The 117,259-nt window shown below is 48.7% G+C and overlaps 2 protein-coding genes and 1 non-coding gene across 8 annotated transcripts; 2 read left to right on the forward strand and 1 right to left on the reverse strand.

Annotated features, from left to right (window-relative positions):
* Window positions 1–21,817: 21,817 nt before the first annotated feature.
* On the reverse strand, window positions 21,818–59,923 carry GALNT12 (polypeptide N-acetylgalactosaminyltransferase 12). Of its 2 annotated transcripts, XM_032307707.1 has the most exons (10): window positions 59,470–59,922; window positions 46,769–46,938; window positions 41,697–41,886; window positions 38,453–38,638; window positions 35,412–35,529; window positions 33,699–33,875; window positions 31,490–31,621; window positions 25,622–25,735; window positions 24,468–24,614; window positions 21,818–22,243 (listed from the first exon to the last, which is right to left on the reverse strand). In XM_032307707.1, exons 1-10 carry the CDS (start codon window positions 59,832–59,834, stop codon window positions 22,103–22,105), a joined length of 1,740 nt encoding a protein of 579 aa, XP_032163598.1. In that variant the 5' UTR covers window positions 59,835–59,922; the 3' UTR covers window positions 21,818–22,102. The 2 variants fall into 2 exon arrangements, with proteins under 2 accessions (XP_032163598.1, XP_032163599.1); XM_032307708.1 differs by lacking the exon at window positions 38,453–38,638 and having other exon boundaries at window positions 59,470–59,923.
* On the forward strand, window positions 28,708–28,814 carry LOC116571229. Its single transcript, XR_004277794.1, has one exon. It is a non-coding gene; the product is annotated as a U6 spliceosomal RNA (small nuclear RNA).
* Window positions 59,924–73,196: 13,273 nt separating the features above from the next.
* On the forward strand, window positions 73,197–116,466 carry ANKS6 (ankyrin repeat and sterile alpha motif domain containing 6). Of its 5 annotated transcripts, none has more exons than XM_032307427.1 (15): window positions 73,197–73,606; window positions 78,321–78,823; window positions 81,313–81,357; window positions 82,036–82,240; window positions 83,220–83,326; window positions 84,912–85,060; window positions 86,115–86,313; window positions 87,100–87,149; window positions 90,115–90,324; window positions 91,427–91,580; window positions 92,373–92,542; window positions 99,240–99,426; window positions 104,011–104,078; window positions 109,381–109,497; window positions 115,672–116,466. In XM_032307427.1, the coding sequence occupies exons 1-15, from the start codon at window positions 73,248–73,250 to the stop codon at window positions 115,774–115,776; spliced, it is 2,628 nt and encodes an 875-aa protein (XP_032163318.1). In that variant the 5' UTR covers window positions 73,197–73,247; the 3' UTR covers window positions 115,777–116,466. The 5 variants fall into 5 exon arrangements, 4 of the variants coding, with proteins under 4 accessions (XP_032163318.1, XP_032163319.1, XP_032163320.1 ...); XM_032307428.1 differs by having other exon boundaries at window positions 99,243–99,426; XR_004277415.1 differs by lacking the exons at window positions 104,011–104,078; window positions 109,381–109,497; window positions 115,672–116,466 and adding exons at window positions 94,057–94,079; window positions 98,421–98,555 and having other exon boundaries at window positions 99,243–99,330.
* The last annotated feature ends 793 nt before the right edge of the window (window positions 116,467–117,259 follow it).

Raw genomic sequence — 117,259 nt, forward strand, 5'->3', positions numbered from 1 at the left:
GCCAGGTGCTGTGAGAGATGGGAACAAGGGGGACCAATAAGACGTGGGCAAGTGCCACTGGGAGAGAGTGACAATGACAAGAGAAGTTAGCAGAAAGGGTAGAGAGGGTAGGAGGACTCCAGGCAGAGGAAACAGCACATACACCCCCCAGTGGGGTCTGGCTGGGGGTGGCCTCTTGAAAGGGAGACCCAGCGGACTTGGCCTTATCATGTTCCAACAGCCTTTGCTTTTACTTAGAGGGAGGTTTTTGGGTTTTGTTTTGGGGGTTTATTTATTTATTTATTTATTTATTTTCAGTGTAACAGAATTCATTGTTTATGCACCACACCCAGTGCCCCATGCAATCCGTGCCCTCCATAATACCCACCACCAGGCTCACCCAACCTCCCACCCCCCGCCCCTCCAAAACCCTCAGATTGTTCTTCAGAGTCCACAGTCTCTCATGGTTTGTCTCCCCCTCCAATTTCCCCCAACTCCCTTCTCCTCTCCATCTCCCCATGTCCTCCATGTTATTTCTTATGCTCCACAAATAAGTGAAACCATATGATAATTGACTTTCTCTGCTTGACTTATTTCACTTAGCATAATCTCTTCCAGTCCTGTCCATGTTGCTACAAAAGTTGGGTATTCATCCTTTCTGATGGAGGCATAATACTCCATAGTGTATATGGACCACATCTTCCTTATCCATTTGCCCACTGAAGGGCATCTTGGTTCTTTCCAGTTTGGCGACTGTGGCCATTGCTGCTATGAACATTGGGGTACAGTTGGCCCTTCTTTTCACCGCATCTGTATCTTTGGGGTAAATACCCGGGAGTGCAATGGCAGGATCATAGGGAAGCTCTGTTTTTAATTTCTTAAGGAATCTCCACACTGTTCTCCAAAGTGGCTGCACCAGCTTGCATTCCCACCAACAGTGTAAGAGGGTTCCCCTTTCTCCATATCCTCTCCAACACATGTTGTTTCCTGTCTTGCTAATTTTGGCCATTCTAACTGGTGTAAGGTGGGATCTCAATGTGGTTTTGATTTGAATCTCCCTGACGGCTAGTGGCTCAGGGAAGCAGATGAAGACTCTGGAGGACCTAAAGCCCCATCCCCACCCCAACCCACCGTGTGGCACCGCCGCTGGGGCCAGGGCCAAAGGAGGCTGCAGCTGGACCATTTCAGGGCCTACAAGGGACCAGAGTGACTGAAAAGGCAGAGCAATGGGCAGGAGGTCAGGCAGGGCTGGATCCCACAACACTTGGAAGATACCCCAAGGAGGCATCCAGTTCGTGCTCCAGAAAAAATACTCTGCTGATCTGTGAAGACTCGGTTGGTGGAAGGGGTTGGGCACTGGGGGCAGAAGAGTAATTTGTGGACATGGGGAGGCCAGTTCTTTTATGCTGATCCTACTCATTTCCAACAGGGGTAGAATCAGAACTATTTCGCCACAGAGGAAGGAATAAGACCTTTTTCCTCAACTTTCTCATGGAGGACAAGCACTCATATCTATAAGAAGCCCACAGTGCCCTTGGAGATGACCTGGTCCCCCTCCTCAGTGCACAGATGAGGAAAGCAACGCTAGCCAGCTGCAGGGACACCCAGGCAGGGTCATACTTCCAGCAAGCAGCACAGGCAGAACCGAAACTTTGCCTGTCTCCAAAGTCCTCACCTTGTCCATGCACCACCTTTGGATGCCACCTGGACCAGCTGGCTTTGTCTTACCAACTAGGAAGTGGACGCTCAAGGGCTGGAACCTGATCCTTAGAAGCCTGCCCCTGATTCTTCACATGCTCCAAGCTCCCTCCTTCGGGGTGGCAGAGAAGAAAATGTCCCCCGCATAAAGGGCACAACCACATGGCTGTGAACAAAACAGTGTCCCAATCAGTGGTCCTGTGGTGGGGAGCAGCCCAAGGCCCCAAGTGAGGAGAGCTGCCTTCCCCAGCAGCTGGTATGGGAGCTGGAGCTGCTGCCTGCCACCCCTCTCCCAGCAACAGAAAACTCAGGAACGTGCGCTGGGCAGGAGCCCGTGGGAACTGTCCTGCGCTCCCTACTCCAGAGGCAGCTGCTGATCAACCTCCCAGTGAAATTCTGGCCCAACCTCGGTGGTGGTGGCAGTGCACGGGGAGGGGGCACCTTGGCCTGTCACCAGGAGCTCACCACAAGTCACCCAGGTCTGAGGTGGCCACCTCTAACCTCGTAGGAACCATGTGTCCCCCGGGTCCCCATCCTGACCCTGGAAATCTGGAGCGCGTTAGGGGAATTTGGCCAGATGCTGCTTTCTCCAGTTTCCTGTGGAAATTCAGTGAGACCAGGAGGTATCTCACTCAGGGGAGGAGATGAGCTATGTGAGGAAAACGAAAGAAATAAAACACCAGGTGTTTGTTTGCAAAGCGATTATCCCTCCCTTGCTTGGGGATCCTCAGAAGGAAGTCCAGCTCCAGCAGGGCGCTTGGCAGCGAGCCCCTGGCCAGCCCCAGCTTCTGGCCTGGCACCCGAGGGTGCCCAGAGCGGGGAGCCCGGCTCTGCACACGAGGTCCCAGCCCACTTCTGAGCCTTTCCAGAGACTGCTCCTCTGTTTGCAGTGCCTTCCTTACCTTCTCCCTCTGGAGAACCTCTACTCAACCCTCAGGGACCAGCCCAGGCTCCCTGCCTCCCACCTTGCCAGGCCCCAAGGGTGGCCCCTCCTCTTTCCCCCTTCACCCTGGAAACATCTCCGCAGTGGCCATATTGTTATGCTACCTGGGCTTGGAAGGCGAGGAGTTATTGCACCTGCCTCCCCCGTGAGCCTCTGGCAGGTGCTCCACCTCAACCTCTTGCCTCCGCAGGGCCAAGCAGAGGACCTGGTGCGGAAGAACCTTGGAGGATGGATGTGGGGAGAGAGAAATGGAAGCACGGAATGCAAGACGTAGGAAGAAGAAAGGAGGAAATATGGATTTCTGCAGGATATTTGCAAACCCTTAATGCTTCCTCATCAACTTGAGCCAGCACCTGCCTCTGAGAATGAAGAGGCCCCTAGAAATCCCTCCATTTGACTGGACTAAGGCTGAGCCGAGTACAGCAAACCCTAGTGGCTTAACGGAGACAGGGGATCGTGCCTCACTCACGTGGAAGTCGTACTGGGTACGATGAGGCTGCTCTTTGAAGTCGTTCCGGGCCCAAGCCGCTCTGTCCTGTTGCTCCGCCGTTCCCGGGGTGTTGTCCTCGTACCGGTGGTTCGAGATGGTGTACCACCACGTCCCCAGCCGTGGCACGGGCGGAGGGCAAGGGAAGGCACGCTCCTGCCCGCAGAGAATGGCTGCATTTTGAGTGCCTTGCCGCCCCCCGCCCAGCAGCCCTTGCCCCGCTGCCCCCCGTCCGGCCGCGCCACGCCCAGCGCAAGGCAGGCTGGGGTTTGTGGTCTTGCGCCTCCGAGTGCCAAGGTGTAAGTCCTCTTTCGGTGTTCGAGAGGGGAAGTGGATTTTGGAAACAACCAGAAATCTTTCCCAAAATAAGAACTGACAGAAAGGATTTTTTACACATTTCTAAAAAAGCCCCAGTATGTCCATTATGTATTTGTCGATGCCGACCAACCCGGGAAGAAACTGGTGCTCTGGGGGGCGGGGGGGACGTCTTTGCGTGAGGGCGCCGTGAGCAGTGAAGGACTGGGACAGGTTATGTGGTGTAACTTGGCATTTCGATTTAAAACTGCCCAAATACTAGAAAGAAGAAAAGGAAATTACGGCTGGGCAGCTGCTTATATGGACAAGATCTGGGGATCTGAGGTGAACCCCAGCTCAGTGTATCTGCTGTTATATGTCTGTCCCCAGAGTTACCTTCATTGAGGCTAAGGTCCAGAAGGAATGGGTGAGCGGTCATCCTTCCCTGAGCTGGCCGAACTGTACCTGGAATGCTGCGTTCTGGAGGCCAGGCCTTAACGGGAACACTGAGTAACGGAAAGATGTCTGGGGACTAGACGGGCTGGGAAAGGTCTGGACACCCTGTCCTGTGAAGAATGAATCGCAGCTGAATACCGTGGAGAAGGGCAAAATCTGGGGGAAGTAATTCCTTATTTTCTCACCTCTGTCACAGTGAGGACCAAGTGATCTCTTCTGGGTGGCCCTGAGGAGCAGGACAGGGACCACTGGGAGAAAGTCACCGGGAGGCAAAGCACATGCAAAGAAAAAGAGGTAAAGAGAGTGGAACAGTGACGCAGGTGTGGCTCTGGTGTGGCAGGTGTGGCTGGTGTGGCTGGTGTGGCCAATGGTGAGGCCTCACTGTCAGAGGGCTCTCAACCAGGGGTGGAGGATTCTTCTAAGGCAGAAGTTTCTGCCTGGAAGCTCCAGAGGGCAGGTGCAGTCAGATGTGCACATGTGCAGGGCACACATATGTGCTTGCCTATGGACAGGGGCCACAGCTTCCTTGAGATTCTCTAGTCTGTGACCCAAGCAAGATTCAATGGGCTGGACCACAGGGCATCTCCAGGGCTCCTGCCCACTCTAAGATGCTCCACCCCAGTGTAGGTGCACAAACATCTCCAGTGAGGAGGGATAGAGAAGAATTCAGTGGCAGAAGGAAATAGGGGGTCTCCAGGACTGAAGATGGCACCATGAGTTCCCCTCTCCCCTGCCAGGAGATGCCATGAAATCCAACTATACAAGCCTCTACTTGGCAAACTTGGAGAAGACGTTCCTCCCCTTCCTGAGGCTGGAGTGTCCCAGGACCCCAACTGCAAGGGGTCCAGGGATCCTACCGTTGTCACACACAAGGTGCAGGGACTGACGCAGGATCAGCCACATCATTTGTGGGACTCAATGACAGAAGAAAATTGAAGCCGCGTCTTTGAAAAAGTAGTGAGAATTTCATGATGGTAATGGTACAGCATTAAACCAAGGGGGTCCCTTTTATGTGTAGTACCTAGGGAACAGGTCAAACACCCTGACTCATCAGAGATGGTCCCACAGCGAGTTGGAAGGTCATTCAGTCTAAATCTCAGGCCTCCTGAGCCCTACCCCATCCCCAGCCCCCTTTATCACATCCCACCCCCTCACCCTTGCCCTCAGCCTGGCTGGTTTTGGAGATCTGGCTACAGCCTAGTGGTGGGGTTCCAGGGGCAGTGGGGAAGGCTGGGGAGGGCCTTGTGGTTCCTCACACCTCAAGGTCTCTGGTTCCATAGTGCTAGGCAAGAGAGGCCTGACCTGACCTTTCCCAGGCCTGAAAGTTCCTCTGGTTCTGTGGGCCTGGCCCAGCGGCAGTTCTGGACCATGCTCAGCTGATGGTGCAGGGTTGGGAGACAGCGCCAAGAAGGGGGAAGGAGGCCCTGAAGAAACGCTCTGGCAACCTCACGATTTCACACCCACTCTGCCCAGAGCCATCGGCAGTGGTCAGAGCCAGGTCATTCTTTATGTGACCCAGCAGAGCCTGGGGCGTGGTTGAACACTGCCCCGGTCAGATCTGCTTTTAGAAAGGCCACACTGCCAAGTGGGGAGAAGGAGAAATTGAGATGGGAAGTCTGAAAGGGAGGCTGCTTGATGGGCAGTGCTGTGGGTCAGGGAAGAGAGAATATGGGTTTGAGCTGAGACAACAGAAATGGGGAGGGCAGGGAGGAGACTGGCCTGGAAGATGGCCAGAAGGACTGAGGGCCTTTCAGTACTCCTGAGGCATGGGGAGTGAGTCTGGAGGTGACTCCAGTTCTGGCTTAAGTGGCTGAGTAAATGGTACTGCCATTCAGGGAGACACGTGTAGCAGAACACTTGGTTACAACTGGCTGACCTTGGTGACAAACTGACCTGTGTGAAAAGGAACAGGGGAGTGTGCTGGCTCATATGATGGAACGGTGTGAGGGTGAATTTCTCTCACCTTAGTCACACCTGGAACCAGGGCCCAATCCATATCATCAGTATATGTTCTCCCCTTCTCTTGCCTCAGATACTCTGTGCTGACTGTTCCTGGTGGCTCTTCTTGCATTACCACAGGATGACCACCTGCCTCATGGTCACAAGATGGCTGCCAATGCCCCTCTGAGCTATATCCTTCTAGGTTTAAATCAAAAAGAAATCAAACATGGGCTGGTGTCTCAGCATCTCCGTGAAAGTGCTGAGATTCACTCTGGTTGGACCAGCTTAGATCACATGCTCACCCCTGAACCAGTCACTGTGATTGTGCTCATGGGCTTGGACTTGATCCAAGAGCTCTGCTGGAGCCATGTGGACCACAAACTAAGAGGGAAAGGGGTAGATCCCAAAGAAACACTGTGGCCAGAGTGAAGGGAAACAGATGCCAAGGAGACAAACCGCATCTTCCGGCTTTGCGGACAGCACAGACAGAAGAGCAGGCTGGGGAAGACAAGTCTCGAGTCCAGGCTTGGATGGGTTGTGTAACAGCAGGGGCACAACCAGAGGGAAATGTTCAGCCGGCAGCAGGGTGGGGGAAGCCCCGGGCAGAGAACTGCACATTGCCAGCGTGCAAGGGATGAAGGAAAAGCTTAAGAGGCAGATAATTCTGCGGACTCTGGAGTCATCCTGGACTCCCTGCCTCGGGAACAGCAAGTCCAGCTGTATGAGAGCCTCTTCCTTCCTTTGGATGCCAGGATTGGGCAGCCGAGCAGCCCCTGCCCTCCTGCGCTGGGCAACACCCCAGCTCCATCTTCCAACACTAGATTGCTTTGCACCTTCCTCTCCCTTAGTTGTTACCAGGACATGAGTCTATCTGACAGCAACATGAGCCCCGAGGCCGCACAGGCACGAGACCATGCCAGGCCTTGGTGCCAGGCCACGATGTGACAGAGCCCGTGACCCTCCAAGCTGACGAGTGCATGCTGGGAATCCCAGGCCGACATCTCCTTGAGAGTCAGAGGGACAAATAACTCCAAAGGCGGACCATGGTGGTGATTCCTCTTGCCTCTCTCCAGCCAGCAGGCCTTTCGCTCTTGCCTTTTCTCCTCCTCCTCAAATGAAGAGGAACGGAATGCTTATGGGGGCTGTGGGGACAGCCATCTCGTAATCACAGTGTGACAAGAGTGTATGGAAGGACGAATGAGCCTCCCTCCCTCACGGCACCGTGAAGCCGCCATAGCAGCCCTAAAATGCCTAACTCTGGACATCTTCCTACATGAGAAGAATAAGGCCTGGAATTTTATTAAGTCACTGTTTCTCAGCTTGCGGCTGAATAGAAGTCCTAACTCATAGACCCAAGGAACTGTGGCATTAAAGGCACGCCCATGTTTGAGGTCTCCCAGGGGGGAACAGGAAGGGTCGCAAGAGGGCCCTACAGGGTCCTGAGAAATGTGCCTCAAGAATGTGGAGAGGAAAGCCATAAGAAAGTCATAGAAGTGACCGGGATGAGTCTGGGGTGCGTGGCGAGCTAAGAAACACGGCGGGGTGGCCAGAACCACTGAGGAGAGAATTCCAGCAGGGGACAGGGCTAGAGCAGGCCAAATGCAGTGCTGGGATACAGGGACATGCGGAAGTCACTTTTCAAAGGATTTTGTATATGAGAGGCCCTTGACCTTGGCAGAAGAGGTTCAGTGCCGGGTTGGGAAAGACGCCAAACCGCACAGTGTGATAGACTCCCAGCCCTCGGCAGCTCACTCGTGGGGGATGGTGCTTGGAGGATGATGCAATGTGGGGAAGTAGTTCCTCAGCCATCCTGTCCCCTCCTGTCCTGCTGCAAAGACCATTTCCCCTCCTTGCCGCCAGGATGGAGTCTTAACTCTTCAGCTCAGCATCTGAGCCCACAGAGATAGGGACCCACCCAGGACTTGGCGCGCCCTCACAGCCTCCCTTCCCCACATTCCAGCAACACCACCAGCCGCCCTTCCTGGCCCTGCCACCTTCCCCTTGGACCACCTTCTCCTGCCAATCCATGGCGTACTCAGCCTTCCAAGATGGCACAGATGTCACCCTTCCATGATGACAACAAGATCAATCCTTTTAATTTTATTATTATTTTTTTTTAGGCTCTTCCCATCTCCCTCTGTCCACCTTGAATCATAATTGCTGGGGTCTGAATAGGCTTTGCTCCCTGGGGTGGGGATGGGGTCTGGTTGTCTGGCACCTGTGGGGGTCAGGAGCCTTGCTGAGTGGTCCTGGGCCAGTGACAGGTTGCCTTCCACGGAGTTCCCAGGTTCAAGGGGAATATGTAGGCATTCTCAGGTCCACATCTGTCCCTTCCACTCCAAAGTCAGCTTGGTGTTGTCAAGCTGACTTTGGAGAGTTCAGGAAGGAAGCAGGAGCATTCAGCAGAGATGCACTCGGGCCTTCTTCCCTTCTCCTCTCTGGAGATTTCCCAGAGGGCAGCTGCATCCTCTCTCATTTTAGAACAAAAAGATGTGATTGTGACCAAATTTAGAAAATAACCAAAAATTAAAATAAAATACAACCCATATTTTAAAATCCATTCTGACAGCTCCACCCCACTCAAAGGAGTGTCTCTTCAGAGCCACGTGCATGAGGGACCAGCCTCAGAAGCAGCAGGGAGGCGGGCTGGGATGTCACAGGCTTGGAGGCTGCCGGGGAGTGGAGGGTCTTCCCACCAAAGACACACGGGCCTGCCCCACCAGCACACGCCTGGGATGGGGAGACCCCCAGGGAAGGTGGGCCTGGGTATGGGGCAGAAACACCCCCACTCAAGGAAGCATCTTCTTGGCTTCTTATTTCTGCCAGTCGCTGGGGAGGAAGGATGCTTCTGGAAGCCACCTCAGAGACCAACCACAGTGGATGGGCCCCTCCTTAGCAAAATGCTACTTTTAGCACATTTTTCTGCTGTGTTTTATGGGGAACAGAGGGGGAAACCCAGGGAACCAAACAAATAGTATCACCCACCTCATATAATAATCATAGCAACCAGGTACTCGGTGAGTACTGTGTGCTAGGAGCTGAGCTAGGAGCTTGATTGGTGGTTTTTTGTTTTTAAACACTGTTGCCAGGAATTCTACATGTTATGTTGCCTCAGCATGACTGCTATAAGGAAAAAAAGGTCTTTGTGAGACAGAATAAAGGAGATGGATTTTTCAGGGATGACCATAAAGGCTTGCTTTGCATGTACAGCATTCAATAAGCAGCTTTAGTAAGGTTGTCAGGAAAGGTACTGTGTCCTCTGGATATATTAATAAAGATAAAGAGGCCAGAGGAAGGGAGGTGATAATTTTCTGAACTCAGTTCCCATCAGCCCAAATGAGATCTGTAATCTCTGAGCCACAGTTTCTTCCCCTATAAATTGGAGCTACAAGATATCTCCTTAGAAGGGTTGTTGTAAATATTAAACGAAGGAATGTATGAAAAACAGCTAGTGCAATACCTTGCAAGCAGCACACTTAATAAATGGCGATCCTACTTGTAATGACAAACCCCGGCATTTAAAAGTGGAGTTTAGGTTTTCTCCCTGAGGTGGGAAGAATCTGTGGATACATATTGTCTTCACACATCTGAGTCCTGGTATGGGCCGAAGAAGGATACTAATTTTGCATTTCCCTGAAGGACAGGACCACGTTCACTTGGCAAAAGCTAACACTGAGCCAGTTCCAACCTAGTAAAAGGGATGGTGGTAACAAAAAAAGAACTGGAAGGAAATCATTCCAAATGGTGCTGTCTCTGGGTAGTGAGAATTTAAGTGATTTCTTTAGATTCTTGCAGTTTCTAAATATTCAGCTAAGCATGTATCTTTCTAATAATCTGGAAAAAAAGGGAAGCGCTGGGGGGAAGAGACAGTATGTGTCAGGTACACGAGAGCAGAGAAGGGAGTCTTGAATTCATTTGAGATTCTACCAAATACGAATCTCATCCCCAGGCGCAAAACCCTGAAGTCCTTTCCCAGCAGAGGCCATGCAGCAGGGGAGGGCCCTCCTTGCGCTGGACACGCCCGCCCTTCCCTCAGAGACTGAGAGCAGAGAGCAGAGGAAGTACCACTGAGCCCAGCTCCGGCTCCGGGAGCTCAGGGACCAAAGGCTCTAAGAGAAGGTCTCAAAGGTCCGTGAGTTGGGGAGGGAGCTCTGCACCCCAGCCTTAGGGGTCTCCCTCTCAGTGTAAATCACCATCAGACGGGCAAGGTAGAGCCTTCCATCCACTTTCAATTCAGAAAACAGCCTGAGTTGGAGCTAAAAGGCAGGTGAGCAAGTGCTGCCGATGGGACAGACATCAGAACTGACAGTAACAGATGTGGCTTTTGGCCCTAGTCTCGTCTCCCCTCACTGTATGATGCAGGCTAAGCCCCTCCCCTCCCTGGACCTTGGGGCCCCAACCTACAGCTTCAAGAGGCTGGACACAACGGGTTCTAAGGTGTTTTCCAGCTCAGGATTGGCAGCTGGAAGCTACAAGCTCTTGGCCATACTTTCTCGAAGTCTCCACGGCCCACTGGACCTCAGAAAGTCTTTCAATCCCACTGTTCTATCCCTGCCTTTAATAAAGCCACATCTGGAGTGTATCTCCTCTGATCCCTGTTTTGTACAGTTCTTCACAGCTGGATCCCCATAAATCAATTTGTTCTGCAGACCAGTTCCCAGAACTCTCCAGAACTTACCCAGAGAGGGCAGTTTTATTTCCCTTCAGCTTCTGGCTCCAAAAGGAGTTTGCGGAGCCCATTCCATGTCCCGGCAGGCTCCCCAGGTCTCCCCAGTCCCATGGCCGGCTGGGGTTTTGCAGAGTGGCCCAGGCTCATACTCCCATCCCCCTCCCTACCTGTGGGCACAGAGGATGAACCAGCCTGGGAGCCCCCCTTCCCAGCCCCTCTTAGGTAGGAAGCGGTATTCTCACTGGACGGCGAAAAGACTGGACTAAAATGACCACCCCCCGCCCCACCTCCAAGTCCCCTGCGGTTCTTGGGTTCAAAGTTTTCCCACAGATGAATAATTACAAGAAGAGACAAGTTGAAAAGTTAACTTCTCTACAAGGAAGCTGGTGTGGGGGGGGGGGGGCTCCAAGGACTTTTGCTCATTTGTTCAGCCACAAGGCAGAAAACAACACAGAAACTGACTTTTATGAAGAGCAACTGTTCCATGGGCAGAGGTCCCAGATACTCCTTGTTTCTGATGGCCGCCCTGGCACCCAGGAGATCTCTGGATGCAAGCAACTCCGAATATTTGGCCAGTAAGTGGTCCCTGAGTACCTGTTCTGCTGGGTGCTCTAGGCTCCCAGCTTTGCCCACCTCATCTCACGGAATGTTCACGACCCCCTAAAAGTGATGTCCCAGCACTGCCTCTATCTTACAGATGAGGACTTGTGGTTCAGAGGGGTCGGGTCACTTGCCCAATGTCACACAGCTGGCGAATGACCCATCGGAATTTATATCCAGATCTGTCCTTCCGCAAATTCCAACATCTTTTAAATCTGGCCTGCTAAATAAAGCCAAATCTAGGTCCCTAATTATTTCCCTACGAACAAGAGCTTGGACTGAGACTCCAACTGGGAAATTTTTGAAAGTTAATTTTTACCAAATGTACTCAGTTAGCTTGAGTACATGTACTTTGTTGAAAAAGCCTCATAGTCCTCCAGGTTTATAATAAAATCAGCCGTCCCTTGCTCCACCCGTCCCCACCCCATCTAGATCTGGATCCCAAGAGAGCCTCTATGCAACATTGCAAGCTATTTCTTCCTTCAAGCTATTTGCCCCTGTATTTCAGATAATATATCAGCCCTGCTTTCCTCCTGAGTTTTCTGTTTTAGATCATTATTACTGACTTCCCGTTATGGAAAATGAAGGTTCACTTACACCATCTCTCCCAGTCTTGCTGCCCCCCCCACACGCACACAGACACACACGGACCATACGTGCACGTACACACACACACTGTCCCTTCCTACCCACAGGCTCCCTCGTGTCCTTCTATTGCCCTCAGGACATCTGGGGCAGCCTAAGCTAGCCTAAGCTAGCCTGCAGTAATGGAGAACGGACACTCGACTTTTGGTTAAATGTAGCGGATTTAAAGCAAACATCTCTCTGCTCTGCTCTCAGAACTCCAGTGAAAACCACATCCCATCAGAATGGTTTGAAGAAATGAGGCTGACTGGCCTGGAGCAGAGAAGACTCAGACGCATCTTCTCTCTCCCCCAGTCTCTGAGGGGCAAAGAAAGCAGACACGCTGGGTGGCCTCCTAGGGGATCCAGAGCAATATGGGAAACTTCAGGGAAACGGATTTCGGCTTCAAGAGCCATTCGAGAACAGAAAAGACCGCCTGGAAAGGGAGGAGCCTCCCTCCCAGCGGCAGTGGACAAGCTTGGGTCGCTGACCACAGACTGGGGACCAGGAGGGAGTCCTGCATCGTGAGTGAGTTGAACCTATGACTTCTAAAGTCCCTTCAAATCCCATAACCCAGTAATTTGCCTCCTTTTCTGACAGTTGCCAATGAGACTCCAGTGCTGTTGTGTAATCACTCTTGAGTTAATAACCAGATAGACACACCCCTCTGGCAATTTCTTTTTGAGATACTAAAATAACCATCTTAATTCTAATGAGCAATCAGTTCCATTGACCCTTGCCTCATAAAAGAAGATTCAAGATGATTCACAGAGGAATAACGACACAGCAGATGGGACAAAACTCTCCATCCCACGGGTCTGAAACTCTCTGAGGGCAGATTGGTGCTGGACGGAGTCATCACAGTTGACCTGGCCATGGATTGCTCGGGTCTCCCTGCTCCGCAGTGAGCTCAAGGGAGAAGCTTCAGAGATACCTCCCAAATCCTAGCTTCCCATTCCTGCCTCGTCTGGAGAAGAGAGAGGGCAGGCTTTGGGTGTGGGCAAGAGGGGATGGTCCCTGGACAGCTGCCCATGAAAGAGCAGGCCGGAACCCTTGGCCACTCTCTACTTGGTTCTGCTCCCAGACGTGGTGCTTTCGAAAGAAATGAGTTTGCCCAGAGACAGGCATCCACCGTGACCTCCTGAGCTCTCCAAGCGGGACAGACTCAGTCATCCTTAGGCCATAAGTGGCAGTGTGGCGTAACCAGATCAAGAGTGAAGGGGCATGGTGGGGGAGGGGGTGGGGGGGTAGTATGGGCTGCAGATTTGGGCTGGTCGTCCCCCACCCTCCAGGAGACACCCTCCAGGACAGAGACTTGATCGTTGAGATCTGGCCTAAGACCATCTGCATTCAGATGCCAGAACCACCATCCACTAGCTGTGTGACCTTAGATAAGTTCCCTCCTCTCTGTGAGGCTCAGTGTTCCCACCTGAGGTTGGGGGGGTGGAGGATGGGGAGGGAAGGACTAACACCTTCCTCACTGGCTGTTTTGAGAATTAAATTAGATCATGTACAGGAATGCCTAGAGTACTGCCCAACTCATGGAATAATCATAATCATAATCATAATTATTATTATTAGCGGCAACAGCTGTAGCAACAGGAGATAGCCACACTCATCCGGTTGACTTCATAAGATCAAACAAAATAAAACCCTTGAAAACAAAACTCTGAAGTTGTGTAGAAGTGTGAGAGATTTAGTGTGTAGCGCACTAACGCTCACAGACATCAGGAGACTGAGGAGGCCAGTATTTCCAGCCCCACTTGTTAAATAAATATTGTGACGAGCCATGTGGCAAGGTCTTTAGAACTTTCTATGAAGATTAGTAACTCATTTTATTTTATAATTTAACAGAATATGGCAAGGCCAGTTTTTGAAGATATAATGTTTTTTTAAAAAGAGTCCCAGCTGAACACTTCAAGGAAAACACACCCAAAACAAATTTAGAATACGGGTGGCCAGATGGAATGACAGGGATTGACAAAGAAAATGCTGTCCCTAACTTGCAGTGTGACCTCAGCCAAACCCCTTTCCTCCCCGGCCTCAGTTCCCCCATCAGCGACCTTGGGCAGGGGGTGATCTCTGGGTGTCTTCCAGCTCTGCCTCCTAAGGACCCAGGATGTGGAGGATGGTTTAGATCAATAGACTGGGCCTCAGAGAAAGTCCTGTTACGTTTCCTGAGCTGACAACACCATCTGGTGTGTGTGTGAGGGTAAGACACTGGTAGCTAGCCAACCTGGAGCTTTCTTCTCTCCTTTTTCTCAGTTGGATATCCGGCTACTCAAAATATGGCCCACAGACCAGCAGCACTGGCATCATCTGGGAACTCGGAGAAATGCAGACTCTCAAGGCCCATCCCAGACCTAGTAAACATGCATCAGGCTCTTAACTAGATGCCAAGTGATCCTGTGCACATTCGAGTGTGAGAAGCGTTGCTTTCATAGGAGGGAAAAAGGAAGCTAGTTGGTGCAAGCAATTTAAGTTTAACACATACTCAGCCTGTAAGGAAATTCAAAATTGATGCCTCTAAATAAAACAAGCCCTTCCCAGCTGATATCTAAGAAGCTCTTCACGTGATGAAGGTTTAGTTTCTGGGGAATTTTTATAAGTTTTCAAAAAGGAAACTTTCTTTATTTGAGATAGAGCAAGAGTACAAGCTGGGGGAGGGGCAGAGGGAGAGAAAGAAGCAGGTTCCCCCTTGAGCAGGGAGCCCAATGTAAGCCTCGATCCCAGGACCTTGGGATCACTCCTCAGCTGAAGGCAGATGCTTAACTGACCGAGCCATGCAGGTTCCCCAGAAAGGAGCTTTCTTGAATGGTAAGTAGGCCTCTGATCACAAGAATGGCATCCCTGAAATTGATTTTTCAGATGTACCTGCATTATCTACATTGTCATTGGGGTACTAATCCCACTGAGGAGCATGCTTCTAGAAATTTAACATGAACTCTGCCCCTCTGAGCTCCCAGAGGCTCAATCCTCAGCTCCTTGGTCTCAGTCCTAGCCACCTGGCCCCATCAAGACAGGGTGGCTGACTTCTTCAGAGGCTGCCGGAAAATCTCTCAGCAAACGACCTCTAGGGGCTGAGGATCTCAGTCCTGTGATCACAAAGACCCAAATTCTGCCCATAAAGAGTGGGCTTAGAAGAAGACCCCAGGCCTCCGGAGAGACAGCAACCCCCACCGACAGCTTGATTTGAGCCCACGAGCTCAGAACAGAGAACCCAGCCGAGTGACAACCAGGCTAATGACCCACAGGTAAATAAGGGCTATCATAAGCCACTAAGTCTCTGGCGATCTGTTACACAACAATAGGAAACTAAGGCGGATTTTGGTACCTGGAAGTGAGATGCCGTTGTAACAAATACCTTGCATGGGGCCCAGCTTTGGCAACGAAGAGCAGGAGAACGTTGGAGGGAATTTGCAGAACGCGATAGGAAAGGCTAAATTTCCTTGAGCAGTCTGTAGAAATACGGATGTTGAGGACACTGTTGGTGAAGCATTAGGATTGATTAGAAGAGAGTGAGGACAACGGAAACAGGAGCGAGGGGACCCTTGTTATATGTGGCAGAAAGCTTAGCAAAACTACCTGCAGGGATGCAGAATTGCTAAGGGATGAACCTGTTACATAGCGAAGATTTCCAGGCAGTCCTGAAGGTGCTGCCTGCTCTCTTCCTGCTGCTCAGAGTAGAGCCCAAGAGAAGAAAGAGAAATAGAGTGACACAAGAATGAAGTAGGATTAAAATTCTCAGTCTCTTCAGATGGCAAAAGATGCTAAAACTCAGAAGGGCTGCAGAACGTGTGGCCCAGAGAGAAGGCTGAGTGTGTGACTATACCACCTTTTGCTAGAACTTCAAAGCGATCGAAAGGTCAGGACGTTCGGCCCCACCAAAGGCCCTTTCAAGAGATTACGGGTGTGGGCACCTCAAAGGTCTTCTCAATTGAACCAGGGGTTCCTAGAAAGCTTGCAGAGAAAAACAGAGATCTGTGCATGTGGCTTCTGTCTAGCGGTGTGAAAAGCAGTGAACTCATACAAGATGCCCAAAGTTCTGAGAAAATTATTTCAGCAGAAATCCTGCCAGCTTGGACTAAAAAGGGACAGTGAGAGTACAAAATGAGACTCTTGGACCCCCCAAAATTCCACAGGGGGGAGCACTTTGGTAAAACTCCTCCATTGCAACCATGTTACCTTTCATTAAAAAGGGAGGAAGGCAAGACTTGGGGAGCTGTGTGCCCAGAAGAAAGAGGCAAGAGTTCCAGAGGATTCTCCCCAGGTCTTGAAACTGAATCCAGAGAAGCAAAACATTTACCTAGCTCAATTTTTAAAAATTATTTTTATTAGCATATAATGTATTATTTGCCCCAGGGGTACAGGTCTGTGAATTATCAGGCCTACACATTTCACAGCACTCACCATAGCACATACCCTCCCCAATGTCCATAACCCAACCACCCTCTTCCTACCCCCCACGCCCCCAGCAACCCTCCATTTGTTTGTGAGATTGAGTCTCTCATGGTTTGTCTCCCTCCTGATCCCATCTTGTTTCATTTTTTTCCTTCCCTAGCCCCCCACACCCCCCACCCTGTCTCTCCAATTCCTCATATCAGAGAGATCATATGATAATTATCTTTCTCTGATCGACTTATTTTGCTCAGCATAGTACCCTCTAGTTCCATCCATGTCGTTGCAAACGGCAAGATTGCATTTCTTTTGATGGCTGCATAGTATTCCAGTGTGTGTGTGTGTCTGCACACGTGCCAGATCTTCTTTATCCATTCATCTGTTGATGGACATCTAGGTTCTTCTCATAGTTTGGCTATTGTGGACATTGCTGCTATAAACATTTGGGTGCACGTGCCCCTTCAGATCACTACATTGTTGGGTCGTGTGGTAGCTCCGTTTTCAAATTTTTGAAGAACCTCCATACTGTTTTCCAGAATGCCTGCACCAGCTTGCATGCCCACCAACAGTTTAGGAGGGTTCCTCTTACTCTGCATCCTCACCAACATCTGTTATTTCCTGACTTGTTCATTTTAGCTATTTTGACTGGTGTAAGGAGGGATCTCACTGTGGTTGTGATTTATATTTCCCTGATGCCAAGTTATGTTGAGCACTTTTTCATGTGTCTGTTGGCCATTTGGATGTCTTCTTTTCCTTTTCTTTTAAGATTTTATTTATTTTATTTATTTATATGACAGAAAGAGATCACAAGTAGGCAAAGAGGCAGGCAGAGAGAGAGAGGAGGAAGCAGGCTTCCTGTGGAGCAGAGAGTCTGATGCAGGGCTTGATCCCAGGACCCTGAGATCATGACCTGAGCCAAAGGCAGAGGCTTTAACCCACCCAGGCACCCCTTCTGCCCATTTCTTGATTGGAATATTTGTTCTTTGGGTGTTGACTTTGATAAGTACTTTATAGATTTTGGACACTAGCCCTTTATCTGATATGTCTTTTGTGAATATCTTCTCCCATTCTGTCAGTTGTCTTTAGATTTTGTTGACTGTTTGCTTTGCTATGCAAAAGATTTTGATCTTGATGAAGTCCCAATGGTTTATTTTTGCCCTTGCTTCCCTTGCCTTAGGCGATGTTTCTAGGAAGAAGTTGTGGCTGAGGTTGAAGAGGTTGATGCCTGTGTTCTCCTCAAGGATTTTGACAGATTCCTGTATCATATGGAGGTCTTTCATCCATTTTGAGTGTATTTTTGTGTGTGGTATAAGGAAATGGTCCAGTTTCATTTTTCTGCATATGGCTGTCCAATTTTCCCAACACTATTTGTTGAAGAGACTGTCTTTTTTCCATTGGACATTCTTTCCTGCTTTGTTGAAGATTAGCTGACCATAGAGTTGAGGGTCCATTTCTGAGCTCTCTATTCTGTTCCATTGATCTATGTGTCTGTTTTTGTGCCAGTACCATACTATCTTGATGATTAAAGCTTTGTAATAGAGCTTAATGTCTGGAATTGTGATGCCACCAACTTTGGCTTTCTTTCTCAACACTCCTCTGGCTATTCGGGGTCTTTTCTGGCTCCATATAAATTTTAGGATTATTTGTTCCATTTCTTAAAAAAAAAATTGATGGTATTTTTATAGGGATTGCACTAAATGTGTAGATTGCTTTAGGTAGCATAGACATTGTCACAGTATTTGTTCTTCCAATCCATGAGCATGGAACGTTTTTCCATTTCTTTGGGTCTTCCTCAATTTCTTTCATGAGTATTCTATAGTTTTCTGAGTAAAGATTCTTTGCCTCTTTGGTTAGATTTACTCCTAGGTATCTTATGGGTTTGGGAGCAATTTTAAATGGGATTGACTCTAATTTCTCTTTCTTTTGTCTTATTGTTGGTGTATAGAAATGCAACAGATTTCTGTGCATTGATTTTATATCCTGACACTTTACTGAATTCCTGTATGAGTTCTAGGAGTTTTGGGGTGGGGTCTTTTGGGTTTTCCACATAAAGTATCATATTATCTGCAAAGAGTGAGAGTTTGACTTCTTCTTTGCTGATTCGGATGCCTTTTATTTCTTTTTGTTGTCTGATTGCTGAGGCTAGGACTTCTAGTACTATGTTGAATAGCAGCGATGATAGTGGACATCCCTGCCATGTACCTGACTTTAGGGGGAAAACTCTCAGTTTTTCCCCATTGAGAATGATATTCGCTGTGGGTTTTTCATAGATGGCTTTGATCATATTGAGGTACATACCCTCTATCCCTACACTGTGAAGAGTTTTGATCAAGAAAGGATGCTGTACTTTGTCATATGCTTTTTTAGCATCTATTGAGAGTTATCATAAGGCGCTTGTTCTTTCTTTTATTAATGTATTATATCACAGTGATTGATTTATGGATGTTGAACCAATCTTGCAGCCCAGGAATAAAACCCACTTGGTCATGGTGAATAATCCTTTTAAGGTACTGTTGGATCCTACTGGCTAGTATTAGGGTGAGAATTTTCACATTACCTAGCTCAATTTTAAAAGTCTTATGGACCCATGGCTCCTTCTAACCTTCATTTCCCCCTGTCTGAGATATGTCTGTAACCATTATCCGCAGCTTCCCACTTCCGTGTGCTGGCCACGGCAGGGCTAAGAACCTGTCCCCTTGGCTTATCAGGCCCACGGCTGGAGGGGAACTGTGTCATGGCTGCCGCACCTGTCGGGGGACACCCAGAAGCCTCATCTGGACCAGGACCTGACTTAGGTTTTGAACTTTCAGCTGATGAGTTTTAGATTCAGATGATGCAATTTGGGGCTGTAGTGAGATACTGTAGTGAGATGAGACTCAGGAACCCGGGGAAGGAGTGAATGTATATTTCACACGGAATGGGCATAAACTACTTGGGGGCCAGAGGGCGGGCTATGGTAGACAGAATTTTAGACGAGCTCTGAGTTTCCTGACTCCTGGTGAACATGCTCTGGACAGTCTTCTCCCCTCTCCTGGAGTGGGGGCAAGACCTGGGAATGTGACGGGATACCGCTGCCCTGAAGAAATTCATGTCGAGTCAGATGACTTTTGAGTTAGGAGATTATCCTGGGTCAATGTAACCTAATCAAGTGAGCCCTAAAAAGAGCCAAAAATCAGCAACAGACACTCTTCCACTGGCCCTCGAGAAGCAAACTATCACGTTGTGGAGAGGGCCAGATGGCAGGGAGCAGACAGTGACCTTTTAGAGCTGAGATCCTCTGTTCTGTGGCCCCAGGGAATCGAATCCCACCAACAGCCAGGGGGCTTGGAGGAGGACCCTGAGTCTCAGAAGAGATCACAGCCCAGGTGGACCCCTCGCTGCAGCCTTGGGAGACCCTGACAGAGACGCTAGTGAAGCCATGCCCCAGATCAGACCTACAGAGACTGTAAGGTGATGTCTTTAATGTTTTAAACTGCTATGTTACAAAGGCTTCAAAGCAGTTATTACAAATATATTCAAAGAATTTTTAAAAACTATATTCAAACAACTAAATGAAAATGTGCTTGTAATGATGAATCTAATTTCAAACAGAGACGGGTACTACGAAAAAGAACCAAATGGGTATTCAGCAGTGAGAAGTCTAATAACCGAAGTAAAGTGACTATAAGCTCAGCAGCAGGTTTGAGATGACAGAAGAAGACAGATGAACTTAAAGAAGGCAAATAGACGTTATCCAACTTGAAGGACCGAGGGGCAGGAAAAATAATGAAGAAATAACGGCTGTAGACCTTCCCAAACTTATTTTAAAAACATTAACATTCTCCAAAGCTCAACATACCCTAAGTATGATAAACACAGACCACATCTAGACGTATGTTAAACTGCTGAAAGCCAGAGACAGATTGAAGAGAAAGAGAATTTAAGGTCTAAGAGAAAAATCTCAAAAACAGCCAGAGAAAAACCGCTCACCACATACAGGTAACCCAATGGTTATCAGATAAGCTCTCACTCAAAACAAAGGTGACACTAAGGGGGTGTGATCTCAGATTCACAGAGCGGAAGGTGGCAGGGGCGGGGGGGGGGGGGGGGTGTCCCTGTCAATTAGCATTTTCTATTCAACCAGGCTATCTTCCAAAAAACTGAAGGTAGAATAGAAACATTCCCAAATAAATAAAAACTGAGATTGTGTTGCTAACAGATCCATCCTAGATGAAATGCCAGAAACTCTTTACACTGAAAGAGGATGACACCAGAGGGGTCTCCGAGTCACAGGACACACGGAACAGCATGGAAATGATGCAGACGTGGGTAAATATAACAGACTGTGTGTGTGTCACACACACATATATTTACACACTTATATATGCTTTTTTCCTCCTGTTACTCTTTAAATAATTAAAATGATTTAGTAATAATTTATACCATTCAATTGAGTTTATAACATACACGTACACCCACAATAGCCCAGAGGAGGGGGTAGGAAGGAGAGCTACACTAATACAAACTTGCCAGATTTTACTGGAATTCACTCGATACTCTGCTGAAAAACAGTGTGATCAATTCAGGAAGCATACTGTAATCCTTAGGGTACCGAAAAAATGCAGTTAAGAAATCAACATTCTGAAGGACATTCTTATCCCCGTGACGCAGATGAGGAAATGAGTCTTGGAAGGTGGGATGACGTACCATGGCTTAGCTAAGGCCGGCCGGCGGCTCCTGGCTCCACGTCCTGGGGCTGGGGGCCAACTCACACCTTCCAGTGGGCCAGGGGGAGACACCCAGGCTCAGATTCCCCAACCCTCGGAGAAGGGGTGTGTTCCTCAAAATGTAAATTGCCTCCCAGTCCATAAAAATATTTCCCTTGACACCCTAAAAAATGTCTTATTAGTTCTCTACCCTAAAAATGACCACGTGTCAGTTGATTGCAGGAGTAAGAGGATGACTCACAGGCCAAACAGATTAGTGGCAGTGGCCTGTGAATGCGCACAAACGCCTCCTCGCACTCCCTATGGACTTGGTCAGCATCCGTTTTACATCTGCCTGAACTGCCTCCCATGCCCCGGGGGGTAGGGGGAGGGGGCTGACACCCCTTCATCCAGCTCAGAGGGACACACAGAAAGGGGAAAAGATGGAGAACATAAAAGTTCTCGCTTGAACCATTTACAGGAGAACTGAGCTGTGCTGGAAGGAGTTCATACCACAGTCCCGCCTCCCGATGGGCTATTTAATCCCATAAAATAACCAGATTACTTAGTATTTATTTTTGGATGAACACCCACTGATAAATTTATTGTGCTTCACATATTATAACATGTTATTTATGAAACTAGAAATTTAATGAGCCCGTACTACAAGCCCGGGACTGAACTAACCCCACATCTGCTCTGTTATTTCATTCTCGTGACTCCCCTCCATGCTTGGTTTCATTATTCTCATTCTACAGAAGAAGAAACCGAAGTTCAGAGTGGCATCAGATTGATGGTTGCCAGGACAGCTGGAGTTGTTCTGGGTGATCATCAACACAACAATCCTAGTGTTCATCTGTCTACACTGAGAAAAACTAACCCAATGTCTGAGGTGTTGTCAGTTTACGTAGAGCACGCTGCATGAGCCTGATTTCCACCCATGCAAACATCTTAATGGCTGGTAATCCCTGCAAACACCAAAAATAAAACCTTCACCTTTTTGCTAGGGATTGTCGTAGAAAGGCATGACAGTAGAACACACATCTTGATAGAAAAATACTTAAAGGTTTTAATTCTCTGAATATCAAGAGTTAACAATTTATGACTACCCTTTGGAAATAGGGTATATGGGAGCAATTTTGAGGTTTTCAAAATCAGTACAAAGCTTATCAAATCCAACATCACCTGCACAGGTTGTAAAGTGACTTCCTTATCAAAGGACAGCAGCTGGCTTGGGGGCGGATCTGTCACTGGATATAGCTCAGTCTCTGTCGGGCACAGTCCAGGGCCTTCCTGCTCCTTCCATGAGCTCCTCGTACAGTGACCATTTATCCCATGTGTTCCTTGAAGAGCCATTTCTGATGTTCTGAGTCGGTGCAGTCCCGCAAGAGGGGTACGAAACTGTCACTGAACGGCTTCCTCTCAGCCTGAACGCACTTATTGGACTGTGTGTGGAATAAAGAACCATCCTACAAGAGATGATAAACTACAGATATTTAAGAGAAACCCAACTAATTCCCCAGAAAGTATCTTTTTCCTTATAATGTATTCTTCAGAGCTCAGGGGACTTTTTATCATTTCAGAAGCAGTTACTGAGCATGGAGTGTCTGCCCTGTGCTAAGGCAACGGGGGACTGTGTGCGCATAGGAAGGGCCAGGTGTGGACAGGTGTGGAGCCCCTGTCCCCAGAAGCTTGGCACCAGGGTCCACAACTCCACCGTCAGGGCTGGTGGTGCCACCTGCTGGCCGCTCTAGGGATCTATCAGACTCTCTGCCTCCTTCCCTACCGCTATTCTTTTCTTTCAGGGAAATCGTGATCAAAGATCCCTTATTAACCTCTTTCACGTCCCTCAGGTCAACTAATTCCATCCCTGGCGACCTCTTTCTCTCAGGTTTTTAAAGGCAGACTCAGGAACCTTGGCTGTAATCCCAGCTCAGCCAAAGAACAGCTGGATGAGAGGGTAAGTCACCTGTGAAGACATCGGTTCTACGGGACCATGACCATTTCCCCAGCCCCCAAAACCACGGTCCTCTTTAATGCTTCCCCCCTTCTCTTCTTTTTCCCAACTGTTGCTGAGTTAGCTCAGCAAGCCTCTCCTCTGGCCCCGGAGTTTGTTTTTTCCCTCCACCTCTCTCCGTCATAAGCTGTACAGCCCAAGGAAACATCATCGTGTCTGAGGACCCGAAGGGCAGAACAAGTGGCGTATCTGTTCTAGGGAAAGACCAACCTTGGAAACGGAATTATATGAAGAAGAATCGCAAAAAAATATTCACCTTTAAAACCTTAAGAGAGCTCCCAAGTTGCCCTCAGAGCACCAGGAAAGGAAATGATTAAATATAGCCACGCTCCTCCCACCCTTCTAAGGAAACTTATTTTTTCCTTAAATGGTCACTGAAATTTAAGATAAAACTGTAATGACATTTCAAACCAATTTTATGATTTCTCGCTTGCATGACTCTTCCTCGAGGGCTTATCAACAGGTTTCAGTTAGAAGAGAGAAGAGGGACCCCTGGGTGGCTCAGTTGGTTGGACGACGGCCTTCGGCTCAGGTCATGATCCCGGAGTCCCGGGATCGAGTCCCGCATCGGGCTCCCAGCTCCACGGGGAGTCTGCTTCTCCCTCTGACTTTCTCCTTGTTCATGTTCTCTCTCACTGTCTCTCTCTCAAATAAATAAATAAAATCTTTAAAAAAAAAAAAAGAAGAGAAAAGAGAAGGAGACGGGGGCAGGCGCTGTAGAGAACCACAGACCGGGGGTGTCTTCTGTCTTATTTTTTGTATCAGATGCATAGTGCCACAGCGCAGGGCTTGCCTAGGGAGCCTGCGGGTTTCACTGCTAATCATAATACTGTCACGGGAAAATGGATGCCACCTTCTAATCGTACCTAGAATTAACCCATTTATAAGCAACAGAGACCAATCTTTCCATCCCTGGGGTCAGGCTGGGAATGAAAGCCTCCCGTGGAGATAAAAGAGAACTGATTTTTTTCTTTTGAATTATTTGCTTTGGATTTATTCCCTCAAGTGCTTTTTCATGACTCAAAGGATTTGACTGATTCATGGGTCCCGTTGTGGCTGTGCAGTATGGCTGGCGCCTTTCAGGCCTGAAATAATACCCAGTTCCCAGCCCCCAGTAACTATTCCGAAGGAGCGCCAACTCCCCCCGAGGAGTGTTTTCTTATCCTGTGTTTCTTGATGTCCATTCTTATCCTACAAGTAACAGCTGATCTCTGTAGAACTTCATGGTTTCCAAGGACTATTTCTGCCACACATCTGGTCCACTGTTATGGTTCCCATTCTACAGCTGGGGAAAATGAGGCTTAAAGACATGGAGTAGCTTCTACCTGGGTCTAACCTAACCTCACACCCTTACACTTTGCCTATTTGCTCCACTCATTTAAACCCCCTTTCATCTTCAACTGTGTTTGCACAGCTCCTCTTTGCATGGCCATGGCCACAGGTTGGAGGAGGGCAGGACGACTGGAGGGGAGCCATAATGCTACCGATGCTGGGTGCTGACGCTGAATGCCAGACCCCCACCACACTGCCAGCAGTTTGAGGGAAGCCCCCAGTCTCCGGTATGTGGCTGCCCCCCCTGAGGCCCGCGAGGACTAGGCCCAAGAACTCTCCCTCTACTCCCCCCATTGGCAGCGCCGGGACCGACAGCAAGGAATGCAGGAGACAAGCTCGCTTACCGCCTGCAAGATGAACTTCTGATTCTCCGGGACAGTGTCCTGGCAGAGATGCATGGTGAGAATGTCCGTTCCTGCCTCCACGGCGATGCAGGCCTCTGGCTGGTGGGTGTTATAGCGTATTTCCTTCTGGGACGTGTACTCGAAGAACTAAAAACGGAGCAGCCAACATGCACAAGTTACTGTCTGATGTGGAAGGAGGGAAATCGCTGGGCGAGAACCTGGGGGGACTCCAGGTTGGAAGAAATTCTAATCCCACCACTTCGTCTCCAGATGTCTGACACCTCGTCTCCTCCCTCCTCCACAGGCCCCGCCCTGCTGGTGTATCTGCCTGCTTGGGCTGGGATCCTGGTCCAGGCCACACACCTTCCTGGTCTCCACCTGCCCACCCTGAAACTCAGATATCACCCAGACAGCCCTGCCCAGGCCCCTGGTAGTTACTCTAAACACTCCTTTGTGTGGCACCGTGCATCAAAACGTGTAATTCCATTTAAGCATTAATTCTAAGGAACTCATCTGAAATGCAGATCTGTTGGGGTTTGTTTTTTTTTTTTCCTTTTTTTTTTTTCTGACAAGAAGTTAGTGGCAGAAGCACTTACAACCACAAAGACAGGCAGGCAGGGACTCAGATATAACTAAATAGTAATCTACCTGCGTGAAGGGTTATCAAGAGGCCCTTGGGAATGATATTCTCAAAGGATGTCTAGTAACACAAGAAAAGTATGATAAAGTTAAGTGGAAATAATGAGATAGAAAACACATAGACATGATGATAATAACGATTTCAAACAATAATCCAAAGGCCTTGCATTCAAAGAGATGGGAAATAAATATGTCTTCATTCTAATGGTGATTGCTGGGTCCTGTCATTTACTTACTGCTTCTGGGTTGGGTTTTTTGTTTTTTGGCTTTTGGGTTTTTTTTTTTTTGTATTTTTCAAACGTTCTGCAATAAGCCTATAATACCTGGATCATGCAAAAAAACCAAAGGTTTAATTTTTTATTTTATTTTATTTTTTTTACTCTGATCTTTGTTATCAAACTTTTAATTTTTTTAAAACAGAGAGATTCATACCAAGAGTCCCTTGAGCACAGCGCCTCCTGCTGTCTGCTGCCCGCTGGCCCTGGAATGTTCAGCTAGACAGAAGCAGCACCTACCTGGTTCTGACCCATTCCGTGACAGAGATAGAGAAGGACCTGGTGTCCCACGATCTGGTTTTCGTTGGGAGGGTTATAGTCAAAGCAGTAGTCTTTCAGTCCTTTGTTCTTCAGCTAAACAAAACACAAAGGTGGCATTTTGGTCCAGATTTATATGCAACAACAGATCCCACCCAAGCTTCTGAGGGTAATGACCCCATTAGAAAGCAGTGTCTGCTTTGAGAACTGGATTTAATGGGAAAAGTCCCTGACATTTCGAGGTCTGAAAGCGCCTTCCCATTCTATGCCATAGGCAAGAAGCATAACCCCCGTTTTAAGATGCTAGATCTGAGTTGCAGACAGTTTAACTCTTTATGGCCTGAAAGCTCCTATCTCTCCAGTTCTCGTTAGTGCAGCCTTTTGGCTACACTAGTCCAAGCATAGCTGGGTTGTTGCCTCACACATGTACCAAGGACTCCTGCAAGAATGCATCTGCAAAAAGATACCCTGATTGAGAGATTCACCAGCCCCCAGATTAGAAGCACACGATTCTAGGCTACAAGAAACAGCATAATACAGAGCTGATGACTTGCCCAAAGTCACGCAAGTATAGACACCCAAGTCTGAATCCGGGACCTCAGCTCCCAAGTCCAGTGCTCTCTCCATCACTCGACGCAGTCTATCTAATGTCATCTCTGAGGTACCTCTTAGATCTAAAACCCTTCAAACATTCTAAGAGCAAAAAACCAAGCTCCCTCTTCCCTTTCAGGAGCCTCTAGGGAAAGACACACACCTTTCTAAACCCCTTTCTGGAGAGTTCAAAGACCCCTCAATGAACTCCTTGTGAACCCCACCCCTGCCCTGGCCCTTGTCCACCCTTGACTAGGCTGTTTCCGAAGACAAGACTCAGCCATATAGAAAGAAGTTTCCAGGGGTGCCTGGGTGGCTCAGTTGGTTGAGCAACTGCCTTCGGTTCAGGTCACGGTCCTGGAGTCCCGGGATCGAGTCCCGCATCGGGCTCCCAGCTCCATGGGGAGTCTGCTTCTCCCTCTGACCTTCTCGCCTCTCATGTTCTCTCTCACTGTCTCTCTCTCAAATAAATAAATAAAAATCTAAAAAAAAAAAAAAAAAGAAAGAAGTTTCCACAATCCACCAGCTTGTAAATCACAGACTTCCATGTTCTTGGAGACTCTTTGCTTTGTGAAGGAATCTGGGAATAGGAGATGTTTAGAATAATCAGAGCATCTTAGGCTTGGAAGGGTTCAAATGTCATCTAGCTATGTCTTGACCACCAAAGGACATTGACCTCAAATGAATTCCCTATGTTCAGAAAGATTTGGAAGAAACTACAAAAACACTAAAGGAGGTTGGGAGCCTCTAATGATTAAAACTGAGATTAAATAAGCCAGCTGTATCCTGTTGATGAGACATAGAAAAAATGATATTAAGTGACTCTAGAACATACCATTTTTTTAGACTATCTCGTATTTGATTACATTTCCTTAGTGAACTATATTCTGCAAACAAATAGATCTGCAAAGAAATCTTAAACCTCATTCAGTATCACACTGTCAGTGTGTTATTATTTTGAAACTACTTTAAATAAAAGTTTAAGATAGGGGTGCCTGGGTGGCTCAGAGGGTTAAGCCTCAGGTCATGATCTGAGGGCCCTGGGATAGAGCCCCTGCATCAGGCTCTTTGCTCAGCAGGGAGCCTGTTCCCCACCCTCTCTCTGCCTGCCTCTCTGCCTACTTGTGATCTCTGTCTGTCAAATAAAATCTTTAAAAATAAAAAATAAAAAAAGTTTAAGATAAAGCAAATAAGTTATATGTGGATATTTCTTAAAAATTAGATTTTCAGTGTAAGAAAAAAGAAATACAAGTATTGGGGTACCTGGTGGTTCAGTTGGTTAAGCATCTGCCTTCAATTCAGATCATGATCCCAGAGTCCTGGGATCGAGCCCCACATCAGGCTCCCTGCTCAGTGGGGAGCCTGCTTCTCCCTCTCTCTCTGCCCCTCTCCCTGCTTGTGCTCATGCTCTCTCTCTCTCTCTCTCTCTGTCAAATAAATAAATAAAATCTTAAAAAAGAAGAAGAAATACAAGTGTAATATCAAAGAAGAAAAAAATCCTGTAAGATTACATTTGAATTTGAGATATCAGTATGAGCTCACAATTTGTTTCTCAAAAATACGCATTTCCTTTCTCTGCCTACTGAAAAGCTATAGTGCTGGGCTGTCCCACATGGTACCCACTGGCGGCATGTGGCCCAGGGCACCTGATGGGGCTAAGTCCACACTGAGACACGCTGTAAAGATAAAATACACCGCAGATTTCAAGACTCAGTGTGAAAACAAGTGTTAAAACTAATAATATTGGGGGTATACTCAATGAAAATATATTATAAACTTTACTTGCTCCTTTTTTTAAAACATGGCTATTAAAAAATGTCCCATTATTTATGTGGCTAGCATTGGGTTTCGGTTGTGGTGTGTGCTCTAGAGACAAAGGCCATCACTTTCATCCAGACTGTGGGCTCTGACCACTGCCCCCCACAGAAAGTGTTGGGGCTTCTGGGAAGGATGGCAGCAGGGATGGAGAAGACAAGTGTGGCCAGAATCAAGGAGGCAATCAAACCAACAGAAGGGGTCAAGATTCTAGAGGCCAAAAGAAAGAGATTCTCACTAGCCAAAGACAGGCAACCTGAGCAGTTGAAAGAAAACACACACACATGCACGCGCGCGCACACACACCAGACTAATTGACAGAAGCCCATTGGCCCTATAAAAGCCCGTTGGTTTACAATGTTGCTAAAGAAAAAAAGCCAAAATGCAAATGAGCCAAGAAACAAACAAAAACAACCCATTCCGTCTGCCCCATTGGAGCAAACTGGAGCGATAACTCTTACCCTGAAAACAGGCAAATAAAGAGAAAGACTGAAAAATGGTTTACGCCTTTTCTGAATGAACTCTAAATTTTGTAGATACCAAACTTTCCTGGTTAGTGAGGGAACATTCTTCTTTACAGAAGAATCTCAGCTCATGGTGCAGAAGGAACGAAAACACTAGAAAAAGCCCCGATTGGCAATGCCATTTGAAATACGGGTCTAGGGCTCACTTGCGCAGCACATATGCTAAAATTAGAATGATGTGGAGAAGATCAGGGTGGGCCCTGCTTAAGGATGACAAGCAAATTTGTGAAACCTTCCATATTTAAGAAGAAATATGAGCCTAGGCCATGACTGTCAACAGCCACCAGAAACATGAGACAGAAGGCTGAATGGCCCCTGAGAGCAGCTGGTCCGGGGGGGGGGGGGGGGGGGGGGGCTCCCTTGTCACTAGAGGCAGGAGACCAGAGGTGAGGTGCTCCCACTGTTGACGCAGTTGGAACCCAGAGTGCATCCAGGAAGTGTCATTGCCATAAAAGGTCGATTCCCACTCCAGTCAAGGCTTTAGACCTCATTTTTAGTTTAAGAAGGGTGGGTGAGAGAGGCACCATTTAAAAGACCCCCACAGGGAGATAATGAGGTAACCCCAAGGGTGAGACTTTCTACAGGAAAACAGATGCTGGGGTTTTTTTGGTTTTTTTGTTTTGTTTTGTTTTGTTTTTTAACAGTTAACAGCTAAAGGATTTTCATTTTCACAATGAAAATTGAATTTAATGCATTAATGGCCTGCTCTGTATTTATTTTTTGTGTGTGATTATTTATTTAATGTCCACCTCCCTCATAGACAATACACTTCTTGAAGGTGGGGTAGTGGTTGTCCTTCCACCATCAAACCCCGATGCCCAGAGCAGTGCCTAGCACAGGGTAAGCTCCATGTAAATGTTAAAGTTGGGGTATTCTGAAAGTTACAGACACTCTTGAGAAACACAAATACATTGGGTGAATGAAAATTTCATCAAAAGAGCCAGAGATTTAGAAACAGTCAAGAGACCCCACCTATTAGGGAGATAGTTGTTCACAGTGTTTGCTTTTATGTTTTTTAGGTGACTGAAGATGTAATTGGTTCTGATTTAGCTCAGTTACTGAGAACTCACATTCCATGCAATGTGCTTACAATTCTCTCTCTCTTTTTAGTTTCAGAGGTAGAATTTAGTGATTCATCAGTCTCATATAAGACCCAGTGCTCATTAGATCATGTGCCCTCCTTGATGTCCATCACCCAAAAGCCCCATCCCCCAACCCTCCTCCCCTCCAGCAACCCGCAGTTTGTTTCCTAGAGTTAAGAGTCTCTTACAGTTTGCCTCCCTTTCTGTTTTCACCTTACTTTATTTTTCCTTTTCTTCCCCATGTTCATCTTGTTTCTTAAATTCCACGTATGAGTGAAATGATATAATTGTCTTTCTCTGATTAACTTATTTCACTTAGCTTAATACCTTCTAGTTCATTGCAGAAGTCAAGATTTCACTATTTTTGATGGCCGAGTAATATTCCAATCAATATATATATGCACACACCACATATGCTTTATCCATTCAGCTATCAATGGACATCTGGGCTCTTTCCATAGTTTGGCTGTTGTGGACATTGTTGCTGTTTTGTGGACATGTGCCCCTTCGAATCACTATGTTTGTATCCTTCAGATAAATAGTAGTGCAATTGCTGGGTCGTAGGGTAGCTCTGTTTTTAACTTTTTTAAAAAATATTTTATTTATTTAATAGACAGCAATCACAAGTAGGCAGAGAAAGAGGAGGAAGCAGGCTCCCTGCTGAGCAGAGAGCCTGATGGGGCTCGATCCCAGGACCCTGAGATCATGACCTGAGCCAAAGGCAGAGGCTTTAACCCACTGAGCCACCCAGGCGCCCGTTTGTTTGTTTGTTTGTTTTTTAAGATTTTATTTATTTATTTGACAGAGATCACAAGTAGGCAGAGAGGCAGGCAGAGAGAGAGAGAGGAAGCAGGCTCCCCGAGGAGCAGAGAGCCTGATGCGGGGCTTGATCCCAGGACCCTGGGATCATGAACTGAGCCAAAGGCAGAGGCTTTAACCCACTGAGCCACCCAGGCACCCCCAGGCACCTCTGTTTTTAACTTTTTCCTGTTTTTAAACTTTTGCGGAACCTCCATACTGTTTTCCAAAGTGGCTGCACCAGCTTGCATTCCCACCAACAGTGTAGGAAGGTTCCCCTTTCTCCGCATCCTTGCCAACACCTGTTGTTTCCTAGGATTTTGATGGATTCCTGTCTCACATTGAAGTCTTTCATCCATTTTAAGTTTATCTTTATGTATGGTATAGGAAAACAGTCCCGTTTCATTCTTCTGCATGTGGCTGTCCAATTTTCCCAACACCATTTGTTGAAGAGAATAGCTTTTTCTCCACTGGATATTCTTTCCTATTTTGTCTAAGATTAGTTGGTCATAGGGTGTCCTGCTTTGCATTTATCAGAGACTTCCAGAATAGAACACAGGCACTTCTGATCAACATGACACAGGAGACCTCCCTAAGTTGGTGTATTTCCTCCCAAAAGCGAAAGGCACTGGACATTTTAGTTGACTTCATCCCAGAAACATTTCTTTCAGGTTCTTTAAAATAACAGAAGTGACACATCTTCCTCCATTACTGCCTTTATGAATCCCTGAGTAGGACATTATTAACTGGTCCAGCCACTGAAGACTGAAGCGAGGTGACTGCCACTGAACATGGAAGCACTAAGTGAGCCTCCGTCTCCTCATCTATAAAATGGGAGGCTTATACTCACCAGTTTGGAGGTGGCTTCTCGTACTGCCATTCTGGACCCCAGGCCCAGACATGGGGAGAAGGAAAGACAGTGCCTGAATGCAGGAGGGTAGGGAGGGAGAGGGAGGCAGCAGTCCCCGTAAAGGGGCCTTTCTTGGCCAGGATTTGTTGATCAAGAAACTCCCAGCCCGCCACACGCCCGCCTCGCTCACCATCCCGAAGAAGCCAGGCCGGTCCTCAGGCACGTGCAATTCTGGGTACACGTTCTCCAAGAACCACCTGAAGTCCTTACACTGGAGCTTTGCACGGAGCTGCTTCCTCTCTGTCACATCCCCAAAGGGTTCCTGAGAAAACAGCAGACAGTGAGTCCCTGCGGCCCCCTCTCCACGGACGCTCCCTTCCTTGGCAGCACTGAGCACCTCCGGAGCGCCAGGCCCCACACAGGCTCAGAAGCTCAGACCAGCCTCAGACACAGCTGCCGCTCCCCGGCAGCCGAGATGGTCCCACAAATGACTGCCTTCTCAGGGGTCCTCGCTTGAGGGAGGCGCAGCCAGCTACACAACACAAAGCGCCTGGTGATGAAGTCAGGGAGCCTCCAGGTCCTGGGGCCACGCTGGGTCCTGGGCCTGCACGTCAGTGAGCACGTGATCCCAGACCAGCGACCATCTGCAGAGCACGTACACCAGGACCTTCTGGACGACTGATACCTGAGCGTGCACTTTCAAACACAGGTCAAGCATCCTCCATGTCATCACGCTCAAAGACCTCGTGTGCTCAACATACTGACGTTGGAGCATATACTTGGAGTGGCGAGCGCAAAGCGCCGCGATGATAAATACTGGTGGGAGGTCAGTTTTCTGCACCAGACCAAGGATTGAGAACTTCCCTGTAACTGAATAAAAGTAAGCGTCTACTGAGCACGGCCAGAGGCACAAAGCTGAGGGCTGACATGTTACCGTCCCTGCCCCATGATGCTAGAGTATCAAAATGTGACAAGCTAGATAGCAAGATGGTAATGACAGAAAACTGGCTGAGTAAAATTTCAGATTTTTACTTATTTCCCAGCGGTTCTTTCTTTGGTGAGTCACAGGGTCCTCCCCTTCAACCAGATGCCCATTTTAATGCTGGGTCCCAGGCATCCAGACCAAAGGCATATGCCGTGACCCTATGTTATTCTTTGGGAATCCTCAGGAAGAGGGAACTGGGGCTTCCAGCCTGGGTTAGAGGAAGGAGCTAATGTTTCCATCCTGTGGCCGTGGGTAGGACAGAGGAAGCCATGACCCTGGCGTCCAGAGGCGGAGAACGGCCAAGGGGCGGGGGGGGGGGGGGGTCGGGGCAGCTTCACAGGGTTCAGCAGAGCAGGGAGAGGGATCCATGGGAAGGCACACACCCCAGGCCCAGATCTGTCTGCATCGCCCCCAAGGCCTTGGGCAAGTTCTCTGAGCTTCCCTTCTGTCATCTAAAAAATGAGAGTTTCACAACTATCCTGAAGGGCTCGCTAAGGATTCAGAAGAAGAGATTTTCCTCAAGTGGCCAGAATCGAGAGTGTTTACAACACATCTCATCTTGCCAAGCAGCCCCCTGAGTTACGCTGACACAGGTGGGCACCCTGTGCCGGGGCCTGTGGAGAGCTGACGCGTGCAGAGGCAGTAGACCTACTCGCTGAAATGTCTTTGCAACCCTAATATCAGTATTTGTGGTTCCACACCTTCTCCGTCACTCGCAGACATGAGCAGAGTGGCCAGAAATCACAATCACCCCACAGGACACTCCTAGCCTAGGTCACGTCTCAGTTCCCGTACTGTCAACAAGTGTCCCGTTTGGGATCTGCCTAGTGCCACATCTTCCAGGTTTTGCCACTCTGGGTTGGTGACATCACTGTTCAAAAGCCCCGCCAAGCACCATGCTGGAGGGCTGGCTAGCATTCCTAGGTTCAAGAAGGCCACGCTGGGCCTGACAGAGAAATTACATGGGTGAGATGGGCTTCGCTCGGGCACGTGTTACAGCTGTTGGCCATGAGTCTGGTTGTAAAGAATCAACAATATGTACGTCATAATGTCTTTCAACAGAAATACACATGAAACCCAGTTAGGCGTTGATCAGCGGGCAAAAACATCAGGCCACGGGAGGCAAGCAGGAACCTAGCCCCACAGTCCCCCGGGAGCAGTGTGGTTCAGTAGTCTGGAAATCAGGGTTGGTGATGACTGCACAGACCATCATCACTGTGACTAATGAGAAGCAACAGCCGGTATTATTCTAAGTGGGAGGAATAAGGGGTTCCCAGACTTGTATCATGGGTGTTTGAGTCAGTCTCTATTTCTGGAGCCAGTTCACTGGGGGCGGGGAAGCCAGAATCGGCTGCTTTGGTTTGGAGATGGCCAGCCGGGGTGGGGGGGGCCACAGGCGGGCTGGGGAACTCACCAAGCGGGCGTGCGGGTTGCGATGGTAGTAGAGCTCTTTAAATTCATCCATCCACACTTCGGCGGCTCGGACGCAGTTGGCCAGAGCCTTGTTGCGGGAGTAGGGAGCTTGCTTGGGGAAAACATGGCCAACGTGCGAGCAGGGGTGTGTTTCCAGGGTCCCACCGCACTGCCAGATCTGTGCACAGAGCAGGGAGGAGGCGGGCGGGTGAGTGGCGGGCGGGCTGTGGGTCCACAATGCCCGCAGCCAGGAGGCCAGGCACATAGATGTCACGATGAACACAGCCAGGGCCTCACCCTGGACAGGAGGCCACCTCCCCAGCTCATTCAGAACACAGTCAAAGAACAAGAACATAACCCTGAAGATGAATAAGCCATCAGAAGCGAGCCCCTGCAGTCCATGCACTAGAGCTCATGCACTTGACCCAAGGAGCCCCCATAGCTGACCTCACCAGGAACCCATTTACTCATCATGTAAAACACAGGCTCTTTACCTGGTCTCCTAGCCACAGAAGATAGGAAAGCAGCAAGTAAGAAGAGAGGTTTGGAAGGGAGAAAGGAAGAACTTCTAGAGGTAGGCAGAGCAGCCTGACACCTAGGGAAGAGGCAGAAAGACCATTAAAAGCATACCCAACACCTCACCAGGCTGCCTTGTCTGAGAGCATTTCATGCCAGGGACAGATGGTTGGGAATACCCCACTGTCCCCAGGATGTGTGACCAGGGATAAGATCTGGTACTTAAAATGTGGGATGTGAGCTTCTGGGGGCGGGCCAATTCTTATGAAACTCTTTCAAAGCAGGAAACATTATTGAAACTTAAAATTTTTCTATTAGGAGCACCTGGGATACTCAGTGGGTTAAGCCTCTGCCTTCGGCTCAGGTCATGATCTCAGGATTCTGGCATTGAGCCCTATATCAGGCTCTCTGCTCAGCAGGGAGCCTGCTTTCTGCCCCCCCCCTCTTGTGATCTCTATATCAAATAAATAAAATCTACAGAAAAATGACGTTTTTCTGTTAAAAAGTACAGACACTGACATAAATACTTTAAAATGCAGGATTTGGTGAACTGGAAATCACATTGAAATGTTAGCGGTCTCTCTAAGGGGCAGCTAGGGGTCACACGCAGCAGAACTAGTAGGTGGGCTTGTTCCAAAAAGCAGATTCCTGGTCCCAACTGAAAATCCGTCAAAGCTGACTTTCTGGGGACTGTACATATAAATCTGCCTTTTTAGCAAGTCTCCCTGACAATTTTCATGTGTGGCCAAGCTGGAAAGTTACTGCAACAAACAGGGTACTTCATGAGTAATTAAGCAAATCAAGGTTCCCAAAGATGGGGTCGGGAGGCAGGGGCCTGTGTTTGCACTCACTGTTTGGGTGACCCTGACCCCATCACCTCCCCCATCTGGGCCCCAGTTCCTCCCTGTTATAGTGGGAGAAAAGAACTGGGTGACTTCTCAAGGGAGAGGTTTCCTTGCCCCAAATCTATGAAAAGTTCATAAGGTTCAAACAAGAAGACAAGCATATTTATAGGATGTCTATGCCACTACTATCGTATTTCAGGACTGGTAGATAAAATTTGCCAACATGAAGGAAAAGTCCACCAGGGTCTCCTAGAAAATCCCAACATTCCCCAAGAGAGAGAGATTGAGAGAGAGAGAGAGAGAAAGAGAGAACAGGTTAAGAATGAGTCCAAAGAGAAAACTGGAATACTTACCCTAAAGGAGAATTCCAGGTTTTCTCCGCCCCAAACTTCCATTCCTGTATCATAAGACCCCAGATACTCAAAATATTTCTTACTCACAGCAAACAGCCCTCCAGCCATCGTTGGAGACCTAGAAGAGTGTGAGAACCATATTGCGATGTGAATGACGGCAGGAAGCCAGCACAGTTGAACTCCTGCCCGCCCCAAGCCCTCTGGCTGCCCATCCGTCTCTAAGCACACCCTGAGTTCATGCTCTGTGCCAGGCGCTAAGCTGAGCCTGGAGGCAGAGATGTACCTCACAGTCCCTGCTCTGGGGAAGCTCATGGACATCTCAACCAGCACTGTGTGAGAGCACCCTGGTCAAGCCAGAGTCCCAGGGGCACACAGAGGGAGGCCTGGGGCAGATGGGAAGGGCCCAGCCTGAGGAACACAGGGGAGATGGCGGAGACGAGGAATGGAATGGTTCTTCAAGAAGACACCAGCATGAGCAGAGGCCTGAGGGTGAGAGAAAACCTCATCCTTTTAGAAGTACAGACAAGGAGAGTCAAGGAGAGAGAAGTGCTCGCCAAGAAGATGGCTAGTGCCTTGCTTCAGTGGACTTGGCCGTACAGTCACAGGGAGGGCAAGCACAGCTGCCCTTAGGGCTATGGAAGACCATGGAAGGCCACGCTGTCATCTTAAAGCTCCCCAGGGCCTGTTCCTCTCCTGCATGAGTGGCCTCTTCTCCAGGACCCAGATGGCCAGCACTGGCCTGCTTCTTCACCCGGGCCTGATGTTCCAGAAAGGGCCCAAGGCTTCCGTCCTACCACAGCAGAAAGCTGTAGGGTCAACACACCAGGAGACACAGATACAAAAGGACACATTCGGAAATGGAGAACTAAACTTCATTAAGAGCCTGACTGTCTACAAATGTTAAGATCCTCCAGCCGCGATCCTGGCCCCTGACAAAGTATTGGCTTTCCCTGTGCTCTCTGTGCTGGCCCAACGGGAAAGGGACAGCAAGATTCCTTGTAGAAGGGAAGGCTCTAGACTACACGGCTTTTCCAAGTGTGTTCATCCTAAAAGTCTGAGAAGGAGGCAGAGTGGATATGCTGGTATCTATTTCACAGGTGAGGAAACTGAGGCCCAGGGATATTATAGGAAGGGAAGGGGAGTTGGCCATGACATCCCTGAGTACCTGTGTGTGTAATGGGGTTGGGGAGGGGACCATGGGAGTTCAGGTCAGCGTCCCAAGCTGTTTAGGTGAACCTAGATAGGATCCTTCCTACTCTGAGCCTCAGTTTACAAATCTGTTCAGTGAAAGTTTAGGTAGGATGTCCCTCTGGACTCCCGAAGCTTGGGCATCACCTAATCTCTTCCTCCCCCATTCTCCTTCAGTCTCTTGCAAACTTCCACTGCAACATCCCCAGAGTCCTTCACTTCTTTCCATCTTCTCCTGCACCGTCCCTTCTGACTGGAAGACTACGATGCCTCCTAATGATGTTGCTGCCCTCTGCCCCACCCCCTGCAGGCCCCTCACCGCATGGCATCCAGCAACCTTTAAAGAATGCAACAGGCAATGGTCATTTCCAGTTCAAATCCTTCCAGCAGCTTCTACCCTCTCAGGGTAAAGTCCAAAGCCCTGTTCTTGGCCTTCCAGGCTGGACATGACTTGGCCCCATTCATCTCTCTTCCCCCATCTCTCAACACCATTCCCACAGGTGTTTCCCTCTGCTCAGCAGTGAGTCATCTCAGGGTCAGAGCTCAGGTAGAAGATCCAGAAGCCCACCTACCAAACAAGGGTGCTGATAGGGTGCTGATCTAAGACACCATTTCCAGCTCCGTTCACCAGCAATAAAGCTGATGTTTGCCCTCCATCCCCCTCATTCCCATATCTGCCTCCCATTTGGTCCTGAACTAGGAAGGGGAGGAAGAAGCCATGCTATCACATCAAGACCTCAATGAAGGAGAGAGCAACTGAGCCCCCTTTAAGCCCACTCTACTCAGAGCCAGACTTACTCACTGGTCAAAGGTGGCCCATTCAGTCCCAGGTCTACCCAGTTGAAAAAGTGCCTGACACCATGTCCTCAAAATGTTAAGCTTGAAATTATCATATGACCCACCAATTGCATTCCTAGGTATACACCCCAAAAAACTGATAACGAGGACTCAAACAGATAACAGTATCCCAACATCCACAGCAGCCCTGTTTACAATAACCAAAAGGTAGAAACAACCCAAGGGTCTGTCAGCAGGTGGGTGGATAATCAAACATGGGTGTATATACAGTGGAATATTATTCAGCCATGAAGAAGAAATGGAGTTCTAGAAGAACCTTGAAAACGTGATGTTAAGTAAAGGAAGCCAGACACAAAAGGACAAGTGTTGTGTGATCCCACTTATGAGCAATCTAGACTAGAGAAATCCATAGGGACAAAAAGTAGAATAGTAGTCACCAGGGGTTAGAGAAGAGAAAGGGAAGCCATTGCTTGATGGATATAGAGTTTCTGGACAGGACAATGAAAATGTCCTGGAAGTATATAGAGGTGATGGTTGTACAATATCGTGAATGTGCTTGATGACACTAAACTGACACTTAAAAACAGTGAAAGTAGGAAATTTTATATTATACACATTTTACCACAGTTTTTTAAATAAGTAAATCAATCAATAAAGTATACCAATATAAAATTCATGTGTGGAGCAAAGCTTTTTTTTTTAAGATTTATTTATTTATTTATTTATTTATTTATTTATTTATTTGAGAGAGAGAGTGAGAGAGAGCATGAGAGGGGAGAGGGTCAGAGGGAGAAGCGGACTCCCCGTGGAGCTGGAAGCCTAATGAGGGACTCGATGCCGGGACTCCAGGACCACGACCCGAGCCAAAAACCGTCGCTTAACCAACTGAGCCACCCAGGTGCCCTGCGGCAAAGCTTTTTAATAAAAGTAAACAACTGCTCTGGAGAAAACGAGGGAGCAAGAGCCAACCTGCCCTCCCAGAGGCCCTCCCTGACATGACAGCCAGACGCAACAAGGCCCGCTCCAAGAGTGAGCGCCCAGAAGTCCCCCCTCACCTGATGACATCGATGGGGGACCGCATCCGCACCCTCTCCCTCTCGGGGACCACATGCCACGTGAACACCAGCCTCCAGTCGAAGCCGCCAATCTGAGGCTCCCCAGGGTTGCCCAGGTACTCAAACGTGTTCCAGTCAATCACATCGATCACAGGGCACACCACCGCTGACTCCTCTTCGCCAATCCTGTGAACACCAGGACGCCCCGTGTGCCTCTCCGTGCAGACAGGTGGCCAGGGAATGAGAGGGGAGCTTGGGGATGAGATCACTTCCCCCTTCCACGAGGAAGGAGGAACACCTGTGTGAGAAAGGCCTGCGGCCACATCCCACCCTGAAAGGTGTTCATCAGAGGGATTGCTCGGGTGACGGGGGAAGCTGAGGAAGGAATGATTCTGGTCTGAAGACGGAAGATCCCACAGCTTTCATGTTCTGATTCTGTCTATGGCTCTGCCGCATAAACTCGAGTCCCTCCATGAAAGTCGAGACATGTGAAAACCAAAGATCACTTTTAGAACAGAAAATAGACTTCCAGTGTCTAAAGACAGCAAGAAGTTTCTTCATGTAATCACAATGAAACATCTTCATGTTAAGAAATAATTATCCCACTTCAGAACAGAGATGCGTCCAGACCAGGGCATCAGCTTTGGAGTTAGAAAAAAAATTTGAATCCTGCCTCTTATTTGCTATGTGACCTTAGCCAAGTCACCTAACCTCTCTGAGCCTATTGCCCATAGGTAACACAGCCGCATCAATACCTACTCAGGGGGTTAATGGAAGGACTCCCTGAGGGAATGTTTGTAAAAGATGACTGACAGAGAGCCTGGATCTACTGCTATTCTTTTAATTCTTGTTACTGTGAAATGTTACATGGTATTAAAGCGAGAAACTTCCCACTGAGGGTATCAGCCCACGTGTCTGCTTCAGCTGCTCTCCCCAGTCATGACTGCAGACCCAAGCGTCCTTCAGCACGCTGCCACATCGTGTGGGTACTCTGTATTTGATGACACATCCAGGTAAGAGGAGTTGAGACTGAGCTGTGTATGAACACTGGATTTCTCTGGGTTCCATTTCGGGGGTTTTTTCTGGTGTCTGAGACCTAAAAATCCTAAGTCCCACAGAAAAATGGTGTGAAGAAACAGAGATAAAGCAGACTCGAGCTTTAAGAGTCCTTAGAATAATACCAGAAAGTTAGTGATGTGAATACCACACTTCTGTAAGAATTATAGTATTAGGTGAAATTGCACTGTTTGGGATAGACAGTATGAATAAAATCTGTGAATTCTCTAAAGCGAGGAAGACGCAGACCAGGTACTACTAATACCCAATTCTTTCAATAAACTGAGGGTGCTCTTAAAAGGTTTGAAGGGACCAATGGCAGACCCACTGGGCAGGTTCAAAGAAGCTGCTTAGCCCCTGGCACAGACAAGAACTTGTGACTTGCAATCAAGCTGGTCGGAGCCAAGGGGAGCCAAATTTTTACAGGAAAAGGAAAACTGGGGAGAGCCAGCATTGGCAGAAAGGCCCCTGGAGCAGAGTCGCACAATGAGCAGGCCCAGTAGCAGTGTGCACCACGGTGGGGGAAGGGGGGGGGAACAAGGGGGTGTGCTACTGGCATCTGGGGCTAAACCATTCTTTGTTGTGTAGGGCTGAGCTGCACACCGTGGGCTGTCCGGCATCCCTAGTCCACAGCTCAGAAATTACCAGGAGCTTGGGAACCAAAGATCTATTCCAAAAGCCCCAGAGGAACAGGGTTACTGTTCTTGTTGGACAGTCTAAGGGACCAGTGTGTGCCAACTCTGGTGCCCGCCTAGGTCCCTGGGAGCTTCAGAAACACCCAGAAGCCCAAGCCTACCCTCAGAGATTCAGATCCAAAGAGTCTGCCGTGAGAACAGGAGCTGGTATATTTTACAAATTCCCCAGCTGGGGTGCTTTTGTATAGAGATATGGAACAAGGACTTATCTATGGGGAGGGCTGCCTTGCTGCCTCCCGGGGATGGGCGGGAGCAGAATTCTGGGAAGCATTAGCACATTGCTGCCTTTAGACTGGCCTCAAGGTAGCCATCTGTGTGCACAGTGGGGAGGAGGTGAAGGCCAAACCCACCGGTCCAGGTTCCAGAGGAAACTCTTAGCTCACCATGTTCTAAACACCCTCAGACTCCATCACAGGCCAGGGAAACCGTGGGTTCCTGCTGCTAGTGAAGCTCAGCAGAGCTGAGGAGGAGAAAGAGGCAGCTGTGGCACCCACAGAAGACAGGACCAAGGACGGCAGAAGTAGCAGAATAGTGGGGAGCCTGGTCTCACACAGGAAGAGAGGTCAGTGGGTCCCCAGTTCTTCCAGCAGACTCTGGCACCAAAGCACTTGAGCCCACAGGAAAACAGTCTGCCAACTGCGGAGACCCTGGTCCTCCCAACCCTTCACCTGCTCCACAGGGAGGGACCAGAGGCAGACCCTCCCCACCTTGACCTTGACCCTTCCTCCTCAACCTGGCAGAGCTCCGAGTCAGCCAGTCCAGCTCCTGACTGCTATGATACAGAATCGGGAGCACGGGGAGAGAACGAGGGATGAGAACAAAAGTGGGGGCCCCGTGACAGTAGTTTTGGAGGACAGGCTGATTGGGAGGGTCAGGGGAACATGCCATGGGACAACAGGAGACATGTCCTTGAAGATAGGGCTGTATTATGACTTTTCATAGCTCCATAAATATATATATATAAAAAACTCTATTTTATGACTATGCTGATATAAGGACAAACACCATCCAGGCTAAATTCATTAATGTGCAGTCATTATTGGTACTCATTTTTTTTCCTTCTGAATGAAAAAAAATTAACGTAAAAACATTTTGGGGGTCTGTTAAAGGTTCATGGGTCCTAAGCATTGTAGGCATGGGGTATAATGGATAAGACAGCCTTTCTTGAAGGAAATAAGCCAAAATATATATTCTTAAACCATGTGACTCTATGTGATTGATATTTTTTTTCTTCCACAGTAAACATATAAAATAAGTAGGAATAAAAGAAACACTAATAAGGCCTCCTACATGCTAGCATGTTCTAAGGACTGTGTATATGTATTAATTCATTGAATGGCCTCTGCAGCCCTGTGGGGCAAGGGCTGTTATCACGCACAGTGACAGAGGACTGCCCAAGGGCCTTCTGAACCCAGGTGCCCGGCAGCCCCTTATGCCCAGGTAAGAAGTTTCTGCTTCTGCACCATGTGCGGCCCCCCGCCCACACCGCTCACCTCTGCAGCAGCGGCTCGAGCCAACCCTCATGGCACTCACAGTGGCAGTCCAGGAAGGTCAGCACTTCACCCTTCGCCGCAGAAGCGCCCAGAAGCCGGGCTCGCACCAGGCCCTCCCTCTTGTTGGCGCGGATCAGACGCACCTTGGGCAGGCTGGACAGCTCATTGGCCAAGCGCTCCTTCAGGTGCTCTGGGGAGGCAAGCCAGAGAGGCAGGGTCACCCCCACATAACCCATGCCCTTCCAGGGCCCTGCTATCCCAAAAAAGAAAACTGAACAGTTCAGAAAGAAGCCTCCTTTGCCCTGCACCTGGGATGCCCTCAGCTCACCCAGAACCGAGGCTGGACGCACAGCACGGGCAGGGGAGGCTGAGAGAGAACGAGGCAGAAGAAGTCCAGAACTCCCCCAATGCTCCCCTTCAGCACCACGCACACTGAGTTATGTGCTTGAAATGGGTGCATGTGGTATGTGGATGTGTCTCAGCAAAGTCGTTACCCCCTCAAGAACACATCACACCCTGACTTGTGAACATTTAAAAATAAAGAACAGAAAAACTGCCCAACCACAATTTTTCAGAAAAACTGGTTCAATATAAATTTGGTTTCCTTATGTTAATTATGTAATATGTTATAAAATTTTAATTTATATGGAATTATGTTAACAAATTTTATTTATATTTCTGTTAACATAAATTTTCTCAGGAGCACATTTCCCTGGACACAGTAATAGGAGTAATAAAAGCAGTTGACAGCAGAGGGCCTCCTGTGCTAATTACCATCTAGGGGATTTCTCTCCAAGTCACGCAAGTCTTCCAACTTTCCCATGAGGTAGGTACTACAATGATCCCCATTTATAGATGAGAACACTGAGGCCAGAGAGACTAAGTAATGTGTCAAATTCCCAGAACATGTGAGCTAAGGAACCAGGATTTTAACCCGGTGGCCCTGGCTTAAATCCACAGGCTTAACGCTGCCTCCCAGAGCTTTCTTGTATACTCTCTCGTCCTTGTGAAACAAATCCAGAATTTGTTAGGAGGACATGTTCATTGTATTCTACAGAAGAGGAAAGAAGCTTTAGAAGTTGAAAAGTCGTGGAGTGCCTGGGTGGCTCAGTCGGTTAAGCATCTGCCTTCACCTAAGGTCATGATCCCAGGGTCCTGGGATCGAGTCCTGCATTGGGCTCCCTGCTTCTCCCTCTCTCTCTGCCTGTGGTTTCTACTGCTTGTGTTCTCTCTCTTTCTGTCAAATAAATAAAATGTTTTTAAAAAATTAAAACTCAATAGGTTGTGCCCACAGCGAGGACTGGCCCCTGGACTTGTGACTCCACACACATAAGGGGCTGAAGGCCCTGGTTCACACCCCTCCATGGGTCACGTTGGAGGTAGGTGGGAACCCATTGGGCAAACGAAAAATAAGAAAATCCCACATGAATGTGGACTTTGTCTGAAAGTCCTCAATCATCATCAAAAGGGAAAATTTTATGAACTGTTCTAGGTTGCTTCAGAGTTTGTAAAAATGTTTCTCTAAATATTCCTGACACGTAAAAATAAATAAATAAATAAAGCATTCAATGGTTGATTTTTTTAAAAAAAATCCTAAATACAACTGCAAATAAGCTGCCAGCACAAATAAGGGAGGTGACTTCTAAACAAAGCTAATTGGAAACACACGAAAATCACAGGTGCAATAAAATCACACGAAAAATACACGAAATCGCAGGTGCAATAAAAAGGGGAAGGAAGGAGAGAAAGAGAGAGAGAAAGAAAGGAAGAAAATGCATGTGTAGCCTCCCTGCACCTTTATGGATTACGACTGTCTGAAGTGTCTTCCCATGCCCTGGAGGGTGGACACCCCTTCCTCCCGCTGAGAGGAACCTGCAGAGAGGGCAGCAGGAGGGAGAGGAGGGGCAGGGCAGGGCTCCTATCACATTACAGGCTGGGGGACAAGTTGCCCACTCTACAAGTCACCAGGATGGGGAGGGAAGCCTCAGCCCCACGGCACCCTCGCTGGCAACTGCGAGAGAACGGAACCGCGCGGGGAGGGCTTCATCCCACACCCCGGCCCCCTGAGGAGCTGTTCCATCCCATGAGGATAAAATAAATAATCTGATTTTTGCTTCTGAACGAATACCTTTCTGAAATGTTTTCGGCACCCTACAGTTTTTTAATATTTCATAAAATTACAAGTTACCATTTAACAAACACTAACAATACGCCAGGTGCTGACCCTTACTTCAATCGTCGAAATGACCCCATGAGGAGGTCGGAACTGTTACCCCACTTGACTGGGGCTGAGGTCAAGGTTGACACTGGACTTGCTCAAGGCTGCATAGCTGCAAGGTGCTGGAGCTGAGATGCCCGTGCAGTGTGACCCAGAACCAGAACCAATGCAGATTTAAAACAGCCCTGGGAGGAAAGGACCAGAGGAAATGGAGATGCGTACCTACTATGTGCCGGCTGACATGGGGTTCTGTTCTGTGCACAATCTCATTTATTCCTTGCTGCTCTCTGATATAAGCGTGGAAAAACCCATTAACAGATAAGAAACTGAGGCTCAGAAAAGACAAGTGGCTCGTCTCAGGTGTCATGACAGGTTCTTGGTAAAGCTCACCTCAGTCCCAGGTACCCTGACTCCAGAGCTCAGTGCCCAGTGGGCATCACTCAGCATGAAGCCCCAGCCTGGCCTGCATGCTGTCACGGAGAAGGCCAGCTGAGGCCTGACACACACTGTCCCCGTGGGTGCACACAGCCACGCATCACATAGGCTACTGTCCCCAGCCTCCCTTGCAGCTAGGTATGGCCAAGTGAGCCCGTTCTGTTCGGTGGGATATGAGGACAGCTTCCAGGCCTGGCTCCCCAGCCCCTGGAAACCCTTCTGCTAGTGAGAGCGAGCAGAAGGTGAAGAGCCAGCGGGGGACATGCAGACAAGACCACACAACACCCTCGAGAAAGTGGAGCGACAGGACGGAAGCAGCTGGGGCCCTGACACTGTGAAGCCCGCCACACCAGCCCTCGACCGTTACGCAGATGTGTGATATGAGAGACATCAATTTTTATCCCATGGAAATTACTGTTATTTTGAGTCTCTATGCGAGCAACCAAACACACCCACCAGTTAGGACACATACTCCAGGCTTTGAAGTCAGACAGCCCCGGCCCAGAGCCCAAGGCAGCCGATGCCCAGGAAGCAGGAGCAGGATGCCCTTCTGCGTGGCCCAGGGATGGTCATTTGGCTTGAAATGGGCTACGGCCTTGACATTTCCCCTCAGCTGAACTTAGGGGCCCTCACTCACCTCATCACGTGGCAAGTGGCATGACCACAGCCTCTCCGCACCAACCATCCATCGGCGATGCCCCACAGGGCAGAACAGCCCAAGACCCAGTGACCTTCCTGTTCCCCCAACAGCCCTCGGACAACTCCCATCAGCCTCATATTGAAGCCTGAAACCCTTATGGCGGCTTCAAGAGCCCAAATGGCCTGGTCTCACCCACCCTTGCAACCGCATCTCCCATGTTGCCTCCCCACTGGCCGATGGTCGCCCCGAGGAATGCCTGCTCACCCCAGCTCCTGCCTGCACCTGCGGCTTCTGGGCTGCCTCCTCTACATCCTAGCTTTTGGCTTAAGACCACCTCCTCCAGGAGGCTTCTTGGCCTCCACCAGCTGGAGGAGGGCCTGTGCCCAAGCTCCACTTCCTCTCCTGCTCCCACTTTTGTTTCGCAGCACTCTCCACCTGGCTGCATTACATTTGCTATATTATTATGTCACGCTATGCTATTTTACATTGTGTTGTCTTACGTTATTCTTTATACATTCCCGAACCACCTCCACCCACCAGAATGTGAGTTTATGAGAGCAGGGACTTGTGTTTCCCACAGAATCCCTGGTGCCTAGAACAGTGCCTGGCACACAGAAGAAACTCAAAAAGTGTTCACTGATTAAATAAGGGCCAGCCCTGGATTGCATGTGAATTATGGACCCCAGGTCATTGGTAGGGATGCCGGCAGCCTCTCAGTTCTTCTCTTGTTTGGGCTGCCCCCCAACACACCTTTTTAAGACTTATTTATCTATTTATTTGAGAGAAAGAGAGAGAGGCGCGTGGGGGAGAGGGAGAGACAGAATCCCAAGCAGACTCCCTGCAGAGCGCGGAGCCTCATGCCAGACTTCATCTCAGGACTCTGAGATCAGGACTTGAACTGAAATCAAGAGTCAGACGCCCAACCGACTGAGCCACCTAAGCACCCCCAGGGCTGACCGTTTTTTTATCTCATCTGAAACTCAACACATCCAAAGCCAAATGCCCTTCTTCCTCTCCCAGACCTGTCACTCCTGCCTTGGGTGGCTTTTCCAGCTCTGGGACAGCACCACCACTCACCCAGAGATCTGCAGACGTCATGTTTCAAATGTCCCTCCTGCCCCTCCCCTCTACTCCCACTTGACTCCCAGCCTCCCTCTCTCCCCTGGGCCAGCCCGATAGCCCCTGGCCTCCCTGAAGAGCTCCGCTGCACACCATTCTCCACCCACAGGTATCTCGGGCCTAGAGGGATCCCTCAAAGGGCAAAACTGCTCTCCTGCTTAAAATCCCACCTTTGCTCTCCCGGCTCTCAGGACAAAGTCCCGATCTGACCTCAGGTCTAATGCCTGCATCCTTCCCCACATCTCACATTCCTCCTTTGCCTGTTCCCCATGAAGCAGCTGCTCCTCCTGCCTTCCTGAATGAGTGGCAGGTGTTACACAACCCAGGGACACCATGCCTCCGAGGCTTTCTACCTTCTGTGCCTCTACTCAGAACCCCCTCCCTCCACCTTTGCTGCCCACAAACTGATCACTCTTCAAGATGTAAGGTTGGCCCTCTTCCCGAGTGCCCTGTCTCCTGCAGCACCGTGTAGCAGAGCTGTCACCACCCGTCTAGCCCCAGCAGGCTCTGAGCCCCCTGAGGGCAAGAGCCAGGTCCAGGGGGACACAGGAAGCCTGTTCTGCCCAGACCTGTTCCACCCCCCTCTGAAGTCACGCTTTGGCCTCCCAGGCACCGCCACAGAACGCCAGGCCCCTCCAGGAGCCCGTGGCAGGAGCTTACCTCTATCACTGTAGTCATCTACAAGAATGACTTCTTCCAGCAGGATGTCCGGGGATGTCTCGAGGACACTATAGACTGTCCGGAGGAGGGTTGACCAGGCTTCGTTATAAAACGCTATGATGACAGATGTCGTGGGAAGGTGATCATAATCATATTTCTTCTCTTTGCACCTGCAGATACAAGACAGCTTGTATCAAGAACAATCCAGAACAATCAAGAACAGGAATCAAGAACACACTGCATACCAGGGGTGATGGGGAGGGAGGCGCCAAGGGGACATGGGTCACGGTCTCAAGGTCTCCTTCCGGGAATGGAAAATCATCTGCTACCATCTTCCAGAGCCCCCCGTGTTCCACTAGGAGCTTTAACAGATTCTAAGAAAGGTTCAAAAATGATACCCTATAAGCTTGAACTGTGGGACGCTGTTTTTAAGCTTTAGAGCAATTTTCAGATTTGAGTGACACACAAGCTAAGCAGACCAGAAGAGAGGGAGACTGCCACTTCCCCCTCTTCAACCACTCTCTCACCTGTCTGCTCCCTTCCGACCCCATGGCTAACTGCCAGGCCTGTGCTCAGACCGTGCCCTCTACCTGGAAAATTCTCTGTCCTCCTTCTGTCCCCAGGCCCGCGGGTGCAGGCAGCTGCTGGCTGCAAGAGGGGCCTCAGCCAGGCATCCCTTTCAGCGGGTGTCACCGCACTCTGGCTGCTGGCTGGAGTCTCACTGCCCTCCCCAGCACCCTCCCACACCCCGGCTGCACCTCTGCTCCCACAGGCCCTGTGTAGAACGCAGAAACTGGAGCCGCCGCTAGAATGCTAGAATGCTAGAACAGTCTGGAAGGTTCCGGAGAGGACCCTGACTACTCCCCATCTAGTACCCATGTCACCCCTCAGTCCACTCTGTGGCAGCCTCAAGGGTACGAATGAGGGATGTGCCTTGACTGGCAGTGATAGGAACCAATAAGCTTCCCTCCTCTTTCTTTAGTAGGGTTTCCTGTTACTTTACAGGGAAGTTTCCCTACTTGACAGAGAAGTCTCTCCTCAGAGTAGCTAATGATAAACTTCCAGGTCATCCCAGGGATTGGGCTGTGCCTGGAACTCATCAGCAAGAAGTGAGAGGGGAGGAACAGAAGCCCAAAAGGGGCACCCACAGGACCCCGGGGCTGGAAGAGGGGATGGCGGGGCCGCTGGCAATGCAAGAAGGGCATGCAGGCTGAAGACCAGTCAGGCGGCCTGGGCAGAAAGGGAAGGCCTCAAAGACAGGCCATGGGCACATCCAAGAGATGCAGAAGCTAGCAGGGTGAGGAGTGAAGCCAGCTGTGTGGGCTGTCCACCAGGGACCAGGCGATATACCAGTGGGCCCTTACCAGTCAGTCACCAAATATTTCCTGATTGCCTATTATGTGCTGGATTTAAAACAACAACAACAACTCCCCTGCTCCCACAGAGCTTACATGCAAGGGGACAATAATCAAGTAAGCAAACATATCAATAATTTCAGGAGGCGATGGTGATGGGAAGAAAAGCAGGATGTGAAACAGAGCAACTGTTGCAGGGAGTGGGAAGGGGGGAGGGGAGTAACCACCGAAGAGGTAATCAGGGAGGGCCTCTTAGAGGAGGTGACATTGAGGATGGGACCTGAAAAATGAGGGATCCAGTCCTGCAAAAAGCAGAGAAAAAGCCCTTTACATATACACTTTGTTTCTTTGTGGGTTTTCTCCTTTTATTTCATTATGAACATTTTCAAACATACCAACAGTAGAGAGAATATTGTAAGAAACTCCCGGGACCTTTTGCCTGACACCAACAATTCTCAATGCACAGTCCATCTTGCTTCATCTAAGCTCTCCCTCATTCCCTCCATCCCAGACTAGTGCTAAGCAAAACCCAGCACAGCACAGCATCCATAAATATTTCAACAGACCTAAGGGATAGGGACTCTTTTTTTTAAATAATAAAACTGAAAACCCTTAAAAAACAAGTGATTCCTTATTGCTACCATAGATTGTAGATCTCCAATCTACAATATTTCATAAAAATTAAGATGCCCATGGTTGGAAGACACAGCATTCTTTAAAGAATCTCTAAGGACACATGTTGCCTACCTGCAGGATGTCTTGATTTTAAGATGTCTACAAATCTCAGAAATGTTTAAATATGAAAAAATGACTTATAATTAATGACATGTAATACCTGAACTCAAAAACACTTGCTACGTTGGCATTCATTGAGACTAGGCTCAGCAAGGTGAATAACTTAGGCAGTTCACAGAACGCCTGAGGGTCTGTACCTGGCTGAGGTCCTTGGGCCCAGGGCCCTTGTCCGAGGATTCTGGCTTGCTCCCGCCCCACAGGACGCTCAGCTAAAGATCCCAACACCATCCCTCCCTGCCTAGCCCTCCTTCTGACAAGCCATAGGCCATATCTCCTGTGCTTCCTCTCCGGATCCCGCTGCAAGTCCTCTTCCTACACATACATCAGTGCAGTTTCTGCAGAGAGCGCGGCTGTCACTGGGATGGCTCTTGCATAGGCTTCTCCGGGAGACTCTGTGGGAGGCTGGCTCTTCTCAACCCCCTTCACATTCTTATTCCTGCTGTGTTTGCAGGCCCGGCTCTGGACACCTGAGGAAAAGTCAGCCAAGGCTGGAAGCATGGCAGCTCTGGTGTTTTGAAGCGAAGAGGGCATCCCCAGGAGCCCAAGCCGCAGAACCTGAGTCCTTGGACACTACAGACTTCCAGCCCAATGCACAGAAGCCATCACTTAGCACAGGGCTAAGCACAGCTCCCTCAGAGGGGAGTCCAGTCCATACTCTAGGGGAGGAGAAGGAGGCTCCATCCTTTGAAGGGAAGGAGAGCAAAGACTTTGTGATATGTTTAAAGCTACTGTGCAGAATGCAGAAGTGAGAATATGAGTCTTCCAAGGTCAGGTCCTAAGGCACTGAGGTTTCCTCTTTGTTCCTGCCCATGGACCACCCTTTCTGGGGGAAGCCAGCTCCATGCAATGAAGCAAGAAGACTCAAGCATCCTATGGGGACATCTCTGCGGCAAGGGCCTCTGGCCAACAGCCAGTCCCAACTGTCCATCCTCCCTGGGATGAGTCCTCTTGAAAGCAGATCCTCCAGCCCCAGTTAAGCCTTGAGATGATGAAAGGCCCAGGCAGCATTTTTTTTTTCAACTGTGATCTCATGAGAGATCCGGAGCCAGAACCACCCAGCCAAGCCACTCCCAAATTCTTGACCCACAAAGATTATGTGAAATCACGTATGTTTATTGTTGCTTTAACTCACTAAGTTTATGGTACTGCATCTGCTGAAATAAATCACAAGGAATCTCCCAGCTAAGCCCAAACTGAGAGATGTTTTATAAACCAACAGGCCTTGTGCTCTTAAAAAGTGCCAGTGTCCTAAGAGACAGACAGAGGCATAAACAGACACAAGAACTAAACATCACCCTCGATTCTCGATTAGATACTCGGTCAGGAAGAAAAAGATGCTCCAAAAATGGGCACAGTTGAAAAAAGGCAGTATTGTATAAACTTCCTCAATTTGATAATTACGTCATGATATCACGAGAGAATGAACCCATCCCTAGAAAATGCATGCAGAAGTAACAAAGGCTATAGGGTGTTTACTGCTGAAATTTACACTCAAATGAATATAATACTGTAGCACAGAGAGAGAGAGAGAAATTAAGTAAATGGAACAAGATAATGAATGGATCTCAGTGAAGGACGAACAGAGTTTCTTATGCTATTCTTAAATTTTCTCTGGGTTTGAATTTTTTCAAAATCAAACATGTAAACAGTAAGAAGGAAAAAATGTTAATGTTGCCAATGGTGTGTCCAAACACCAAGCCAATTCTGATTCTCAAAATATGTATCTCAAGCTTAGTGGCCCTAAGTCCCTCTCCTACCTCACTCTTTCCCATTTCCTCCAAAATCACGGCCCTCCTCCAAATACATGTTACGAAAAATGGAAAACATATAGATGTATAAACATATTAATAAGTGTATCTGCATTTTAAAACCCCTGACTCATAGCCAGGGTGCACGGAAAAGCTATGTAACGCTGAGCCAGGGCCCACTAGAAGCTTTGGAAAGAATTAATTGCTTATACTCCATGAAAAAAAAAAAATGTGTTTCTGGGCAACCTAAAAATAAAGACTTTTTTATTTAAGAAAAAAAGCAAAAATTTAGATCCAAATGTACACAGGTCCAAGGGGGAATGAATGGAAATAAGGACAGTAAACCGAGGTTTTCAAAAATGAAGTTTTATTCAGTTTAAACAACTGTCTTTTCGTGTGAAACCACATCCTTACTGTTTGGTATTAAAATGTATTTCTTCCAGAATGGGAATAAGGAGGAGGGCAGAAAAAGCTCTGCTTGACCAAATAACGCCAGGACCAGATGTCTGTCTCTCCTCAATGTTTTTGTTTATGTGTTTTCACTGCTCTGCAAAACCCCAAAGCTCAAGGCCACTGTTCTAGAATGTCTAGGTTCTTTCTCTGTTTGTGTCCCTTTAAATCACAAAAGTTCTGGGTACCAGCTAGCAAACCTATACAGAGCTTCAAAACGTTCCTCTTCTCTTTAATCTCTTCTCAACATATTGAAGAACTTCTCACCTAAGGGAACCATCAGAGATACCCCGAAGGGAGCCCACAGTAGCAATTTTTCTTTGTAACATTATTTAAAACAGCAAAAAGCTATAAACAATTCCAAGAGTCCAACAAGAAAATGTGACACACAGGGCAGCTGGGTGAAGAAAGGCTCTGAGACCATCCAAAACCACATTTTCAGAGACCAAAAGTAAAGGAGAACAATTACTATAACGGTAAATCAAAAAAGCAGGGTACAAATCTATAAGCAGCAGTGGGTGTGCGCGAGCGCGCTCCCACACAAACAATACACAGTAGAAAGAAATATGCCAAAAATGTTAACAATGGAGATCTCTGAGCAGTGGGATTCTTTGTTCCCTTTGCAGTTTTCTGCATTCTAAGATTGTTCTACACTGAACATGCATTATTTTTATAATCACAAAGAAAGATTATTTTTAAAAGGCTGGAACCTATTTCTTTAGCTTCCCATAGCAAATGCCCTCATTGGACAATAATATCACACTTTGACCACTCCTTTTCTCTTGGCCTGATAGAGTTTCCTCTTCTTTCTTTAAACATATCTTAAAGGCATTCTCCTTCGTGAAGTTCAATATATCCTTCTGGAACGTCTAAGTTTATTTTCAGGAAAAACACTTTCCCCTTTTCCTTTTTTTTTTTTTTTAAAGCAAGTTCCCAAAAGTTCAGATTGCAAAACAAATGCTCTCCTGAAAAAAAAATATGCAATTTACTTTCATTGCATGACCAATACAAGTTGAAAGGTACAATGTACAAGTCTAACCTTCTAGAATTATGAATTAACTGTCTTTTATTCAATTATCCAACTCTTCAGTCTGAATCAATTAACTGAAAAAATTATTAATAATGCTTATATGCTTATCCCTATCCTAGGCACTATGATGAAATATAAAATCATTATATGGCACTGTTCATTCTCACTCTCCTGACTGATAAAATGCGGTGCAGCCTCTAATTAGACAAGAACAGCTACACATGCATCACTCAGAGTTCCACTTTTGCCTAGGGGACAAAAGGGAGCTCAGAGCCAAATTCACTGCTAAATCATAGTGGGTTGTCCTCTCCTTAACTTTCTGGTATAATTCATGTGCTTTGTAAGGGCAGCGGCTGAATTCTGGTTTCTGCTGTACTTTCTGCATGCTCTGTATTGTACCTGGTAATAATAACATGTATTGCGTGCTGCCCACATCACGGACAGTGAGTGTTGCTAAGCATCTCACCTACATTACGCCACTCTCCCTCCCAACCCTGTTGGGTGGGGACCATAATCTCCACCAGCACAATATGAATCTAGGTATTATAAGGGTGTGGATGAATGGGATATTCTGCAGATGAATGCCTCCTAATCTTCTTTTATGTTTATATTCAAGTTATCATATAAATGTCCTTTAAAAAAAGGAAAACCCATATCCTTTGCAGAACGGGCCAGCAAGGTCAAAATGTACCTTGGTGTGTTTGCCCACCCAAAATCCTTTCTCCTTTCTCCACATTACTGCATTTTGGTTTCTCTTTCAGGAACCATGTCTCCTGGACTCTCAGTGCACATGGTCTGTGCAAGGCTACACACACACACACACACACACACACACACACACATACGCACACTCCTCTGAGAAGGTCACATGCTCCCCGGGTCTGACCAATGAACATTTTCCATCATGATGACATCAGGTGAGTCACTGAATCTGGGGCCCAGAATAATCTGAACCTAATCCTCACCCTAGACTTTTCTGTGATAGAAGTTAATATATTTTCTTTTATATTCAAGTCAGTTTGTATTGGGTTTTCAGTCACTTTCAACCTACAATAGCAATACGACTAATAGAAAAATAGGTATTTTTTTTTTTTTTTAAGTGAATATAGGACTTCCGCTTCTGGCAATATGGAGGCCTACAATGCCTGGGAAAACCCTGTTGGAAAAAATTCTTGATAAAATACTTTTAGAAAAACCTTTTAAATGCATGCCTCAGCTTACTGAAAAGGAAAAAAAGTCCTCAGAGTCCAGGAACAACAAGAAAATAACTAGAGTTATGAGACACAGAGCATAAGTATGCTTAAGATGCTTAAATAAATAAAAGATGCCCTTGAATGAATAACAAAAAAACAAGAATGAGAGGCAAATCTCATTCAGGACTGACATCTCACAGCCATAGTACATGTGAGGGGGCAACAGAATATTATCTTCAAATGCCAAACTACCAATTTGGAATTACATACCCAAATAAAATTATCTTTTAAGAACAAGAGCAAAATAAGAACATTTCAGATGGGTAAAACTGAATTCATGAAACTGAATTTCTCTACGGTAATGAATACATGACATGCTTCAAGAAGGAAAAGAACCCCAGGAAGTTCTCTGAGATCCAAAGACCACCCAGAGTTTAGGAATGAATGAAGGACAGAGAAAAAAACGGTAACTTTGCGGGTAAATGTAAACAACAACAACAACAACAACAAAACCCCATATTTTTTAAATGTTTTAATGTCTTGGTTTAAAAGAAAGAATTAAAACCCTGGAGTAAAATGGCACAGAAATCGGGAAGGAAACCGACCAATGTTAAAGCATCATCTGAAGGCCCACAGCGAGTGATTAACTTTAGATCCTGCGGACTTTAATATGTACTTTCAAATTGACCGCTAAAGTTAGGAATGAACAACAGTATTGCCAAATTAGTACAGAAGAAAAAGTGGAATAAGAGAGGGAGAGAAAAACTTCTATAGACTCAAAAAGCAACATGAAAAAAATAAAAGGGAAAAGGCAAAAACAATTGGAAAGTATAAAATAAGATGGCATAATCAAAATAATCAAACCCCAAGTATCTTGTAAGCATGAGAAAAAAAAATATATGTATATGGACCTACTAGTTAAAAATCAAAGATTGTCAGCCTGGATGTTTTCTTTAACGACCACACAAAATCAAGTGACATGCTACTTAAAGATACGCCCACAACATAAGGACACAGAATGAATGAGAGTAAAAGGATGGAGAATGGTATCAGGAAAACACTAACTAAACCTGATGATGTTTTGCAGGCTGAAAGCACTGATTCAAAGAAAAGATGCTACTCTGACAACCATAGATGGGTCTGGTAAAAATTAATAAAATAAGGGCACCTGGTTGGCTCAGTGAGTTAAAGCCTCTGCCTTTGGCTCAGGTCACGATCCCAGGGTCCTGGCATTGAGCCCCGCATCGGGCTCTGCCTACTTGTGATCTCTGTATGTCAAATAAATAAATAAAATCTTTATTAAAAAACTAATGCGTTGGCTTCATTAATGGAAATATGGGTCAGTCTAAAGGCACCATGTTTGAAGCCGCCAAACCACATCTGTATTTTTTCTTCATTCGGGCAACATTTTAAAATTGGGTCATTAATACACTGGGTATTTAGGGGGAGGTTGAGTTGGAATCTAGAAATGCGCTATTGAAAAATCTATTTGAAGGATTTGCTGTTATCAATATAAGTACCATTATACAGGATAATATCTTTCCTTAAATGTACTCTCACTTGAAAGGGAAGGAAGGAAATATATACTGAGTTTTTTTGTTTGTTTGTTTTTTCAGTAGGAAAACTATATCACACATGGGAAAGATACAGAGGGGTCAAATTTGGATAAGTATGTGGAGATTCCTTAAGGAATTAAAAATAGAGCTTCCTTATGATCCTGCAATTGCACTATTAGATATTCACTCCAAAGATAGAGATGTAGTGAAAAAAATAAGGGCCATCTGTACCCCAATGTTCATAACAGCAACGGCCACAGTTGCCAAACTGTGGAAAGAACCAAGATGTCCTTCAATGGACAAATGGATAAAAAAAGATATGGTCTATATATACTATGGAGTATTATGCCTCCATCAGAAAAGATGAATACCCAACTTTTGTATCAACATGGATGGGACCGGAAGAGATTATACGGAGTGAAATAAGTCAAGCAGAGAGAGTCAATTATCATATGGTTTCACTTATTTGTTGAGAATAAGGAATAACATGGAGGACATGGGGAGATGGAGAGAAGTGAGTTAAGGGAAATTGGAGAGGGCGACGAACCATGAGAGACTGTGGACTCTGAGAAACAAACTGAGGGTTTGGGAGGGGAAAGGGGTGGGAGGTTTGGTGAGCCTGGTGGTGGGTATTATGGAGGACATATATTGCATGGAGCACTGGGTGTGGTGCATAAACAATGAATTCTGGAACACTGAAAAGAAAAATAAAAGTATTTTTAAAATAAAAATAAAAAAAAAATTAACCTGCAGTTTACAACCTTGCTGGGGAAGCCAAGAAATATCAGTCTCATTTCCACACGATGCGTGATGTTGTTCCAAAGATACTGTTGTTACGAGAACAGTCAAGTAGGCCACCTCTCTGCAAGAAGGGAAATCCTAACCAATCCCCACCCTCCTGCTAACCCCAGCAAGACATGCTTTCTTTTGCTAAATTACATACTTAGAGCTATTCGGAAATTCTTCACCATCCCAGCACCCAAGTCCTGATCCCCGAACTCAGATACACATTTGCAATATTAGCATTAGGGAGGCTAACACCTTGAGGCAAGGATTCAAGGAACACCTATGTATTGTTGGCACACTTTCCTAAACAGCTGTTCAAAATCCCTCTGCTACGGCAGAGAATGTCTGATGGTCACAGGTGCCATCTCCAACCACGTGCCTGTGGAAATGCACAGCCCCAAGGGCACACAGTCACTCCACAGCGTCTTTCTCACTGGCTACATAGGTCAGAATACAAACAAGAATGACATTATTGTGATTATCTCAAGGATTTTCATGGATCTATAAAAACAAACTCTGCAAATATTGGTACAACATTAGCCACCGTTTCCTCGTGACACACCTTCAACTGGCTGTGATGTCATTGCTAGTTTCAACAACAGGTGATCTGTTTTGAATACCTCCTTTGTCTAATTCTGGAATTCTCCCACTTGCATTAAAAGCACCCACCCTTCATCTTCTGAGTCATTTAAGAGACCCCAAGACAGTACATTTCAGCCATAGATGAACATCAGCCTCAGCCTGGGCCCTACGTACAGAAATTCTGGGGAAAGTCCTTGGCATCGGTATGTCTCAAAGCTCCCCTAGGCCACAAATCCGGCTTTCTGGCTCCTCACTTTGGCCTACTGCCATCTCAGAGTGAGAGTTCCATCTCCTCGTCCAGCTCAGAGGAGATGGTGTTTGTTATGCAACAGAAATAAACAGAAACAAATAACAGAAACAGAAATAACAGAAATAAAGCTGTGCTCTAGTCCACTGGCATGTGAATTATCAGACTCACAGAAGAGCGGGGGTCTAACACCAAGTTTCAAGGAATTAGAGCCAACACTGAAGCATCTTTATGGGTCTGGCCGGTCCAAGAGAGTGGATGCAGTCTTGCAGACACCAAGAAGAAGAAGCCAGAGTCCCTTGGTAATTCCCAGCTCCTTGCTGGGAATCCACTGTAGTGTAAAGACCAGTTAAATACATGTATGAACCCATGTACATACTCATGTTTGAATATGTTCTCATTCACATACCCATAGGCATATTTTTCAAAATCTATTTCTATACCTGGAAAAGTCTAAAAGAATACACAGAAAAATGTTAATAGTGGTTCTCCTAGGGGAGTGAGTTTACAGATGATTTTTATTTATTTATTAATTTTTTGCTTCTCTGCATATGCTAAAATTTCTAGAGTAAACATGTATTGCTTTTATAATTAAAATAAACAGATTGGGGCGCCTGGATAGCTCAGTGGGTTAAAGCCTTTGCCTTCAGCTCAGGTCGTGATCCCAGGGTCCTGGGATGGAGTCCTGCATCAGGCTCTCTGCTCAGTGGGGAGCCTGCTTTCCCCTCTCTCTCTCTGCCTGCCTCTCTGCCTGCTTGTGATCTCTATCTGTCAAATAACAAATAAAATCTTTAAAAACAAATGAAAAAACAAAATAAAATAAATGGATAAATAATTGCCTGCATAACAAAAGGGAGGAGAGAATCAAAGATCTGGGTTTTGGATCAGCTCTGCCCGGGATCTGCATGTTACTTTGGGGGCATGGCTTTTCCTCTCTGGTTAGACTGGATCTCCCTTAGGGCCTTTCCCTTTGTGACATTCAAGGATTTTAACCATCCCTCTGCTTATCAATTAAAGTCCCAAGAGACATCCACCCTCCCTCCCCACCCCCACCAACTCCTGGCACGCAGCGCCACTCCAATTATAAATTTATATTCTGCCATTCTGGTTTCCCAGACCTGATTAGGCGCTCACCTTTGTATGAACTGTGTTAAAGGCCCCAACCTTATGGGCCACGCTGAAGTTACGCCTCACGGCCTGGTCTGGCTGAGAGTGACCCGATCAGGCTCACCTTTCTCTCCAGCTAGGCAACAATAATCCATTAGGCCCTGCTGCGGGAATTAAAGGCAGGAGGCATTCATACTTCTTATCACGCTGGGTCTGGATTAACTTCCCAGAGTCAATGCAACAGCAGGATCTATAAGCAAATCCTGATAGGACACAGGGCAGCTGTGTCACCATGGAGACGGGATGCCATAAGCCCCACAGGTTATCCACAGTGCTTGAAAGAGATTTCTCAACCTGGGACAATAAAGGAAGCTGGAACCCGGAAAAGAAAAAGTTTACAACCAATCCCTTGGTGACTCTTAAAAGCGGCCTCCTGAGTACCCCATTGGCAACAGGGAAGGGGGGAACACTAGTAAGAATTGAGTACACAGTGTGTTCGACGTTGTATTAATTCCTAGGCTGTGTTATTTCTACTCATTCCTTATTCTGCAGATAGGGAAAGTGGAGGGAACTGTGACCAGCACTAACAAAGTTCTACTAAAAAGATGAACAGAGAAAATGCCTCAGGCAAAAGCATGATGCTAGACATGAACAGATGCTGGAAAACAGGGAAGATGGTGAATCCCAAGTCCTTCCCCGCTCTGCCGAAGTGAGGTGGGGATCACTTCCTGGAGCAGGCACTCCATGCTTTCTCTACCCAAGGATTCAAGGATCCCCAAATTCTGAAATCAGCACAATGCCAAGGGGGCCAGGAGGGTCCCATCCCCCATAGCCAGTTCCACCTCTTTCCAGTTGTGGGTCCTAGGTGAGTCACCTGTCCTCCCTGAGACCTTTGCCACACCTCTAAAGCAGGCACACCAGGGAACAGGAAGGAGCAGAAAGTGCACAGTGCACAGAGGAGGCCTCCCCTCCGGTTACTCCGAGGAAACCCCTCTATGAGTCCTCTTCCTCAAAGTCTTTAAGAACGGGGCTCAAGTGGGGACCTGGAAGATCCCCACTAATGGAACGAAGGAGAGAGAAAGCCAGAAGTTCTGTCCTTTTACCAGCTTGCTCCCTTCTCACTTGGGCGGTGGGCACAGCCCACCCAGCCAGCAGCTCCCATAGAAATTAGGCCTCTAACTACACCTGCTCAGGGCCTGCACCACCCACAAGAGTGAGCTGAGCTGAACGTCGGCCAGAAGGAGCCTTTCCCACCACCTCCTTCCGGCTTTCCTCTGCCTAATGCTGAGGAATCCAGCTCCCAGTGAGGGGGAAATCTCCGACTTGGCCTTCTGGCGACCTTTTCTCTCTCCTGCTGGAGCGCCCTCCCCTCCTGGTTCATTCAAGGGCCTGGCACACAGATAAGTGAAAGTGGACCCTATCGCAAACTCGAACAGTCCTTAGTTTCACCCAGGTAGGGCCATACCGGCAGAGCTGGACAGGGGGTGCTGTGAAACCAGGAAGAGCACCCAAAGGGGGTCTCATACCTGTCTGCTTAGCCCTGACCCTCCTGCCGCCACTTCTTCAGAGCCGAATGACAGACCTTCTCAAGAGGGGCAGAGACAAGAGACCACCCAGTAAAAGATTCATCAATTTCTGAATTTTTTTTCTGTTGTCATTTTTTTTTTTAACTTTCATGCGTCTCCCCATTTCACATGACCCCCTGCCACTGCCCACTTCTGAGAAAGACTGCGTAAGACGCGTGATCCCCAGGTATTTCGAGACCCAGGTTCCACCCCGCCTCTTCATAGATGCAGAAACTGAGGGCCGGGGACCCCGCGGGCAGTGTTCCCCCGGCCACCTGAGGACTCACAGCGGGTTCCAGCGCTCGGGCAGGCGGCGGTGCAGCGAGATGCGGTCGCTAAGGTAGATGTTGATCTGGTGCAGCCGCACACTCTCCTCCTGCAGCCGCAGCTCCTCGCCCTGCAGCTGCAACCGCACCGCCTCACCCCGCGCGCCGAGAGCGTCGTCGGGCACCGGCGGCCGCGGCAGGACCGGGTCGCGCCGCCCCGGGCGCGGGGTGCGCAGGGGTCCCGGCTCGGCCGCCTTGGCCCCGCGCCGCTCCCGCAGCACGGAGCCCAGCCCTGCCAGAGCCAGCAGCGCCAGCAGCGCCAGCAGCGCCTCCCGGCCGCGCCGCCGCCCCCGCGGGCAGCGCCTCCAGGCCGCGCGCCCCCACATGCGCCCGCCAGCTGGGGCCAGCGCTCGGCTCGCCCGGAGGCGGCGGCGCAGACCCGGACCCGGATCCCGGAACCGCCGCGCCGCGCCGCCCCCCCCCCGGCCCGCCCCACCTGCGCCCCGCCCCCTTCCCGCCCACCCGCCCCGCAGGAGCGCGGCCCCCAAGCCGCGGAGGGTGGCTGATCTTCACTGGCCACACGCGCGGGCTTGCCGAGACTCGCACCTTCCTCGTTGGGCTGGTGCATTAGGATCAAGGTGATGGCCGTAAAAGCCTCAGCTCAGCGCCTGGCACATCCTAAGCGCTCAATAAATAATGGCAGAGTGAGCCCTGCAGGAGTGCTGTGAATTTTACTCCCTTATCTCATCTGACCCTTAAGCAGTCCAATAACAGGGATAGGAGGATTATCAACTCCATTTAACAGATGAGGGGCCTGAGGCACAGTGAGGCTAATACACACCGGACTGTGTCACTGAGGCCTGCAGGCCTACCAGAGATGTAATACTGCTTAGATCCCCTCAAGAGCAAACCTTCCCCCCACCCCTTCCTGTTACTCAAACTCTGCGTTTCTTAGCCCTCACTCGGCAAAAGCCTCCAAGAAACTGATCAAAGGAATGAACCCCTTCAGAGACACACATGCATAGGCACCCCAACTATGATGGCGTACACCCCAGGCCATCCGTTCCCCCTGACCTTGGCCAAAGGCTTCCTTTGAGGGGACTGAAGAAATGAAGGAGCCATGGGGGTGCTGGAAATATTTAACGGGGTCAAAACTGGAGTGAGGCATGAGGCTGTCTCCAAGACAGAAAATTATAGGGATGGGCAAAACAAAACAAAATCAGTAATCAAAAATAAACAATACTTTTAAAAAATCAAAATGAAAGCAAAAAATCCCTGAACAAAACACCAAAATTTTAAAGAAAAGCAGAATCTGACCCTGTGCTTGCACGGCTCACCTCACTGGCCTCATTCCCCCTAACCCCAGCCTTGCTTCCATGTCTCCATCTCAGTGGGGATTACATGGAGATTGAAGTAAAAAAATCATCAATTTCTTCTTTTAAAAATATGCGCTTGACTCGTGAAACTTATATCTCAATTCAAAACAAAAAATAAATAAAAAGAACTAAGAGAAATTAAAAAGAGAGAGAGAGAGCAGCTCTTGTCTCTTGCACCAACGCTCAAGTCTTCAACTTGACAGGAAGGAGTCCTCAGAATGTGACTCCATACTCTGAAAGGCCTACCACCATGCCACTGGGGCAAAGGGGAGCAGGGTCTCCCATTCCAAACCTTTGCATATGCTGTTCTCCCTACTTGCAATGCTCTGCTCCGCCTGGCAAACCCCCCTCTACCCTTTAAGGCCCTACCAAAAGCCACCTCTTCCGCGAAGACTTGGGCAACTCCACAGCCTTTTAGGCAAATGCATTTCAAGATGGCGACCTCCTTTTGTGTATTAGTCAGGGTTCCACCAGAGAAACAGAACCAGGAGATATATTAAGAGATTTACGGGGAGGAATTGATCTACACAATTGCAGGGACTGGTTAAGCAGGTCCAAAATCCTTAGGGCGGGCCATCAGGAAGGGAAGGCTGAAACTCTGGCTTGAGCGGAAGCTACAGTCTACAGGCAGAGTTTCTTCTTTTTTAAGGTAACCTCAGTTCTGCTCTTGAAGACTTTCAACAGATTGAACCAGACCCACCTTGATAATTTCCATTAGCTACAGTCAATTGATTATAGACATTAGTTATGTCTACAAAATATCTTCCCGGTGACACCCAAGTTAATGTTTGGTTGAACACACTGGGGATTTTTAAAACCTCGCTAAGCTGACACATCAAACTGACCATCTCTATCAGTTTCCTGAGGCTGCCATAACAAAGGACTACACTCTGGGTGGCTGAAAACAACAGAAATGTATATTCCCTCTCAGTTCTGGAGGCTAGAAACCCAAAATCAATTAGTCCTATCACCAAGGTCCTGTTTTCTCAGAAGGCTCTGTGGGGGGAAACCATTTCATACTTTTCTCTTAGTTTCTGATGTTGCTTGAAATCGTTGTCATTGCTTGGCTTACTCATGTGTCCCTCCAACCTCTGGCCCCATTGTCATTCTTCTGATGTGCATCTGTCTACCTCTCTTCTACTCTTCTTCTAAGGACACCAGTCAAATTGGATTTGGGCCCACTCTAATGACCTCATTTTAACTGGATTATGTCTGTGAAGACCTTATTTCCCAAATAAGGAAATTCACATTTATAGGTACCAAGGATTAGGACTTCAGCGTATCTTGTTGCGGGGCTCAATTCACTCCATAACACCATCAAACTTAGTTAAAACCCTTGGTGCTTTGGATTGTGCTTTATTTAACCCTAGCCTAGAACGACGACAACAACAACAAATATAAAGGACAAATGAGTGGTGATCACTTCATGATCGCAGAGTTGAGTAGTGTCAGACACACAGAAAGTGCTCAGTTAATGTCTGGCTTTGTTTCTTATACTGCCTTCTGTTGGCATCTCTTTGAACTCCCTGGGGAGGTATCTGACAGAAGGCACAACCCAGTTAAGGGCAGGGGAGGAGTTACTCCCAAAATGTAACGAACATGAATTCTTGAGGTCTTGTTGCTAGAAAGTCCTCAGTGGTAACTCAGTATGGGAGTTTTCAAAAATCTGCTCCCAGAAACCTGAGGGAACCACCCAAGAAAATAAAAAAAGGCTGGCTGGGTGGGACCCCCATTCCCTTCCCTAAAATCAGAACATTGACGCTTATCTGCTTAATACTTTGAGCTTCCTTCTCAGATTATAGTACCCTCCTCCCTAATGACCAGAGGAACTAGTAATAACAACCAGAGAAAGTGTGTTGCGCAAGCCCACTGCAGGTCAGTGGCAGAACAGGAAATAAAACGATGTAAAAAGGAGGCTGACACCAGTGGATGTTTGCCAACATCCACCCTCCTCTCTTTGCTTAAGAGTAGAACTCTTGAGTTTTTGCTTGTTTGTTTCTCTGGCCCCATGCTGTAAAGACCAGGCATTCTACAACCTAGCATCCCCAGCCTACTTCATGGGTAGGCATGGCCATGTGACTGAGTGTTCAGCCAATGGGCTGTCAGTGCAGTTGTCAGACCGGTGCTTGTAAGGAATGTCCTTAAAGGAAACTTCCTTACCCTTCCTTCTTCCTGCTGGCTGGACTGTGGATATAAAGACTAGAGCTCAAGCAACCACCTCAGGTTATGAGGTCAAAGGCGTGCACTGAGGGTGGTGAAACCATAGGGCATTAGGAACCAGGTCCCGGTCGTTGTAGACATTGAACTAGTCCCAATGGGCTTCTTCCAGGCTTTGCTTGTGTGAGGGAGAAATAAGCTTCTGTCTTGTTTGCACCACTGTTCCTATGGGTCTTCTGTCCTATGCAGCCAAATCTAATCCTAAATGATATGCAGGATAAATTGCGCAGAATCCATGAGTATGATAAGGTGGTTCGCATTTTAGACCGTGAAGTTTTGTGATGGTCCATCACTCAGCAATAGATAGCTAGAACTAATGGATGATTGTAGTCAAGAGTATTTTTAATTCAGAAAATTTTGTTGAGCATCTACTATGTGCCAGGGTCTAGGGTCTAGGCATGCTATAATGACCAAGTGTCAAAGAGAAACAAAACCAGACACCAGTTGAAGTGGTAAGGACAGATCTTAATCAGTAATGGACTACTGCACTAGGGAAGAGGGTCCAGCATGAACAGATTCACTTTGATTTGACCACAATGACTGGGCATTTTATTTATTTATTTATTTATTTATTTTAAAGATTTTATTTATTTATATGACAGAGAGAAATCACAAGTAGATGGAGAGGCAGGCAGAGAGAGAGAGAGAGGGAAGCAGGCTCCCTGCTGAGCAGAGAGCCCGATGCGGGACTCGATCCCAGGACCCTGAGATCATGACCTGAGCCGAAGGCAGCGGCTTAACCCACTGAGCCACCCAGGCGCCCCTGACTGGGCATTTTAAATAGAGTCAGGGAAGTGAAAAATTACAAAAGCGTGATCAGCATAAATGCTGATGATGCCTGCTGTATCTGTGGTTGGCAAGGATCAGAGTGAGGATTCTACCCTCCCAGAGGCTTGTAAGGCAGAGGCCCTATCCTTCCTGATGATATTGTAAAGGAATGGCTTTCAGTCCTTGGGAAAGACACTCTTGATTTGTAGGAGATACACATACATCTTAAAGGGACAGAGAAAGGACTTATAATTATAAGCCCTTCTTAGCAAACTGTCTAAGAAAGCATGGTTAGGGGCCAACAGTTAGGTGTTAGCTATGATAAACAGTGAATTCTTTGGACAGCCATGAGCTTCCTCTAGCAGATACTTAAGGGGGCTAGGGATATCCTACCAGTGCAGCCTTGAGCTGTTAAAAACTGTCAGTGTTTACATCTTTAATGTGAAGGGAAGTAGGTGTACAAAATCATCTATGTTCAGACTCTGTCCTTGTTACAGGCCAAGGTTGAGACCTAGTTGAGAAGGAGGCTCAGAGGAGCCTGGGCTAGGGTTTGATCAAGGAGAGAGTCTTTGTTGCAAGCGGTATTTTTGACATCATGGTGCTTACAGGGCAATGGAACAGACAGATATTAAAAAGGTAACTTACCAGAGTTGTGGTTAGTGTGTTGAAGACAAATTACAGGGCGCTTTAGTTGAGGGGTTTAGAAAGGCTTCACTGAGGAAATAATGTTTACGTGGATATCTGAATGTTAAAGTGATACCAGAGATTTGAAAACATCTTCTAGGTGAATATGGAACTCCCTCTGCTGGTTCCCAGCTCAGAGCAAGGAATAGTTTTGCATCTCCCATAGAAGGATAGAGTAAGTAAGCTGTATTTTTTTTTTAACTTTTTACATTCTGGGAAACTACTCGAAAGCTTTTTATCAATTATTCTCTATTCTCAAGGGGACCATGGCCCAAAAAAGTTAAGAGACATATTTCTGGTCTGATTCTCTCAGTTTATAGGTGGGAAGCCCTAGACACAGAGTAGGGAAAGGGCCTTTGAACAAGCTGGTGTCTCAGCGACATGTAAGCTCTCACCTGTCGCCCTTATAGATTCACAGTTTTCCTGGTCTGGACCCCTCCCCACTGGCTCGAGGAGGTGAAGGGCTTGGGGTGAACCTGCAAAGCAGCTCCCACACAAGACGACCGTCTACGGAGACCATCCTGGTGGGAGATGACTTCACTCACGGAACAGAGTCTGCCGGCTGGTACTAGAAGGCAGGTGTGAGAGGAAAGGCTTGGAGCTGTGCCGTCTGGCCTCTGTCCAGACGCTCAACACAATTAAGATCTGCGGTCAGATTAGAAAACAGACAAGGATTACAACTCATAATGTCTTGGATCAGCTTACCACACTGGAATGCTTCCTGATACAGGCTCAGCGGCAGAGAAGGGAGTGTCAGCCTGGCACAACACAGGGTTCAGTTCCCGGCTAATGGTAAGAGCTGTCGTTTACGGAGCATCCGTGTGTGCCGTAAACCACCAGACTTTACTCTTCATGTCCCATTCTCATTTCACTCTCCTGACAACCTTGCAAGGCAGACAGAGGAGGAAAGTTTGGCTCAGAGAAGGGAGGGATTTATTTAGCCAGGGTCGAGGGACATGGCCGTGGCAGAGCAATAGTCTGAGTCCAGGTCACTTGACTGAATTCAGGATTTTCCACACACACAGTTGGCTGGCAAACTGCTGTCAGGGCAAAAGGCAACTCAGCTTATGTAGGGGCATAGCCTCGGAGCCTGCTTGCTTGATGTCACAGACGGCTCTGTGGCCCTAGGCCATTTGCTTATCTGTAAAATGGTGGTGATCATAATGGTACCTCTGGAGTACGGTTTTTGGGAGGACTGAGTGATGGAGTCCACAGAGCCAGCCTCCCCAGGCTCAAAGCAGGTTGGGAAGAGTTTCTACAAGGGCAAAGGGAAGGTGTCTTGCTACTCAGTGTGGTGTAAGGACCGGCAGCATTGGGACCACCTGGGAGCTATTGGAAATACAAGAGCTCATTAGCAGAGGAAAAGCACAAGGAATCATTATTAACAATGACAAGCTGGCACCCACAGAGGGCAAATTCAGCCAGGACCTTAATCTTTTTTTTTTTTTTTAAGATTTTATTTATTTACTTGAGAGAGAGACAGTGAGAGAGAGCATGAGCGAGGAGAAGGTCAGAGGGAGAAGCAGACTCCCCATGGAGCTGGGAGCCCGATGCGGGACTCGATCCTGGGACTCCAGGATCATGACCTGAGCCGAAGGCAGTCGTCCAACCAACTGAGCCACCCAGGCGTCCCAAGGACCTTAATCTTTTTTGTACCTTATCCTCCCTTGGGTGTGATGTTTGTTTGGGGAGCTTATTTGTTCTTTGACCACACCATCTCATGTCCTCAACTGTTCAACCAACAGACAGATTACTCTAGAAGGCACTTTTGATTTGTCATATTAGCTCCCTTCACAGGGATCATTTCATCCCTGATGGAGTTTAATGTGATATATGGTAGATGTGGGATTTCAAACATCAGTGGGGAAAAGATGGCTGATTCAATCAATGATTGGAGCAACTTGATAGCTGTTGGCTATCCTCACCCTTACACCAAGATAAGTTCCAAATAATTTTAAAAATAATTTTAAAAATCCAACAATAAAAGTATTGGATCAAGAAAACCTAGGCACCATTATAGAAAAGATTTATAAAGTTGACTCAATAAAAATTTTAGTATTCTATAAGGTCCGAAATAAGATGAAGACAAAAGACAAATCAGAAAGAGATATTTGCAGATGACATCTACCCAGTAGTTAAGTCAACAGGGACCTAAAAAGAACCAAAATAAAAATAGCTGAAAGATCTGGAGAGACCGCTCCCCAGTAAAGAAATATAAATGGTCTACAAATGTATTAAGATGTGTTTAGTTTCTCTATGTAAAAGGCATGCAAATTAAACTTATTCTGAAATATTTTCTCATCTATCAGATTGGCAAAGACTTAAAAGGTTATTCATTCCAGTGCTGGCAAGGATATGAATAAATAGGCTGTTTATTCCTACCACTGTTGGTAGGAAGGCAAACTGGTATAACCTTTTGGAAAGCAATTAGGCAACATTTATTAGAAATGTTAATGTTAATATCCTTTTGATTCTGCAATGTCACATCCACAGAAAAAGATTCACAAGTGCTCAGAGATGAGCTTACTGTAAAGTTTTTAATGTAAAGATAAACACAACACCAGGCAAAGTGGGTGCAAGGCAAGATTTATTAAAAACACTCTCCAGCGAAGTTTCAGGGCTCAGGAGAAGGGGAGCCAGGAAAGTTGTGCCGGGAGGAGGTGGGCACCCTCCGGCGAGGTTCCCCGACTTTGGAAAGCAGAGTGGCAGAAGTCGTGCCCAAGGCAGGAGGAGGGGGCTTTTAAGGGGTCTTGGGGAAAGCTCAGGGATCTTTTGGCAAGTTTCCCTTATTCGGATATCTTGCCTGCTCCTCGGGATCCCATTGGTGCATAGGAGCCTGGGGCGGGGGTCTCAGATTCCTGCTTGTCAGGGTCCCATTGGTCCATGGGAGCCCAGGCCAGAGGGTTTTCAGATTCCTGCTTGGGTCTTTGTTCTCCTGTCCGAGCTCAGGTCTTGAGGCGGGAACTTTCGCCATCTTGGGTCTTTGTGTTCACCTGTCCAAGGTCAGGTCTGGTGGCGGGAACTTCCGCCATCCTAAGTAGCCCTTTCCGCCAGCCCAACACTTACAAGAAGCTTATTGCAGCATTGTGTATAAAAGCAAAAAGTTGTTAACCCAAATGTCCATTAATAGGAGATTATAAGATAAAATATTGTGCATCATACACTAATATACCACAGTTTTGTTAACAAGAATGACACTACTTCTAGGTGTTTAACATACAAATGTGCTTACGATGCATTATTAAGAAAAGCAAGCTAGTAGAACTGTATGGATGGTATGATCCTGTTTTGGTATGTTAATATATATACAAAGGAAAAATCTCTAAAGAAATATTCACCAAAGTATTAACTATTATATTTATTTCTGGTGCATGAGATTCTGTGGGTCTTTTCTTTTCATTCAATTTATTCATTTTTTTCAACAAATATTTATTGATTACCTACTACCTTTCGATCATTGATCTCAAGGCCCTCGCATTCTATATTTGCACAACATTGTATTTCTTTCCAACAAACATTATTATCATATTAGGGAAAAGAGGTTAGACCTTTAAAAATAAATAAATACTCTTTGGAGATGATTTTACTTCCAGGTCTTCCCTACCTCCTCCCTAAGCCACTGCGTGGGTCTCTGGAATCCAGTCCCCTTGTTCCCTCTTTCCAACCTGTTTACTTGCTTTTCCTACCATTACCCAGATCTCCCCCAGTTTTTCTGCTCAACCTGTGGCCAAGCTCTCCCATGAAGCTGTCAGTGATATCCCAAAACTGTGATGCCTTCCTCTAAATTGACAGTGAAAACTCATTGACAACCCTTTCCACAATGATGTGGGATTCCCTGGGAGCCAGGGGCCATCCCTTTCATCCATAATATGCCATCACATACACCATGCCTGGCACATAGAAGGTATCCAATAGATGTTGGTTGGATGAGGGCTGTGTTGGTGATGGAAGCACACTGCTCAGACCACCCTTCAAGAGAACCCACTGCGGGGAGCACGGCTGGCTGAGAGCCTCCAGCTTCTATGCTTTCCAATCTTCTATGAAGTTCTTGCTGAGGTTGTTTCGCCTGGTTTCTCCCAGTCAATGACTAAGGATGGGGGATATAAGAACCCAGCTACTTCTCTCTGATGCAGGACACCCTAGCAGGCCACGTTTGCCTGGGGACTCCCCATTGGCTTGGCCGAGACATTTCCAGAACTGCAGAGCACTCTGGAGACTTCCTACCCCAGCCTCCTCCGTCCCACTCTCTTTTCCCAGTGGTAGCATCTGCATTAGGTTCCGAAGGCCCTCCCTCCCCTTTCCTCCTCCTTCCTCCTTCATCCAAGCATCTCTCCTGGTGGGGGTGGGGTGGGGGGGGAGACACCTTGGCATTTGGTTCTCAGAGGACCCAAAACAACACAGGGAACAATGAAAAAATATTGGAAGAGAGTTCATATGTAATAAGACTACAGATACACTTGTATAAGAGATTTGTGTACAAAGATGTCCCAGATTCATGCTTTGAAAACTATGTGCACGTGAACCACCGGGGGGTCATGCTGAAATGTCGATTCTGGTCCAGTAGGTCTGGAAGACGCTGTGTTTCTAAGAAGCTCTGGGGTACTACCAAGGCTGCCGGTCCAAGGACCCCATTTTGAGTAGCAAGGCGCTGGAATGTTTATATGCACCACTGAGTCTCTCCTCCCTGCCCTGAACTGTGAGAGGATGACTGCGGGGACCTTAGCAGCAGGGTCAAACCTCTGGCTAACAGTTGGGTTTGGCCAAGAAGGAACACTAGAGGGCAGGAGGAGGAGGAGGTCAGAGGGTTTTATTGCTCTGGGGATTATTCCCTACTAGGTTGCTATAGGTTGGCTGTGTCCCTCTACCAAAGGTCCTAACTCCTCTCAGCGAGATCTCTCCGTTTTTCTGTCTTGCAGAATTCCAGTAACTGCTCTCTCTCTTCCCCCTTCAGGCCTGGGGTGGCAATGGCTCCCTACTGTTAGCAGCGTTGGGGTACTGCACCAGCTCTTGGCATTTGTAGTAAACTCTGCCCACAGTTCTGTAATTAGTCCTTTAGTAAATGCTCCTCATTTCTTCAGCCAAGTGTACCATCTGTCTCCTGCTGGGACCCTGACCTATAAGCACCGTCAGAACAAGCTTTGTTTTTCTATAATAGCAGAACAGTGGAAACAAGCTAATTGTGCATCATTTAAAACTGATTAAATAAATTAGGGTACATCTGCTTAATGGTGTTCCATGCTACCACTAGAAAGGATATAGCAGATCTATATTCACCTGCCTGGAAAGATGCCATTTGTTAAATTTTTTAAAAAGCAAGACTCCTAAGAGCCTGCAGGGTAGGAATGCATTCATTCACAAAGTAAAATATGCATTTGTGAAGGCTGGGATTGAAGGGGATGACAACCCTGCTCCAAACAAATTTACCAAAAAGAACGGGGGTGGAGGGGTGGAGTGGGGGGAGGAGCTTCGAGGATTTTCTGACTCCCTCTCTCTCCATCACTTGTCCCCCTTTCCTGAGTGGTAGCTTCTCTCCCAGGCAGTCTCTTCAAGTGGTGGCAGAGCAAGCACAGTATGGCTTACAGAATCTGGACAGCCTGACAGTTGACAGCCTTAGCACAGAGGCCCTGGTTCCTAATTGCTTTAGCAAAATCTCCCAGGCTGAAGCAATCAGGATGGGCTGGGACATAGCCTAACCAATGAACCATACAGACTGAGAGCAGTGAGAGAGGCTCCCTAAAAGAAAGGAGGCATTTCTTCCCGGAGTAGGAGAAGTAGAGCAGGTATAAGCAGCAGATACTCACTCTTAAGGGAATATTTGTAGTAGACACTTATCCTTTTTGGCTGCCCAGTATCTGAACCCACTCCCTAATCTGGAGTGTTTCTTCCCTTCTAGGGAACTCTTCTAGGGAACCTATCCTGGAGACTACCTCCTGCTATACACGCTGGAAATGCCAGAAGTGCCCTTTCTCAATCTCCCTTTCTGCCAGTCAGACCACATGACCCAGGCTGAGCCATTTACCCTCTCTCATCTCAGGCTCTCACTCTGGAGCTGGGAATTCCAGAAAGGGCCCATGCGGACTCCATCCTGGTATAGGGTGCAGCCATACCATAATATGGTGCGCCCTTCTTGGTTGTGGGCCTTCCAACATTGGTTCTCTGGTCCTTGTGGGATCTGTGAGCTACAAAAATATCCTTGTATTAAATCCCCTTTCTACTAAAATTATCCAGAGGGTTTGTTTCTATAGCGTGCAATCAAGAAAGTTGATCAATGCCTATATGTACATATGCATGTCTGTATACGTGTGAAACGTCCTTGGAAAGATGAAACAAATGTGAATATTGGTTACAGTACAGGGAGTATGACCAGGAAGTGGGAGAAGAGGGAAAGGGGCTTTCACTTTGGCTTTATGTCCTTCTATATTGTTGGAATTTTTTTTTTTTTTACCATACATGTAACTTTTATAATGAAACAGCTAGTTAGTAAAAAGCTGACTAAATAGAATTTTATTTTTATTTATTTTTTAAAAAGATTTCATTTATTTATTTATTTGACAGACAGAGATCCCAAGTAGGCAGAGAGAGAGGAGGAAGCAGGCTCCATGCTGAGCAGAAAGCCTGATGTGGGGCTCGATGCCAGGACCCTGGGATCATGACCTGAGCTGAAGGCAGAGGCTTTAACCCACTGAGCCACCCAGGCATCCCTGAATAAATAGAATTCTAAAAAGATGCAATTATTCAGGGTTTTGACAGAAACAAATGTCTTCATTAGACCTTCAAAAGGAAGTCATCCTCACCTCTGTTGTAAATGGGGCCAAATTAGGAATGGAGTGAGAGTGTACCACCTCACACACTGGACCGATGTGATTAGCTCTAGCCCTGTAACTTGCCTGTTCACTTTTCATGGCTTCTCATTACTCCCAGAATAAATCCCACTATATTCATCCTGGCATTCATTGGCCCTTGGGAAGCTGAGCCCTGTGTAGTTTCGAGGTTTCTCCTCATCTTTACATTTTGCTTAGACTTTTTCTTCCAGCCCTACTGGCCCAGATCCCAAGGGTATTACCATCTTCTCTGATCTGCCAATGCCATGATCCTTATTCCTTTTTCAGGCCCTCATCAAGTGCTGACCTGTGTTATGATTCTGTGTACACAAGACATAGCCATTTACACATCGTGTACTGAGCACCTACTGTATCTGGCCTTCCGTGAAGCTTTTGGACCACAGCTCAGAGTCTAGGGAAGCAAATCATATCAGAATAACATATCAGAATGTTAATGTTATCGCAAGGAGCAGGTGGTGTAAGCAGTTTGCAAACAGGGCTGCCCTTGTTAGAAGCTTTTTCCCCCGCTCTGCCTGGATGGCACTCTCCCCAAATGTCAGCCTGGCTCCATGGTCTGTGCCAGTGTCACATTCTCAGGGATACCTTCTCTACCCATCCTATTATAAAATAATACCCCATCCTTTTTTTTTTTTTTAAGATTTTATTTATTTATTTATTTATTTGACAGACAGAGATCACAAGTAGGCAGAGAAAGGCAGAGAAGCAGGCTCCCTGCTGAGCAGAGAGCCTTGATGCAGGGCTGGATCCCAGGACCCTGGGATCATGACCTGAGCCACCCATGCGCCCCAATACCCCATCCTTTAACCTATGTACTAGGATTTAGGTTATGCTCAATTTATTGTTTCAATAGCACTCATCGCTGACACCTGTATAAGTTACTTACTTGTTTACATATTTACAGATTGTCTTTTTCCACTGTGAGGTCCAGGAAAGCAGGGATTTTATTTTGTTCCTGCAGCTTCTCCAGCACTGAGAACAGTGCATGGTTGGCACTCCATAAGTTTTTGTTGAGCCCAGAGCACAAAAGACCGGGGTCCCAGTCACCTCGCTTCTGCAGGAGAGTCCTGTGACTTAATCTCCCTAAACCTCAGGTGTCTCCTCTGTAAACTGGGGGTGGTCACTTGAGCCCTCCCTTGTCGCTGACGGGATGCTGCAAGGATCAGACATGGGCCTCAAACTTCAGTATGCACCAGCATCACCCGGAGGGCTTGCTAAAATACAGGTAGCTGGGCCCCACACGCGAATTTCTGATCCCGTAAGACTGGGGTGGAGTCAGGAAATTTGCATTTTTAACAGTGTCCCAGATGGTGCCGATTCAAGAATCACTGATGAAAAGAGAGGAAGTACAGGAGGCGCTTGTAGCCTTAATCCCCAGGTAAGGACCGGCTCTGAAGGCCCCGCAGGACGTCCCGGGCGGGGGCCGGGTGCAGAGTGGACCCATCCGAGCCTCGCTTCAGCCAACAACTGGGAAGTTGCAGCTGTGCGCCCGGCGCCGGCGGGGCAGGGGGCAGCTGCGCGCCACAGGCCCGGCCCGAGCGGCGGCGGACCCAGACCCGGTGGTTCCGAGCTCGCTGCGTGAGTGGGCTGGAGCAGGCGCTCCGACCTCCGCGCGGGACAGGAAGTCCCCTGAGCCGCCGGGGAGGGCCGTCACCCGGCGCCGCACCGGCAGAGGCGGGCCGGTTAGCCTCAGAGCTTTCCGGAACTCACTGTCCCTCCTGGCGCGGCGAGGACGCGCGGCCCGGCCTCCAGCGCGCGCCCGGCACACAGTAGGCGCGCGGCCCCGCCCCCCTGGCGCGCGCCCGGCACACAGTAGGCGCGCGGGCGGCGGGCGGAAGGGGGCGCTGGCTCGCGGTATCCGGGGGCGGAGCCGGCGCGGCGGGCCAGACGGAGGGGCGCGGGCCGCCGGGCCGCGATGGGCGAGGGCGGGCTGCCCCCGGCCTTCCAGCTGCTGCTGCGTGCTTGCGACCAGGGCGACACCGAGACGGCGCGGCGGCTGCTCGAGGCGGGGGCGGCGGAGCCGGCGGAACGCAGCGCGGAGCCCGAGGCGGGCGCGGAGCCGGCGAGGGCCGAGGCGGCCGGGCCCGGGGCGGCGGCGGCGGCGGCGGCCGGAGCGCCAGTGCCCGTGGACTGCTCGGACGAGGCGGGCAACACGGCGCTGCAGTTCGCCGCGGCCGGGGGCCACGAGCCGCTGGTGCGCTTCTTGCTGCGCCGCGGCGCCTCGGTCAACAGCCGCAATCACTACGGCTGGAGCGCGCTCATGCAGGCTGCCAGGTGAGGGGCCCGGGATCCCCAGGGGTGGTGTCGGCCGTCCCCGGAGCCGGGCGGGCTCAGGTGGCCGGCCCTGTCTGGCGCCCCTGCAGACGGCCCGGGAGGTAAAGAGTCAAGAACTCGTTCGAGAGAGCTGGAATGGTAAACTTTGAGCAGCTTGGGATTCTACAAGAAGTGGGAGCGCTTTCTAACAATAAAATCAGAATCTTAGAAACAGCGGGCCTTTCAAAACAATCTGAAGACCGCATTGAATAGAATCTTAGAGACTTATCATCCTAGAGGTGTTCATTCATCCTTTCTTGCAACACGAGTTTCCTAAGAACCTACCTACCTACCCATCCTCGGCTGGGTGATGGGGACACTATGGGAGCCAGGCACAGCCGCACCAGGAGCAGCTCCTGCGCCAGTGGGCAGACCAGACAAGAGATGATGGGGACAGGGCAGGGAGCTCTGGGGATGGCAGACCCAGTTCGTGGAAGTGGAGGAAGGTTTTTGGTAAGAATGATGTATATTTTCAGGTCGAGACAGGGTAAGAATTAACCAGGACAGAAGAAGTGGGAGGTGGGAAGGGCGTGATAGGAGGCTCACGCAAATGTTTGAAAGCAAACATGAACATAAGGCATTGGTAGGACTGCTAGAGGGATGTCAGTGCTAGGAGGGGACTGGAAGTAGTGGGAGAGGAACCCCCCTCCCCGCTCCCCCCCCCCAGAGGAGTCAGATGCTGTGTGACAGGGCTGAGAAAGATGAGGTATCCTAAGGGCCCTGGGGAGCCATAGAAGGTTCTAGGCAGAGTGAGTGACAGAATCAGATTTATGTTTTGGGAAGATCACTTTCACTGCAGGGTGAGGACAGATTGGAGGGATGGGCTAGTGTCGGAAAGCTTGGTTCGCAGGGGACTGCAGCAGTCTAGGGAGAGGTGATGGTAGCCTGGACCAGAGCAGAGAGAACAGTGGAGAGCAACTAGATGTTTGAGATGTTCTCAGGAAGCAGGATGAAGGGGATTTGAAGCGCTGGTGGGAGGGGGACTCTGATATTCAGTAAAGTCACTCACCCCTGTTGGCCATCATCTTAGGCCACAGGCACCCCTCAGTTTGGTCTCTGGTGGGTGTTTTAGTATCAGAAATGGTTACATTTGGGGCGCCTGGGTGGCTCAGTCGGTTGGACATCTCCCTTTGGCTCAGGTCATGATATCAGCGTCCTGGGTTCGAGCCCCACATCCCGCTCCCTGCTTAGGGGGAAGCCTGCTTCTCCTCTCCCACTCCCCCTGCTTATGTTCCTTCTCACTGTCTCTCTCTCTGTCAAGTAAATAAATAAAATGGTAAAAAAAAAAAAAAAAAGGTTACATTCATGTTTTATCCTATTCTGAAAATGGTAAACTTTTTTGAGCACTTTTTGTGTCAAACATGGGTTTCAGTGCTTTCAGTGAAATAATTCATTTAATCCACAAAAACCTTGGGCTGTGTAAGTACTATTTTCACCCCAATTTTACAGATGAGGAATTGAGGCTCAGAGAGTTAACTTCTCAAGGCCACACAACTTTTAAGTGGCAGAGCCACATTCACACCCTGGCGGGTGGTTCCAGAGCCTGTGCTCCCTGGCCTCTGTTCTAGGCCACCAATCCTGTAACCTGACTCTTTCCTCTTGGTCTTGGCCACGGGGAAACTCCTCGACAAATTGGCCAAATGCGAAAGGGACAGGTTGCATGGTGTTTACTTTGGTCCTAACTTCACCCTTGGCCTCTTTACTTTCCTTCTCCTGCCCTTCATTTCTCTGCCTGCCAGTGTGGCCTCTCTGCCCAGTACTTTGGGCAGTAGGACTTTGTGCCAGGTCTTTAAACACAGGTGTTAAATGCCGAAATTAGTTGGTAATCACAGCTGCTGTTCAGAAAGCCCCACACTTCCCCATCCTCAGTAATTACCTATTAGAAACGGAGCATCCACAAAATTCTCCCAGCCTTCCCTGAATTGTTTTATGTTTTCAGCCTAATTGAATGACCTCTTGGGGTACCTGTGGGTTCAGAAAGTATTCCAGGTGTCAGCATTTCAGTTCAAATTCTCTCCTTTTCTTTCTATCTGATAATGTTTTGTACCAGAGGAGCTGGAGTTTGGGGTTTTAGGGTCTAGGTTCAAGTTTTGACTCATCACTTTCAAAAGAAGAGGCTCTGCTTTCCATTCAGGTCTTCAGTTTCCTCATCTGTGAAATGGGCATTATCAGTTTATTTCAAGGTTTATTGGGGCGCCTGGGTGGCTCAGTCATTAAGCATCTGCCTTTGGCTCAGGTCATGATCCCAGGGTCCTGGGATTGAGCCCTGTGTTGGGCTCCCTGCTCAGCAGGAAGCCTGCTTCTCTCTCTCCCTCTGCCCCTGATTGTGTTCCCTCTCTCGCTGTGTCTCTCTCTGTCAAATAAAATAAAATAAAATCTTAAAAATAAATATTTCAGGGTTTATTAAGATCAAATGAGATAAAAATGTGACAGTACCTTTTAATCTGCTGTGAGGAGTTATCCTAGGTTTTATTTTACACTTGATAACGAAATAGTGTGGTTTTTAAAAATTCTCTACTTCCATGGAGGCTAAATGAGTTCTGTGGTCCTTTCCATGGCCCACCTCTGGACCATCCTCTGCTTGGTTATGCCAGTCATTTATTTAACACCATCTACTGAGCCCCACTGTCGGTCAGTCCCTGGTCCTGTCCTCCGAGAGCGCACGGTCTAACAGGCAGACATAATGGTAGAAGGAAGGCTCAGGTGCATCCTAGAGGCGAGGACCGGGGGACTTCAGGTGCCTAGATGAAGGGCACCTGAACTCATGGCGGGAAGGGGTCCTGGAAGCTGCTCAGAGGGTGTGAGCTCCGAGCTGAATCCTGAAGCAGGATGGTATACTTAGGAAAGACGGACAGGGGAGTGCTCTGGGCAGAGAGGCAAGACGGCAAAGGCAAAGTCATGGGAGGAGTAGAATTGGGGAGTACAGGCCAGAGTGGCGGGGATGCTGTGGGGGTTGGGTGGACATGAAATTGACTTGGTCAAGGTGGACAGGCCTCTTCAGGCCGTCAGCTTGGGGCAATCCTGCCACGGAGGATGGGCGAGAAGGAATACGACTGGAGATAGGGAGACAGGCTGGGGTTGAAGTTTTCTGCATTTGAGCTTGTGGTTTTGATTTGCTCCCTTTCTGCTTTTGGAGAAGAGGAGGGACAGGCCCAGTCCCCCTAGAGCTGGAGGAGCCAGTTCACAAGCTCTCCCTCCAGAGGCTGAGGTGACCCGGTGCCGTTAAGGTTCATGTCTCTGTAGGTATTTTTAAGTTCAGATCAGAGTTTGGCCTTGGCTCTGCCTCCACAGGGAGAAGGGAGGCCCTAGGTTTATAGGAGGTACGAAACTCACTTCCGGAAAGGAGGGGAATGCGACAAGAGAACCAAAACCCTGCCTCGCAGATGCAGACGTTACGCAGGCATTATGATCTGGTGCTCCGGACCCCTCTCCGTCATTCTTTCTGGTTAGTCCAAGGCTCCTTCCCGCTCAGACACTCGCTGCTCAGCCCCAAGTGTGCCAACCAAAACCCTGCAAAACAGATCTTTTCTGCCCTCTGGTGGCTAAAGAAGGCAGAGGTTTTGCTGGGAAGAGGTATCTGTTTTCCTGGTATTGGTGTTGGTTGGTGGTCGCTTCTGTGTCTCCCTGGCCAGCTCCAGCTTCCTGGAGGAGGGCCCCGCCCAGGCCTAATTCTTAGCCCCTGGCAGCCCGCATTCCTGCCAGCAGGTGGCAGCAGGCTTCTGGTGAGCCCATCTCTGCTGACCAGAGCCGGGCTACTCCTCTTGGCATGGAGTGCCCTGGCTCATCTTGAAGGACCTTCTGCGTGTGTTTGGGGATGGGTAGACATGAGTCAGCCCTGAGCCCTGCCCACGGGAGTCAGCACAGATAGAAGTAGATTGCAAGGCTACAAAGCGAAATAAAATGAACTCTCTGGGATGTGGGAAGCAGCATGGTGTAGGGGAAAAAGTGGGGACATCAGGATTCAGACAGACCTGGGTTCTGACCCTGACACCACTTCTTACCAGTTGGGTGACATCGGTACTTAGTGTAACATAAAAGGTCAAATGATCATTAAAACACCTAAGACTTATGCAGTGCTCCTTTGGCCAAGCACTGTTCTGAGTGCTGCATGTATTCTCTATTAATATATACTAACTCGTCGCATCCTTAACAGCCCTTGAAGCAGACACAGTGATATATCCCTGTTTTATAGGTGAGGCAATGAAGGCATGAAGAAGCTGAAGTTCTTTCTCAGGGTCGTATAGCTAGTGATTGGCAGAGCTGGATTTGAACCCATACAGAGCAGTTGTTCACGTTTGATGGTGGACCTGCAGGGCCAGCACAGTGCCTGGCACCAGAAGACGACCTTTTACTCTGGGGCACCTGGGTGGTTCAGTTGGTTAAGTGGCTGCCTTCGGCTCAAGTCATGATCCCAGGGTTCTGGGATGGAGCCCCACATCGGGCTCCTTGCTCAGCAGGGAGTCTGCTTCTCCCTCTCTCTCTGCCTGCTGCTCTGCCTGCTTGTGCGATCTCTCTGTCAAATAAATAAATAAAATCTTTAAAAAGAATGAGAAGAAGACCTTTTACTTTAAGTTGCTATTATGACTTTAATAATTAATGACAGATGAGAATTACATAAGCTGTCTCCGTGTCAGTGCTCCATGTTAGCGTCACTAATTCTCTGTCTTCCTGGCAGATTTGGGCACGTGAGTGTGGCACATCTCCTTTTGGACCATGGGGCTGATGTCAACGCCCAGAACCGGCTAGGGGCCAGTGTGCTCACTGTGGCCTCTCGGGGTGGCCACCTGGGCGTGGTGAAGCTGCTTCTGGAAGCTGGTGCCTTTGTGGACCATCACAGCCCCTCCAGCGAGCAGCCGGGGGCAGGGGACAGCAGGGACGAGCTGTTGGACATCACAGCCCTGATGGCTGCCATCCAGCATGGGCACGAGGCCGTAGTGCGTCTGCTGATGGAGTGGGGTGCAGACCCCAACCGCGTGGCCCGAACTGTGGGCTGGAGCCCGCTGATGCTGTCGGCGCTCATTGGGAGGCTTGGCATGGCCCAGCAGCTGGTGGAGAAGGGGGCCAACCCTGACCACCTCAGCGTGCTGGAGAAGACGGCCTTCGAGGTTGCACTGGACCGCAAGCATAGGGATCTTGCAGACTACCTGGACCCACTGACCACGGTCAGGCCCAAGACAGGTCAGGCTGTGCTGCCACCAACCTGGACCCTAAATGTCGTTTAAATGACAAAAGCTGAGGCTTACCCAACCAGAGGGCATGTACAAATCAGAGTCTGGCCTACAGAACAGTGGGTCTTAAGTTGTGCTGTGCAAAAGAATCAGTTGGAGAGCCTATTATTTGTGGGTTCAAGGGCCACCTTCTGGAGTGATTTGGTATCTGTGGGAAGAGCCTGGAACCCCCATAGCAAGGACCCTTCTTTTCAACCAGACAGTTCTGATGCAGGAGGTTCTGGGATCTTTCTAGAATAGGGGTCAGCAGACTTTTTCTGGAAAGGACCAGATAGTAAATATTTTAGACTTTGCGGGCCAGCCTCTGTCAGAACCACTCAATTCTGTTAGAGAGAAAGCGGCCGTACATTATATGTCAATGAGTGGGTATGGCGTGTTCTAGTAAAACACTAATTACCAAAATAAGCTGGGAAATTAGATTTGGCCCAGGACTGTAGTTTACCAACCCCTGCTCTAGAACAATGTGCCCTCTGCCCATGGAGACCTTGGCCTCTGTAGGGGAGACAGGCAAGAAGCAGGAAATAAACATTAAGTATATAGTATGATAGGTGGGCAGTACCATGGTGGGGGTGGGAGATGGGCAAGGCTGAGGTTTGGGAGTGGTGGTGATTGGGGCGATGCAGGCTGCCCCTGGTGGGTGGCCTCCTGGAGCAGGTGAGATGGCAGCTGGCTTGCAGGAGCTGAGGGAGTGCTCCAAATAGGCTCTCAGGGAAGAGCCTTCAGGTAGGTCAGCAGCAAGGGCAAAAGTGTGTTCTTAGTGATAGATTGTTAAATAAATAACCATTAGCCTCTAGCTGTTTTTGTGAGATGCCAAGAAATTCGCCTGGAAGACACCCCCTGCCCCAGTTCTTTCCCTCCCGTGAGCTACAAGAAGGTACCTCCCAACCCCTGCTGGGGTTGTTCCTGGGCTCGGACAGGGTCCCCAGTCTTCTGTGCTGCAGATGGCAACACTGGCATCTGGAAGGAGGAGGGGACCCTCAGTGGCACAGCTCCCCCAGCCTCCTGGGGTCAGGCTAGAGGGTCAGTGATTGTTTTGTATGTTTTGTATCGGATGGTTGCTTAGCAACCAACACACAGGCCAGAGAACTCGCTTTTTCCTCCAAGGGTCTTGCCATGAGAAGGCTCCGCCCACAACAAATTAGACTTTTATACACTTAAAGGAATGTGACATATTTAAAACTGAGATGCAGAATCCTTTCTTAATAGTATTGCACTAGCAGAATTAGACACTTAGTCCCATGGTCCTGTCCGTACGTCTCTGTGAGAAGCTTGGAGTTACGGAATACCCTTTCTGGGGTGGGTGCCAGTCACTGGTCAAGAGAACAAAAATTGCTGTGTGGATTTCTGGAGCATTTCCCATTTCTATTCTTGATCTCTGAAATCACCACATCGTCCCCATGTTAACATGTTATCCCCCTGTTGTTGGTGAGGAGAGTGATCCTTCTGGAAACACACACTCACTTTCCAACACGCTCACTTCAAACTCGGTGGTCCCTGCACCAGGCGGCAGCTTCCTCCCAGCTGCTTGAGGGGGCTGGCCCGGCCCAGAGAGTTTGCCCGGAGCCACAGGTTCCCCTCGCAGCTCTCACACCCCTCACAGTTCCCCTTCCACGAACTCTGTCTCTGGAGTTCGTGGAATTGCCAGAAGTCTTGCATTCGGCCACCTACAGGGGTGCTGGTGCTGACGATGTCTGTTTTCTAACAGTAGCACAGTACCTACCAGCTCAGGCTCGGAGGAAGGTGACCGATGGGGAGGGGCCAGCATGAGGTGGGTACAACAAGGCCCAGGTTTGGGGATAGGCGTGGCCTCCCATACCAGCTGGGCTGCAAGGACCAAGGTAAAAACATCAGGGGGTCTGCAGGGGGCCGCATCTGCAAGGCTGTGCAGACTCAGAGTTGTTCAAATTGCTTCTTATTTGGGAAGGAAAACAAAAGTGAACATTGGGCTGTTCTGGTGGCCACATCCATGACCTCCCCCTATGCTCAGCTGCTTAGTGTCTCCATTCTCTCCTTTGGGATTATCACAGGGTTGTACCTTTAGTTTTTAGTAGAGAAGAATCGCTTTTTTTTTTTTTTAAATGTTTTTTCATAGGAATCCAGATTTTTCCAAGACCATGCTTTCCTATTACAGCTAAGAGACGACATCCCAAAGTTTGGAATACCCCAAAATGATTGCTTTATAGGTGTGGGATCAGGAAATGTTCTGCTTCTTCAGGTTTTGTTGGCCTGTTGACTACCCAAGTTCTGTCTTGGGAGAATCTACAGACACTCTCTAACTCTTCCAGAAAGGCTGCCGGGTTCATCTGTTACATGAGTCTCTGATCAGATTGCTTGGGAAACCAGATCACTTTTAAAGCTAGGCTGTATTGTTACATGTGGGTGACTTTTCTATTCTATTAAATCTTTTGTGGTTAACTTTAAAAATCTTTGTTTACCTAGATGAGGATAAAAGGCGGCCTGATATTTTCCATGCATTGAAAATGGGTAAGCACTTGAGAAAATCTTTTTGGAGATTTATGGGTATAGGGACATTCTCCCAACCTAGTATTTGTAATCCATTTCAAGGCCACCCAGAGTGTTTGAGAAAGAAACAGGCATTTTGTTATTTCCTGACTCGGTGGTTTCACACAGGGTGGTTCAGCCCCTGGAGACTGGTAGTCATTATGATGCTTTATACACAAATTCCAGACTGCTCTCCCAGCCCCGCACCCCCACCCCCCTGCCAAACCCTGTGGCTATGTTCTGGCTTTTCCCTACCTCTGAAATGCTTCACGGCCTACCTACCCACTCCCCTCTCATTGTGAAGAAGCCAGAACTCTCTCCTGTTGTAGACCCCACCTCCAGGAAGCCCTCCCTGATCCTCACTCCCCAGGGAGATCTGAGCTGTCTGCGACACATTGCCCTTCATGTTCCTTCATCTGTTCTCTTGGGATATCAATAACACTTCTCTCTTTTAGAAAAACTATTTTTGTTCTTGCCTCCGACCCTTACCAAGAGATTTGAGGATGGGGGCTCCCTCTTCTTCACCTTTGTTGCCCCTCTGATGCCCAGCACCCCAGTGCAGAGGCAGGCTGAGCACCTGTTTGTTACTGAAACCTGCTGGGTAAGTCATCCGGCAGCCCGCTGCCTGCAGACCACCAGATCTCCCTCTTCTGTTTGCAGGAAACTTCCAGCTGGTCAAAGAGATTGCAGATGAAGACCCCAACTATGTGAATCTGGTCAACGGGGATGGGGCCACCCCGCTGATGCTGGCAGCGGTCATGGGGCAGCTGCCTCTGGTGCAGCTGCTGGTGGAGAGGCATGCCGACGTTGACAAGCAGGACAGCGTGCATGGCTGGACGGCCCTCATGCAGGCCACTTACCACGGGTCAGTACCAGCTCTGCTCCCTCCGTGGAAGGCTTATGATACCCTGAGCTCAGATAGGTTTCTTGAAGGAGTTTTCTGGTCCCAAGAAACTACAGATGAACTCAAGGGCTGGGAAGACCTTGAGGCACACACACACAAAAATCAAAGTGGTACACGCTCATTCTATCCTGCGTTCCTATTCTGTGTCCTGATGCCCGTGACCTTATCACAGAATTCACCAGTGCCCATAAAAACTGTGCAGCAGGAACATTTTATGCAGGCAGATAAGTGGCTCTAGTAGATTTCAGTGGAACAGTGGTCGGTTGGTTTGGAGTGTTCACACTGCTGTCCTTAAGTTTGTGTCCCACTGGAATCCTTTCCATGAGCCATTCATACCGTTGGCTTCTCAGCAACTGGCAGTGAATCTTGTCCTCACCCTCTCCTTTTGAATAGGCACCGCCATTGACTGGTGCTTCTGAATCCCTTCACCTCCTGTTCTGCCTCTCCCAGGGAGGCTGGCCCAGAGACCAGGAGCTGCAGACCTTCTTATAGTGGCTCGGTGGTCTGATTCCAAATAACCGGCCCTTCCTTCCCTGTTTCAGGTGATCACAGCACTCTCCCGTGTCATCTCAAAGTAGTTTGTTTTACTGTTTGGTCAGCCTCGGGCTTCTGCATCAGACACCTTGGCCTATGTGGGGCTTCTACAGTGTGGGTGTCCTGATTTGGGGCAGGAGGAGTGGGGAATTTATGTGTGGGTGTGTTGGCCACGTAGTTTTCCTTTTGTTTGTGGAAGGAACACCTCGGCTTTGGTTTCCATCACATTCGCGTCTGATCAGCCCATGGTGTAGGGAAGGAGGAGTGTGAGACCCTTCGCAGCTTTCCGTGCCCTTCTTTTGGGCTCTGGGATAGGGCCTGTAGTTAATACCGTCAGCTTGCCCAGGAACAAAGCCAGGCTTTCGCTTTCAGTGCCTCTAACTCTGGCTTTTTCTTTCCTCCCTAGGAATAAGGAAATTGTCAAATATCTGCTAAACCAAGGGGCTGATGTCACTCTTCGTGCAAAAAACGGGTACACGGCCTTTGACCTAGTGATGCTGCTGAGTGATCCTGGTGGGTTGTTTCTGGAAAAGGGTTGTAAACCTGCACAGCCTTTCTCTGGCTAGGAATGGAGAGAGTCGTCTTTGTTTTCAGCCCTTGCTTACTCATGGGGGAAGTCACTCTTAAGCCCCAAGGGGCTCACCACGGGTCCTCAGACAAGTGGCTTCCTTCCTCAGTAAAGGCTGGGCTGGCACCAGGTAAACCTCTGGGCTTCTCTGGCACCGGCCTTCAGGGAGTCTCCTAGGAGGGAAGGCCAGCAAGACACGAATCTGCCTCAGTGGGCCACACAAGCCCCAGAATGGTACCAGGGCTTCGGAGCCAGAAACCCTGACTCTCAGGGAAACAGAAAGGCCCCTTTGACGAGGAGAAGCAGACATGAAGCCATGGCCCCCTGTGCTAAATTGTGTAGGTAGAGGCAGCTGGGTCAAGGGCACTCTGCTGGCAGTGTCGCCATCCATACTCCCATGTTTCTTGGTCCCCGCAGGCATCTGCTGCTCCCCTTGGGCCCTCCCCAACTGTGACAGGCCCTCCTCTCAGACCTGAGGCATCCAGTCAGGCAACTCAGGGATCAGAGTCTGTTTGTCTGTCCTGTCTCCTGTTGCCCTGGAGTTTCAGTCCAGGGAAGGAGAGAGGCTGGGAGGCCCTTCTGACCCACAGACTTAGAGCTGTGAGCCAGATCCCAGCCTGCTGGCCTTGGGAGAGGTCTTTACCGCCTGGGCTATGGGGTGGTGGGCCGGAGCACCCTACCTCATCACTGGCATTGCCCCCACCGCAGACCCCATGTGCCTACCTGGTTCCATTTCATCCTCACAGGGTGTGTGAGGGGAAGCAGAGCTGCATGTCCCCTTGTGGAGGGGAGGTGACCAGGGTCAAGAGAGATGGCTTGACTTAGCCGGCGAGTTGGGGTCCTCTGCCCAAGTCCAATAAGCTCGCTCCGCCTCATCAGAGACCCTCCCGGTGTGCCAAGAGTCTGTGTCCTCCGAACTCATCCCTTCATCACGCACCCTTTCCTCACACAAACTCGTGTCTCACTGTGTCTCTTCTCCCTTGGCCTCCGATCACTTCCCTACCCTCTCGCTAGTCGATTTTTTTTTCCTAGTGAGTTTTTTTAAACAAACTTTTTGCCTGAAATTTTCAAAGAAACACATGCTTATTATTGAACACTTGGAGAGAAAAAAAAAAGTTATCAAGAGGAAAACACTGTTAATAGTTTGTAGTGTTTTCTTGTCAATTTCACTTATTGCGTTGTTTTGTTTTGGTAACCCAGGTAATAATAACAAGACCCGACCTCTCTTAAGCACTTACCTTAGGCAGGAATTCCCTTGAATCCTCCACATGCCTTCCTGTGGTGCCTACTGGCAGCCCTTTCCAGAGACCCAGAGACTCACTCACCTGCTGTTGCACAGCCGGGGAGGGGCCGAGGCAGACCCGAAGCCCCCGCCATCGGCTGCAGAGTCTGTCCTCTTAAACCATGCTGCCCGTCGATCTTTCTGTGGGGAAATGAGTTCTGAGGCCAAGCGGGGTCTCCTTGAGCCCCCTCCCCTCCGTAGCCCAGCGGACGTATTTGCAGGTAAAGCGCTGCCTTTTGTGTCCATAGACACGGAACTTGTTCGACTGCTGGCATCTGTCTGCATGCAGGTGACTAAAGACAAAGGCCGGCCCAGCCACCCACCGCCTCTGCCGCACTCGAAGGCTCGACAGCCCTGGAGCGTCCCAGTGCTGCCCGATGACAAAGGCGGGCTTAAGGTTGGCCTTTTCCTGTCCTCCAGGGCTAGAGAGAGAGCAAGGCTGACAGGCTGCAGGATGCCTGCCGCTTCCTACTGACGCCGGGCTGGTTTCGGCTAGGGTGAGGGCGGCCCAGCAGGAGCAGGAAGTAAACTGGGGGTGAGCAGTGAGCATGGCAGATATGGGGGGGATCCAAATGCCTCTTCTCCCAGGCCATGTGTGTGCGGCGTCTGTGTCTGCACGTGGGATACTGCTGCTGGTGCTGTTCTCCGGTCTCCCCGCTGCCCATGGGCCTGCATCCGTGGCTTTCTGGAAATTCCAGAATGACCTCCAGTTGCTCATTGCTAACTGCAAGCCGAGTATTCTTCTTTGAATTTCTCGTGCTCCCCATCTTCTCTACTTGCCTGAAATCCACCTTCCTCTCCGCCATCCTGTCTGGGGTTCTGGCACCTCCATGATCTGCATGCTTGGCCCCCTGTGCCTGTGCATCGCTCACGCAAGCCCCAGGTCTTCCTCTTGCTGTCATTCGCAGAGGTCCCTGCAGCCCCGTCCTCGCTGCCGCCGCAGCCGCGCCCTCCTGGCCTCCCCTCCCGGTGTGTCCCAGGGTTATGGGACACCCTGGGGGGTGGTACCGGTCCCCCCCTCTCTCAGTGGGGGGACGTCAGTTGCTGGAGCAGGTGCCCCAGGCCTTGCAGTGGACACCTGACATCTCTCACTCACACAGGAATTGGGGGAGGAGGTTACACAGTGACTGATATTACCGTGTTTGGCATCACCTCTTGTCCATCTGTCTGTCCCCGACTCACTATAAGACTCCGAGCAAGTGGGCACCCCATCTGGGTCTCCAATTCTCGATCTGTGTGAGGTGGAGATTGGTGAGATGAGGGGTGGCAGATAGGGTCGCCCCTAAGAGCTGAGTCAGAAAGGATTTAGAAAGAGGGAGAGGGTGCGGTGGCTGTTTGGGAGAACTTGTCATGCGCCCGGGGAGCAGAGGGGAAGCCTGTGTAAAGTGTAGTCCCCACCCCCAGGCTGGGTGTTCCTGGAGCACGACCTCTGCTCTGCATTTCCTTGGCAGTCCTGGTGGAACCGAATGTCCAATCGGTTCCGGAAGCTCAAACTGACGCAGACCCTGCCCCGCGGGCTCTCCAGCAACCAGCCTTTGCCTTTCTGTGATGAGCCAGAGTCAGCACTGGACTCCACGATGCGGGCATCCCCCCAGGATAAGCTAAGTCGCCTGGGGCTTCAGGCTGTCGCCCCTACCATGAAAGAGAATGGTAAGAAAACACTGCATGTGCTGTAGAATTCTCAGAATGGTCAGACCCAAATTCTCTGCCTTTTGTCCTGTCTCCTGGGCTGATGTCAGAGGGGAGATGCTTATTGGGATGTGACACAGGAGCAGAGTGGCTGGTCTGGGGAAGGACTGAGAGGCAGGGACACCAGTGCAGTCAGCATGGTAGAGTGGGGATGGTGGTGGTGAGAGTCCCTTGCCTCGGTCCCACACACCCTGCTGAGGGACCAGAAGCCAGGCCCTGCCTGTCCCTTGCCTCTGATAGGTGCTTTCACCACCTGTCCAGGATGATTGGTCTCTAGCACTGGAAGGTTTTAAAATAGAATGAGTTACCTCGTGGGGGCTTGTGGGGTAGGTAATGGACTTCCCACCGCTGGAGATGTTCAACAGATTGGATGACTTTGCCAGGGGATCGAAGGAGAGTCCCACACTGATTGGACAGTTGATTACATCACATCCCTTCTACCAGACTCCCAGCCCCTAGACGAGCTCCTTCAGCAGCGCTGTTTGAGACAGACTATTGAGCTGGGTCCTCCACTGTCTGACCCGCGTGGCAGTGGTTTATGGAAAAGCTGAAAACATGCTTCAAGAGATACCTTTTAAATATTTTCCTTCTGTTCAGATATTGAATACCAATTATTATTAAATATTAAATCACTCAGGAGAGTTGGTTTTCCGGGATGAATGCTGACCTTGTCACTCTTCCTCATGCCGTGAACCCGTTTGGAGTTGGAGGGGGGATCATTTCAGGAAATTTCCATTTGTCTCTCAGGTCCTGGGAGCACGAGAGGAGACAAAGAAGATGTGTTATTGACCACCATGGTGAGTGTGGGGCTTTTCTAAAAGCATTTCAGGTCTCTACTAGTCATGAGTTGATTGATTTACGAGGCTGGATATAGACATGTGTCTGTCTTTGTGGTGGTCACAGATGGGGTTGATATCAAAACGTGTGACCCTGGTCACAGCTCTGGCACTGAGGGGGTGGGGAACAGATGCCAGCCAGAAGCCATGGGTAAGTCTGTGCTGGTGCTCAGTGGCCAGATGTCAGCCCTGATGGTGTTTGCAGGGAGGCAGCACTAAGGACAGGGCTTTGAACGGTAGGACTTGATGGGGGACATTGGACTCACTATTTTGGTTGTGGGGAGTCAGGTGTCACGGAGGAGGCTGTGCTTGCAGCCCGAGAGGCCTCTGTCTCTTCATCTGTGAACTAGAGATGGGTCAGGATTAGTTTGGGCTATGAGTACCAGAAAGTCCTCAAATGACAGTGGCATAGATGAGACAGCAGCTTATTTTTCTCAAGTGCAGCTCAGGACTGGTACGTTGACCCATGGAATTAGGGACATGCTTCCTTCTACCCATACTTGGCTTCTGTTACCTAGACGGCTGCCAGAGCTGTGGCCATTCGAGCCAGCAGGAGAGGTGAGGGGAGAGACAAGCGGCTGCGGGCACATACCACGTGTCTTTAAAGTTTCCTGGGAACCCGCATGCCACTTCTGCTTATGTCAGGTCGGCCAGCATGCAGTCACGTGGGAGTCGCTGCACAGGAGGCTGGGAAATGCAGTCTCTGTTCCAGGTGGCTGTGTCTCATCATAGTGTCAGGGGTGTCTACTGAGGAAGATGTGGAAGACGGGTACTGGGGGACGGCTGGCAGTCTCTGACTTAAGGGACGCTATTCCTCATGGTTGTTTGTTTGAATAAGTTTATCCCCAGGAAGTTCTTAGCATAGTGCCTGGCCCAGAAGGAGCTCACAGTTATCTGCTGTGTGACCTTGGACTTGTGACTTCCGCTCTCTGGACCTCATGTGCTTCTGTTTGAAATGAGACCCTCCTGGTTGGGGTTGAACTGAAGTCCATTTAGCTCTAGGACCCTAATCTGAAGGCTGACCAGGAGAGGGCAGTATCGGAGAGGAGAAGGGAGCAGAAGCTTCCCCAGTGAGGGCCTCAGCTGCCTCAGGGACCGGTGGCACCTGGAGCCCAGTGCAGAGGGATCTGCTCTTTCAGCCTTGTCCTGCTGTGCGATAGGTATGAATCCCTGTCTCTAGACCAGTTTACCAAGGTGGGCACTTGTGCTGCCGGACACTTGCTAATCTCATTAAACAACAGCAGTTACTTTTGTATGAGAAGGGCTGTTGCCAAGATTTGGGAAGATGCAGTTGAGTATAAAGAAGAAACATAAAATCACCTTTGATGATACACAGGATCATGACGACATTTTGTGCTTTGTATCTTTTGAGTATTTTTCTAGCTGTATTTTAGCCTCTACGAGTGTATCGCGTCCCTGTATGACAGCGGCAAATACGTCTCACAGCTCTTACTAAGGGCTGGCCACCATTAGGAGCACTTAACATATGTTTGCCCATTCAGCCTCCCCAGCACCCCTGGGAGGTCGGCACTGTTCTCTTCCCTATGCTGTGCTGAGCCTGACCTAACTAACAGTTCGTCTGACCGTCTGTCGCATGCCATTAAACACTCGTTAGCCACAGCACGTCAAGTAGCCGCATGATACGACGTTCGTCATGGGACTGTGCCTCACAGACCAGTGAGGGCTCACCTGTTGGACTTTGGGGTTTTAGTTGTTGTTTTCACAGATCTGATGAATATTCTTATGCCTCAGTTTCCCCTGCTTGCCTGACTGTTTCCTTGGGGGTAAACCTCTAGAAATAGGATTTCTGGGTCAGTGGTCAGTGGGCATTGTCATGCCTTCCAGAAAGTTTGCAACAATTTAGACTCTGACCTCAAGGAGTGAAAAATGCCTTTTGAGGGGTGAGCGCATTGCAGCCGGGTGCATCCCTAGTCCACTTCTAGTCCGACCCTCATTGCTGGCTGAGGTTACTGAGGTCCTGACGGGACAGCCCTGTTCACAGACTCTCAGAAGAGCTCGGGGAAGCCAGGGTGGGACCCAGGTTGCCCAGCCATCACCTGCCGTGGCGCTTCCCCATCCCACCTCCTAATGCCTGATGGAAGGCGCCGGCGTGCTGGGCTGCCCCTGGGCAGATGGAGGATGGCCAGGGAGCCCTGCTGAGTGGGCGTTTGCAGTCGTCCTAGTGGAGATGCACGCGTGCCCGGCTCCTGAGGCAGGTTTAGCTGTGGGATGCCCTTCCCTGCAAAGCGCCATCTGGCACCAAGTCCACTGTCTTTTCTTAATTAAAGTTAGTGTGGACTGTGTGAATGCTTTTCCTTGACAATCCACCAGTCATCATTGTGGGGATTTTATACTAACCCTAAATCACATTTTCAAAATATAAAATTACAGTTAAAAATGTCAGCAGTGGGAGGTGTGGCTGGAGTAGGAAGGGTGTGGTGGGATGGGGAAGGGAGTCTTTGCTGGGCTCACAGAGAGCCTGTCTGGGCCTCGTGGTCCCCCCTGCCGTGCCCTGCCCCTTCCTCCTGAGACCCCCAGCTCTCCCCTCCGTCCTGCCCCTCTGGCTGCTGGGCCCTGCTGCATTCTGCTCCCTGGACCTGCAGTGCCCTTTTCCCCAGCCCCTCAGGGGTCCCTGTCACAGCACACTCAGCATCCCTTGCCCCGCCCATCTCCCCATCCCCTCTGTCTCCATTCTAGCTGCTATCATGGACACAAAAGAGGCTGGGGACTGGAACAGAGTAAAGGAGGGTATTGCTCGGTTGCTGGGAGGCGAGCAGAGGGTACCGCCTGGGTTTCCGGCAGGTTGTGTGTTGGGAGGGGTGAGGGGGTAGATGCAGGTGCCATTCTCTGAGAAGCGGGAGAAACCTGGAGAGTTCCATGAAGAGCCCCACTGGGGCTTGTCTAACCCACAGCCTGTCTTTTTCAGCTTCGCAATGGAGCCCCCTTCCCCAGACTCCCGAGTGACAAGCTGAAGGCAGTCATCCCCCCTTTCTTACCCCCTTCCAGTTTTGAGCTGTGGAGCTCCGATCGGTCCCGGACATGTCACAGTGGGAAGGCAGAGCCCGTGAAGACTGTGCTGCCCCAGAGAGCTGGCAGGGGTGCCCCCGTGGGCGTGGCTGGTGGGAGCACCGATGCTGTAAGTCCCCTGGCTGTGATACTCACTCACTGCTCCCTGAAGTTGGGTTGTGCTGTGGGCAGAAGGGACCTCTGACCTGCTAATCCAGCAAGGTCGAAGGTTTTGTTTTCTTTTAAATGAGTGTTATCCTTTTGTCTCATGAATCCTACAACGGGATTAAAATATGGTGTGAAGGGAATGGAAGTTGGGGGGACCCCCTCTTTTCTGCCTTTTCTCTGGAGCCCCGGAGCTCCATAGAGCACAGCCTGAAGACCTGATCTAATCCAACCTTCCCTTTAGTAGATGAGGAGACTGAGACCTGGAGAGGGCAAGTAACCTGCCATAGCGCACCCAACTCTGTGGCCTGGGCCAGGAAGGGGAGTTAGGTTCTTGGTTTCAAACCAACTTCCACATGATGTCATTGTTCAGGTCGATGACCAGGAGCAAACACTAGGAGGCAACTATATGCACCGCTGGTATTTTCTTATACTTACAAGGAGTGTGACGTCTAGCTTTTTTGCCCACGGTGGCTTGTGACTCCGTGGGCCTTGGTGTGTCTCTGTAATGTCCTGAGGCAGTCCCTCTCCTGAGGAGATTATCCCTTGCATGTAGGTGCCACACCATAGAATCAGTAAATGGCAGACCAAGAGTGATGATTTAGGACCCTGCGCTGCCATTGTGTTGAGTGACTGAAAGAACTGAGAACCTCCATCTCTCTGTAAAATGGGGTGAGCCTTGCTCGCAGCTGCCTCCTGGGACTATTGCAACAGCAAGTCTCTAGCAGGAGAGTGAGAGCCTGGCCCCTGGAGGGAATGAGCAGGGCCAGCTAGCATCTAGTCTGTGCTGTGGGGGGAGGGGGTTGAGTGATGCTGAAAGTGGGGTGATTCGGGGACTGACACCACAGGGGCTCAGCCTGAGTTGGTGGTCTGGTTGTCAGCAGCTAGAGGTAAACTTGCCTCCCAGGGGATGCCTGGTGCGCTGAGCACTGGTTGGCAGAGGTGTGTTGGGCTCAGGCATCAGCTAGGGTGAGCCAGGGGACTCCGGGTCCCTCCCTGCTGTGATCGTGTGTGCCCAGAGGAGGGAGCAACAGACCCTAACCACAGCACCCACCTTATTCTTGCAGACTCCTGTCAGGCCTGTTAAATTTCCATCTCTCTCCAGAAGCCCCACCTCTCCCGCCAATTCTGGAAACTTCAACCACTCACCTCATTCCTCAGGTGGCTCCAGCGGGGTAGGGGGCTCGAGCAGGCATGGCGGGGAGCTGCATAACCGCTCAGGTGGGTACCAGGCAGGGCCACTCAGGGGAGGCAGGAGGGTCCCGTGGGGCTGCGGGTGTGGGCGGCCCCCCGTGCTTGCTCGGTGGATGGTCCCAGGAACAACTGCGCACACCCTGTCTTCCTCCCCGATGTGGCTCAAGGAGTCTCCAGTGAATTCACAGCATTGCCTTTTGCCCTCCAGAATGGCACTTTCATACATGCACGAATATTCACAGCCACACGCAGCACCTGGCTGCCACCTTCCCGACGTCGGTGGTCAGTGCTCTCTCAGATCCTCTCTAGCCCTGGGCATCATCCCCTTCCCCTTTCCTCTCATAATAATGCGAGCTTGCTAGTGGGTTTTGGGGCAACTGGGAGAGGGAACATCGTTGTCCACTCTGAGTATTGCGGTGAGGAAGTTTTTGACACAGCTCTGGAAAGTGGGGGGTCGGAGGGCACACACTAGCGCGGGGGCTGCCGTGAGCGGCTAGGCCGGGCATCTGTACCTGTGGGAGGCTGGCTTCAGCTGGCTGTGGCCCAGGGAAAGTGAGGACAAGCTGATCGTACCCACACTGCCTCCTTCAGCACCTCACCGTGAGGCCTTCAGAGCATGGTGGCCACCCCTGGGTCCTTGCCACCTTTGATTTTCATGCACAGTCCTCTTGGGGTCAACCCCAGCCTGCAGACACATGGGGTCAAGGGGGAGTCTGGGAAAGGCATTTCCAGCTCTGCAAGATCAGCTCTCGAAGTCCACCAGACCCCTGTTGCCGGGCCCTGGACCCCTGGCAGTCACGTCTGTTCCTCTTTCCTCAGGTGGCAGCATAGACAGTGTCCTGTCCCAAATCGCTGCCCAGAGGAAAAAAGCAGCCGGTTTATCGGAGCAAAAGCCCAGCCACCAGTCAAGTCCCGCTGGGCCAGCACCAGGGTCCAGCTCGTCTGAACTACCAGTCTCCCCCGCAGGTGGTGGCGGTCCCAGCAGCAAGGTGCGTGTTCTGCCTCTGTCTCCTCCTAGTACACTCATAGGTTCTGTCCTCACATGGCCCACGTGCTGGGGGGACACGGGCAGTGCCGCAGTCCTGGGACAGGACTCAAGACAGACCCCTGGCGGCCAGCTGCTCCCGGGCTTTCTGGGGAGGGCCGGATCATGCCTGCAATCTCTGGGGTCCCACCCTGTGCCCTCAGCCCTCTGCACATGGGCGTCTGCCTCCCACCTGATCTGCAGGGCCTCTCCAGGTGCCTCATTCAGCCTTACACTGTGTACACTGGGTCATAGCTTAGAGCCAAGAAGTGTAGAGGGTGTGATCAGGAGAAGACGCCTAGGGTCAGATCTCAGCCTCATGCTGGAGCATTTTGAGTGGGGCCCTGGCACTCAGCGAGGCTGCAGCAGCTGTAACTGCTCACATGACCAGAGGGAGTAGTTGTGCTCCCACCATATTCCTCTACTGGGCACCGGTCTGGGGTGGCTGCTTTTGTGCCTAGAGCTGCTAGCAGTAGGGGTGCGGCAGTGAACCGAGTGGGGGACTGCTTTCAGACTGTCACTGCGGACTCTGGCGGTGAGGAGGGGGATGCTGTGGGGGCACAGATGGGGGCCACTCCCCAGGCTTGAGGGCAGCAGTGACACCTACAGAGGGTCTGAAGGATGAGGAGCCACATGAAGGGGACAGGGGTGGGGCAGGGCGAGACTGCTCCAGGGTGAAGCCTTCCAGAGGGGAAGAACTAAAGCAAGGTTGGAAGACAGGACGAGTTGGAGCCTCACCTCTCTGCACCATTCCCCCATGGATGCAGCCCAAGAGCGCTCAACACATTGTTAGTCTCTGTATGGAGTTTGCAAAGGACAGGAAACCGCAAATGTCTCTCTAGAGTGGGAAGTTTTTTAGTATCATTAGAATCTGTCCGCTCCACCTGAGTTGGTTAGTGGCGTGAGCCAACTCCCCACCCAAGTGTGGGTTCCTGGTGGTTGAGTATAAATTGGCTCCTCTACCAGGTGGCCCGCCAGGTGCCCCCCTCCAGTGGTTCAGTGTAGCCCATTTTATCCTCTGAGAGGACCCCACGTCCAAGCACTGTCCCGCTCTTCATATGTTTTAGACGTCTTGAGCTTTTCCTGAGAAAAGTTGGATCACCTGAAAGCCTCACCCCTGGGCCCTTGCCCAGAAGTGCCTCCAGAGATGCTGTTCTAACGGATGTATGAGAAATAGTCTTCATTTTCTGCCCTCCACTGTTGGCTATATAACTTTTGGTTTTTCAAGGTCCCTTTTGCAATCAGACTTATATAATTAGGTTCCCTTTATAATATAGTTCCAGAAAAAGTTTCTCCCTACGAATTAGCATATTTTCCATTATATTGAAAAATTGTATGTGTGATAGGGGTCTGTGTAATTAATCCCCTTTAGAATTCTGCTCTAGAAAAATGTCTCTACTGATCCTGTCGTATATTTTCTTCCTTCAGATAAAAAGAATTATATAATTATTATAGTTCTCATTTTGTCTTTGCTGCTAGGAAACTCAGAGCTACTAACCAAAGTAAGTCTTCTAGTCTGGCTTTTGATATAAATTTCCTCTTCTCTGTTGTTTAAATTTTTCTGTTTCTATTTGGATGATCTTATGATGTGTTAGATAATTGTTAGCTTCCTTTCCTTTAACTGGTGTTCAAAATAGGTAGGCATCTAAATTATAAGTTAACTCTTGTCTCACTTGGCAGCATCTATTATGCAATCTATATACAAGTATATTCTGATCAAAGGAGATTGTATGAAAAGATGCATTTAGGAAACAAATGGGGAAAGCTATCTAGTTCTGTGATCGCCTGATACTCCTAGCAATATGCTTGGGGAACTGTCTAAAAATTCAGGTTTTGGGGCTCCACCCAGCATCTCTGAATGACTCTTCAAGACAGGGTCTGAAGACTCTGATTTCCCCCCAGAGTACTGCAGCCAGCCCAACCCAGGGCTCCTAGAAACCACTGCCCTAAATCAAAGGACACAAGGAGTGGTCTTTCTGTCAAAAGCTCCAAGCAGCAAAATGGAGACATGAAGTACTTGTCAAAGACTCCCTAGGAAGGATTAGAAATCAGTATTCAAAATAGGAGCCTCCTGAAACTGATTTTTGAACTTGGCTGAAGACAAGCACCACCATAATGGTGGAATATTCTCAAGGCATGGCTTCTGGCATCTTCACGAATCAGCCTGAAGTGAACCTGAGGAGACACAGAATCGGGGAAGTCAGAGCGTGCATCAGTGCTCCCCAGACCTCTGGGAGCCCAAAGTCCCACTGAGTATGTTGCCTCTCCGTTCCTACCCTAAAGCTTAATGGTTTAAAACAAAAAGCATTTCTTTAGCTCATGAACCTGTGGGTCAGTATTTCAGTGTGAACTTAGCTATCTGGTCTGGGGGTATCACTTATACATTTGGCTTTTGGGAGGGTGATCAGGATAACTGAGCTTTGTGTGCCCACAGCAAACTTAGATATGTTCTCATGACAACAGCCAAAGGCAGGAGTTGAAAACCAATCAGGTTGTTTAAGCAAGTCAGCATGCCCACTACAGGAGAACTCACAGGGTTACATAGGAGGAGTTGAGATGACACTATTAACACAATCAGTCTGCTATACTGACTGGGAATATAGGGAAGTTCAGATATTTCAGACATCCCAAATAAGTGTATTTGTCTGTTTCCCACCCCTACCCCCACCAAATGATGCTGCCCAGAAGGTCCAGAGTATCATTTCTCTTTGCTTTGACTGGGATAGATCTGTTTAGTTGGGATATACTAATTATCTCCTGCCTTATCAGAAGCTGTACTTGAATGTCCTTCTTTATAAAAAAGCAGAATTTATTAACAATATAGGCAACTAAATGACAAAATCTTTCAAAATCTAAGAGAAGGATTCTTGTTCCACTCTGGGATGTAGTCATAAGGAGCAGTAAAGGCTTAGCAGGAGAGTCAAGATGTCTAACTTTACCAAAAAGTACAAGGAGTACAAAAAGGCATGAAAAACTGCACTCCCAAGAAACACAGCAGTCATCAGAATCTGACTCAGATATGACACAGGTGTTGGAATTACCTGGCAGTGAATTTTAAAAAACTACAGTTGTTAAAGGCTCTAATGGAAAATTTGAGCATAGAAGATCATCCAGCTATTTCAGCAGATAGATAGAAGTTCTAAGAAAGAATCAAGTGAAAACTCTAGAAATAGAAAACAGGTAGCAGGGATAGGCAGGCCTTTGATGGGCTCTTCAGTATGCTTGACACCACCAAAGAAAGAGTCAATGAAGTGGAAGACAGGGTAAAAGAAATCACCCAAACTGAAACACAAAGAAAAAAAGAAGTTAAAAAACAAGAACAAGAACAATAAAAAAGTTATGGGATAATATCAACTATTTTCACATACAAGTAATAAGAATCCCTAAAGACAAAGAGAGAAAGAGAATGGTAGGATAGAAAGAATATCTTAAAATAGTGCCTGAAAATTTCCCCAAATTAATGATAAATGCCAAATCACAGATCCAGGAAGTTCGGAAAACACTATAGGATTAAGATAAAAAAGAAGATGCCTCACCGTATCCTACTTAAACTACTGAATAAATAACTCTTAAAACTCAACAGTAAGAGGGGCACCTGGATGGCTCAGTCTGTTATGTGTCAACTCAGGTCTTGATCTCAGGATCATGAGTTCAAGCCCGCGTTGGGCTCCACACTAGCCATGTAACCTACTTTAGAAAAAAATTTTTTTAGCTCAACAATAAAACAACCAACAAATTATAAAAAAATACACAAAATGGATACTTCATCAAAAATAAACAAATAGTAAACAAACATATGGGAAAATGTTGAACATTAGCTATTGGGGAGAATGCAAATTAAAACCACAGCAACATAGCACTATACACCTATTAGGCTGGCTAAAATTAAAAATAAAAATATAAAGATATAAGTGTTGGTGAGCATATGGACCCACTGGAACTCAGATGGCAGTAGGAATGCAAAACAGCACAGCCACCTTGAAAATGTTTGGCGGTTTCTTATAAAACTAAATATGCACTTAACATACGAACTGGCTCTCTCCCTCCTAGGTATTAACCCAAATGCATTTTCAAAAACTGTTCATGCCAAAATCTGTTTGTGAATGTTTCTAGCAGTTTTCTCCATAATAGGCCAAACTGGAGACATGTCGTCAACAGGTAAGTGGATAAATTAACTGTGGTATGTCCATGCAATGGGACACCGCTCAGCAGTAGAAAGGAACACACTGTCAACACATGCAGTAACTTGAGTAAATCTTCAAGGCAGTGTGCTGCACCAGCCCCCAAAAATCTGCATATTGTATAATTCCACTTATGTAATGTTTTAGAAAGACAAAGCCTTAGAGATGGAACCCTAGGGATCCTTTATTTCTGTGGGTTGGGGTGAGGGGCAGGTTGACTAGAAAAGGACAGGACAAGAGATTTTTGGAGGTGATGGAACTGTTCTTCTGTGGTACACAACTCGGCATTTCTCAAAACCCAGAGAATTGTACACAGCTGAATTATTTCTTCTATATGCAAATTTTAAAAAACAGTATGAACCAGGAACCAAAGATGGAATGCAGACCATGACAAGAGATGTAACTGTATTACAAATGACTGACATAACCACACTTTGGGAGGTAGGGTTGGGGGGAAACTGTCGAGTAGATATGATAAGGCCAAATAAAGACAAATAACTATACACTGCACTCTAGTTGATAAATATTTTTCTTGTAGGGGTATGGTTTAAATTCTGAAGCCACTTTACACGTACTTTTTGTATACATATTCACTTTATAGTAGGGTTGATCAAATAGGTAAATATAATGAGTCCCCTTTTTAACTGTCAGAGATCAAATTGAAGGGGAAATGCTACAACAAACCTCATGGTTGTTGGACTGTTGTCAGAGGTGTCAGTATGAATCAGCATGAATGCGTGTCTATAAATATGTGTGTGTATATATATGTATACAGATTGATACAGGAATAAGTGTGGATATGTGTATACATGGCTCAGTGTACTTTATTTCCTTGCTCTGTCTGCTGAGAGGACCTACCAGCAGTGACATCCCAGTAGCCACGACCAACCTAGTACCCAGATTTTGGTTTCTAAATACCACTCTCTAAGGAAAGGGATCACGGCCTTGGAGAAGTGGTTTATTTCAGTGCTGAGTCAATAAAAATATAAGATGAGCCTAAAGCATTTTATGGTGTCAGAAATTAAGGGGATGCCCTTAAAAAGAAAGAATTTTTAAAAGGTGGGCATATTGAAAGGACATAGGAGCCAACCTGAAAGATCTCAGTGGCCAAAACTGGAACACTTTGAATCACCATAAAATAAATAGCAATAGTTACTAGATTATAGCCCAGAGAATAACATTAATATCCATGAGCCCATACCAGTAAGAAATAAATAACTGAATAAATGGGAAAATGAGCAACTCTTTCTTACAAAATTCCAAATAATAAATGTGAAAGGTAAAGGAAATAGCAGATCTCATATCATTAGAATATCACGGTAGTAATCGCTGCAGGTAAGAGCTACTGAAAAATGCTAACATTACTGGGAGCAACAAGGTATTTAGCTCAATATCTACCCTCCTTCCCCCAAATATTTGTTAATTTTAAAGGGAAAAGTTAGCAACTTCATGGAGAAACCGGACAGACACCACCTTAACTAAGTGATGAAGGTCAACATTATCAGTAATAAGAAATGGGTACTTTGAGACTCCTGGTGTGATGCAGTAAGAATGGCTCATTACCTCTGGGGTCATTAGCCCCCAAATCTATAAGCAAATCTAATTATGAGAAAATAGCCCCAAACCAAGGGATACTCTACAAACTCTTCAACTCTTCGGCAGTGTCAAGGTCATGAAAAACAAGGAAAGACTGAGCTGTCACAGATTGGAGGACATCAAACAGATGTGAAAAGTCAGTGCAACTTGGGATCCTGGACCAGAATCAGGACATTAAGTGGAACCACCAGTGAAATCCGGGTGAAGTCCATCAATTAGCTAATAGTATTGCGTGACTGTTAATTTCATCATTTTGATGATGTGCTCTAGTTACGGAAGCTGTTAACATCAGGGGAGCTGGCTGATGGGTACACAGGGATGCTCCGTTCTATCTTTTAACTCTTCTATAAGTCTAAAATTATTTAAAAATAAAAAGGTATTTTTTTAAAAGCTAAATGACCCACATACAAAGAAGGGGAAAGTGATGCATTCTTTGGTGGAAGGTTGGCAGTGACTGGGTGAGATGAAGGGACATCAGGAGCAGAAAGGGACTTCGTGTAGTGATAAGCCACACATCTGTCTAGAGCTGCGTTGGCTGGGAAGGAAAAGGACTTGGCCAAGGACTCGATCCTGGTAGCGTACAGGCAGGACTAGCACACGGGCAGGACTAGCACACAGGATCCAGGCTCCTCAGGGGCCTCTTGGTCCCTCCTACTCCCCCCCCCAACCCCGCCTTTCTGCCCCAGGGGAGGATTTTCCCACGACTGTTCTGACAATACTGTTTCTGCTTTGCCTGTGTTTTGAAGTGGATTTCATAGTTAGATTGGTTAGATCCTGGTTGGATTCCTTGCTGAGTCAGACAGCACCCGTGCTCCCTGCCGGGTGTCTGTTTTCATCACTCCACCCTCCAGGTGACGGCTTACATATCGGTCTTATTCTTTTCAGCAGAAGCTGGAGACGAGCAAAAGGCCTCCGTCTGGAACTTCCACTCCCTCCAAGAGCACCTCGCCTACGCTCACGCCCTCCCCTTCACCCAAAGGGCACACGGCCGAGTCCTCAGTGTCCTCCTCCTCTTCCCATCGGCAGTCCAAGAGCAGTGGGGGCTCCAGCAGTGGCACCATCACAGATGAGGGTGAGTCCGCCAAGGTCCTAAAATGCCGCCCTTTCCTCTTTTTGCCACTGGGACCTGCAGGTGCTCTTGATGCGATAGCCATCCTAAGTCGGGCCTTGAAAATTTCCAACAAAAATTCCTATCCCCTTTCTTCCCTGATCCCACCTTGTATTTTTATCTTTCCTGGTATGGTAAGCTCCCTCAGCTAGTGCTTCAGTGTAGGTGAGTTTTGTGGACATACCCAAACACACACTTGTAGACATGCTTCTCCAATACCACTTATGGACCTTGCCCTGAACCTTGTGCAAATCGGAATTCTGTCATCTTCAAGTAATGCAGTGTCCGCTCAAACCGGTTTAAGTAAAATCGGTTGGCTCATCAAGCAGAAGTGTCCAGGGTATGCTTCAGGCATGTGCTGATCCAGGTATCTTGGGCATGTTTTTCTCTATATCTCAGGTAGGCTCTCTCATCTCAGTGGTGGCCAAGTTGTCCCTTAGGAACTTCAAGCTTACTCATTTTCCCTGCTAACTTGGCCACACCAGCAGAAAGCATGCTAACTTCTGAGCAGGTCCAGCAAAATCCTGGGGTGAATGTCACTGGCCTGCCTTGGCTCTTTTTACAGTGACGGGTCATTTGTCCATCCTTGACCGTGTGTCTGTGCCAGTGGAATGTGCTCATTGGTCAGGCGCAGGTCTCTTGTCTGTCTCTGTAGCTGGGGTCAGGGTCTGCCCTGCAGACTCGGAGAGAAGTGGCTCCTCAAAGGAGAGTCACAGTGCCATTTTCAGAAGGAGGAGGGCATGGATGGTGGGCAAGCAGAGGCAGTAGCTGTCCCCTGCAAACAGGACAACTTTAGAACTTGGGCACATGATGTACGCCCCCTCCTGTGGGGATAATGCAGAAAGGATGATGGAGTGGAGGCCCAGCTGCAAGGCCCCAGATAAAGATAGGAAGAGAAAAAAGACAAAGGGAGATGAAGAATCCTGTCCTTTAAACTGCCTTCTGGTGGTTTCTGGGATGAGGGGGTCGAGGTGGGAGGGAGGGGAGTGGAGCTTTGGTGAGAGATGGAGTGCAGGCCGGGGCAGATCAAGTAGTGTGTTGGAGAAGGTAGAGAAGTCTCAGGTGTTGGAGGGCCTCCCGCTCACACGAGGGCACCTGGATATGGGGAGGACGGGGCTGAGCGTGCTCTGCCCAGCAGGTGATAAGCTGAAACCAGCCACACTGGCTGTGGTCTGGACCAAGCTAATTAATGCATGCTGCTGTTGGCATCCTCTTTGTTTGGGGGCTGCTTTTATTGTTGTGTGATCTCTAATGCCTTCATTTGTAACCACTTCAGAGTCACTAGCAACCCCATTCCTCCCCAGCTGTGTTTTCTACATGGAGGGTTGGGTTCTCCACTCATGAATTCTCCAACCTTGGAGGCTTTTAGGAATTCTAACTCCTAGAGGTTCGGTTAGGTACTCATACCCCACCTTTCTGCAAAACATTGTTGAGACCGTGGATATCTGAATGCACTGCCCATGCCTATTCTTTTCCCTCTCCCTCTTCATTTTAAAAGGTTTGCAAAGCCCTAGTCATAATAGAAACAAAAGAGGACCTGATAGCAGTTTCTTTTTAGATTAATTTCTCTGGTGTAGAAAGCCTGGTTTTCCCTTCCAGAGTTCCTGTGTCCTGAGGCAGCAGGACCTTTGTCCTGTGGCCATGAGATTGTCACAGGACAGAGTGGCAACCCAGCCCCCAGACATTTGTGTGGGAAATGTAGCCCTAGTTACAGACTACACGCAAGCCTTTGTCCTGCCCCATCTTTCCACCAGCTGCCCTCTCGAGACTCCCTCTCTGGGGAGGGGAGAAGCTTGGGCACTGGGTGACGTCACCTGTCTGGGTGTTAGGATGGCTCACAGTCTGGCTGGGGATTTGGGTGCAGGCGACAGAAGAGCAGTACAGGATTGTGACACAGATGGGAGCCAATCTGGGTTAGCGGCAGAGCACGGGATAGCCTGGCTTCACGGAAGAGCAGGCCTTCAGGCCAGAGGGCTGAGGAGAGGCGGGGCAGTTGCGGACCAGAGTCAGTCATCGAATTTATAGGAAATGTACAAGCCAGTGATTAAACACAGCTATTAAAAGTCAAATTACAACAAAGCAACAATACCTGTGTGTGTGTGTGTATTATATATAATACCTGTATAATAAAAATATATGTATATATATTATATAAAGAAAAAAACATAATATATAGATATGTAAATCTATATAAAAACACATATGAAAGAAGCCCCAAAAAGTCAAATTACATGTATTTACATAATTACACTAATTAAATTAAAAATACCTGGTATTTGAAACAAAATATATTATTAACTTTAATTTTACGAACGTCTGTGCTCTTTATGCAGTAGAAAATGCTATATAACGAGACGCCACTCTGCACATCCCCTTCCCAGTTCCACTTTCAGGAACACGGGTTATGCTGGTGGCTTGAAATCAGCCAGCAGGGGGCATTGACTCCATGATGTCAGCAAACAGCCACACCAGTCAGGGTTTGGTTTGCTGTGTCCTAGAGCCTCTGACATCATCTAGACAATGTTGGAGAAAGTTAAATGTGTGACTTGCACAAAAAATTGAGAAAACAGTCTTTCAGGATTTTAAAACCATTACCTCACAGAGTGGACTTGCTCCCATGAAGGTCCTATATGCATCCTCATTGTTCTGTCTCATCTTCCATGTTCCTGTAAATGAAACAGTCCTGCAACATCTGTGTTGGGACTGTAGTGCTTGGCTCTGGACTAAGAGGAGGGCAAAAATCAGTGCGAGCATTCAGTGAGGTGCCTGAGATGCTGCAAGCATTGGCGATACAGAATTTGTAAGAACCAATGTTGTATGGCGTATTACTGTAACGTAAATTGGGTGCTATATGTCCCTTACATGTGTCCCTCAGTAAAATCTGCAATAAACTTACATGGCTACCTCCGTACACACATGCATTTCCCTCAGGGAGCCAGCTGTTAGCCACCTAAGCAGCACACTACTATGGGGAAAGGCTGCGTCTGTGGAGGGAACAGCAGAAGCAAAGTGTTGGTGTCATGAAACTGTCAGTGGCTTCTGTACGGGCTGGGACTTGCTTCCTCTCGTCCATCCTAGCTCAGTGGCACTCTCCTGTGAAGCCTTTTCCAGTCCTTCAGGCTGGTCAGCGGCTCCCCCGTCCCCAGATCCCCTTATTGATATCCCTTGTCACAGCACTTGTCACCAGTGAGAGACATGGTGGAAGGGCTGGGGTGTGCAGTGCAGGCCAGAGAGCTGGACCACTCAGTGTGAATTCCTGCTTTGCCATGGACCAGCAGTATGATCTCATCCAAGACATGGTAGCCCACCTTTTGACACCTTATTTCCTCATCTGTAAATGGGGACGATGATGGGATGGCACTTGTGCGGTTGTTGTAAAGAGCAAATGGGTTATCCGTGTGCAAAGTAGAGTGCCTGATGGTGCATCATCCTCTTCATTTTATCTCCCCAGCCACACTGATCTCCTTCACAGCACAGACCTTTCCATCCTTGGACTCCCAGCATGTAGTAGGCATGTTGGTAGCTGCTGTAGAATGAATGAGTTAAAAAATGAACTCAGGCCTCCTAGCCTCCTGTCCACTCTTCTGTGAATTGCACCCATGGCCCCAGGACCTTTGCACTTGCTCTTCCTGCTGCCTGAATACTGCCTGCTGATCTTTTCCTTGGTGTTACACAGTTAACTCCTTCATTTACTGCTCAAATGGTACCTTATAAAGGAACACTTCGCTAACCACACTCTATAATAAACAACGTTCTCCCATTCTGTCATCTACCCCTACCCTGCTTCATTCGTCCTCATCGCCTTTGGCCTGGCAGCCTGCTTACCTGTTTTGGTCTCTGTTGAGTCCCTAGAGCCTAGTCTAGTAAATCACCATCAAATGGGTGAATGAATATTTTCTCAAGCCACCCCCCGCCCCCCACCGATGCTATTTTTGTCTCCTTTCTTCACCCTCCCTGCTCTGAAATCTTACTATCCAAAATTTTCTGTTTTCCCCTGCTCTGTGGCCTTCTGGCATCTCTTCCACTCAGATGTATCCATCCTTCCTTCGGGGAGCCCACAGCCTCCTCACACTGAGCCAAACTCCAGTTCTGGTCTGAAGCCACCTGCTTGTTCTCTTAAGTTTCTCCTCCGCCTCGCTGACAACTTGCTGGCATTAGCGTTTGCTGCAGGTGCGGCTACCAGCAGTCAAGAAATCATAATTAAAAGCTGTTCTTGGACAGAAAGTGGAGTTTTAGTCCCAGCAGCTAGAACCCCAAGAGCGTGGAGATGGCAGCCGTTGGAGGGTCACCTGGCCCCCTCCCACTTTGGGTTTGGGGTTGGGGAGATGCCAGGGGCGTGCCCTGAGGGGGAGGCGTGGCTGACAAGTGGCTTGGACCCGCCCCCAGCTGCATCCCTACAAGCTGAGCTTTGATCTGCTTTCCGTGTTGGGAGTTTCTTGTGACATTTATTTGAGATAAGGTTGCCACTGCTTTATGAGTTTGAAGACCACTGTTCTGATGCATTTTGCCAAATTCTAAAATATCTTTTCACATCTTTCCCTCTCAAAGATGAACTGACTGGAATCCTTAAGAAATTGTCACTTGAGAAATATCAGCCCATTTTTGAGGAGCAAGAGGTAAGAATGTTATTTTTGAATGTCCATCAAATATTACCGTAAAAAAAAAATCAAATATATGGGTTTTTATCTTGCAAGTGTAGATTGATCTTTTTCACTGAGACAGCTGAGGAAATGGGAGTTTGTGTTCCGCACATTTAGTTCAGTTCATCACAGTGAAATCCTGGGGGCCTTATGGCTTGTTTTGTTGTAACAGAATTTTGTTATTTTGTGCACTGCTCTCGCTAGTAAAGTTTGTGTCTGTCCTGCTCACACTTTTGTTGAAGGGGATGGACTGACAGGCTTTTAGATCTAATGCGGGTCAAAAGCAAATCCTAATGACTCTGGGCTGAGTGTCTGGATGTTGGATGTCTGTGTTAATCCGGGAGAGTTCCTTTTGCTTAAAAGTGCTCACAATCACATTAAAAAAAAAAAAAAAAAAATGACCGTTCTGCCGTTTGGCAGTTTCTCAAAATGTTAAACATAGAATTACCATGTGACCTAGCAATCCCACTCCTGGGCGTGGGCCTAAGAGAACTGAAAACATATGTCCACACAAAAACTTGCACACAGCAGCCTTATTCATAATAGCCAACAAGTGGGAAACAGCACAAATGCCCACTAATTGGTGACTGGCCAGATGTGTTACTGCCGTACAATGGAATATAATTCGGCCATAAAAAGGAAGAAAGTGCTGACACACGCTATGACACGGCGGAGCCTGGAACACACATGCTGAAGGGAAGAAGCCAGACACAAAAGGCCACATATGGTGTGATTCCATTTATATGAAATGTCCAGAATAGGCAAATCTGTAGAGACAGAAAGTAATTAGTGGTTGCCAAGGAGTGGGGGGAGGAGAGAATGGGGACTGACTGCTTATACGGGTGTGGGTTCCTTTGGGGAGTGATGAAAATGTTCTAAAATTGAGCGTGATGGTTGCACAACTCGGAATATACTAAAAAATCACTGAATCGTCTGCTTTCTTTTTTTAATTAAAAATATTTTTTTCCTTGGGTCTAGTTGCACACGGTGTTGCGTTAATTTCAGGTGTGGAGCTTGGCGATTTGACAGGCTTATCCTTTCCCCTGTGTTCTCCACAAGCGTAGCTGCCCTCCGTCCTGTTACACTGTCACTGTACCACTGACGAATTCCTTAGGAGCCGTACACTCCAAATGGGCGGACTGTATTGTGAGTGAGTTATAGCTCAAGGTTTTGAAAAAAACTGACCATTTTGGCCCCATAAACTCCTCTGTAGGCCCACTAGTCCGCTGGTGTAATCACTGGTTTGGAATATTTCTGGGACCTGGTCGAGCCCGTGACGATGGTTATCATGACAGTTGCAGTCCTGAGACTCGCTCACTGTCCCTGCAAGCTTGAGATGCTGCTCAGGGACTAACTAGCATTCTGTCTTGAGCAGCAGACAGAGTGAGGCAGCCTTCTTCCTCCCTTGCTATCCTGCCATAGCCAGTGGGGTCCTTCCTGCCTCTCCAGTGTTTTAAACCTCCACAGCGATGTTTCTCATCGCCAAGAAACCTCTCCCGTACACCGCTGGCAGCCTGCTTTTGTGTGCTGTGTTCTGCGCCCTCTTGGAGTGTGCAGGGAACACATCTCAAGGTGTGCTTCTGTTTCTTGAAATGTCTCTGTGTCACAAGACAACATTCATCCTGGGTTCTTAGTTGCATCCCCGTTTGGGAGCCGGCATGTCTGGGGGCACACCTTCATTCACCGTTCTCTGGTTCTTGCCGCTGTCCCTTATAGGGAACTGAGGTATGTTCCTGATGAAATATGACACTTTCAGAGTTTTAGAGGGAGGGGAGACTATGCAGAGTTGCTGTGGTCTTCACAGCCTCTGGGGTCAGGGAGGGTGCTGAGGCCTGGGGCAGCCCTGTGGGGAGAGCTGGGAGCCACTGACTGGAGGCTTTCTGTTTGTGTCGGGTGGGGTGAGGTTAACTGAACCAGCTCAGCTGTCCGCCTGTGCTGAGCTCCCCACTGGACCACATAGAAGCTCGACAGCACTGTGTGAGAGTTGCCGTCTGTCCATACAGAGATCCCTTGTTCCCTGGAAGGTTTTAATGGGAGTCGGGTTTTAACATCATGGATTGCCCCTGCCCTCCCCTTCACATCCATCCCTGCAGCTACAGAGCTCTTCTCAGTTCTTAAGAAACTCCTTAAAGTACCTGGCATGCAGATAGTACTTTTCCCTCATTTTCAAGGCTCATAAAAATGTCTTCCCTTTATATGCTTTTAGTCCTTGTTGAGAATTTGGAAGAATGAAGTAAATATATTTTCTCATCCTCTCAATATTGAAACTGAAGCAGACTGATAATTTTCATCTCTCTACCTGTATTTGGATGGATTTAGCTATATATATTGAAAAATCCCAGGTAGTAGTATCTTAAACAAAATAGAAGGTTATTTTTCCCACAGAAGGTGTTCAGTTGAGTCACCAAATCTCCTTCTAGCTCTCTGCTCCACTAGGGTATATGTCCCTCATCCTCAAAGTCCAGAATGGCTGCTAGAGCTCCAGCCATTACCTCCACATTCCAGGCAGCAGAATGGAAGGAGAGAGCAAAATGATACCTACTTTCCTTTTTTAAGAGAGACTTCCTCAAAGTACCATAAACCTTCTTATATCTCATTAGCCAAAAGTTTGTCAATTGACATACTCATATGCAAGGGAAACTCAGAAATACAGTTCTTTAGCTTCATGGAAATGCCTAGCTGACAACTAAGATTCTATTACTAAAAAAAAGTATTACTAAAAAAAAGTAGGGCATGAATATTGAAAGGACACAGATGTTTCTGCCTCATCCTGCTAACCCTTCAGAAGTGCTCACGTGAGGAGAATTTAGTCTCTGGTTCTCTCCACCTAAAATGAGCTGTGACGGTTTGGTAGCCCACAGGGTTGATAGAGGTCGGAGACTGAGAAGGTCCATTCATCTGGGGATGCAGTAGCATATTGACTGGTGTGGTCATTCAGTCAGCCAGGAAACACAGCTCAGGTCTCTGCCCTCTATCAGGCCCTCTACCAGCACCTGACCCTAGCAATGGCAGAAACGCCCAGAGCATTCTGGGAGCCCAGGAAGGGCGTCTTTTGAATGAGGGCCAGAGGAGACATTGGCTGAGCATAAACTGACCTTTGAGAGAGGGGAGCAGGGTAGAAGGGTGTCTGGGAAGAGGAAGCAGACACGTGCAGAGAGCTGTCAGCACTTTGGCCCGTTCAGGGCCTGAATGAGGCTGGTGCATCTGGGGCAGAGAATGGAGCCTGACTGGGCAGGGCCTGGCCGACATGAACGTGATCTGTGCACCGTGGTCCAAAGACCTCTGGCCTCTGGTATGAATGGCAGACCAGGGTTGATGGGGGAGTTAGGGGCAGACTCACAGGAAAGGAGATTCCAGTCAGAAGAGGGTGGCCGGGGTGGGGGGGTGCCATAGGCAAGAGGTATGAGGAGCTGGCCATGGGGACAAGCAGGGGGTGGGACCGTGGGGAGTGTCCGGCCCAGCCAGGGGCAGGCAGTGTCTGTCAAAACCACGTCATCTACTCTTTCAGGCCCTCAGTCCCTTTTGAGCTGTAAAGTCCCAGAGAGACGTAGGGAGGCATCTCCCAGCGCTTGGGGCTGGGGTCCGAGCAGACCCTTCCCTACCAACTCATGCCTGCTTCAGGGTTGTTTTAATCCAGGAAAGTAAAATGACTATTTAAAATAGAAAAGGAAAGATGGGGGACATTTTTCAGAAAAAAATTCCTCTATCTCCACATGCATCCAATGTTTCAAAGAAAAAATTTTAAGAATCTTGTTCAGTATCTCTGAGGGAATAGAAAACAAGCCTGCTTTTAAAGTAAAGCACTAAGGGTTTTCAATAAGTTATGAGAGTTTTATTTTAAATGACAACAATATTATATTACATAAAACTATAACGTTTTTGAAATTTATTTAGTTTGCAAAGCTTTATGGAAGCCCTCTGGGTAGACCCTACAACCACCAGTAAGTTAGGTCGGAGGAGGATTCATACATTTCAGGGGGGAAACTGAGGTAAGATTCCTGCCCAGGTGCCCCTGGCAGCAAGTGGGGATCGAGGCCCTGTCTGTCCGCGTCCAGGCAGCACTGGCTCTGTCCCACGCACAGACCGGAGAGACGGCTATGGGCAGCCAACTCCCTTCCACTTCTCCCTGATGACTACCATTTTGGGGTCTAATTTGCAAGGGCCCATACAAGGGACAGAACCCCTTAATTCTTAGGGAACATCAGGTCACATTAGCAAGGAGGCTGTTGCCTCCAGGAAACCACAGGAGGGAGGTCAGTGGCTACAGCTGTAGCATCAAAGGGTGATGTGGCCCCTCAGAGAAGAAGGGGTACTTTGGAGCCCACAGCCTGGATTCCAGTCTTGGCTTTCACTTACTGGTCATGTGACCTCGGGGACTGAATCTCTCTGTGCCTCAGTTTCCCCATCCCCCCCAACAGAGGATAATAATCATTTCACCTTATGTCAAAAGGCTTAAAGGACTGAGTCTATGCCAAAGAGTCAGAAAGTGCCTCACACGGTGTTAGCTTTTGTGTCCTCCTGTCGTCACCTGACAGTAAGGCTCCAGGACAGACCTGGGGTGTGTGGAGCCGGCCTCCGCCTGCTGAGCTTGCTGCCTCTGAGCAGGACAGACGCGGCAACATACCAGCCACATAGCAGGGCAACCTGTTGGTTCTTCGCCTGGAGCTGAGGCCCAAGCTGGGATGACAGAAATGTCAGGGTTTCCCCTGTAGCAGCCAAGGGTCGTGTGGCTTTGAGATGCCCTTGTTCTGAGCCCTTCTCAGCTTCGGTTCTCCGTGGCCCTTCTTCCCTTTATCACTTCTGCTTGCTGACTTGCTCACTCTGTCTTTCCACAGTCTACCTCTGCCTGGTCCTCAGGGGGGAAACGTGCTGAGTCCCGCCATATATGTGCATTTTCTGTGCGGTTTCCGATCTCTGGGCAAGGGCAGCCACCTGGGATCAAACTTCTAAGAGCAGCCTTGGATCTGCAGCATGCCGGCCACCCAGATTATGCTCTCAGAGACTCCCCTTCCTTGTGCAATGGTCGGGAGTCTTTCCACAGTGCACCTGTCGCGGGATTCCCAGCTAGAGCTGAGGAGAATTAGTCCTTCATAATCCTTTCAACTAAACTTTCATCATAAAGTCATCGTAAAGTAAATCATTATTAATTCACTGCTAATAAGCACTAATAGCTCATAATCATGATATTTCTGGTGTGGATGGGGGAAAAATGAGGCGTGGGAAAAAACGAGGCATGGCACCCAGCAGATGGTAACGAATCCCCCTTCTCTCTTTCCAGGTGGACATGGAAGCCTTCCTCACGCTCACCGACGGCGACTTGAAGGAGCTGGGTATTAAGACAGATGGATCCAGGCAGCAGATCTTGGCAGCAATTTCTGAACTGAATGCGGGCAAGGTATTGTTCTCAATCTTTTTTCTCCCATTTCAAAGAGCAGAGAGCTCCACTAGGAGCCTTACTAAGCCCTCCGTGTTCCCAAGGACATCTGTGGTCTGATTTTGTCTCCTCTGGCACATCTGGCAGAGGGCAGCCCCATGTGCACACTTCTTACCACCGAGTGCTCCCCACCTCCCCGTTCCTTTTCCAGATCTCTCTTCCCATAGAGTTAGCAAAAATACTCCCTGTGGTCATTTCAACCCACATGGCTGGGTATTGCCCTCCAGCGTACAGTGGAAGCAAAGCTGTCGTCTAAGAGGGGCCCTGGAATCAGGCCCTCCTGGGGGTGAGCGCACTCCTCCTCTTACTCACTGTGTCCCCTAGAAGTCATCACCTCCCTGAGCCTTTTCTCATCCACTGGGGGCTGTGGGGCCGTTGCCAGGACCAAAATGTTTAGCAGCGCCCCTGCCACACACAGACCCGTCAATCACTGTTGTTATTGTTGGCATCCTACGTTTTTGTCTAATGTTAAATTTCTGTTTCACCAGCTTTAAACCAAAAATTAACAATGCACCCCCATCAAGGCACACATTGCAAGAAACAATTAAAAAAAAAAAAAGCATGAGAAGTGATCACCACTCACTTGGCAAACCTTAGCCCATTTGCTGTTGGGCTATTCAAGCTTCTTTGCTTCCTGGTTTCTTCCCTAATGTGGGCTGGACGTTTCTGTCTCCAAGAAGGGATAGGACTTGCTTACCTGTTGCTGTTTCATGCTTGGCCTGACAGCCCCCCTCTTGTTAGACAATCATGTCGTGTCTGGGGTTTTGCCATTACAAATAGCACTATAATGGATATCTCTGCCTTGTTCCTTTCTCTTCTGTTGTTTTGTTCCTCGGGCTGTGTTCCACAACTCGAGGTCGTGTCAGAGAGCGTGACCGGTCTTATGGTTCTTTCTGTGTATTGCTGGGTAGGCACAGAAATATTGAACAGACTTAGAGTGCCAGCAGCAAATAAATATTCATGTAACCCTTTATCATTCACAAGACACTTCCCATACATTTTCCCAGTTAATCCGGAGGCCAGATCCTCACACTTGCCTTGTCCAGCTGGCGAGGGAAGAGAGCCTCGGGGAGGGAGGTGTGCCCAGGTGGAGAGGCGGGCAGGCAAGTGAGGCAGGACCTGCACCCGGGTCCTCTTCGTATGTCCCCCCAGCACGTGCTGGGCATGGGGGGCTCCTGCCAGCCCCACTGGGGATGGGAGGAGGTGGGGTCGGGCCTCTTGCTGTCGCCATCATCATTACTATTTCACCTGTTTATAGGCTGCAAGGTGGTCCTTCCAAGTGATTTAGTTGGCAGTGCTTCTGGCGCCTGTGTTTTACCTTGAGTTTTTACTGTTTGTTCTTTTTCTTCTGTAAGTGGCCCATTGCTAGACACAGCTCATCTGTTCCATGGGCCCAGGCCGCCTTGCTTTACAGACGGGGAAGCTGAGGCTCAGGGGTAGATAGTGAGACCCGCCTCCCAGACCAGCACTGTTTCCGCTCTGCTATGAGATGTGAGGAGCAGGGTGGGGACAGGGGGGTGAGGCGGGCATGGGAGTTGCTGGAAGTTGCTAGAAGTGGGCCAGTCTTGGATGGTAGTAAGGGCTTAGCCAGGGAGGTGAAGCCCCAGGGTGGTGCTGGGGCGTCAGTGAACCAGAGCAAGCGCTAGTCTTCGGAGCGTTGATTGATTGATTGATTTTTTTAAAAAGATTTTTATTTATTTATTTATTTGACAGACAGAGATCACAAGTAGGCAGAGAGAGAAGGAAGCAGGCTCACCGCTGAACAGAGAGCCTGATTCAGGGCTCAGTCCCTCGACCCTGGGATCATGACCTGAGCTGAAGGCAGAGGCTTTAACCAACTGAGTCACCCAGGCGCCCCTGGAGCATTGATTTAGTCATGAAAAGTAGCCCTTGGATTCTCTGCCGTGTCCCAAGCGTGCGTGGATGTTGACCTCTGAGGCTACTTTGTGCCCAGCACTGCTCTCAGCAGTCACGTCTAGTCATTTGCTTAACTTCACAAAGCCACTGAGGCCGGGTCCAGTTCATAAGTGAAGGAACTGAGGCAGAGGGAGGTTAAGGAACTGGTCTGAGATCACACTACTGGTAAGTGGCAGAGCCAGAATTGGAACCTGGACTTGGTTTGTTGACCACTATGCTGCCCTGCCTCGGTGTAAGCCACAGATGCGTATGAAGGAGAGCTCCTGACCTTGAGCGAGGGCTGGAAAGACAAGGTCCTGGAAGACATCCCCAAGGAAGTGGCAGGAGGTCTGGGATGGAAAGAAAGATGGGAAAGTTTGGGTAGAGGGTAGAAGAGTACAGACCAGGCAGAGGGAAGCTTATATGCAAAGTCCCTGTGGTGAGCAGAGGTCCAGTACATTTCAAGATCTCAGGGAGTGCTGGACCTGAGAGCAGATGGTATGGTGTGTGGGGAGCCCGGATGGGACAGATGAGGCCCCCAGGTGACTGAGGGTGACCCAGTCAGGTAAGGGCAAGGGCTTTGGGGAGCGGGTGGCTGAGTGATGGTAGGGGGATTTGGCCCAAGGTTTGCAGGACCTTTCCTGCTTCTGGCCTCCAGAGGCCAGACTTGGCAGAGAGCAGGGAAGCGAGGTCTGTCCTCTGTCTTCTTCTAGGGGCACTGCTGCCAGCATGAGAGTCCCATCCTGTGACCTCATCCAAGCCCCGTCACCTCCCAAAGTCCCCACCATCTCACACCATCCCACTGGGGCTGGGGTTTCAACATAGGAGTTTGGGTGGTAGGGCACCTTTCTTTTGTAACAGTGGTCTTTTGGGGGGCTGGGTGCCAGCTGACCAGCTCTCAACCAAGAGACCTGGGTGCTTCTGACCCACCAGAATGAAGGGCCGGCTCGTCCCACCCACATCCCTCCCACGGGCAGCATCTACCCTCAAAGTCAGCCAGTTCCACATGGAAATAGGGGCAGAGGGAAAGTCTGAATTACCAGGCAAAGTCCAGTGGACGTAAGGACCGTGCATCACAGCGTGTCCTAGAGCAAAAGCATGACTGGGAGAAGCTAAAGATTACGAAAACCGTTCAACCCCGGGGTGACTGTTGCAGCTATGCGCTGCTTCTTAGAGGAAAGAAGTTCTCAGGCCGAGCCTGGCTTCCAGGAGCCCTTTGGATGGCCTTTGGAGGCCCTGGGCCTGAGCTCTTCTGGGCTGGCCCCGCCTCAACCCGACTTCAGGGCATCCTGCCTCCTTCTTGGTGGCTACAGGTATCCACTCCCTCTTCAACGCCCATACTTTCTCTTTTGCAACCCAGCCTCAGCCAAGAGGGACCCCCTCGGTGGCTCTGATGCTCTGGACACATTCAAGAACCCAGACCAGGACCCGAGGGAGGGAGGCCCAGCTTTCCTTGTCCACCTGTGTCTTCATGGCTGTGGTCCACAGCATGGTGGGGTGTTGTGGACCCAATTTAGTGGTTCCCCAGCAGCATTTTAAAAAACAGAATAGCGTAGAAAATGTCAGCATTCTTTGCAGGTAGGAGGGTAAAATTTGTTTCAGTTGTATGTATTTACACGTAACAAGGTTATAACCTAAAATGTGTTTCTTGCACAGTCAAAAAATAGTTAGAACATTTTAACCTAAAAGGTTTTATGTTTGTTTTGTTCTGTTGGTGAAAATACCAGGAAAGCAGCATGGGTCCACAGCCTTTCAAGCCACAGGCCTTCCGGCTGAGCCTACCCCCCACCACCAGTATGCAAGTTGTGATGTGTACTCAAGTGGGCTTATTAGTTGACTAGTTGCAAACAGTTTATATGTTGGAGAAGGTCAACCAGAAACTTCACCTGAATTTCACCTTTCTTTGGTCCAAAGCCATTGCAGTCTTGCCATCTTGTGTGTGTGTATGACTATCAAAGCAGCACACATTCATTTTACGAAGTTTGCACAGTGCCAGAGAGGGCAAAAGAGTTCTTAGAGGAATCATGATCCAACCAGCCAGAGGCCAGTGCTGTTCACATTTGGGAAGATCACTGCAGTGTTTGCTGCCAAATATTTTTCTCTGCGGAGATAAATTTGGATCTATAATTTTACCTCCTCCTTTCTTCATTTAACATTAAATATATGCAGTTACTCGTGTCATTAAAAACTCTTTTTAATAGAATACATTTGCATGGATGTACTAAAATTACCTTATTTTAAATCCCTACTTGTTGGATATGTGGATATCCGAACTTTCTATTAATAGTGCTGCAGTGGGCAACTTTGTGTATAAGGCTTTCTAATTATCTCCTCAGAATAGATGTCTAAAAGTGGACTCGTGGAGTCAAAGAGTCTAAATCAAGGTATAGGGCACTTCCTCCTGAATTACTTTCCAGAAAGAGCCAGTGAACTTCCCACCAGCTGGGGGCATGTGGCTCCGGTGTCAGCGGATCCCCGCCAGCACTGAGTGCTCTTGGTTTGCTCTTAGATGTTTATTAATTTGGAGGCCAAAAAGAGTGCCTCGTTTTAATTTGTATTTCTTTAATTACTGGTTAGACTGAACACGTTTTTCTACGTTTCATGGCCATTTGCTTTTTGCTTTTTAGGAATTATCAGGCAGGTCCTTTGAAGCACAGGGGTTTCTAAGGGGCAATTATTGTCATCGTCTTCAGTCATTGTGGACGCCGGGAACAGTTACGGTTTTCCTTGCCTAGGGCTCTCTCCTTCGTAGGAGGCAGAGTGCTGGAACCCTGGCTGGCGCTGACCTCGTCTCTCAGGTGGTTCAGGCTAAGGTAGCATGTCATAGTCACATGGCCCTCGTTGCTCCTGTTTAGTTTTTCAGCCTTCTGCAGTTTGCCCAGTGTCACCCCGCTCATTATCCCGGGTCAAGCCTCCTCACAGTCCCAGCATGTCCTCCTGTCCGCCATTTGCAGATAGGAAGTCCATCAGCGCGGGGTCTTGCCGGACGCCACTGCGAGGGAACCGTTGAATAGGGACTCGCCATCTTCTGACCCCATGTCCATGCCTTGCCCTCTGCCCTGCAGCCTTTAGGTTTGTGTTGTTGGACTCCGGGGAGGTATTTTTCTAGCTTATTTAACTTAATTGGAAGGATTGGCATGTCGGGCAGTCTTACTGCCTGCTCAAGTGTCTAGGAGGCCTGGATGGTGGTAGAGGTCCCGGCTGTGGGCTCATGGAGGGGTCCCATGGGGCCTGAAGAGTCCACGAAATGAAAGAAGAGAGAATTTGAAGTCTGAGCTCCCTCAGTGGACTTCTTTTTTTCCCTTTTTACTCTTAGCAGAGAACAGTCTGCCAAAGATTATTCATTTTTAATCTGCTTTACATTTTGACCACATTTGTTGGTTTTAAAAAATATGTGTTTAGTCCACACTGCTGTCCTCTGGAGGACAGGACCTGTCAGCTTCCTACTGCCCACACAGGATCTGATGTCACCAGCAACCATTTGAGTACTATTATTATCCCCATTTTATAGCTAGGGAAACTAAGGCCCAGAGAGACTAAGTGTCTTGCTCAGGGTCACTCAGCTAGTAAATGGGAGGAATGGGATTTAAACCCAGGCTGTTTGGTTCCAGTCTCTGGTCTCTGTGTATTGCTGCCTCCCAGCCAGGTATTCAGTGAAGATGTTCTCTGGGCTGAAAGAAATATCCACATCCTCCCTCTTTTTTCATCTCAAAACGCGTGTGCTAAGGGGTAGTGCTGTGGGGGGAATGCTGCGGGGCTAGAGTGAGTCATGAATCATTGCCAAGAGCAATCTGACATCTTTTGGGCAAGGGGGAGTACAGCAGTTCAAACTCCCTGTGTAGCAGGAAGAATTCCGCTCCCACTCAATTCCCTAGAAATCTGAGAGCTAGAAAGACACACAGAGTGAGTTGGGAGGCAACCTCCCTTCCAGGCCATGTGACCTGGGCCAAGTCTGTCCTGCTCCCTGGGCTCTGTGTCCCGTCCTTGTCTGGGGGATTGGACCCCTGCATGTTGGGGGCCCTTTCCAGCCTTGACATGCTGGGATTGTGGGTGCTGGGGGACATTCTGAGCCAGCGTGTTTTTATTAAACTCTGTACTCTTTTAATTAGATAATTTATTTTCCCCACGATACCCATGGGTTTCTCAAGTATGAGTTGAGCATTACCAACACTATGTCAATTGAACTAATAGTTAAAAGATTTAACAAGACATTGTGTCTGTTTTTGATTTCCTCCACAGGGACGCGAGAGACAAATTTTACAGGAAACCATTCACAACTTCCACTCTTCCTTTGAGAGCAGTGCCAGCAACACCAGGGCCCCAGGAAACAATCCCTGTACATGATCCTCCCTCCTGTGGTGACCAGTGTGAGCTTTCTGAATCCCAGTGCTACCCTCACGCAGCCCGTGTTCCGGCCATCAACTCCTCCCCATTCCCTGAAACACGCCCCGGTTGGTCACACCACCGTGCCTTTGTCACGTTCCCTCTGCCCCAGATGCCTGTCTTCCCTTCTCTTCTCTGCTTTCGTAGTTGGTGATGCTCTTGCTGTAACAAATGCCAACGCGGTAGACTTATCCTCATATGAAGTCCGGTATGGCTGCTTCTGCTTGGCAGGTGGCTTCCCACTGTAATTTGGGGACCCAGTTCCTTTCACCTTGTGGCCCTGTCATCCCCAGGGGCTTCAGCATCTTTGCTTCTTGCTGGCAGAAAGGGGAAAGGGGCGATGGAGAAGGCACAGCCATTCTGAACGACGTTCCTCTCCACTGTTCTTGCTCCATCCACTCCTGCTCAAGTTCCATTGGCCACTGGTAGTCACATGGCCCCACCTGGCTGCATAGGAGGCTGGGAAGTGTAGTCTTTGCTCAGGTGGTGGCTGCCCAGCAGCAAGTCTACACTTAGCCAGGGCGGTGCCATGTTTTAGAGGAAGCTTAGCTTTCCCTGACACATCTTCCCATAAACTTCTAACGTTTTCTTTGTGATCCAAGTCACCGATCTAGTAAAGCCTTCCTTGACTCCCTTATACAGAAGTAACTTTTCAGGCCCCAGGGTCCCTTACTGCTTGTTTAGGACTCCGTTCTAACACCCGGCTGCACCGACTGCCTACAACATACAGCAGGTGTTCAGGATGTGTGCGTTGAATGCGTTTGTCTTTATTGCGATAGCAGGCTTTTCTGTAGGAAAAAAAGAGTAGGCCTGCTTTGTGATCTCAGGTCCCTTCTCCCTTCTGGCCATCAGTGTCCTCACTTGCAAGATCTAGGGTCAGGCAGGAGGAGGCTCCGCCGATAGTCTGCTCTGCTCACGCCATGTCGCCATAGGCTTTCCTGCACGTCAAGGGGGAGCAGAAGACCCTAATATATTGCACAGTGGAGGGACTTTGGTGCTCAAATTTTCTAGACAAAGAAGCCAAGTGTTTGGAATTTCTTGTACACCCTGTTACCGCTATGTTCCTCAGAAGGGAATCGGTCCTTACGGTTTTCTGCCCCTATTACATTTGCGGAGCTTCGACAGTAGCTTTTAGAAGTGTTTTCAAGTTAATCATTTGGCCAATGCTTGCTGCATTTGTTAACGTGCTGGGTGCCGGGGCTTCAGAGACAAGCTAGAGCCAGTCCCCACCCTTGGGGACTTTATAGACAGGAGAGGACAGGAATGGTCGGTCCCAACCTCAAGAGGCGGAATGGCAGAACTCAGGCTCAAAGTTCACCTCCAGCCCTGTGGCTGGCCAGCTGCATGGCCTGGGACAGGTCACTTGGCCTCTTGCTCAGATCTGAGAGCCGCTGTGCGGAAAGCTTTTAGTCTGTACAGAGCACCCAGTAGGCCGTAGCCTTCA

The sequence above is a fragment of the Mustela erminea genome, chromosome 12, assembly GCF_009829155.1.
Source record: "Mustela erminea isolate mMusErm1 chromosome 12, mMusErm1.Pri, whole genome shotgun sequence".
Taxonomy (NCBI): Eukaryota; Metazoa; Chordata; class Mammalia; order Carnivora; family Mustelidae; genus Mustela; species Mustela erminea.

Bases quoted from the DNA above. Each gene is read 5' to 3' on its own strand.
- GALNT12 (XM_032307707.1), bottom strand. From the start codon at position 59,834: ATGTGGGGGCGCGCGGCCTGGAGGCGCTGCCCGCGGGGGCGGCGGCGC. The intron at 46,939-59,469 runs GTGAGTCCTCAG...TTGTATCTGCAG, and splicing joins CCCGAGCGCTGGAACCCGCT to GTGCAAAGAGAAGAAATATG. The intron at 25,736-31,489 runs GTGAGCGAGGCG...TGTTTTGTTTAG, and splicing joins GGCCTGGCTTCTTCGGGATG to CTGAAGAACAAAGGACTGAA.
- ANKS6 (XM_032307427.1), top strand. From the start codon at position 73,248: ATGGGCGAGGGCGGGCTGCCCCCGGCCTTCCAGCTGCTGCTGCGTGCT. The intron at 86,314-87,099 runs GTAAGAAAACAC...TTTGTCTCTCAG, and splicing joins CCCTACCATGAAAGAGAATG to GTCCTGGGAGCACGAGAGGA. The intron at 99,427-104,010 runs GTGAGTCCGCCA...TCCCTCTCAAAG, and splicing joins TGGCACCATCACAGATGAGG to ATGAACTGACTGGAATCCTT.